The sequence below is a fragment of the Tachysurus vachellii genome, chromosome 1 (assembly GCF_030014155.1).
Source record: "Tachysurus vachellii isolate PV-2020 chromosome 1, HZAU_Pvac_v1, whole genome shotgun sequence".
Taxonomy (NCBI): Eukaryota; Metazoa; Chordata; class Actinopteri; order Siluriformes; family Bagridae; genus Tachysurus; species Tachysurus vachellii.
Window position 1 is genome coordinate 36,961,942 of NC_083460.1, and position 144,179 is coordinate 37,106,120.

General features: G+C 38.6%; 6 protein-coding genes across 17 annotated transcripts in view; 1 reads left to right on the forward strand and 5 right to left on the reverse strand.

The window, feature by feature from the left end:
- parvab (parvin, alpha b) overlaps window positions 1-3,816 on the reverse strand; it is a 17,443-nt gene extending 13,627 nt beyond the window's left edge. Inside the window, exon 1 of the mRNA XM_060885959.1 lies at window positions 3,536-3,816. Coding sequence (XP_060741942.1) covers window positions 3,536-3,671 — 136 coding nt within the window. The 5' untranslated portion in view covers window positions 3,672-3,816. The remainder of the gene's footprint in view (window positions 1-3,535) is intronic.
- An 11,028-nt stretch (window positions 3,817-14,844) lies between these two features.
- On the reverse strand, window positions 14,845-68,332 carry mical2a (microtubule associated monooxygenase, calponin and LIM domain containing 2a). Of its 8 annotated transcripts, XM_060885970.1 has the most exons (25): window positions 68,149-68,332; window positions 52,450-52,855; window positions 44,590-44,797; window positions 44,232-44,348; window positions 39,909-40,010; window positions 37,277-37,432; window positions 36,746-36,846; window positions 35,932-36,189; window positions 35,732-35,847; window positions 35,415-35,541; window positions 34,503-34,593; window positions 33,381-33,528; window positions 32,334-32,533; window positions 31,385-31,491; window positions 31,134-31,208; window positions 29,870-30,001; window positions 29,022-29,135; window positions 28,296-28,550; window positions 28,036-28,143; window positions 24,019-24,078; window positions 22,936-23,019; window positions 21,046-21,150; window positions 17,743-17,923; window positions 17,561-17,637; window positions 14,845-17,452 (listed from the first exon to the last, which is right to left on the reverse strand). In XM_060885970.1, exons 2-25 carry the CDS (start codon window positions 52,708-52,710, stop codon window positions 17,075-17,077), a joined length of 3,561 nt encoding a protein of 1,186 aa, XP_060741953.1. In that variant the 5' UTR covers window positions 52,711-52,855; window positions 68,149-68,332; the 3' UTR covers window positions 14,845-17,074. The 8 variants fall into 8 exon arrangements, with proteins under 8 accessions (XP_060741953.1, XP_060741962.1, XP_060741970.1 ...); XM_060885979.1 differs by lacking the exon at window positions 24,019-24,078 and having other exon boundaries at window positions 68,149-68,331; XM_060885987.1 differs by lacking the exon at window positions 22,936-23,019 and having other exon boundaries at window positions 68,149-68,330.
- A 1,107-nt stretch (window positions 68,333-69,439) lies between these two features.
- Window positions 69,440-78,711, forward strand: dkk3a (dickkopf WNT signaling pathway inhibitor 3a). The gene is made up of 7 exons (XM_060865263.1): window positions 69,440-69,748; window positions 70,733-70,858; window positions 71,061-71,141; window positions 74,776-74,868; window positions 75,736-75,877; window positions 76,627-76,783; window positions 78,010-78,711. Exons 1-7 carry the CDS (start codon window positions 69,536-69,538, stop codon window positions 78,095-78,097), a joined length of 900 nt encoding a protein of 299 aa, XP_060721246.1. The 5' UTR covers window positions 69,440-69,535; the 3' UTR covers window positions 78,098-78,711.
- A 1,381-nt stretch (window positions 78,712-80,092) lies between these two features.
- usp47 (ubiquitin specific peptidase 47) lies at window positions 80,093-103,705 on the reverse strand. Of its 3 annotated transcripts, XM_060886043.1 has the most exons (28): window positions 103,435-103,705; window positions 97,844-98,038; window positions 96,236-96,349; window positions 94,072-94,225; window positions 93,790-93,886; window positions 93,558-93,703; window positions 92,413-92,492; window positions 91,853-92,002; window positions 91,558-91,653; window positions 91,302-91,454; window positions 91,003-91,161; window positions 90,771-90,902; window positions 90,512-90,588; window positions 90,121-90,176; window positions 89,830-89,942; window positions 89,639-89,743; window positions 88,656-88,863; window positions 88,384-88,499; window positions 88,051-88,170; window positions 87,222-87,927; window positions 86,420-86,595; window positions 86,227-86,307; window positions 85,998-86,113; window positions 84,458-84,576; window positions 83,481-83,611; window positions 83,311-83,358; window positions 82,055-82,185; window positions 80,093-81,619 (listed from the first exon to the last, which is right to left on the reverse strand). In XM_060886043.1, exons 1-28 carry the CDS (start codon window positions 103,477-103,479, stop codon window positions 81,445-81,447), a joined length of 3,999 nt encoding a protein of 1,332 aa, XP_060742026.1. In that variant the 5' UTR covers window positions 103,480-103,705; the 3' UTR covers window positions 80,093-81,444. The 3 variants fall into 3 exon arrangements, with proteins under 3 accessions (XP_060742026.1, XP_060742035.1, XP_060742043.1); XM_060886052.1 differs by lacking the exon at window positions 97,844-98,038; XM_060886060.1 differs by lacking the exons at window positions 96,236-96,349; window positions 97,844-98,038.
- A 457-nt stretch (window positions 103,706-104,162) lies between these two features.
- On the reverse strand, window positions 104,163-108,368 carry clec3a (C-type lectin domain family 3, member A). 3 transcript variants are annotated; one of them, XM_060865290.1, is made up of 3 exons: window positions 108,208-108,368; window positions 107,994-108,071; window positions 104,163-105,648 (listed from the first exon to the last, which is right to left on the reverse strand). In XM_060865290.1, the coding sequence occupies exons 1-3, from the start codon at window positions 108,302-108,304 to the stop codon at window positions 105,251-105,253; spliced, it is 573 nt and encodes a 190-aa protein (XP_060721273.1). In that variant the 5' UTR covers window positions 108,305-108,368; the 3' UTR covers window positions 104,163-105,250. The 3 variants fall into 3 exon arrangements, with proteins under 3 accessions (XP_060721273.1, XP_060721267.1, XP_060721257.1); XM_060865284.1 differs by having other exon boundaries at window positions 108,202-108,368; XM_060865274.1 differs by having other exon boundaries at window positions 107,994-108,074; window positions 108,202-108,368.
- Window positions 108,369-113,370: 5,002 nt separating this feature from the next.
- vat1l (vesicle amine transport 1-like) lies at window positions 113,371-143,273 on the reverse strand. Its single transcript, XM_060886062.1, has 9 exons — window positions 142,991-143,273; window positions 142,325-142,454; window positions 140,898-141,113; window positions 139,892-140,034; window positions 137,916-138,019; window positions 136,629-136,684; window positions 136,296-136,490; window positions 116,586-116,669; window positions 113,371-115,789 (listed from the first exon to the last, which is right to left on the reverse strand). The coding sequence occupies exons 1-9, from the start codon at window positions 143,203-143,205 to the stop codon at window positions 115,691-115,693; spliced, it is 1,242 nt and encodes a 413-aa protein (XP_060742045.1). The 5' UTR covers window positions 143,206-143,273; the 3' UTR covers window positions 113,371-115,690.
- Between the last annotated feature and the right edge of the window lie 906 nt (window positions 143,274-144,179).

Below are 144,179 nucleotides of genomic sequence, written 5' to 3' on the forward strand. Positions count from 1 at the left end.
TACAATTTTGGTGATGGGGTTACGTAGGTATGAATTTAAACAAATTAGCATATCGTGACGTCACTGACTGGGTCTTCAACTCGTGCCTTCAGGCTCATCATTGCAAACCTCATTTTGACGCAGGCTATATAGACCACAAACAAATTTGTTTGAACAGTGACCTCGAACATTTTGTTTACTGCAGCCGCAGCCATCATTACCAAGCACGAACACATTGACTCTGACAGTGAATGAGAGGATGAGACGAAGCGAACGCACAGGCCATAGTGTGACATCCGTTAAACAATAGTGTAAACATAGATGACGTCACGGGATTTTAATTTAAAAGAAAGAACATAGCCTTCGTTTGTATGTAGGCCTACTTACTAAAATATAATTAATATTATTTTATTGCTTTTGTATTAGTTGTTTGAAGAGTAAAGAAAAAAATTGGTCGGTCTTAACGCAAATTTACAACCGGCAAGTCGGCCGGACTTAAAGCAAAAAAAGAAAAAATTTGAGTCGGTCCTAAATTGACATGGTCGGTCGGGTTACGGCAAACAAGAATATTTTTAAGGATGGCCTCATCTGCTTCTAACAAGGTTAAAAATGATCTACATCACATGTAGAAATCACACAAACGATCACCCTGACCAGCTGATAATGTGGCGATCACTGACTGTACGCTGACCTGTAAACCTGCACATGAACAATGTATCAGTGATCTGTGGCAGCTGATGTCACACCACTATAACAAAGTCATCCTTGGATTGTTTGTTCAATCATGTTTCATGCTGCCATGTTTCTGTACAATACAGGCCTATGAGAAACTCCGGCAGGAATCAAGATCCCTTGACACATCAACATCCTGTTTTTATTTGCTTCCATGATGTCAGCTGCCTGAACCGGGCTCAGCTGCATGCTGGCAAAAACGCAAAACATGGCAAAACAAACAAATATATAAATAAAAATAAACCATAGCCTGTCTGTCACCGTGTCTAAGATACTATATGGAGGCAAAATAGGTTTGTTTTTCTGATTATTTGTGACTTGCCATTTACCATTTTTTCACAATTCTCATAAAATATTCTCATAAAACTGCATTTCGTTGCCTTGTACTTGTACATGTGTAATCACAATAAAGTTGAATCTAATCTAATCTAATCTAATATTAAATAAGCATCCAGAACTGACTTTGAGCATTTCCACCATTTTGAGAAGGTTTGAGAAGAGTAGAGCACAACGTGAAATGCAGTGAAGTCAGGAACTGCTTGTTGGCAGCGGCAACATTACAAAAATCTCATGAAAAAAAGAATTTGTAGGTGATTCTGCAGCACTGCTTAGTTATCCGCAGGGCCGACATATGGCCGATCTTCTGCTGTTCAAATTGTTTGAACACACCCGAGTGTGTAAAGTGTTACAACTGACACTTCATCATAGGCGTAGTTGGGTTTTAAGGTTTAAATCCTTTTTTCATTTTTCTCGTGAAAGCCGAATGTACAAAGTTTCCCACTTTTTTGCCAAAAGATTACAGTGTCCTCCCTAATAAATATAGTTAACTGCTATTAAATCTAAACTTTAAAGTTTGCTGAGTAAATCATGTCAACCATCCAGAGAGAGCATATGAGATAACAGATAGGGGGCAGGACTTCCAGGAGGAGTCAGTTAATATTGTAGAGTTCAAAACTCCAGCTCTAATCAATCCAGATTCAGATGTCTATTCGACTCAGCGCCGGTTTTATTAAGGAGAAAAAGGACAATCTATCTTTTTTAACAACATACATAAAAGACACTTGATATTATGCCTGCGGAAAAAAAATAAACTGCGAAAAACAAACTGAATCATTTCCTCCATCTCTTGTTTTACTTATTCTGTGCTACATTCTGCATGTCTCAGCAGTCATAATTAAATATAGTAATACTTCTGCAACACAGAACCAAAGAGGCTCTCAATGGAATCAAACAAATGCTAGTAATTTGTGTTCACCTCTATGACCCAGGTTTGAGTGGCTAGGGCTCAGGTGTGGGCAGAGCGCTGAAGAGCTGGAATGGATTACTTAGAAAAAGCACTTAATATTTATTTAGTAGAAAAAACGATACCGACAGCTAATTACAAACAGACCCTTTCGCCCTACTTATTTCCTTATGTATCGTGTGGTCGGTGTGGTCGCATTCAGGCTTTCAAGTTAAAACACAGCCTACAGAAACATTTCATTCAGCAGTAATGCAGGACGTAAGTGTGACGGTCGACAGCCAGCACGTTCCCATATAAGGTTTAGGCTTTCTGAAAACACTCAGGAGGGTGCGTCTTACACAGAGCATCTCAGAGTAAAGTTCTGAGAAACCAGAGTGAGGCTATGATTTGCTACGACTGTGACTATGACTATAACCAGTCATGAGCTGCTGTTACATTATTAGACTATGATTAATATGAATTACCAGACCTTTAATCTCGGTTTACGTATTTAAAACAAAAAATCGGAATAGCTTGTACAAAATGTACAAATCATAAAACATAATTAAGTACTCATGATATATTTAATAATAACATTATCATGCATCGTCTAGCGCTGTTGGATTCTGGTTGATCAGAAGGTGTTTTACTTTTCCACTGTAAAAGTAAAACTGTAAATAAAATACTGTAATGGTTCCTGCTGTAACTCAAATCCTAGTTTTCTATTAATACACTCATCCATTTATTACTATAGTTATGACATATACAAACCTCATCATTTACTACTTATTGCTTTTTAACAGAAAAAAATTAGAATCGTTCAAGATTTCTATTCAACATTTCTGGAAGTAGTCCGAGATTCTTTACAGCAATCAACAGGTCTATGGGACAAAATGTACATTTTGTGGTTTCTCGGAAACATGATCATACGTATTGTTTTCATGGAGAAAGAGAAAAAGTGGGAGTCTGGGAACAAAATGCCTGTTTATATTGTTAGCTGTTGTGATGTAAGAGATAACGCCTAAGTAACCAATGTGTTTCATGAATGATCCATAATATTAAAGGTAAATACAAATGGTTAAAAAGTCTTCTTTTATATTTATTAATAATGAAAAGTTGTATTTGGTGAAATTGCTGCGGTATAAGAGGAATAAGAGGAATAAAGATTTCTGGGTCATCTTTGAAGCTGTAACTCTGCCAATTAACAATTCACCCTATTATGGATTATCTCTCTCTCTCTCTCACACACACACACACACACACACACACACACACACACACACAGTATATGTCCTGTAGAGTTTTATTCCTTAGTTTGGTTTCTATAATTTTAATTTCATTCTATTTAATTCTATTTATTATCACAATAAAAGATGCATGTCCTCAGGTACAGTAACTGATCAGTAATGTATTGTCGACACTGATTGAGATGAATAAACATTTTAGTTGGGTTCAGTAAATAACGGATATCACTGTGTTCCCAAACTGGCCAGATTAGTTTAATGGAATAGTAAAAGTTAAAACTAAACCTGGATCTAATTGAGGATTAGACGCGTATGGAGTGTTAGAAAGGCCTGTGAATGTGAAATCTGATGCTCACACCTTCTTTTGCCTTTTTTCTTCTGGCCAAAGTTCCTCCGAGTTTCCCGAGGAAGGAGTCGTCCTTTTTCCTGGAGGGCGGTGATCTGGGACTCGGAGATTTCGGAGAGGACGGAGACTTCTGAGGAGACGAAGCCATTTTTGTTTAAACCATAAACTAGGTCCTTAAGCGGATTTTTGTTTTTTTGTCTACAAAGGAAACGCGGCTGCTTGTGGAATAATGCTGGTGTTTAAGATGTTCAGCTATAACGGTGTCGACTCCCGATGCTCTTTCCGCTTCAAGTCCCGCCCTTAGTGTGTGTGTGTGTAAGTGTGTGTGTGTGTGTGTGTAATGTGTGTAAGTGTGTGTAAGTGTGTGTGTGTGTGTTAGTGTGTGTTAGTATGTGTGGGTGTGTAAGTGTGTGTTTGTGTGTGTGTGTATGTAAATGTGTGTGTGTGTAAATGTGTGTGTAAATGTGTGAGTGTGTAATGTGTGTAAGTGTGTGTTAGAGTGTGTAAGTGTGTGTTTGTGTGTATTTGTGTGTGTGTGTGTTAGTGTGTGTGTGTGTGTGTTAGTGTGTGTTTGTAAGTGTGCATGTGTGTGTGTTAGTGTGTGTGTGTGTGAGACATAAAACGCAAACATTGTAGGAATTCTAACGACTGAATGCCAATAAGTTGAACTCTACACAAGAAAAAAGCTTTAAGAAAAAAAAACCATCCACAAACTTTCCCTGTTTTTACGCATCACAGTTTTGTTATTTCTCCAAACATTTGCTGAAAAACTAACGGACCAAGACGGACACCAGCTTATTTCCTACTGTCTGATGTACAAATATACACTGATGAGTCATAACATTAAACAGTTGACATGACAGTTGACATGAATAACACAGATTATCTCATTACAGTGGAATCTGTCATGGATTTATTAGGCTGCAAGTGAGCGTGGGGTCAGAGTCTTCAAAACGGCAGGTCTTGTCAGGTGTTCCTGGGATGCAGTGGTTAGCATCTAGTAAAAATGGTCCAAAGAAGGACAACCGGTGAACCGGTGACAGGATCACATGTGCCCAAAGCTCAAAGAAGTGAAGCGAAAACTAGCCAATCTGGTCCGATCCCTGGTCGACTGCAGACCGGTTAGTTGAGCCTAGCCTATACTGAGCTCTGTACAACTGGACACATGAGCATCAGATCTGGACTATATAGCAGTCCAAGAAGGTGGCCTGGTCTGATGAATCATGTGGACAGACGGGTGTGTATCTTACCTGGGGAAGACATGGTACCAGGATGCACTATGGGAAGTAGGCAAGCCAGCAGATGTTGTTTGATGCTCTGGACAGTGTTTTGTGATGTTATTTGGACTGGTACCACCTACATAAACATTGTTGCAGGCCAGTTAAATATGGACACTAATTAAGAACATTAACATTAATGAATGACTTCTTTTGAACTATCCACTAAACTGAATCAGTTCTTGCAAGCTGTGATTGATTTGATTCAACACTAATATTGTGTAAAGGTAAAATGTACTGTATTTATAAACAGAAGTAAACTATATATGTTTTTAATACCACACAATTGAGTGAACAACTAAAAATGAGTACATATATGGAGGGATTTGTTATTAATAATTATTAATAAGTAATATGATTAATTTGTGAATCTGCCATTCCTAATCCTTACACAGAATAAATTAACAGTTTGAGCAATGTTGTGTCATTCATTCATTCATTCATTCATTCGTTCATTCATTCATTCATTCATTCATTCATTTATTCATTCATTCGTTCTCAGTAACTATCTATTGGAATATTTTGGGATGTAGGAAGAAACCAGTGAACCCAGAGAGAACTTATGCAAAAAATAAAGGGAAGAACATATACAGAAACTAAAAAAAAGACAGTGACCCAAACCGTGGCCCTGGAGCTGTGAATCCCACTGTGCTGCCATTAATTTATCACTTCTATGATGTCATAGAAACTCAAATAGCTCAATTAACATATTATAATATGACAAGAAAGAATGGATTTTAAGTTGTTTTAGACTGATAAGGAAGACCTGAATTCTTACACACATTATTGTTATTCCTGCCTATTTTGTATGACTATTTGATGCAATGCCGGATGGCTTCATATCACTTTGGATATTATTAACCATCATCATAGCTTTTAAAAGCCATCAGTTCCTCATTTTCTGTTCTTTTTTTTCTATATAAAATCAATAACTTGCACCACAAAATCTCAGAACCCACAGAGCTCTCCTTCTCTCCCAGTCTCTGATTCAGTTATCTGCACACAGTCATGCAAACAAACAGCAGGATGTTCCAATCTCAGCCCCGGGCACTCATTAAAACAGCAGTTATGTTCCAAAAATCTTCTGCTGTACTTCTTGCAGACTAAGAGGTGCCTGAACACAGCACACTGACCCTGAGTGTTTAGTGAGGACTTCCATTGTGACTGACCTGAGCTCCAGAGAGCAGTGAGCAGTCAAGATGACTCAAATGATTCGAGACAAAAATCATAAAACATAACAAATGGGTTCAGCGTGTAAGTGCATTGTGCTGTTATGCTTTTAAAAAGGAAAGGAAAGATGTTTACTCATTCAGACAACAGGGTTGTTTCGACCTTGTGCATTTATATTCCTTGGGTAAAAAAAAAATACAATGTGACAAAAATAATACAGTGTGATGCTCATACCTTCTTTTCCCATTTTCATCTCTCACACTCATTACCTCTATTATATAGTACAATGCAATTTCCACCTCATTTCGTGTTTGAATGCTAATAGCCGCTGTACATATTGCAGGATTTTTTTTTACCTCCCTTCATCTGATTTTCCCACCCGAGATAAGTCAGCTCAATTGAAAATATGAAATACTGCCAGGCTCAATTTGCACCGTAATTCCCTGTGCAGCACAGAAAAGAGCATAACAGGTAGAAATGACATCCAGTGCAGAGTCTAGTTCATGTCACAACATTAGTGCTGCTTGCTGCATAGTTTTAATTCCTGCAACGGCGACACTGAATTGATATTTTCTTCCGTAAAGAGTGCACAACCTTCCTATTTATTACTTACTAGTTTTTTTTCACTCATCCACTTACATGACACACAACAAAAAAACAACTCATTCACACCACATTTTGGAGACAGACTAAGGATTTAATACAATACTGAGTTTAAAGCTATTTCTGACTGACATCTTTAATAATGCAGCCTTGTTTCTAGTTCTTATCACAGGAGATACATTTCTATTTGGAATTTATGATGTACTGTATTAACCTCATTTACTAAACTGTGGTTAAAATGAGTCCTGCTTTATTTGATGCAGTGTAGATCAGAGAGCAGAGAAACGCTTAAGAGAAAAAGATTATCACAGGTTTTTCATGCATTACAGTTCTATCGATTTAACAAGAAAAAATACAATTTTATTTAAATTGCAAAAATGTAGTAAAAACATGTTTTTAGCAAAATTAATCGTGGCAAAGTAAAAAAAGAAGCAATAATTAAAAATTGCAACCTGACAAATTAATTGGTGTGTGTAACATTATCTTACTAGTGCGGAGCTTGTACGGTGGCTTGCTAAAGTATTCATCTCACTGAACCTTTCCACACTGAAAAGGGTTATAACCTGGAATTGAAAGGGATTTAACTGAAATAAAAAATCTCTCTCTCTCTCTCTCTCTCTCTCTCTCTCTCTCTCTCTCTCTCTCTCTCTCTCTCTCTCTCTCTCTCTCTCTCTTAACATATACATTTATTTATTTTCTCACTATATTTACAATGTTACAATGCTCATATCCTTAGAGAAAGCAGAATGATTATATGTTTGTCGCAGGATGATAGCACGTTTGTTATTAACTTTAGATTATGTGGCATATTTCCTGTACAATTATCTGTTACTATAGAAACGATTACATAGCATTTTAATTTACAATTGGCACTAAGGTTCGAGTTTAAATGAGAAGTGTGTCCCTCACCATCTAACCTTCGTATCATCCGATCCTAACACTTTTATACAAGCAGTTAGAGTTTAAAGAATGTGGAAAATGAGAGCTCTTCAGACTGTGTGTATTGGAGTGTAATTGGTGTGTGTGTGTGTGTGTGTGTGTGTGATGGTGTTTGTGTTGCTCCTTTATGCTTCCTTTTAGCTGCGTTTGATCTGCTGTTTTGTCTCTGTGGCTTGTTCGGAGCCTGGTGTGCCTCACAGCTGGAGCAGCACAGCAGAGATGTGAGTGCTCTTCCTTTTTCACTCCCACCTCCTCCTCATTGCTCTTCTCCACTCTTCCCTCTAGAGCTTAGGGGCTTCCGGACTCCACCGTGCCTCTGCTGTGCCACTCTGAACCTCCCTGCCGAGGTCACCATGGCCTGGGTCAAACAGGAAAAATAACTTCACCACACACACACACACACACACACACACACACACACACACACACACACACACACACACACACACACGCACAGCTTACTGTCAGATGGTCCAATTTCTTTCTCTCTTTCTGCTTCTGTGGATCTGTGCCATTTCTTCCTGCTGTGCGAAAGTGCTGCGCCTGACAACATAGGCCAAGCCCCAAGGTCAACCCTCCAGCTCCCAGGTGAAGATTCAGAACAGTGAGCTCCTCCAGGGCCAGTGTGTTCCTGGCAAAACAAAGTATGCACACAAAAGCGTAGTATTCTGCATGCGAATGGAGCAAACATGTTGCCAATATCATGCAATAAGCACGATCTTACTAGTGCAGAGCTTGTACAGTGGCTTGTGTAAGAATCCCGTCCCCCCCACGAACCTTTCCACATTGTATAGAGTTACAACCTGAAATTGAAATGGATTTAACTGGGATTGTACGTCATAAATATACACAAAATAACCCATAACATTGAAGGGAGGCTATAAATTTAGCCTAAACATTGAACATTCTGTAGAGCAAATCCATTATTTAAAATGCAAAGGATATGGCATAGCACACCTCCAAAATGAGGCAGACCACCAAAGGTCAGTGACCAGGTAAAGGAGGGATTAGTCCTAGAGTGAGATTAGTCCCATTACAGAACATACCAAGAGGTCAAAGGTAACTCTGAAGGACATGGAAAGAGCTGATGGAAGTCATACAGGAGATCCTTTTCATAGAATAACAATAGACCAAAAGAGTTTAGAAATTTACAGGAAATCCCATTTGGAGTTGAATGGCATAGTGGAAACTCGTGCTTTCTCTGGTCAGATGAAATCAAAACCTTTACAGAATTCTACATTTGGTGGAAATCCAGAGAAATACATTCTTAGAGTGGAGAATTATGAAGGTGGTTAACCATCAGAGTTAACCTCGACCTTCTGGCTGCTTCTCTATCTAATGCCTTCAAAGTTCATTAAAATGGAATTTTGAAACCAAACGCTAATCAATATTTTCCATAATATTTTCCTGATTTGTTTGATAGCTCAATTGTGTTAAAAAACAGAGTTTGTTTAGATATTTTCTAGGTTGTAGGTTAGATATGGACTTCCATAGCCAACTATAGTTACACTGAACTCCATTTTGTTACTCCTGATGACAGCATGTTACATGAGAACTAATTTATGAGTTTTCACTGCAACGGTATTCAAGCAAAGCTTTCACATTAATTTATTTCAAAATAATTATGCAAACTTAATTAATGCATGATCCGATGATAATTTTAATGATCCTTCAGTAGCTAATGTAGTCAGGGGGGTGAATACTTATGCAACTGTATAATACAAAGGACAGCCATACAGAAGATACAGCAACCCTGGCCTTGCTCAGATAGCGAATACAGACACACACAAAAGCACAGATGTAAGTAGGCTCTCCCAGCAACAAGTGACCCTCTGACCTTGCTTTTTTCTATCTGTGTCCTCGTCTGTCTCCAGGCATGAAGTGCTGCGCGCCTGACGCACCAGTAATCCAATGCAAAAGAGATCATCTGGCCAGTATGATTGAGCTAAATGCTTTGCAACCAGCTATCTGTTTCCATGAATGGCGTAAGCACAGAGTGTGTGCCTTTTTAAACGATTTTCCTACGTTCCCCTCCAGCCATATAATTGAATTGTACATATAGCACCTGTTAGTTAATACACAAAATAACCTGCAAGCAACGTATATAATAAAGGTTTAGTCTATGTGAATAGCAGAGTGGGTTAAACAGATAAATGATTTAAAAATGAGAATGAAATCACGACTACAAGGCTCGTATCGAGCATATAATCACAGCTGTTCAACTCTCCATCTTACTGAAGGTCAGTGTTTATTTCAGCCAAGCAGAGATTGAGTCGTTCAGAAAAAACAACAATAATGCAACGTTCGTAAGCATCTGCAACCTTTTTACTCTGGATGGAATGAGGAGATAACCTTCTGCTTCGGGATCCACATCTCCCACATGTCTTATCTTTTCCAAAGGAAAATGGAGATACCATGAAGGAAATGGCAGAGCTCTCCATCTCTCTCACGATTCTGACAGACGTCTGGGAATGAACGTTATTAATGAGCCAACATTTAATACTGGAACATATTGGAGTTTATTCCCTTCTGAAGAGAAGATATGTCTAAAATATGTATATGGATTTTTAAATGATTGAGTATAGTCATATTCGGTACTAACCATCTTATCAGTATCATGTATACACTTTATGTACATAACTGATCGTTCATATTCTATATTCATATTTTATATATTTTATTCATTCTATATTCATATTTTATACTCATTCTGTCTATATTGTATCTCATCGTCTGCATTGTTTTCTTGTACAGTATAGTGTTATTTATGTCTGTACCTTTGAGAGTCACAAACTGCTGGAACAAAATTCCTTGTGTCTGTCAACACACTTGGCCAATAAATTTGATTCTGATTCTGATGAACTTATCAAGAACGTCATACATTCATACATTCATTCATTCAGTCATTCATTTACTCTTACCTGTTCCACATGTAAATTCACCATTACAGAGCACCACAAACATTTACACATGCATTCATGCTAGAATCAACACTCCAGCTTGTTTTTTTGGACAGTCGGTAAGAAACCGAAAAACCAGAACAAACCCACAGAAACAAACACAGAAAACCAGAGCCATGTCTCGCTCTAAAGAGTTTTAAAACATTTCCATTTTTTCCTTTAGATAAATAGAGGGATAGATACAACTTTATTGTTTATTTTATTTAGTGCAAAGAGTAGCAATTGTGCAAATAGACAAGTGCAGATAAATATGTAAAGCATGTAATATATATATAGCAGATAAATGAATACAGGATGGGACAAAACAACTAGTGTTAACTGAGTGCTAGAGGAGCAAAGAGTGAAGTTGTAAGAGCTTGTGTAAGTACAAATAAGATTTTCTTGCTGTTCATAGAGTTGACACAATTTTGGGGTTAGTTAAAAACATCTGTGCAAAAAAATATAACAACAAAACACTTTACTAGCAGTTTGTAAAAACTAGCTAGCTAATACCTAGAATAACAAGTGATAGTTTGCTAGCTTGTTACTACCAGCTATAACAACAGTAGCCTCATGAATTTCATGGTCATCACCGAGGTCAGGAATCAGGGATGCTGAAGCTGTGGGGCACTTCTGTAGTTGTTAAGTAGGTTTTATTGCCATTCGTCTAGGCCCATTCACTGTTATTTCTCTTGTTTTGTGTGTTAGAAAATTACAGGATTTGAAGTCATATGATGCTCCTTCATGTACAATAAGTTATCATTTGAACAGGAACCATAAAAATATTAATGAAGGAACGATTTAAAGGGATTTATGGTCACGGAAACTGGAGTCAGTTCGAGTTTGTTTATATCATCAGCGCCCTCTAGTGGTAATAAACATTAACTCTCAATCCTCTTTTCTAACAGCCATATTTTACTGTACACTGCTGGGGGACTTGATCCAGTGGAAAAATTCAATTATTTGAAAGATTTTCAAATGTAATTTTTAAAAGATATTTTATTGTAGACTTTGCTTTAATAATACTGTAATTTGTAAACAAGTGTGACTTGTCAGACGCTTCTGAAATTATTGCAATTTAAGAAAATATTTTTTTACTTCTAAAATGTTTTACGTCTCACTTCATGCTACATGTTAAGGAAACTGTCTATAAAATCTTTTTTTGAAAGCAAATTAAACATAAATGTGTCAAAAGGTGTCAGAACGCACAGTACATCACAGCTTGCATGTGCAGCCTGCAAAGTGGGAAAAAGAACATGGATGCCTCTGTGAAAGTGTGTGTTTTATGTACATGTAAAGCTCATAAAAAGCATTTTGAGATTAAACTGTAGTACATGTGTATCCTTTTTGATGCAGGAACCCAAAAGCTATATCCAAAACAGTTGAACCCCATAAACACAGGCTTTCTCTAAAATTTCCCTAGATTGTAGCCTCTAGTAAAAAGTCAAGTGTGAAATCATTTTGACTTAAAGGTAGGGTCTCCGATTTTTGAGAAATGCTTCAGAAAACTGAGTCGGGCCGACAACTTAACAAAAATCAAAACAAACGTGTAGCCAATGAGCAGAAAGGGGCGTATCTTGTCAATATGCAATATACCTCTTGAAACTCGAATCTGTGAATATGCGGCCAACTTTACTTAAGACGCTGAGGCGCTTTTTTCCTTCTCGATAGGTGAGTAACGTTGGTTTTGCTTTGTTTCACAGAACTAATATATGCCGTCCTTTGCATGATTATGCTTGTGTGTCATTTTGTTTGTTTATCTGCAATCGTATTGTTCTTCCCTTCAGCTATGATAAAGACACATTTCTTTCCATTAGTTGCCTGGGTTGCGTATGTATGTGTTGGCGGAGCTATCAATACAAGGGTGGGACCCATTTGGGTTAGGGGCGTGTTTGTTTTGGTGATTTCAAATGTCAACATTGGGGTTCAAAAATCGGAAACCCTACCTTTAATTTGATTTGAGACTCAAACTTCTGCCCCACCAGAATCGACTGTTATGATATGCTGCAGATGATAATGACAAAAAGTAATCAGGAATAAATCGACAACTTTTTAAAAGCATTTTAATTCCAAGTAAAATAAGAGCAATAACAACTAACAGACTCCATCATAAGTCCTACACATCTATACGTGTACTAACAAATATTTAAAACATTTCTTAAGAAAGTTAAAGCCAGACAGATATTTATATATATTCTTTTTACAATAAAAGATAGTTCAGAAATATTCAGAAAATATAGAATTAACACTTAATAACTTAAAACATTGCATACATGCTACATTTTCACTCAGTAAGTGAAACGAAATATTTATTCTCAAGAGAACTAATATTTTCTCTCTAAATCATCTCAGCTCTTAGTCTCCAGATATATTTTTGGTTGTTACAATTCTGTTTTACCTGCAGTATAAAATACAAGGTTACACACATTTAAAATGTTTAATCACATTGTTTCAAATGCATGAAATGCATCCGGGTTGTAATGAAAGGATTTAATCAGTTGAATGATGATGATGCTTATAATGATGATGAGGGACATAAGACAGTAAACCAGCTAGATTATTCTGTCATCAGAGGCACATACCTTGCCATTTTTGAAATTAATGAATATATTAATAATTAAGTATTAATACAGTGCATTGCAGAGTGGGGCTCTGCTCTGTAGATATCATGACATCACTGTTTCTGCATTATTCACAAGTTCACTGCACTGTACAGTGTTTATGGTTGTGTTTCTGGATAAATTAAAGTGGTGTGCTTCTGTGTTGTAACCAGTAGGGGGCAGCACAAGAGCATTTGAGTCATATTTCTAAAGCCTTTTTAAAGTTCTGGTCATGGAGAAACAGGTCGTCTGCTCGAGATTGGAGCTTAAATGGAAATACAGGTTATACAGAAAATAAAGCATTTCTGAATATAAAACCTAAAGGAGACAATACAGGCAGTTGGTTAAAACACTACAGCTGTGTAATATATATATATATATGTATATATGTATATATGTATATATGTATATATGTATATAAAACTAGCTCCTGTATACAGACTGAACTGTTTTAACTCTGGTGTAACTCAGGGAGAAATTTACATCTAAACAGAATAAAAAGTATTAAAAATGTGTGATTAAAAGGTGGAGACTTCAGTATCAACACACTAAGTGTAACTTTAAGCTTCCTTACAGAGGAAGTATGGAGGTTTCTCAATAAGCTGCATTAATGTTTTTTGTAATAATTTCTATAGAGGAACAAAAGGCTGGTGAGTGAAAGACTATAAGTAATATGACAACATAAACTACTTCCAGTTTTGTTCATAAGATTAAACTTGTGTTTGATGTGTCATTAATGTGATATAATAGGATTTAAATCAGTGCTGATTCACAGTAGGGTAAATAGCTAACACTTTACATCAGGTAAGTTAAAGTTCTAATCAAGTTCATACACATATACTGTATAATCAGTGATTTGAACATAGGTTGACTGAGGCTGGCTGTTTTAAAACTCAAAATTCATAAATATATACAATTTAATTTTAAAAAATTCTTAGATTTCTGCAAACCTACTTTAAGACAATTTCATACACATAAATCGAATACTAAATTTATTGACTCACAAGATTGAAAATAATAATTTCAAATAATTCAAATATAAATTATTTTATTTATTTTCACGATTATTATATTCAAATTCTTTAGTTTGTTTTATTAAATGCTTTTGTTGAACCACAATTCAAAAGTGATTCATTTATTTAAAAGATTCTTGTTTAAAAGATTCAAATCCAAGAAGGTGATAAGTTGACTATTGCTATCTGAACCCTATTGCTTTGATTTCTTTTCTAAATTTGCTGTCCTTATTATTCCCGCTCTCTTAGAAGTCTAATCCCGATACTCATCCTGGGACTGAATAAAGACACACATGAATGTTAAGCTCAATTCATGTGCACTCTAACGTTCACTATACTCAAGGTCTGGTTTAAAAAAAAACAAGAAAGAAAAAAGAGAACACCATGAGGGCCTCATGGGTGTGTTTGGTTCTTCATGTTACCAGCTACAGAAGACAAACCTCATGGTGGCACACCCAGCGTTCTCGGTCGTATCGGTACTGTGAACGAGGTAAAAGCACTCCAGACTGGTGCCACTCTCTCATTCCATTCTCTTCAGCTGAAAAACAACATAGCTGCATCTTGCAATGGAAAGACTGATAAGAGTTTACCAACCCTATAGATCAGATCTGCATGCAAACAAGAACTTTCATTTCCATTTATAGGGTTCATTTTTATAGAGCCATATTTCTTCTTCACAGGATTATGTTCACAATACGCAATAAAACACATTCACGTGGATGTTTTTTTTCTTTTCTTTAAAAGTTCCATGTGGAGTTCTATTATAAATGAAGAGAAAGATACAGTTGCTTATGTCATTTATTAAACACATACGGCTTGGTATAAATAAAGCAAAAAGAAAAAGAATCTTAATACAGTTTTGCAACATGTCAGGTAAAAGGTGTTAATTCTACATTTCATGAGGCACAAAAGACCTGTCGATAGGTTTAATTAATGAGAGCAGGCTCTGAAACAGCAGAATGATTAAAAATGTGTAATGAAGATGCTCCACAGGAAGAACTTTCCTGTTAGTCAGGACTACTGGTAAGATCTAAATGCCTTTCCCAGACATGACACATCGGATGCAGATCCAAACACAACACCGTAACTCTGCTGTGCAAACACTGATACAGAGAATAAACAGCCCTTGCAGACAGGAAATTAGCTGTTAAGAGCTGATGTAGCTCAGGTACATTTGCCATGCGCATTTTATCTATTATGTAGCGCATGTGTGCAGGCTGTCGTGCTTTATGGACACACTACACACCATTGCATCATGGGAGCGTGTGCGTGATCACCTTGAGTCTGTCAGTGACTCAGGAACGGACACAGCAGACAGGTCGAGAAAGACTAACAGGAAAGAGAAAAAAGATGAAATACGAAGAAGATGAAATTAAATGACACACGGTGTGAGGTTAAATAACATGCAGATTTTTTTTCTTTTTCTTTTTTCTTTTTTTTTTTTTGTTGGTGAACTGTGTGCGTTTTATAAGAAAGAAAAAAAAAAACACACAAACCAAAATAAAATAAAATAAAAGAACGTTTCACAACGGAACAGTACAAAATATACCATCCAGTGTATAAAAATACAAAGCTCCTTAGAAAACAGATCTGCTGAGTTGTCAGATGTTCAGTGCCTTCAGTCCGCACACAAAACAGTCTATTAACACTGTTTTAATGCAGGGGTGTCAAACATATGTACAAAAGGAAGTCATGTTTTTCATCCAAATTGTATTGTAAAAGAACTAGGCTCTGTTTTCTGAGCAGTAAACTGTTACAACGATATGTAATGTATCATTAGCAAGATTCCTCTTGAGCATCTCTCCTCTGTTGATGTATAATAATCCCAGTTCAGTACACACAAGAGCATCAGTTAAAGATCTCAGTGATTTTGACTGTTGAATGATGGTCCGGTTTGAGCATTTTACATGTAAATGATGAAACAATAAGATCTTGTAAGTGTCAGTACTTTAGATCTTGTGCTGAGAAGAAAAGCATCTCAGATCATGTTGAGTTTTTAGGTGGATGAGCTACAACAGGAGAAGATTGCACTGGTTTCCACTTCAGCTGAAAACTGGAATCTAAGGCTACAGACTCACCAGAACTGGACTGTTTAAGGAAAAATAAATAGTTGTCCTGTTTGAGCTTAAAGAGGAAGCTTGACACCCCTGTCAATGTCCTGAAATGATCTGTGCTTCTTTAAATATAACTGTGTGTGATTTTTCAGCATGCCGTGTGCCACACTCAGAAAACTTTGTGCCTACGATGCTCTTTGAATTCCCTCTAGCCTCTAAAGCTCAAAGTTACTAATAAAACATGACACCAGTATGTGAGCACAAAACAGTCTTGTGTTTGGTTTTTTCATTATATTCAGCAGTGGGATGTGGAAAAGAAGTTGAATTATCATGAACCACAAACTAAGAAGAAGATGCATTGCGAGAATAAAGCATATCTGCTAGATGTTTGAATCTCATGATGAGGTGTGTAAACATTCGCTATCAGTAAGTGGAATGTGAGGATGGTACAAATGATAACACCCTGGTGTTTGGTTTGGCAGGTTCATCAAAAGCAGATTCAGGTCAGTTTTGTGTCAGTAAACTTGTAACACACACACACACGTGCACACAGTAATTACTTTAGATTAAAAGATATTGTACAATTCATGCAGAAATATTGCTCCTAATCCTACACACGTACAATCCCAGGCAGCTCGCTCATTAAAGTGCTTTAAATTCAGTTTTCAATTTTTTCCCTTTTGCCCTTCCTTTTTTCTACCATTCTGAGAACTTCTGTAACGTGAGAACAGCAAAGAAATTGGTCCAAGACCAACTGTTCAATTCCCAGTTTTCAGGCAAAGGAAATTTATGAGCAGCAGCCATCTCAAGGTTTATACAGCATGTCAAGTGAACAAAAATGTTCACGTTCTAGTCAAAAATATTGTTCTTCTCAGCTAACCATCAGTTTTGAGAGTGCTGGAAGCTTTATTTTTTCAATAATAGATGTTAAATAATAAAAGATTTAACCCAGTGGTCTACGTGAGGAACCCACGGCCCAGATGCTGTTCGAGCCACTGCTGCAGGAGCTGCAGGTTGAGAGGTCCGGTTTCAGCATGCATCTGCAGCAGGATTTCGTAGAGCACCACAAGCAGGGGCAACCCCACGCTTAGCAGCTCATACAAAATTGTGTAGTCATGTGCGTTTTCCCTGAGGTGCCGGCCCAGAGTCTGAACTTTCTCACCCAGCCAGTTACGAACACGGCGGGGCGTAGCACACACAGCCCGGCTCACATGCAGCGGCCAGAGCAGACTTCTCCTCAGCACAGAGGACAAAGTACCTGCAGACGGCGTGGAGCTGATGTCACTCTCGGCTGAACTCGGAGATGCACTTCTCCGGGTGGTGCTTTCAGATGGCTGAGGAAGGGGGAAATGTAATATAAAATGCTGTCAGTATCATAAGATCATGTATAAGAGCAAAGCTCTGTCATATTATTTATGACAAATAATACGGTGAAAGGTTACCATCTGTGGCTCTAATATCCTGCTGGGCTTTATAGCACATTTACGCTGAGAGAAATGGAGCTTGCAGTACAGCTTTCCTGTGCCGGAAAAAGAATCACTTTATAGAGAGCATACTGAAAGAGCAGTGTAGATCAGGGAAAAAAAAAAAGCCAAAAGCAACATGCTAACATGTGTCAGCGTACCCTGTTCCGAGTCGAAAGCTTGTGCACCCTGACATAAAGGAGCACTACAGGTGTCACAGCGGAAACACTCTCTGTGGAAGAACAGTCCCTCGGCACTCAGGCGCTCTACCACATACACCCGCTTCTTGCACGCATAGCACACATCACCCGAGCTCTGGGGGAATTCCCTCCGTAAGGAACCCTGGGAAAGAGAAGAAAAAAAAAACAGGCAAGTCAGATCTGAATCAGTCTAGCAAGGTATTTGGATGGGTGTCCAGAATGTAGGCTGCTGCTGTGGGAACGATCATGTTGAACAAATTATGTGAACTCAGACTATCTTGACAAAAAGACAAAAAGGATTACTGAAACAACGATGTATATACTGATGTGTTTAAATAATCAGGTCAGGGCTGGAATTCTGCAGCGCGTCATGTGCTAATATCACACTATCTAATCTCTTGTAATCTCAGGGCAGGCCTGAGTAAATACTGAACCTTCAGTATTTATTTGGCCAATGTTTGCAATCCTGGTGAACCAATTCGATACTGAGTAAATCATATAGTATATGTGTATAAACTTGTGTATATGTGTTGCCTGAACCTGAAGGTTTTTAGTAAATTATGAACCCTATCACAATGCAGTGTCAGAATGATGTCTGAATTCTCCTCACATCACCGTTCAAGTTCATAATTGGTCGAAAATAGAGAGTTTTATTTAATCCTGCTGATGCAGTTGATATGTTTGAACCCCGTTCAAAGATCATATGTTCTAGTTTTCAAATTATGAACACACAAGCAGTCTACTTTAAGTTATTAAAGATGTTAGATGTAGACTTAAAATTATTCCATCTGGACCATTCTGACAAGTTTTTTTAGGAAAAAAGAGAATAGTCCACCTAATATTTGTATCTGTATTATTGTAATCATTTAAAAATCCTTCGACCGATATAACCATCTCCCTCCTCTGCACATGTCAAAACCAACTCAATCTAGCCTTTCTGACCTTGTCCCCAAAACAGCCAACCTGAGCCGTCCCTCTGATGTGCTCGTCCCTAATCCTGTCCATCCTCGTCACTCCTAAAGAGAACCTCAACATCCTTATCTCTGCTACCTCCATCTCTGCCTCATGTACATGTGTTCCTGTGCCAAAATAGTCCCGGAGACACAAATAAGGGCTTGTGAGTGTCTGTGTGAATGATTTTATTATTTTCTGTATTGTGACGATAGTGTTGGATGTTACGCAGGTGTAGACAGTGCTACTGGAAGATGCACAAGCAAATACTTTATTTGGAAAGTCCATGCAGTGTGATCCAATCGTATTTAAGGAATAAATAGGATAAACCAAAAGCCTTGTCAGATATTAGTGACACATGACAGATGGTTCATGGAATATCAAACTGTCAATATAGTGGCCAAATAGTTGATAACGTTTGTGTCTAAGCACAAAAACTCTACTGATGGGTGACTACCAACAAAACAATGTTGTATTAATAAGGTGTTAAGCCACCAGAACAGCTTCAATGTGCCTCGACATGCAGTCTACTTTATAAGTCTGAAGAACTGTGCTGGAGCGATGAACCTAATTTTACCAAAAGATATTGCCTCGGTTGGTGTTGTAATGATGGTGTTGGAAAGTGTTGTCTAACACGTCGCTCCAAAATCTCCTACAGGTGTTCAACTGGGCTTAGATCTTTTAAGTGTGATGGCTAAAAAAAATCCTCTATACTCGTGAAACCCTTCGATGAGCCCTCTTTTTATATGTGTATATACTCGATGATAATAAAAACTTTAAGTTAAGCTGCATATAAGAAATAAAGGATGCAGGAAAAAATGTGTATTTTGAAATAGAGTAAATGATGCTAATTAGAGTGGTGTGAAAAAGTGTTAACACATAACACAAGTAAACAACATGCAGTTTTTAAATGAAGGTGTTTGCCCCCTAAACCTATTAACTGGTTGGGCCACCCTTAGCAGCAAGAACTGCAATCAAGCGTTTGTGGTAACTTACAATGAGTCTGTTACAGCGCTGTGGAGGAATTTTGGTCGACTCATCTTTACAGAATTGTTGTAATTCAGCCACATCGGAGGGTTTTCGAGCACGAAATGCCTTTTTAAGGTCATGCCACAGCATCTCAATAGGATTCAGGTCAGGACTTTGACTAGGCCACTTCAAAGTCTTCACTTTGTTTTTCTTCAGCCATTCAGAGGTGGACTTGCTGGTGTGTTTTGGATCATTGTCCTGCTGAAGGAAGCCATGTTCGCTTCAGCTTGAGGTCATGAACAGGATTTTTTGGTAGAAAGCAGAATTCATGCTTCCATTTATCACAGCAAGTCTTCCAGATCCTGAAGCAGTAAAACAGCCCCAGACCATCACACTACCACCACCATATTTTACTGTTGGTATGATGATCTTTTTCTGAAATGCAGTATTACTTTTACCCCAGATGTAATGGGACACACGCCTTCCAAAAAGTGACACATGCCTTCCAACTTTTGTCTTGTCAGTCCACAAAGTTTTTTCCCAAAAGTCTTCGGGATTATCAAAATGTTTCCTGGCTTGGAACTCTGCCATACAGGCCATTTTCGGTCGGCCGGCCACTCCTGGGAAGGTTCACCACTGTTCCATGTTTTCACCATTTGTGGATAATGGCTCTCACTGTGGTTCGCTGGAGTCCCAAAGCTTGAAATGGCTTGATAACCTTTTCCAGACTGTTAGATGTCAATTACTTTCTTTCTCATTTGTTTTTGAATTTCTTTGGATCTCAGCATGATGTGTAGATTTTGAGGATCTTTTGGTCTACTTCACTTTGTCACTCAGGTTTTATTTAGATGATTTCTTGATTGTGAACAGGTGTTGCAGTAATCAGGGCTGGGTGTAGCTAGAGAAATTTAACTCAGGTGTGATAAACCACAGTTAAGTTATGTTTTAACAGGGGGGCAAACACTTTTTCACACAGGGCCATGTGGGTTTGGAGTTTGTTTTCCCTTAATAATAAAAACCTTCATTTAAAAACTGCATGTTGTGTTTTCTTGTGTTATCTCGGATTAATACTTAAATTTGTTTGATGATCTGAAACAATAAAGTGTGAAAAAATGTGCAAAAAAATAAAAAAAGCAGGAAGGGGGCAAACACTTTTTCACACCACTGTATATATTAGAGAGAGTTTTCCATCTTTCTAGCAATATACAATTATCCAATTAAATGACAACTGAACAATGAAATGACAGTATACTATAAATTAATATATATTTTACCTTCCTTTTTTTACACTAACCATAAAGCTAGGAGCTCGGAGATGTTAGCTCTACACACCATGTGTCTTACCGGTGAGGTTAAACAGGTGTCTGTGGGCCTGTGATCATTCTCATATAGAGTAAGCAGCCTCTCGGCCCGAGCTTCTACCACCAGAGACACTTTCCCAACAGTGCGCTAACAGGCAGATGGCAGGAAAAGACAGGAGGAGGAAAATAGAAAGCAGGAAGAAAGAAAGATATTTCAAGAAGGTGGAAGAAATATGAGAAGAAAAAAAAAAGGCAGGCAAGATGCCTCACTTGTTCTGTGTTTGCACCCTGCACTGTTTGACAGTCGCTTATTTATGTTGTACAGGCCTCAGAAAAGACAGACTGCATGTTCCTCAATAAACAAACCATGTTACTGAGCATTCTTGTGGTATTTTGAATATTTGGAGCATTTTACTGAAGAGTGAATCGTTTTTGTATGGCAGATGAATCTCCCAGAAGAAGGCTGAAAGATAAAACAGGTTTCTTTCGGAAATGAAAAGTGTTTCAGGTCAGACATCTGGTAGGGGAGGAGAGGAGTGTGAGAAATGTGTTCTCTGTTCTCAGTGCGGTCAGCCAAATGTTTCAGAGTTTGCTGTGTGCTCCTCTGGTTTGGTCTCATTACCCAGACTACAAGGGCGGAGCAGACTGCACCGCAATAGAGCACCACCAGAGCCAGGATCAACTCAATAACACAAAACCATGCTGTCACTCCAAACCAAGGTCAAATCAAGCACAGCCACTGACTAACATGCACTCGAGTGTATGGATAAACTGGCATCAGGTACATATAGGCAAAGGTTTGTGGACACCTGATCACCAAATTTATTTGAGCTTATTGAACATATCTTTCCAGATGAATCTTTCTCTTGCACTTAGAATAAGCTCCACTATTCTGGGAAGGCTTTACGCTAGATTTTGGAGCTTATCCATGAGGAACCACCATGGAACAGGTTTGAACCTCTTATCTGCAGTGATGGGAAAACAGCATTCAAAAGACATTCAATACGGTTGTTTGCTTCCAACTTAGTGGCAACAGTCTGTACATGAACCACATGTTAGTGTGACGGTCAAGTGTCCACAAAACTTTGGCCTGAAACTTTGTACCTGCTTAGACTGAGTACCTGCACTTGTTTTATTTTCTCCTGTCCTTCAAAATAAGTCCTGACTCTGGTGATGCTACACTAAAAGCGGTAGATGCAGTAAATCCTACAATGCGTACAGTTTCTTCTGCATGTCTTCTTCCAAAATCATTTAGTTCAATGTATTTGCACTTTTACCTTTTATTTATAGTCTTAAGAAACATCACATATTTCTGTAAGATATAACCTGTAAAAACTCACCACATGCGAGTTATTGTGTTTTTCTCCTTGAGTATCTCTTTTAGAAAGCAGTAAGTGCTGAGGTTTTCTGGGTTCAGGAGAAGACAAATAAAAACGAAGGCCAAGGGGGAAATAATAACAGTTCATGAAAACAGGTTAATAAAAGATTCGACTCAGATGTTACAGCAGATATAAAGGACACACAGGATGAAACACTGAAGGCAGCGAGAGAGAAACTACCTGGATGAGAATGAACAGGGGGGGAAGTAGCAGAACAATGTGGTGGAGGTGAAAGTGAGCTGGAAAGAGGAAGGTTGACTGCAGTCTGTTAAAAGTAGATAAAAGCAGAGGTGTAAGCAGAGGAAGCGGAGACGGGACATGTGATGGGTAAAAGATTATCTACCGATCGAGTGGGTGACATTTTTTTTTTTTTTGCTAGTGCATTAGTTGCTAGTGCATTATTGTGTGTTTATAGTAAAGGCCAAACACTGTTCAGTATTATTAAAAAAGCCTGATTATTGGAGGAAAATACAAACCTTCTTCAAGTCATGACGGGACACAGTCAGTAAAATAAACACATATACAGACTTGCTTACAGAACACACATAAAATACCTTCTTAAAAGTCTTAATGTTTTTATTTCCTTTCCACTGAGGCACCTCTGTTTCTTTTTCACAGGCGCTCCTATTACTACTTAACTGAAAGCACACATTAAAAGAAATTTTAACAATTACAACAATTAAATAATGACATCATTAAATCAGCCAAAAGTTGCATGCATTTTTGTGCAGATAAAACTTGCATGCACAATGCAGCTCCATTTAAAACAAAAAGGTTCCCTGACCGTAGCACATGCACAAAAATAATATGTATGTGTTACAGAGATTTGCAGTCCATATCCAGTTAAACCATCTCTTCTCCAGTACTTTAAGAACAAAAAATAAGGGCTACATATATTAGGTGAGATTACATCACAGCGCTGTTGAATTCTCAGTAGTATTTGGTCAGATGGTATTGATTCATTTCTGTAACTACAGTAAGCTAGAATTCAAGTCCAAGGGTTGCAGTACTACGCATATCGATATCGCTAATGCATTATCGTTTCATTATCGTTGTCCTTTAACAAATAAAAATATATCAAATGGTGATATTTATTTAGATACTGTTTGTAAAAGGAATCTCAGGTGCTTTGTATCAAACTGTTTTCCAACAAATTCTTCATTCGTTCATTTCTCAGTCGAGACGCTATTTACTATCTAACTATTTAAAGCTGCTATTTCCAGAAATGTACCTAAAAACTCTTTTCTTTGTTATCTTTCATATCTTTCATCTTTAATTAAAAAGCTTTTACAGTAGTATAGTCACAAGTGAACGGTTTATTCCCGTGTTACGAATATCGGAGCCAGAAATTCTGTCCTTTTAAGTACGTCTTAAAAATTGGACTGGAATTTTAATGTGTGCTAGACAGATAAATCATGGATTTTAAATGTTCCATTCACTATGTTTTTATTTCTAAACACTGATTTGTTTCCTATAAAAATAATGACATTAATAACCAGCAAAATATATTTGCACTGGCATGAAAATGTAGCCCTATTTGTAAAAAGTCTATATAACCCCTGGACCTGATAAATATCAGATCAAATACTTATTTAAAGGAGTCCAAAGAAGTTGTGGTGTAGTTAGAGTACACGTACCATATGTGACCCTTTCAATGAATCTCTCGGAAGGTCTTTTTTACCTCTGTGTACCTCAGACTGTTGGGATGCGTGTGTTTAGAAAGAAAACAGAGAGAAATGAAAAGAAACACTAAGACGGAAAGTGACAACAAACGGTCAACAGCAATAGTATCAGTTATCAGTAATAGGCTTCAAATTTACATTGGAAAAAATTATATATATGTATATATACATATATATATATGTATATATACACACACACATATATATATATATATATATATATATATATATATATATATATATATATATATATATATATATATATATATATACATACACATAATGAAGCAGCCAGAGAAAAAAGGTACATAGTCTGTAGAGACAAATAAATTAAGAATTAAGATGAATAGCAGAAAAAGAAGGATAGAGCTGACCAAGCTGGTAATACAGGACAAAGGGAAGGAAGGTACGGTGTAAGAGATTGACAACTTGAAGGTAATTATAGAGTAACTGGAATCTAAAACTGCATTAATAACACAACTAACAAAAAACAGGAATGAAATGATCCTTAAATATCTGATAACACTTCAGTAGCTGAATATAGCAGCTTTAGTGTTCTCAAATGTTCCTCTCACCAGCCTTTTTTCTTTCTCTTGAAGTTAGTACAACAAAAACAACTGCGGCTTGTCATGTTACCAATAAAGTGCTCTATCTTAAAGGGACAGTTCTACCTCTCTTATGAAGCACAGACACTGGAGACTCCTTATCGATGATTATTTGTTTTTATTTACTTAATAACAAGACATTTTCAAATTTATTTTCATTAGACTGAAATGATGTGGAGAAATTACGTACCAGAAATCTCCCTGTGAATGAGACACATGAGTGCATCAATATAAACCTGTGATTTGACTTGCAGCTAGAACTCCATTCAAGTCAAGTCAAGTCAAGACAGGAAGCTTTTCGTCTTCTTGACTCTGAGCTACTATCAGAGCTGCTGTTTTACGAATATTAATCCAAACTTTCTGATAAACGGCTGTTGTTAAATGTCTAATAATAATGTGACACCTAATACTGAAGTGTGAGCAGATATTAACATCTGACCGTGGCTGTAATCTGAGAGTACAGGGGTGTCTAGTTTAATCATACCAATCACCCAGGAGCCATACCTGACTCCACATGTCTAATCAGTTCATTTTGAACTTTAATAGACTCAGGTGTGGCTTCTGTTTGGTTGGAATGGATAAGATTGGACATTCATTCATTTTCTACCGCTTGTCCGAACTACCTCGGGTCACGGGGAGCCTGTGCCTATCTCAGGCGTCATTGGGCATCAAGGCAGGATACACCCTAGACGGAGTGCCAACCCATCGCAGGGCACACACACACTCTCATTCACTCACACAATCACACACTACGGACAATTTTCCAGAGATGCCAATCAACCTACCATGCATATCTTTGGAGGAGGAAACCAGAGTAACCCGGAGGAAACTCCACACACACAAGGCGGAGGCGGGAATCGAACCCCCAACCCTGGAGGTGTGAGGCGAACGTGCTAACCACTAAGCCACCGTGCCCACCGTAAGATTGGACAGCCCTGTGTTAATATATAATGCTTTTAAACCTGTTGCCTTGTTATTGGAAGCTTGTTCGTAACAGAAGATTTGAACATTTTTTGACTGAATAACATTTTTCATGCCTTACTTTTCAAAATCAAACTTTTTAAACAGGAAATCTGGAAGTGATGTCAGCTTGGGACAAAGGGAAGCATGGTTTGAGGGTTCAGGTTTGGTTTGAGGGTTTGAGGGTTTGCTGAGCAGTTCAGGTTATTGACCAGGAGGATGAGAGTTCAAATCTTTAAAAAGCTTTAAAGGTCCTTGAGGTAAAGAATTGCAGTGTACTGTACTGTACAGAAATATATTTATGTGTATAGTGAGAATAAAAGCTGTCTCTGGCTGCATTTGTGTTATTGCTAATCTAAATCCTATGATTTAGCAGTGTAAGAGGTAATCGTTTGTCATCCCCGCTACATAATTCTTTCACCAGACAAGATAATCAAACACAATAAATCAAAAAATATTAAACTCGTGAATCTTCCCTAAACATTAAGACATGCATACCATATGTTCTTTGTTTCTTTCTTTTTTTTTTTGTTGTTGTTTTTTTTTTATTTCATTGTACATATTCTTTAAAAATTATAAATTTCCAAACCCTACTATAGGTCTTACTGTAGCTCAAGGAAAATTAACATTATATAATTCAGGCTGAACTGCCTGGTGTTTAAGTCACATGTATACGTACTGATAGAGTTCGAATAGTATTAAAGTTGCAAATTGATGGTTTCGGTTCTTTAATACAGCCTGATCGATGAACAAAATTAGACGTTTCCATGAACACACCAACTTGCAGAACCACTTCCTCTATAATACTTGCAAGAAAGCCATAAATAAACTTAATAACAGAAAATATAAATGTGACCATGAAACAGCCTTTAAACACTGGAAATGATGCAAGACTGCAAGAGGAACTAATTTCAATCCTAGCGGCTGAAAAACATGATTTTTAAATGTTAGAGTTTATATACTGTACCGTAATCAGAAAGCATAATAAAGTGATTAATTACAGTATGAATGCAATGAATACGGATTATCTGTAACTGATACGGATAATGTGTTTTACGGTGGTGCTTGAAAGTGTGGCTTCTCTTTGTCTTCTTTTAGTACTAAACTTTTACGCATCACTGTAGTATGTAATTTCTGGTGTTACATCAGTTCATAATTAATCTAAAAAAAACTACAGACCTGCAGATTCCTGCTTGAATAGCTATTATTTATATTTTAATTGCCGGTGATATTGTATAACAAATAAAGTTGCTTCTATTTCTTATAAGATGACAGCGGCATTGTGAAATAGTGTTTTCCAGTGTTTCTGAGGGTGGAGGTTTCATTAAAAAAAGTGTGAATTGAATCAAATTTAAGGCTGAGATTCATTTTGAATGTAAATTTAACTGCAAATAGAGCAAAAAGATGCATATAGTGTCATTGTGAAGATATTTCTGGAAAACTGGAACTTATTTTAGTTGTTAAGTCATTTGAAACATCATACTTGAAATCAAAATGAAAATGTTTAGTACTGCATCAATTATACATTGCACTGAAAGCCTTTGTCTGATTCAGTCATGGATATTAATGTCTTTCCCTCGTGTGTGAAATAAAACAGTGAAGCGAGTGCTTCCATCCTCAGCGAGCCAGAAGAGTCTCTGAGTCTCTGAGAGACTTTACAACACCCAGCTTGCTGAGGGAATTTTATCTGCTTTTCCATGTTTCTCTCACTGGGCCCAATAAACCACATAATGGAACAAGTGGAGAACATTTATTTTAATGATTTCTTATAAAAACAGGGAATGCTGATGCTGTTGAATGAAACATGCACTTTGTGACGTACATAGGCATTTATTTACTTACCCGATTGAAATAAAACAGGAGATTAAATATTAGAGACCATCGTGTGTCCTTAGTCGACCCGCGTAAATGCATCCGTGATAAAAACACAGGCTCGTTTGCACCAACAATGATTTAACTTAAACCTTTATTAAATATACAGCAAGTTCTTTTAAACTTGTCATTTAATCAATGTGAAGGAATTCAATCCTAGTTATTAACTTTATTGTCAGATTAGACTTAATCTAGACTGTTTCGTTATTTATGAACGCATCATTGACCTCTGAGGTTAGAAACAAGCTACGGTGATTAAGGCTAATATTTTCTGTCAGAGGTTAAAGGTTATAATCCCTGATTTGTTTATTTGTGCACGAAAACTAGAACTAAAATACAGCTTCGACCAACAATCTATTAATTTATATTACACTATCTTAGAACTTCATCACTGTTAGTGCAAACCATCCACCGTTATCCATTCCTGAACAATGTGCATGCTAGATGTTTTGGTGAATTTGGTGACTTTAAAGAACTGAACTCATGCGGTTGAGTAATTAAGAAGTCAGGACACACCACACAATATCATAGTCACCTGAGGTGGGTCGACGTTGCCACCAGAGAACAGAGAGCTCAAATGGTTGGCTTTCTCCTTTATGCTTTTTCTACGGAACTCTCTAGTGTTTTCTGTCTGCGCTTTCCTCTGCAGTGGGTCGGGGAAGGGAAGACAGAGTAGGAGGAGAGCAAAAGTAAAACACTGAAGGAAGAATTCTGCAAGTTAAATATTGAGTGACGGAGTAACAAAGTAATCAAGGAGGTCAAAGGAGAGAAAGCGAGGAAAGAGGTGGCGATCACCTGATTGATCTTCTCCTCCACTCTCTGCAGACGCTGCAGCATTGCTCTCATGGTCAGTATGGCAGAGTGACATGACGCAGCGTGCTCTGCTTCTGGGTTCTCTGACTGTGATGTTGGTTTCATGTGTGTGTCAGAAGGCTTTGAGTGTGAGTGTGACTGTGGAGCATGAACAGTGTGGGTGAGATTTTGGCAATCATGCCGAGAGATGTTAAAGGGAAAGGGGAGGAGAGGATCTGAGCAGGCTGATGGTTGGAGCTGTAAACACAAAGGAGAACTCAGCTGTCTGTGGGAGTCATTTACCCTATGAACATATTGTGGGATCCAAAAGTCTGAGACCAAGTTGAAAATTGGGGATATTTTCTCTTGAATATGTAATATTTTGCGCTAATTGTAAGTAAATGTGTGATACCGATCATGTTAACTGCTTTGTACACAAGGTAAAGATTTTTACTGAAGCACGTGTTCAAATGACACTCAGATGGATTTAATCTAAAATGGATCAAAGTTTTTTCACTAGCGGCAGTGTCGTTAAAGCAAATAAGGGGAAATAATAAACACTACGAAACTCTGAAATTCATAGAAAATTTAAAAAAAATTCTACTTTTCACTCAAGGTATTGTGAATGAAAATTGTAGAAGAATTAAATGCAAAACAGTGGCATTTCCGCTAGAGCTCTCGGACCTTTGGACCCTTTTGTATGACTGACTGTAGATTTTGAAGATCTACCTGTGTTTTAGGAGGTGGAGGAGGTGGGGTTTTCTTCCTGGGATTTATGGAGAGTGGGAGTTCAGTCAGATCGTGTGATGGAGGTCCCGGAGGCCTCAGAACGCTTGCGGTAAGCTGAGATTGTTAAATCGTAGGCGGTGTCAAAAAGTGAAAGCCGATGTGGTTAACAGGCAAGCAGGAAAAAGAAAGGATTACTGGAGAGAATTTACTAGTGAAGAGAGCATAGCTTCACAGTTAGAGATAAAATAAAGGTAAAGTGCTTTTCCAGGGGAAGCACACAATGTTTATTTCAAGTGTCTTCAACTGAACAACCTTTCAGTTAAGTATTTGAAATACTGTATTAGAGACGATAAAACTGACTGTGGTTCTTCGACTCTAGATAAGACCACGGTACAAAAACTCAATATTGTCTTATTTAGAGCCATTGATCAGGGGTTTTCTTATCAGGCCCGATTTCACCTGTTTAATCAGTTGTTGTTTATTTTTAATAAACTCTGGTGTGGCTTCTGCTTGATAGGACTCTAAACCAGCACCCACACAAGCCCAATGTTGATCAAACTGCAATAGATTAACCACTAACAGTTAAATATTCACCATTCAGTCATGTTAGTTATTGACCCCTGTAACTGACAGGTTTACATTTACAGCATTTATCTCTTTTACACAACTGAGGGTTAAGGGCCTTGCTCAGGGGCCCAGCAGCGGCAGGTTAGTGGTCTTGGGATACGAACTCACAACTATTCGATCAGTAGTTCAACACCTTAACCACTAAGCTACCATATCCCTCAGCTTAGAAAAATAATCACCTTGAAAAATGAAGAGATGCAAAAGTGCTAGTTGGACTTTACCTGCCTACGCAGAGTGCAGCTTGGAGTGCTCTCCTCAAACCTTGCAAGTAGCTGAGAGGCCATGAATTTGACTTTATTCTCTTTAATCTCCTGTTTCTCAGGTGCTGTGTTTTGACTGGAGAGGTTATTTACCTGACCAAAAAAATGGACAAAACAACAATAAGTACTGTATACATGCAATTATAGTGACTTAAACCTTAACTCAAAACGTCATGACTAACCCTTTAACATTACCAATGCTGGAAGAAACTGGAAGAGATTCATGTTCAAAAAGACTTGGTCATTTGCAGTTACGTTTGGTGAGACAACTTGGGTGGAGTTTAACTTTATGCAAATGAGAAGCAAGGCAATGTCGGAAGTACACACTGGAGTGATCCTATGTTAACATTAGAAAACTGACGAGCAAGAGGAATTTTACATGTTTGTGCAAGACATGGCAACAAAGAACCATTTGCTAAAACATTTGCATGGTTACATTTATCATTGTAATATATAAAGACATTATGAAGTTCGGAAAGAAGTAGCAGTGTTTGCTCGTGCCCCTGGTGAGCTAGTAGCTGTAAAGAAATGTAACTGGTCTAAATGTAGCTAGTAGAGTTAGATAGCAGTGTTGATCTACTAACAAAGCCAGAAGAAAGCTTAGCTTGTTACATATAAATCAAACAACTTCCATAAGACAAAAACTAAAAGTGTCCCAAGCAACTTGTCATTTTTTGGCTTTAGATATTTTTTTCTAGTTGCATCCTAAGACCTGAACTAGCAGGTGAATAATGCCAGAATATGGACTTGAAGAAAGAAACAACGATGTATTTTCTTCATAATCAGATTGCAAACACTATTTTCTCATCATTCTGAAACTACAACATGGATGCAATTTATACACAAGCATTTTCAATTCAATTCAGGTTTATTTGTATAGCGCTTTTTACAATTGACATTGTCTCAAAGCAGCTTTACAGAACATTTTCCCTTCAGAATTTTTTTTACATGTAGGAATGTACCTAATTTGAGGTCAAATGCGTCTCATTTTAACAGAAAGTGAGCAGAGTACAAAGAGGTGACTTTCATTCGTTCTGTAGCTCAGCTAAGTTGCCTATGCACTAGCTATACACTAACGAAGATATTTCTAGATATAAACAGCCACTGTTGACCAAAAGTACACTATACTGCAGGCTGAAAGACACAAGGTATGTGCTTTGTATGTGGATCCATTAGTAATGTGTTAAATAATTATAATGTGTAATAATGTGTTAACTATATTTACCTGTTCCAAAAAACTGCAGACTGTCCTCCGTCTTCTTTTGTTAAAATAATCATTATCTTCTACCTTTTTATCATCCTGAAAGATAAAAAGGAAGGTAAAGCATTGAGGCACTGATAGAAACAGCTTTAATACCTTCAAAAGACTCAGTGAACTGGATGGAGTCTGAAGGAGCTGTAAGGTCCAGCTTAGAGTAAACTGGATCAAAATGCGTTTGAGAGGAGATAAAGCCGATAAAAGCTGATGAGTCCTACCTTTGGGATTCGTTTTCGAGGCTGTGTAAAGCTCATTGATCTACAAACAGGTTGGGAAGCTCTTTCAGGAAATTCTTTATTATTTCCCCCTGTTTCTCTTCTTGAATCTGAAATAAAAATGACAAAAATATTTCAAGCTCAGTAAGAAACAGACAATTAAGAGCAAATGGACCGAAACTTGTCTTAATCGAATTTACTGGAACTTTAGCCGACTGAATGGAAAGTAAAGAAATGCAGAGGTTAGCCCATCTGCTTTCCTCTTTAAATGCCCACTGATAAATAGGCTTTTACTCTTTTTCCTGGCAAGCTTTAATGGAACCAATGATACCATGTCAACTAAACGTATGTATTACGATATTACAGTGTTACTGGAGAATGTGACCTGGTAGATTTCACAGAATGGCGAGTGCGAGTAAATTTCTGACTTGCACTGAAGCACAGATAATCTCCAAAGCTACTTAATCTCCTCTATCTCTAGTGCAGTGACCTACTCGACCTGAGTGAAGGTGCATTCCTTACACAGTAGACTGCGTGACATAATAAATATCACACAGTAGACTGTGTGACATTTACAGATCCAAAAACCTTATTAGTTTTAATCCAGTGATCAGTTTTGTTTAGAAAGAGGGCTGACAGTAGTTCTTGACTACTAACCGATTGGATTTGTTGCTTTTCTGCATCATAAATAACTTTGTTTAGAATTGAGAAATTCAATATTATTTGTCATTCTGTTGACATGTCTGTTAGCTTGTTGCTTACTAGTGTGGACATTAGGTATGCAAGCCAAGAATTGAATAAGGTATGACCTGGTATCACCTGGTGAAAGGACCTGGTTGTGAGAAACTCATATCTCATATTCCACCCAATGGAGGAGAAAAGTCTCCATTTGGACTTTTGTTTTTGACATTTGTATGTGAATTATCTGTTAATGAGAAAGAACAGTGTGTACCTGAGGATGGCAGAGGCGTTCCCCTGAAGAGCTCGTAGAATTTGGACAGGTAGGTCACCATACTGTTCTTGTCTGGCTCTTGGCCCGATGCTAGCTCCTTGCCTGTAGTGAACGGCTTGATGCCAAACTCCTTTTCAGCTGTGTCGAATGCTAGCTGGACATTTTTAACAGAGTCTTCTTCATTCAGGGAATCATAGTCACTAGAGCAGAAAGAGTACAGTAAGGAATATACATACATATACATGTAGAATATACATCTGTTGCAAATGCCTAGGTTAAATATCAATTAAAATGACTCCATCATTCATATCTTTGTGTTTTCAGCAGAGATTGTAGAATACTGGTTTCTGATTATATCGAACTAATTAATTTTTCTTGTGTACCTCAAAGATTAATAATTTTAAGCAATATGTAAGACATTGGCTTTTGTAATGTGTGGTCACCATCACAGAATTTTAAGGGTTGAACTCACTAAGAGACCATGCTATATTATCTCTGTCAGCTCTTGCCAGATCAGGTTTTGAGGCACACACAAAACTGTCCTTTGATAAAAGGGTGTCAAGTGTAGAAAACTGGCCTCGATCTGATCCCGTCACAGACGGAAAGAGACACTTTACCGTAGAGGCCAAACTATTTTTCATGCCTCCTGTTAGGATTTGCAGGACTGCAAACTGTGTCATGTCAAGAGCTCATAAAGTGATATGAGCAATATCAGGAACTGCTGCCATCACAGAGGGAAATTTATGAGCATCTCAGTTGTAAATTTTTTCGACATGTTTACAGCCATGTACTGTTGAAAATGTAATGTGTGTCTGATAACCAGTGAAGTTTCTCTTTGACACAAAGACACTTATCTCATTCAGGTGGTCTTTGACCGTTTTTTTTCCACACTCGAATCTCTGAGCTGCATTATTTATATCGCCGGTGTCTTTACATAAATAATTACCTTCTGTTAATATTGACCTCAAGATGCCAAGATTGTGCAACCATAATGCAATAAAAGGAGCCATATCGGTCCCTGTGACGTTAAAAGTGGTGCAGTCTTACATGAGGTGTGCTCTGAAACGGTGGATAAGAGCGCAGAAGGCCAACCCGCTGGTCCATGATGAGTTCAGGTCAGTCACAGTGACGCCTCGATAGCCCTCTGTCTGCTTTTGACACCATGTCAGCAACCTGCTGGGCCTGATCTCAGATTCTGTGCCCACACATATACATACACATACAGAACTATGAGGCTACAGATTTGCCCTGCATCATTACATGAAAACAATCAGATTAAAGCAGACTATACGTCAGAGCCTGGAGGTGTCATACTGATCCTTCAGATCAGATTGAACATGAACATTGAATATAATTAGCTCACCAGATATGAATGGGTCCTAGACTATTAACTAAGAGCTTTTATTTGAGACTAGATCCTATCAGTGCATAAATCCTGCATCACGCAACAAAATTCACATGCGTAGGATGTTTTTACTTTCACTTCATGTGAAGGTGCGGTACAACCAAAAAGTGCAGTGGTTCTCATAAAGTACTTAGTCAAATTCACATATTTTAAGAAACAGCACTGATTAAATTCATCAGTCATTATTGTGAGCAGGTACAAACAAATATAGATAAACAAGTTGGATTAAAAATGTTTATGTATATCTCTAGTTAAGACCAATTACAAACTGGATTTATGCAGACCTTCCTGGATATGATGAATATTTATTATATAATATGTATTTTTAGAATAATAAATGAAAACCCTAAAATGCTGACAGAATGAACGCTCTTAGGATATAAAGTACCTAGAACTGATAATTAAATCTAAAATTGCGAGCTGGGTTGAAAGTGATTGATGACGAATCGGGTTTGTTATCACAAAAGAAATATTTTTATAGCACTGTATCTTCTCAGCACTACAGTAGGCTTTCGCCTGTCTACACGCAGACCACCGACTACAGTATGAAACCCTTCTCTCTATGTGACTCCACTAATGAAAACAATGCTAAGTCTTACACAATAGAGAAGCGCAGCCTCACACCCATGCTGCTGCTCTCAGCAGGAATGTGCTGCTGAAAGGAATTTAACTCTAAAGGATTTCACCTTTAGCCTTTAGAGATGTCAAACATGACGCTGTTTAGGTTTGACACAAATGTAAGAATGCACAGTGATGAATCTGACCTCGTCGTGCCAGATTAACTGGGCGGCGTATGGTAGCAGCTCGCTCCAAGGAGCAGGACTTCAGTTCACCGCACATGTAGTAGTTACGGACCTGTGCACGAAAAGAACCAGAAGTGTCAGTTCACTCCTCATCCTAAGTGTTCTTTGTTCACAAAAAAAAAAAAAAAACCTTAATGACAACTGGCAAAGGAAGCCTGTGTGTGATTGTAGTAAAGCAGCAAAGTGAGTATCATTTAATTAAGTGGTGAAGTGTAGGGAAATAGGAAATAAAGTGAGTTTTATTAAGGTAAAGTAGTAAAATATAGTAGTATATATAGCTTAATCATAAAAAATGTAGTAAATTAGTAAAGTAAATGTAGAAAAAAAGGAGAGTAAAAGAGTATTAACCCTCACTGCTCCAGGGGTGCTGTATCATGGCTGACCCTGTGCTCTGAACATAACCTCAAAATTTGGGAAAAAATTCACTGTGCTGTAATAAAAACTTCTTCTAAAGTAGTTGAATGTAGTAAACCATTTGGCAGATGCTCTTATCCAGAGCTACTTACATTTTGTCTGATTCTATACAACTGAGCATTATATGGTTGGGGGCCTTGCTCATGGGCCCAGCAGTGGCCGCTTGGTGGACCTTGGATTCAAGCTTGCAACCTTCCAATTGGTAGCCCAACACCTGAACCACTAGGCTACCACATCCCCAGTAACACAAGTACAAACCAGTAATGTGAATGTAATTGTAATAAAAAAGTGAAATGTCAAGCATTGACAATTTAAAACTGATATTGAGAGATTGTCTTTATGACAGTGAATGTCTGCACAGGCCTTTATGTTTTGATATTATAAAAGCCAGTTGTCATGGAGGGTTTATGTAGGCATCATGTAACCCTATAAAAGTAATAAAGCAAAAGTCCACTGCACCTGGTGTGGTCTCACACAGTTGGAGTTGAGGTTGGGATAACGTGTTCCAGGATCTATGGTGTACTGATCAAAGTTCTTGGCGATATTTTCAGGTGTTGTTTGAGGTAGCAGTCGGTAAAGACTCTCCCTGAGGGGCAGAAATCCAAGACAACCAAAGCAACAGAGTAAATTCTTTGAACATTAGATAAACATCTTTCTGGGCTTGGCTTGCAATATACATCCATGTTTAATAGTGTGTGTGTGTGTGTGTGTGTGTGTGTGTGTGTGTGTGTGTGTGTGTCTGTGTGTGTGTGTAAAATCCTCTAAACCATGCAAACCTCTCAGCTAGCACTTCCAGTGGCCCTCTTCCCTGTGCCCAGCTCTTGACCATCCAGGCTGTATCAAAGGCCGCCAAGAAGCCACGGGCACATCCTGTACCCATGGGCCAAAAAGGCTATAACCACAAACAGATCCAAAATGAAAAAAGAAAAGAACAAATCCCAATAAGCAAAGCAGTGCACACATATTATGAGCTCACCTCTAGCAGACTATCTCCCACCAGTGCCACCAGCAGCTGATGTCCAAACCTCTCTCTGACCAGAGCTGCATTTTCTGAGGCATACATACAGGTAAAGTCAAACATGGCCACATCCGGCTGGTCAAGGTGGTTCATGGCATACTCCAGGGTGGGCAGCTGGTAATGCGTGGCATAGTCGGCAGCCTCCCGAGCGTAGCATAGCAGAGCCTCCTGGTTCACATTGTCGCTGCTGAGCAGAGCTTCTGTGTCGATATAATCCTACAGCACACAAATTACATCATCACATTAGTATCCTTCTGTTTTCACTGAAGAAGGAAGCCACTTGGTTAGTAATTTTCCAAGCAGAAATCGAGAGTGAAACCTCAGAAGTCGTCATATATCTAAAAAGTGGAAGACCCATGAGATTTCATTTTCTTCAGGAAACCACCAGTAGAAGTTTTAGCATTTTTTTGGTTTTGTTCAATAATGCACTTGGCGAGAAACTTGGACACCCTAGGCTGACAATGCTTGGTGATGTGATCTTAATGCTATTACCCATTTTTAAGTTCTGAATCAGACCAGTATATTAGTCAGGATGTGTTCTTGACATGTGAATAATATGAAACTGCTTAAGTGTGTATGTGAATAAAAAGAGAGACAGAGCAAGAGATCATAAGGTTGTGAAATATGCTCTCACAAATGTTTATAACCTCATTTAATATGTTTATAACAGCACGTTCTCAGTCTCTTAAACTGGCAGGACACCATAACAAAAAAAATGTCTGTGTACCCTACAGCACCTTAAACCAGTTCCTCTTCTACCGCCGCTACTTACATGAATGATGACCCCTTTATCCAGAAGACTCTGCTTTTTAGCCGTCATGACGAAGTAGTGCGTGTTGTCTTTGTAGTACACAATGTTCTCCAAGTCAATGCCTGAGAGGGTTACACAACGATCAGATGCTTCATTCAAAGCAGAGCGGATGTCTCGTAATAATATTGTCAATTATGTAATCTTTTATATTAATTCTAAACATGATGCAGGTGATAATAAAGAGTTCAAGAGAGGATTTACTGAGGAATTCAGCACTAATGAAGGCTAGTCATAACAAGTATACTCTGTAGCCATGTAAAGAGCTTACTGAGGAGAGAGATAAATTCTTTATATCTAAATATCAGTAATAGCAAGAGAAGTGAGCTACGAATTATAAAGTTTATAACAACAGATAACATGGACAGTCCCTTTACAGGACGCGTCAACAGTCGTCACAGTATATAATTGGATTAGTTACAAAACTTTTCACGGCATGATGAAATGTCCAGTGTGTTGTAAATGATTAGTTGCAGCATGTGTTGTTTCTCTCACCGGTCTCTTGTTTGAGGTCCTGGAAGAACTTCTGGTTGAAGATGAAGGCCACGCCACTGATTTCCTCCACTTTGGCCTCTGCTGTAGTGTTCCTGTTGATAAAGTTGGCTGTAATAGCGATGGCCAGTTTCCCGCGAAATTCTTTCCGTCTAAATCCTGACCAGAAGAGAGAGGAGAGATGGACATTAAAGGTTCTACCAAGGAAAAAAGGAGCATGATTGGTTGCGTGTCTTTAACACAGTAAATACAATGGACTGACTAAACAAGTCCCTAACTTTACCTACGAGACCAGTTATAAACAATTTGGTTCACTAGTTTTGGATGAACTAAAAGAAAAAGCCAAAGATGAAAAATAAAAAAAATAAATAAATAAAATAAAAAAATAAAAATAAAAATAATATTTTGGGTATTTCCTTTGCTATCATTTAGTCTTAAACGATTAGGGTGTACAAAAATGTTTCAGGAAAATGCTCAAATTTTATATTCACTACATTTTACACTTAGGAGCATGTCAGGTTAAAGTTGATAGAAAGATCTGAGTGTTAGGGTGTGACATATACATTGTGTAATGTGGTACAGAACAGTAAGAAATGTCAATATATTCTGAATAATATATTTAATCTATTAAGTTATGTAATGTCTTTGTTGTTGGATGTGACCTAAAATGACTCTTAGTAACTTCTAGTAAGACCAAACTATTTTCAGATCAAAATTTTATTTAATTGATTAGCAATTATTTGCTATTAGCTAACTAATTCTGAATGATTTTTAATGTGGTTTGGCTGCTTTGTGATGTTGTATGATTGTTCAGGTGCCTCCCACAGATCTCTGCCTGTGACAATTAAACCTTTGAACAATTTTTTGTCACACTTACATACAGCTAACAGCTTTAAATACTTCATGTATGATATTTATTGAAAGATAGCCACATAATGTCTTTAGGGTAAATGCTGCCGAGGCTCACCACAGGCCTTGTAACTGAAGACGGATTGTACGGCTTCACTATAACTAAACAATCCAGCTACCCAGAAAAGTTTCCTATTGGCTGATGCATGACAGACAACAGGGCATAATTTCTTATACATTATCTTATTTTCTGTAGAGGCAGGTGCATAAACTGGGGCTTTTCTTTGACAGCTACTACAATGTCCTCGTGGAACGAGACTAAATGGAAAGTAAGAATTTGGAAGTCAAATGCAGGTGATGGAAAAAAGTACAAGTAAGGTGCCAGCATTCCTTTAGAGAAGAAAGGAGTGAGAGACAGAACGGTAGTGAGTGTTGTGGTATTTTTCCTTTCCATCCAGGCAGAGGCATAATCCTACTGATATCTAAAGCTAGCTAAATCACAGGCTGGTTATTTTAGGCTCTGGAAAGTTTGGCTTCACCACAAAGCTCAAAACGCTTTGAAGGCAAAGGACAAGGAGCTACATAATGGCCATGACAATCTCACTTGATCTAAGAGAACCACAGGAGGATAAAAGCAGAGTTTTGCATTATTGCTTGACTGAAATAATTGATACCGCACAGGTTGTTCACTTCCACATCATTTCTTCATCCAGTGTGTGATTTGATGCCCTAAAGATGAGACTTGGCGCACTCACTAACCTGCAACCTCAAACAGGCTCCAGTCTCTGCAAAGTGGTTTTTGAGCCAGGTTTGCATTTAATTACTGGCCAGTGCTGGTATGTTAATTCAAAGAGACGTCGTCCTTCCAAGTACACGCCCATGCCTGTGTCTCCAAAAGCAGCTGTGTTCTCCTTGCATGACCGTGAGGCCTCAGACAAGGATATATTTAACTTCCACCAGATTGGCCAAGCAGCCCAATTACAGCAGAGGCTCAAACCACAAAAGCATGTATTTCCCCCCTAAAAATTTCTCATAAGCATGCAGTAAAGTAAATGGATCATCATTTGGAGAAGGCTGAGAATGACCTTATTAGGAATAAGCATCTGTTTGGGGATAGGTAAAAAGATGACGGGTTTGAGGGAAAGAATCCAACAGTCAAGCGTGCGTCATCCACTGAATGACGGCCAGCCAGCCTCAGCCCACGGCGCTATTCAGGAACACACTCTTATCCGTTGATTTCATATTATAACCAAATGTTTAGCAAAATCCTCTGACATGATGGGCTATCATGTTACAGAACAGTACTTAATTTTATAGCTTTGTAGCTCTCCTGGATGAAACAATCCAGCTGAAAAGGCAAGGGAATACAGCCAAGAGCAACAGCCAGATTTCTCTCAGAAAGCTCCACGGCTGATAAGGAGCATGAGGCAGTGATGTCTCCTGGGTTTTGACTAAAGACTTTATTTTGTCACAGTGTACGGTTAAAATTTCCTGAAGTTCTGCAGAGCACTGTGGCTTGTTTACACAACTTGTCAACAAAAACAAGGCATGGTGATGTTCTATTTGTGTTTCCATTCTCCCGTATCGTATTCGAAGTTGTTTTGGTTACCCCTGGAACATTCCCTCTGTATTTATAGAACAGCGATAATTATAGCTACTTGGTTACTATGTAAACATCCAAGATCCCACGTGTCCATTTACTGGTGTAGAGGTTAATTTAAGAGGCTTCTGATGGCTTGTATGAAGTTCGCTGTGCAAACCAGAAATCATTTAGATGCTAACGTACCTTCGAGTGTGTTTCGTCTCCCGTCAGCGCCGACCACAACGTCAAAATCAAAGTCAGCTACAGGGTGATCTGAAGGCCGGATCTCCGCCTTCCAACCGGGTCCTGTAACGAAGAGGCATGCTCGTGTTCCACATGTTGCACATACATCGTCGTCATCACTTTTTTCTTATAAAAAAACGCATGTAAATTCATTTAAACATTTATCATTCATCCTTAATGCAAATGACATCATCTGTACTGTACTCGTGTCATTACTGCCGCTTGTTCACATGCTGCTCTCCATATCTACTTACAATTTGCACAATAACAGACTTTCAAACCAGGTTTAGGGTTAGTCTTTTAAACTAATTTGCTATATAAAATATCTCAACAACTGACGATTAAAGACAACTTTAATCCTCTTTCATAACAAACCCACAGGAAAGACGTTGTGCTTAATTTTCAGGTTATTGAAATAAACTATATTTATGAGCAGTGCGGAAACGTCATTATGTATCAAGCTGATAAGTTTTTTTTTGGCACTGTTCAAGAAACTCTTGGATCTCTCAAACCCCAAAAGAGGGAATGAGAAAAATAGATATTGACCAAAGGTTACGTGATCAGACAGAACTGCGTGTCTTCTCACGGCCACGGTACAAGGTCACAGCAGCTGAAGGACTTAATTTAGCAAGGCCTCTTGTTTTCATTAGCTGACTCATGTCTCTGATGAAGAGACAGAAGAGAAGTTTAATCAACAGTCTCTGAACAACACCATAAAATACCCATAAAAGATCAGCTTAAAAACACACAAAAACATTACTTCATCTAAAAGCATGTTGTTCCTAATTACACCGATGAGCTCAAGAGCCTCCATTAATAATGGAATAACATAATAACATACTGAGCTGTCGTTCTCTTAAAGAGAATAAAACAGTGCACTGATCCTGTAGATGCTCTGCAGCTATAAATTAATAACAACATAGGAGGAGTCTACTGGCTAAAAAAAGAGAAATTGAGAAAGCCGTTGGTCGGTTGTCATAGTGACGGTTATGCCAGTGTTTAAGAGAAGCAGGAAGCCTTTTTTTTTCTGCCTTCTTTTTGTTTTGCCTTAGCATTGTTTGGACTCATGAGGACTAATGGAAAACTGACCATTGTGTGATCCAGTAAACATAGTGCATGCCTCTGAGGCTTCCTGTTTTGGCTCACCTGCTCTGGCTGCACCCAGGACACGCCCTCCGATGTGTATTGTGTTCATTTCATCTGTGTCTGGTTTTGTTATCATCCCATATGAGAGCATATTTATATTTTATCTTGGTAAAGGTGACTTGCACTTTTTTTGCTGACAGTGTGACACTATGTAATCGTTTCAGCATTTTTTTTTTACCTGACCACATGAGCAGGTACAGGACACAGGGTGGAAAAATAAAATGCTGACATCATCAACATCACTGTTTATCCAACAGTTTACTGATTTAGATTCATTTTTTATCCTTTTACACAGCATTTGTTTCTTCTTGTCTTGTTTATTTTCTATTCGTCTTCAATACCAGTTGGCAATGCTTTCCTGTTTACTTTATTTGTGTCCTACCGAGCATATAAATAATGTCCTATCCAATGCCCTACATGCACAGTGTTCACTGTATGGACAAATGTTTGTAGAACAAGTATGTGGACCCTGTATGGCTGTTCTGGGTCTTTCTGAGAAGGCCTTCCACTCGATTTTGGAGCATGACTGTCACAAGGGCATTAGTGAGGTCACTGATAATAGTGTAACAACAAGGCTTGGCACACAGTCAGTGTTCCAGTTCATCTCAAAGGTGTTTGGTGGGGTTGAGGTCACGACTCTGTGCAGACTCTTCCACAACAAGTTCTTCCACACCAATACTGTCTTTATGAATTGCTTTGTTCATGAGGCAGTGCAACAACTGCAAAACAACAGAATACAAAAACATTGTATGCTTCCAACAGTCTGGTAAAGGCCTGCATATGGGTGTGATGGGTCGGATGTCCACAAACATTTATCCTGTCAAAGTTTGCACTGTGCATTCAGAACATTTTAAAGGCTTTTGATTTCTCTGAATATCCACTAATGATCAAAGCACTAGTATGTCCAGCTGGCTAGATATTTCTGTTTGGTGAGTCATATTCTATTACTTGTGCCTACTACTTTAACTCTATACCAGGGGACTAGTATTTTGTGCCCATATTCAGCATTGAATTTCTTTGACATGTGCCACTCCACAGTGGTGGTTAAGGCTCGACACTCAGGGCCAGAGGTGGGAATAAGTCACACATGTGCAAGTCACATGTAAGTCTCAAGTCATAAATGTCAAGTCAAAGTCAAGTCGAGTCTTTTTTAATATTTGTCAAGCAAGTCTCAAGTCTCAAATTTGCAACTTATTTCTGACTCGAGCCAAGTCGAGTCCCCCATCTCTGAGTCATTTAATTCAAGTCTGAGTCAAGTCTCAAGTCATGAATGTCAAATCAAAGTCAAGTCGAGTCTTTTTTAATATTTGTCAAGCAAGTCTCAAGTCTCATATTTGCGACTTAAGTCTGACTCATATGACTCGAGTCCCCCATCTCTGCTCAGGGCTTTATGAAGTTCTAGTTTTTCTCAAGAATCTTACCTACCCTACTAGGGGCAATATATTAACAGTATATTAATATATGTCCAAAAAAAAAAAAACAGTTCACACAAATGTTTCTACTTTCAAAGAAAATGGTCATTTCAAACCCTTTTCCACTCTCTTCCACTCTCTTTTCCACTCTTTCTTCAGCCACTTAAATTCTATGTAAGGTTATCCTAACAGAGGTAAAAAAGTGTCCTGAGTAATTGTATATCATAATTGAGGCAATAAAAAAGTTTTTTTGTCATACTGGTTAAAAATGTCCGGTAAGTCTATTTCATTATGCTATATGACCAAATGGTTGTGGATACATGAGCATCTCACTCAATGTGCTTCTTGAACGTCCCATTCCGGATTTAGTCCCCCTTTTGCTCCACTCTCTGGGAAGGCTTTCCAAAGGATTTTGGATTATGGTTATGGGGATTTGCTTTTTCAGCAACAATAGCATTAGTAAAGTAGGGTGAGGAAGCCTGACATGCAGACAGCGATTTCAGTTCAGTCTACACCAATGTGTTTAGTGGTACTGAGGTCAGAGCTTTGTGCAGTTCACTCAAGTTCCTCCAGTTCAACTTGGAAAACTGTGTCTTCATGGAGCTTGCTTTGTGCACAGGGAAATTGTAATGTTGAAACAGGTTTGTCTTTTAGTTTAGAGGAGAATTGTAACACTTCAGAATACACAGACATTGTATACAAAGGTGTTTCCACCTTTGTGGCCACACTCTAGGGAAGGGTCACATTTAGTTGTGAAGGTCAGGTGTATTGGGTAATTGTAGGGAATTTTAACAATGAATTTAAGCCTCTAATAAACCTCATACACATACACATGGTTCAAGGAAGTATGACCATATTAATGCCAATTTTATTTTTTATATTTTTTATCCTTTATTTTACCAGGAATAATCCCATTGAGATAAAAATTCTCTTCTACCAGGGAGTAGGCTATGGAATTTTGGCCTCACTTCACTGGCTGCTGGTGTATTATAGGGTTCAGTTTAAAGTGCTTTTATTTGTTTTTAAATCTTTAAATGGTCAGACCCCGACTAACCTTACGGAACTGCTACAGTCCTTAGGTCACCTGATCAATTGCTTCTTGACACCAAAAGGTCAAAGAGGAAGCTTAGAGGAGACTGTGCCTTTTCTGTTACTGCTCCTAGGCTATGGAACGACTTGCCTCTGTACATCAGACAGGCACCCGCTGTTTCCTTATTTAAAAACCGGTTGAAAATGTATTTCTATTCCCTGGTTTTTATTTAATTCTGAATTATTGCTATTACTTTATTTTGTTACTATTTTATTATTTTATTATCTGCATTTTATGATGTACAGCACTTTGTGTTCAGCTTTGGTTGTTTTAAAAGTGCTTTATAAATAAATTATTATTATTATTATTATTATTATTATTAATATTATTATTATTATTATAAACTACCCATTGCTGCTCTGCTACATGAGAAAAGGGAAGCGAACTAAATCAAATAACCCTCATTGTGTTACTTCTTGTAACCTTGCCTAATACCTAGTAAATATGCAAAAATAGAAAAGGCAGAACCTGATTTTATAGGGCAACAGAAAGAACAAGCTTTTCTAGATCGTCTTTTGAAAGTCTTTTCTATACAATCAGAGGTTCTTTGAAGTGCTGATGATGTTTAACCAGTTGGACAGGACAGTGTTGCGTCAGGTTTTGTTGTGGTCAGGCTGTGGTCAAGGATGAACTCACCCTCGTTTTCCTGGTCTTCTGGAGGCTCCAGAAGCTTTACAAACTCCACGTTGACGTGAAACTCAACCCCTAACAGCAGAGCAATCTTCAGGAGCATGAGCTGGAGCTGCCGAATACCTGAAGAAGACAGTCAACACAAGAACACTTAACTCATGTAACCATGCCTGGAAGCCTTGATTTTTTGAAAACTTTATTTTTAACCTTTAAAAAGAGTCGTCTCTATTAACAGATCAGAAAGCAAGCACAAAAGAGGATGGGCTTGCAAAAAGGAGAACTGGAAAGTTACTTCCCTATAAAACATGAAGTTATGGCTGAAAAGCTAAAGGATCTGCATAAACAGAGATTACTCAATACTTACTGATGTGGTCTATGGCTCCTGCACAGAACTTGCCATAAAACTTCTTAGCCCCCAGGCCTCGGAGGTCATGGATGGTGAAGGGCCATAGGTGCAGAACATTGTTCCTGGAAAATGTGTCTCTCTTCTCGATCACCACTACTTTGGCACCAAGGAAAGCTAGCTCTATAGCAGTACGCAGGCCACAGGGTCCTCCTCCGATTATTAAGCACTGCAATTATTAACAGCAGATAAACACTCAATCAAGAAATGGATGGACAACAATGACGTGATATAATAATGCAGCATGTACAAGCCACAGTATAGAGATTAATGCTGATGTATTTATTAATGGTTCTTTCATCCATCAATAAAACCCCATCTATGTAAATTAACATAAATTTGAGTCCAGCGTGTTACGAAATATTTAGAATGAACAAAAATCTGTCTGGGCCTCTATAATACTACAAGCATTTAAACACCACAAACAAATTATTGATGCAGACAAATGAGAATGAATTAGAAGGCATACATTCAAAAAGTTAATGTGGATAGATTTTTAATTGTGTTTACTATTTATAATTCATTTAATTATGAATAAAACTTTAAATGTTAATAGAAGTTTATTAGAATTACTTACGTAAGGAATAAAACAAACTGGTGTACAGATATTCTGTCTTTCCTCTTTTATTCAACAGCAAGTTTGATAATGAAGGACAGCTCTAGCTACATTTATAGAATTTGGCAGATGCCCTTATCCAACAAGGATTAAGGGCCTTGATCAAGGGCCCAGCAGTTGCAGCCTTGTGGCTCTGGGATTTGAAAGCTTTGTGATAAGTATTCCAAAGCCTTAATCTCTTAACACTGGAATGTCTGTTCAACAAGTTAGTTCCTGTTATCACTTACATCATGGCAGCTATAAACAGGCAACAGCCTGTCTTTCTTTCTCTCTTTTGTTGTCACAACATGATACTGTATGTTACCAAGAACCCAGAGATTCGCAAAGTACCATGGTGGAAACGTAAAGGAACATCTTTATCTCTGACTGTTACAAAGCGCTGAAACCGGAGGCTCCTTCAAAAAAAAAAAAAGGTAAATAAATAGCTTTCAAAAAACGCTATTAGTACCAGGGCATTGATATAAACCCTTAACACCTTCTGACCAATCAGAACTGAGCATTTAACAGCATTAAATATGAATATTGGTGTAAATTTTTAATTTCACTGTTTAGTCAAGACTATAAAACAAACAAACATTAAGGCATTAGCTAATATTGGTGTTTGTGGATGAATAATAACTACTTCGAGTATGAATTTTTTTTTTATGGCTGATATTGTCACCACATTGTGATATCTAACTATCCTTTTCTAACCATTTTTTGTACTTGTTTGGTGTAGCCTGGTTATTGTACTGAAAACCTTTGGAAGCCGGTATAAAGCACATGGAACAATTTAAATATAAAGATATCAAATATCTGAAAATATTATGAATGATAATGTTTAGCATAGCATTACAAAGCCAAGAGACTAATGTGTCATCATTTCCACATTAAATTTTAATTACAGCTTGTCATCTCAAAGGCATGCACGCTTGCTGTAACAGGGTCACAAGAATGCAGGAAGTGAGGTTTTCAGCTTACAGAGTGTGGCTAGAAAGCCGGTTGTGAGATGACTTCGTTCCCTCGGGTGCAGGGATAAAAGCCTGGAGGAGGTTAATGCAGATCTTCTCATCTTCTTACTAATCTAGGTCTGAATCTCACAGAAGACCAATTTTTTTTCCCCTGTCTAAACCCAGATACACCGTTTGAGCCTGCTTCTGATTTAACTGTTCCAGTGACCCATTGTGATTTTTTTTTTTTCTTACAGGATTGTTCATTTCCTCCCCTCCCATCACAATTTTGGCCAGCGTTACTATGGTTGACCGACACCGAGCCAAAGTGCTGCGGCTACAGTGAGGACTATCAGAGTGTTTGAACAGAGGGATGTATTTCCTCTCTGACGTGTGCGTACCCTGATGTCAGGAGAGATTTCAGGACAGAAACAATCGCTGGGATCTGCATTGGGTTATTCAGGCTTTGTGTTAATGTGGACTTTATGTTTGAGTAGATGTTCATTCAGATCTGTTCACTTTCCCCAAATCTGTTCCTGTTGGCTGGATCAGACCAAAAAGCCTGACCAATAACAGTGAGAATGAGCTAAAGGTAGACCAGCGCACTGAGCCTCCATGGAGTGATGAAAGCTGGGATGTGTTATCACCAGCAGAGAACAGGCCAAGCGTGCATTCTTTGACATGGCTGCTGTGTATACCAATCTTTGGTCTAATTCTTCACTGGCTAGAACACTGTACCTCATTTTCATCAAGACAGCTATTTTTTTCTCCGCCTGTTATGATGAGATGAGTTGTGTCTGCTGTACATACGAATTAAAATACAGTTGTATGAACAAATCAGCATACGAGAACACAAAGATTACCAGATGTCCAGGCTTTTTTTTTCTAGACAGTTGCCCCTTGAGACAAGTTGACTCATAACCAGTCATTTTTTTATGTCTCTTGTCCAAAAACCTACTCTTTCTTGACATTTTCAATTAAAAAACCTTTTATGTTGAGACACACATTGCTACTAAAACTATGCTCTTAATACAAGTGCTGAAGTGATGAAACTAAAGAAACTGGGTTTTCATCTAACGTAAAACACACAACATTGTTAAACATGACTGGGTAAAATAAGGAAACAATAAACACCACAATAGTGAAAATGCCGATGTCTTGCTGGCTTTTTAACAATAATTGGTGCTGCCTCAGAGACTTTCTTACAAAAGGATAATGTGTACGATATCCTACCACTGAGAGCATATTGCTTTTCCTGTTTTTATGTACGTCAAACCTACACCTCAAGATCCATATTGTGACTCACAAAAATGTCATTTCAACTGATATGTCCCCTTTGAATTTAAGGGTTTTATGTGTTTCAGTGAAAGAAATTCAACATTGTTTAAAAGCAAATGAACAAAACCCCTGAGTAGATGTACGTAGGCTGAAAAGATTGGTGAGATGGTTAATACATAAGCATGACAGAGATGACTCGAAATGCTTTAGGTGTGAGCTAACCTTTAGAGAAAAGCCACAGAGCAGAAACAATGCTTCACTTTTCAGTGCTATTTGTATGAAACAGTTGTGCTGTGGCTTTACTGACGCATGACTGATGAGAACTCATTCAGAAAATATGCTATCATAGCTACAGGCTCCTATGTTTTGGCTCATCCTGCGCTGGGTAAGACAGCAGAGGTGTGGTATTTCCTTCTAAAACAGTGCAGATCTGTTTCCTGTCTGATATGTACAGATCTCATCCTAGTTTAAGGCTTTCTCATGCACTGATTAAGGTTTGTGGATATCGGAGTTGAGTGAAAAACCATCCTCTTGTTTCCCGTAAAGTACAGGAGGACACTGGGATAATCATCATGTGATTTATAAAGCTAGCCACTGGAGATCTACAAAGTCAAGCATAGTGTCAATGAAGCACTGGGGCTCCACAGTTCAGCCAAATATGCCTTATCAAGTGGAAAAGTATTCAGAACAGGAAGTGGCATGCATGACCTGCCAGATGTGACTTCCTGATGAAAGCTGTGGTGCCCAGATGGACACAGAGCCACTATATACATAAAGTAAAGTTCAGGACACCTCCCTTCAACACACACACATAAACACACACACATGCAGACAGTATGTCTGAATAAACATGGTCATGCCTTTATGACCGCCATTTACTCATCTAATAATAATAGCTACTTCCAGCAAGTTATATCAAACTAGTTCCATGACATGACAATGTATTCAATGGCCTCCTCAGTCACCTAAGCCAAGAAGAGCATTTTTGGAATGTTGTAGAACGAGAGATTCGCATCGCAGCATGAATGTGTAGCTGACAAATCAGCAGTAATTACGTCATGCAGTCATATTAACATGGACCAGGATCTCTGTGTGGAATCCATGAGGAACTGAAGTTGTTCTGAAAGCAAAGGAGGTTCTAGGTACCTAAAATCCTTGTGTTAATATGGTGTTCATAATATAATATCTTACACCCTCCGTAGTCTGAGGTGTGCCTCAAAGCATAAGCTCATAGATGTGTGAATAAGAGCTGACGGTGTTTCATCAAGCGGAGAAAACCTTAGTTAACAAAGTAAGTACGTAGATATCGCTCGACTAACTTTAGCACTATATTAGCAATACTTGCTGCTAAGATAAACTTCCTAGTTGTCCCATAATGTAACTAGCTGAAGTTGTTAGAAGTCTGTTGTTCAGTTCTTGGATATACAGTGTGATGCCTCGTGAAACGCAAAGCATACAAACTTAGCTTGGCTGCTTAAAGACAATTAAGGTTTCACACCATCGGGTCAAAGTACTCAATGAAGTGTGGCAGACCACCAGCAGGGCAACAAGAGCACAAGCTGGTATTCCAGACAATCAGTTAGACCGACGGACGGACAGACAGACAGACAGGCATTTGGCCCTGCACTGGAATTACCAAAGTGCAGAAACCACAAAATGGAGGAAATCTGTGCGAGCCTGCAGAAGATGTGAGCGGAAAGAAGCAAGCCAGCGTTTCTGAGATGAGAGGAAACTGTAGTCGAAGCCTTTGCTTACGTGGTCCTTATATACACAGACCATAATAAAAAAATGAAGTAATGTCTCACAAAGTTGTGGCTGTCAGCACATCCAAAATACAGACATTTTACACTTACAGAAATAGAAATAACCTTTGGAAAGTTGGGCTTTTTTTAAGTCTGGGTCAAATGTTATTTCAAACTGGTAACCAGTCCACATATTTTCCACCAGTTTTGGTGTCATCATTAGCTATGTATCTTTTCTTTTTTTTTTTTAAAGTTCTTGCTTTTAACTGTTTATGAGTATAAATGGCAATTATGTCATTTATAATGCCTATAATCCCTTGCCACATCCCAAAAACCAATGTTTTACCAAGCATGGTATTTGTAAAGGCTGAGCAAACTGCAGAATAAAGCATCTAAATGGGAGTCATGGCAACGGTCACGAAGGCAACAAACAACAAAAAATAACCCGGAGAAAAAGCATTCAGTCATGCTGGGAAGGTTGATAAAATGAGCATGACCTCATATCCTGGGCAGATTGGGATTTGGCAGACATGTGGAGTCTGAGTGAAGAGTGACATCATGACAGTTTGTAAAAGAGCACCTTTACGGTTCACAGACATCAGTCACGTCATGCACGTCTTAAAACAACACGGCATGCTGATGTGAGGGAGACAGATGTGCTGCTAATCATCAGGACCTCCAGGCTTCATCATGTGCCAATGGCAACGCTCAGACTTACATTTCTTTCTTTCTTTCTTTCTTTCTTTCTTTCTTTCTTTCTTTCTTTCTTTCTTTCTTTCTTTCTTTCTTTCTTTCTTTCTTTCTTTCTTTCTTTCTTTCTTTCTTTCTTTCTTTCTTTCTTTCTTTTTCTTTCTTTCTTTCTTTCTTTCTTTCTTTCTTTCTTTCTTTCTTTCTTCCAAAAATGTTTGTTTGGGTTTTGTTTTGAATTTTTTAGTTACTGAAACTTACATCCAGAACTCGGTCTTAAGTCATTTCTGCCGTATTCTGGAGCTAATGCAATGAGGGTGAACTCTTAATGAAAAGTACACTTACACAACACAACACCACATCACAACACAACACATCACAACACAAAACAACACAACACATCACAACAAAACACATCACAACACAGCACATCACAACACATCACAACACATCACAACACAACACATCACATCACATCACAACACATCACATCACAACACAACACAGCACAGCACAACACAACACATCACAACACATCACATCACAACACAACACATCACATCACAACACAACACAACACATCACATCACAACACAACACAACACATCACAACACATCACAGCACAACACAACACATCACATCACAACACACAACACATCACATCAGAACACAACACATCACAACACATCACAGCACAACACAACACAACACAACACAGCACAGCACAACACAACACAACACAACACATCACAACACATCACATCACAACACAACACATCACATCACATCACAACACAACCCAGAACATCACAACACATCACAACACAAAACACATCACATCACAACACAACACAACCCAGAACATCACAACACAACACAACCCAGAACATCACAACACATCCTTTACTTGTTGAACTATTTGCAGTTCTGAGTTTAGAGCTTTGAAGCCATGTAAACATCAGAACACTTCAGAAGGAATGGTGAGGTTGAATAATGCCGGCGGTGAATTCCTCAGCAGCAGTATTCAGTTTCAGTGACTTTTACATACAAGGACTAAAGACATGTTAGAACTGTGTATCTGTATCAACAGTAGACTGAAACCTAGCTCCTGCAGGTTGCTATGTAAATACTGATAATGATACACAGTAGAGTAACAGCACATCTGGTGTGTTTGTGCCAAAGTGTCATTAAAGTATGCTGCGCTGCCCCTCATCAAAGTGAGAAAGGCTTGAAAAAGAAGTATTGCGTATAATTAGCAGCTTTATAGCAACGTGAAGTAAAATTATAACCTCTAACGCAGGGTATAATTGCTCTCATTCACATCAGCAGTCACTGGGGCATTTATGGCTGCTATCAAATGAGACTTGTTAAATTCTAGGCATGAAACGCTTCACACACACATTAATAAGAGTCTGGGCAGCGGGCCATTCATGACTTTATTGTTCTGAAGCAGTATGCAGTCACACCACCTCAAATCATCATACCTGCTGAGTGAAGTCTGAGTGTGTGTGTGTGTGTGTGTGTGTGTGTGTGTGTGTGTGTGTGTGTGTGTGTGTGCTTTGTGTGTGTGTGTTGTGTGTGTATGTGTGTGTGCGTGTGTGTGTATGTGTGTGTGTGTGTGTGTTGTGTGTGTGTGTGTGTATGTGTGTGTGCTGTGTGTGTTGTGCGAGCATGTGTGTGTTTTGTGTGAAAGTGTGTGTTTTGTTTGCATGTGTGTGTGCTGTGTGTGTGTTGTGTGTGTGTGTATATGTGTGTGTGCTGTGTGTGCATGTGTGTGTGCTGTGTGTGTGTTGTGTGTGCGTGTGTATGTGCGTGTGTGTGTGTTGCGTGTGCGTGTGTGTCTGTCTATGTCAGGACAAAGTGGATTCTTTCTTTCTTTCTTTCTTTCTTTCTTTCTTTCTTTCTTTCTTCACTATAATTATCCCTCACATTTCATCCTACTTTTTTCAAGTTTTGAATTGATTGAGGGAGAAAATGACTGACATGTTTTTCTAATGCACAATGAATGCATTCTTGTCTTGTCTGGAAATATAAATCCACCTTTTCTTTCGTGTCGAGTCCCTTCATTCCCCGTCTTTTATTCTTTTACATTATTTTACATAATGAGCTTCTTCCACGTGACTCCTCCAGGCTTTACATGGTGGCAGACATCCTAGTACTCGGGTCAGAGGTCATGTGAAGGTTTACTGAGAAAACCTGTCTGCTAATCTTCACTGACACGCACTAAAGTTCCCCAAGTACTGAAGTTTAATATCGGTGTGATGTACAGCTGTGAGTAACTGTTAGTAATGTATAGCTCCTCTCTCGGCACACTTGGGGGAAGTCATGGCCTAATGGTAAGTGAGTCTGACTCCTAACCCTAACTCCTAACCCCCAAGGCACCGACCCCCCCCCAACTACTCCCCAGGTGCAGCAGCATAAATGGCTGCCCACTGCTCCGGGTGTGTGTTCACAGCTGTGTGTGTGTGTTCACTGCTGTGTGTGTGCACTTTGGATGGGTTAAATGCAGAGAACGAATTCTGAGTATGGGTCACCATACTTAGCTGTATGTCACGTCACGTCACTTACCTTTGTGCCTATGCAGGCTGGGCCTTTCTTGTACTCCTTGTGTGCAGCTCTCTTGTCTAGTTTGCTCCACAGTGCTTTGGCTTTCCAGCAGGTCAGTCTGCTCTTCAGGCTGCTGTAGAAGGAGTCATACTCCAGAGGATCTAGCTCCAGGTAAGTACACAGGATGTTAAAGGCCTGCAGTGTGGACTTACACGTGGTCGCCTGGACGAATGTCTCAAACATCCTTCCTGCCTGGCTCTTATCTTCCTCTATCTCTCCCATCCTTCCCTTGGTGGATGTAAAGACACTGGCTTGCTGATCTCTCTCTCTCTCTCTCTCTCTCTCTCTCTCTCAGTTGCTGTTCTTCTTCTCCAGCACTCTTGTGGGATAGCAAAGCCTAAACCCTGGATCTGTAGCACTGGGTTATCTGTGAAGAGCAGAAATCATGATTAATATGTTTTCGTTCTGGATGTTAGGGTTTTGTTATACAACATTTACAATTTAAGACCATGGAAGAAAAAGTTAGAGGAAATGAAATTACGGGTCCAAAAATAGATTGTAATTTTCGCTTGGTTAATATCCGTGAAAAAAACTTAGGAACAAGTATGACGTTATTACGCTGAAATTCAATAAAATAATGGTTAGCCCTGGAAGAAAATCCTTTTGTAAATAGATAAATTCGTGCAGATATCCAATCACCAAATAAGAGCAGTGCTTATCATGCAGTTACAGGTCAAGAGCTCAAGAGCTTCAGGTACTGCTCACATTGAACGTCAGAATTAGGGAATAATCTGTTTCAGAAACTGCCGATTTTCTAGAAATGTCATACACACACACACACGCACTCACACACACACACACACACACACACACATACCAGTCTATAGAGTTCTTCACATAAACCATCCAATGAAGGCTTTGGCTGGCTCTAGATTCAAGTTTGCCAGATGGATTCATATTTTGCATCCTGCAGATGCTGGGGTCAGAATTTAGTGCCTACTGTATTAATCCATGTATGATGGCAGTATGAGCAGCTCAGGCTGGTGGCATTAGTGGTGGTGTCATGGTTTGGGGAACGTTTTTGGCACACATTGCTCTCCTAGCACTAAACCATCCTTTGTTCCAACAGAGTCACAGTCTACATCGACTGCATAACGACTACATCCAGTATGATAACAAGCCGTGTCAAAAAATCAGCTTGGACTGGAAAATGAAAATGAGCACAGTGGCATCATCAGACACCGGTCCAGTGAAGCAACTCTGGGATTTGGAAGTAGGGGATATTTACAAACTGATCTCTAGAGAATTTGTGACATTTGTGTGTCCAGTAATAGCGAGGGACTTTCAGTCATTAATGAACAATACAATCAGGGCAGACGTGTATTGTCCATCAATTCAGTCTCCATTACACTCCTGGCAGACAGACAGACAGACAGACAGACAGACAGACAGACAGACAGAGACTCCTCATTGTGCCGAACTTGTAGAAACATACTGTTTGTCTTGTGGTTTGTATAAGAACAGGACAGGGTGCATATTTTTTGGACACACAGGGGCACCTCAGTTGTGTTCTAACACGCCCATCCAGTGTGTATTTTTAGTTCCGTCTCTTCTTTGATTTCAAAGCCTCTCCACATCCCTAAGACAATACACACACACACACACACACACACTAAGGAGAGATGACAAGCTATGAAATACTGAATCTTGATGAATGTATTGTTTAACAGAGCAGACATTAAAGAGTAATAAGAGAGCGAGTGGCACCGTCTGTGTAATCGTGTAAAGCAGAGCTGTGATTCTGGATCATGACCGAAATTCACCTCTAAATAAATGCTACTCACAGACCACGAACCTCTCACATGACACCGCTCTGAATATCAGTAAGGGAATTAGAATACAACACACACATTATGTGAGATCTGGAGAATTCCTAGAGTGTGTGTGTGTGTGTGTGTGTGTGTGTGTGTGTGTGTGTGTGTGTGTGTGTGCTGTGAGTAAATATAGTGTGTAAAAGACTTGTGTGTAGACAAAATGGGCTTGTGCATCAAAGTAACACTCACACAGACACACACAGACACACACAAACACACACAGACACACAGACAGATACACAGAGAGATACACAGACAAAGACACACACACAGACAGACACACACACACGGACAGACACAAACTCACCCACACACAGACATCCACAGACAGGCACACACACAGACACCCATAGACAGACACACACCCACACACAGACACCCATAGACAGACACACACACACACACACAGACACAAACTCACCCACACACCGACATCCACAGACAGGCACACACACAGACACCCATAGACAGACACACACCCACACACAGACACCCATAGACAGACACACACACACACAGACACAAACTCACCCACACACAGACATCCACAGACAGGCACACACACAGACACTTTCAAACTTTCCTTCCTCTCTCCCTCCTTCGCTCAACTTTCTTTATTTCTTTCTTATTCGTTATTATGGTTTTTCTGCCAAAAACATAGAAACTATTAAAATCAATCAAAACTATTCGAAATAATACAGAAATAGTAAATGAATAATAATTTAAAAATCCAGTATTTGGTCTTTGGTTCTGTATTTAGATTCATGCTGGAGATCATGCAGAGACTCAGAAGTGCAGCTTCCCTTCACCTGTCACACTGTTATACACTCCTATTTATAGAGCCAGTGGATTGTCTTGACCTTGACATCATTATATCTCATCTTCTGTCCTACAAACATCTTAACACCTCTGAAGTAAACATGAAGAGTCATATCCCCGAAGGTCATTTCCTCTCTTTGTGGCTGCAGCAGTACTAAGGCTCATTAACCCGAGTTTTTTTTTGCAGTTGATGGCGCCCGAGGAGGCGTCGTGTCAGCTCGTGTGACGTGGGTGTTAAACCAACTACCCTGGGGTAACTGCAAGCTAATAGCTACAGCCCTTACAGACCGCATTCCAGCACGCAGGAGTCTGGCCCTGGCCCTGGCCTCGCTCTGATTGGCTGTGATTTAGAGTCCCCTCCCCTCGGGGTCTCATTCCATCCTTGGGCACAGCAGCAGCGTGCTGTTCTGATCCAGTGTGGTGGAGTTTGCACTGCGGCTGATAACGCAGGAAGGCCACAGACAGTGAAATACACCAGTTTTGCACACCAATCACTACTCTGGTCATATTTACACTCTTTTGACAGCCTACTTCACTTCATCACATTTTATAAACCTCTCTCTCTCTGTGGAAAGTACCACAGGCCATAAGAGGAGGTTTGAACCTTTCTAAAAAATATGACATGACTATTCACAATGCCTGCATTAATCAGTTTTGTTTCTGTTTGTCACGTTTATTTACTGTTGTTTTTCTCCAGTAGGTCCATTTGATTGGTATGTAAATGGTCTGTGAAACGGCGCTGTATAAATAAAAAGTATTATTATTATTATTATTATTATTATTAATTAGAAGAAGAAGAAGCCTTTATTATTACCATGCAAAATGAACCAATCAGGATCTATTTCCTGATTTTTAAGACTTTTGAGAAAAGCTCAATAGTGATAACAGCCAATGAGTTTCTGAAGTTTCACTGCAGAAGCAAAGAATGACGAAGAAATGCAGATCTGGTTTTATAAAGAATTGTTGAAATACATTTATGACAGCTTTATTAATATGACCATATAGTCGACCAAATTTGTGCTATCATCACTTGCCACACTCGTCAACATAACGGTACGGGTTCGACGGTATTTGGTGTTTTTTTTTAATCATCCCCTCCAACAGAAACAGTTTTAATAGCTTGTTCTATTAAATACAAAAAGCAATTTTTACCACCACTTTATCTACATTCTACCTGCTGGTCTAAAATCAAAATGTGTTAATAATAACTATCTCCACAGGGTCTGCATTCTTGGCTTCATGGATGGTTAAAAATAGCTATTAGATCTGCAGGAAGGAGTGGGTTAATGAAAAGGTAGAGAGAACACACTGTCCTTACAGATTACCCTTTGAGCTGAAGCAGCATTCTGTTAGTTTAAGCACCGTGATTTCACCATCTGACCGAATGGAAAGGGCTGTCGCGGGCAGACACAAGCGGCCCACGGGACACTGGGAAATCACACACACACACACACACACACACACACACACACACACACACACACACACACACACACACACACACACACACACATGCACAAACACATACTCATACACAGAGGAGGGGAGATCAAAGAACGGGCTGGCTGCACAGAAAAGGATGGCTTTGATAACCCTTTCTCATTTATAAATGGAAGGAATTGTTCTGTAGCAGCGTTAAAAACTTTATCAGCTTATCCCATCAACAGCTCTTTTTTTGATCTCGGAGCAAATCGTCACAGATTTTGAAAATGAAAATGATTACAGGATAGGAAAACTGTTGTTTTACTCTAAAGAATGTATTAGTTATTAGAGATACAGCACGTTTGGCAGTCAGGGAAAAACTTATCAGATATCACTGTAAATTCTGGCAAACAGCCACATAGGAGCCCGATTCTTTTTTTTCTGCCTATAACATACTTTGATACCTCGACTCTAAACACCTCTCAAATACAGTTTGATGAACACAGTAATATTCATTCATTCATTCAATAATCTTCTACCGCTTATCCGAACTACCTCGGGTCACGTGGGAGCCTGTGCCTATCTCAGGCGTCATCGGGCATCAGGGCAGGATACACCCTGGATGGAGCGCCAACCCATCGGAGGGCACACACACACTCTCATTCACTCACGCAATCACACACTAGGGACAATTTTTCCAGAGATGCCAATCAACCTACCATGCATGTCTTTGGACCAGGGGAGGAAACTGGAGTACCCGGGGGAAACCCCCGAGGCACGGGGAGAACATGCAAACTCCACACACGCAAGGCGGAGGCGGGAATCGAACCCCGACCCTGGAGGTGTGAGACGAACGTGCTAACCACTAAGCCACCGTGCCCCCCCACACAGTAATATAACCTGCCTAAAGATGTCTGAAAGCTTGCAAGAGTTCTTTCATGCTTCCATGAGATGGTGGAGCGTGGCTGTGGGGATTTGTGTTCAGAAGCATTAGTGAGATCAGACGGTGTTCAGTGGAGTTGAGGACTGAGCTCTCTGTAGGACACTTGAGTTCTTTCACAGCAGCCCTGACAAACCAACATTTTGGGGGAAATATGTGTTAAAACCTACATAAAGATGTGAAAATCAGGTGTTTTTTTTTTTTTAAACTTTTTAGAAGTATGATTGAGTTCTTATGAAGGTGGTTTGGCATATGGTCTGAATATTTTACACTCATTACCCGTTCTAATCTCGTTTGACAAGGAAACTCATAAACGTTGGCATGATTATGGAAAATCCTTCAGGACCGTCTCACAGTGCACTGGCCCAGGAATCGGTTCTCAGAGCTGCTCTTGGGGTCGAAAACAGCATTCGCATTGCTGCGAGTCCAAAAAAAGAAAAGTATGAAAACGATATAAAAAGATGTCAGGGTGGATCCAGTGTACTCTGTTAGGGGAAAGTTCAGAAATTAAAAAATCTGTATAGACAAATTATTATTGCACACATGTATATTATGTTCATGAAATTAATCTATACTGATGGGGTCTGTGAAAATGACTTTACTGCTAAAGGATCCACTGGTTACAAAACAAGTTTAGACAATTAGCTTATTGGTGTCTTTCATATGAACTGGGAGCCTTTACAGTACGTATGATTTGCTCCCGTTTCACTTTTAGAGGTAACCAGACTCTAAAATGTGATACATTTCGTTCTGGTTAAGAAGCGAAGGCTGTTGTTTGTATTTTACAACTTAATAAAGTAGGAAATGTCAGGAAATGAGTTCTTCTTGGTCAAGATACATATGAAATCCTTAAATATTCACCTGCATCGGTGTCCTGACCTTCCTGCACAGTATGTGACCTCTATTAAAGCACACAAAATAGCCATTTTCTCCAGAGTACAGGAATTCCAGTTATGTGAGATATGTTTGGCTTCGAGCGGCCGAGTTGAGACTACATCAAAAGGCACCAAAAGTAAGACGTATTCCAAAGCACGCTCGCTCGCTCTGTATGCTTTTTAAGATGGACGATGCTATAGGGAAGACAGCCAACATACCAGCTACAAAAACTGTCCTGAGTGTGAAAACACATTCAAATTAATTACGAGACAAACCTTTGAGGTAAAAAAAAAAAAAAAGCTCAGCTTTTACGTTCTAGGCCATTCAGTCTGACTTTGTATTAGCTCTGAAAACTCTGGGATGTTTTTACAGTTAGAATACAGTTCAGTGTCATGAAATCTTCCCTGGAGAAGGCCAGTAGCTGGAAGAATATCCAGACGTGTTGCTGGACGGAGCTTCTGACTATCAGCCCAAACAAAAGGGTCAGTGATGTCAGCGTGCATGCGGTGCTGAAAGTTACTCATAACGTCCTTAATTGCTGGGAACTCGGAAGAAAACCAGGAAGGAACCCGTCAGTCTCCCACCCCTCCTACGATAAACAGGTTCACGCCTCAGTAAAGCACGGCAGAGCAACAAAACATCTGGGTCATCTCACAACTCTCACACTGGGTCGTATACTGTAAAGCTGGACACAAACACGTCCGTAAATACTCAGAGAATGCATTTACATATACACACACACACACAAAAAAAAAGCTGTTCATAACAAATAATCCATATAAAAACATTTAGATCTTACAATAACTTGCGGGTTTTGGCACCATATAAGGGAACACTAACGTATAAGTAGTGATTACACCGACAAGTTAAAAGACTCGAAAGAAAGCAACAGATCCATAAAATAAATAATGGCACCAACTACAATAGGAGGAAGTGTTGTTGTGGATCTATAGTAGCTGATACAGTGGCTGAACTGCATTAGATTTAGCACACATGGCACTTAGGATTTACTCTTTCACAGTATCATTTACTGAAATTCCCACCAGTTTCTCCCTGATTCACTGATTCGGTCCTGCCAATTCTCACTAACCATGTGCTTCCACAGAGACACATGAAGCCAAGCTCCACATATTTTTGCTCCTGCTACGTCACGGGGCAGCATAATTTAAGGTGTGACTGCATCTACTATCCTGTATCTACACCACGTCTCTATCTACCCTGTATTTCTGAGCTCACAGATGCCAGCGATTGACAAGTGTGCACAACAACTTTTTAGCTGCTTTTACATTCCATAATTATTTATATCTCTGTGAACATTCAACACACCATACGTCAAATAAAATGATAAAAAAAAATAAGACACGGTGTATACTCTCATAAACTCTATGAAAACTGGACAATTCTTCCCGAGCTGGTGCCAAAACAAAGGAACGGCGTCTTGAACGAGAGAACAAACAGTGTGTTATCTGGCAGGAACCGTCGAATACATCATCTGTCTTCTAGTGAGGAGAAAAACCGTTAAATCCACACAGAAGCGAGGGCTGGGAAGCAGCTGCATGCTGTCTGAGAGCCTGTCTGACATTCCCAGAGCCCGGAGCCCAGATTTATATAGAGACACTTCAGAAGGAAAAACACTGCCCTGTGTATTAGAGCTGGACATAACACTCTGGGGAGGTCTGAACAGGTCATTAACTGAAATCAACGTGCAAATCAATAAATAGCATAAGCAGTGTTCTGGAAAACGTTATAATCTGACAAGTAAACATCTCATTATGTGATGTAAAATCTAAAATGTTTCAGACTTACAAAGAAACAATGCAAAAAACTTTGCAGTTAATGTAAGTAGCAAGCGAAATGAAATCCGGTGGCGTTCGAACTCTTCCTGCTACGAGGTCAATAGAAACTTGTGTTTCTGCTGCAGGGCAACAGACTAGACCGAGGAGATGAAATGCTTGGAATAGACAAGTCTCATGTTCCAGAAGGGAAAACCACATGAGCCTGAAGATGTCCTCAGCGCTCAGATTAATACAGGTTGTTCGTAACATAGCATTTAATCCATTTCATACACCTAAGCAACATTATAGCTTAGTATAATTAAAATTATTCGGGAACTTCTTAGGTTTTCTCCTAAAAAGTTCTTCCCTTTTTACTACATTAATTCGTGTTCTTCATACTTTCTCATTTTCCTCTCTAACATGATCACCTACCAGATTCCAGCCACTCACCCCCTCATATAACAGCTACCACCTGACCTGGGTTGACACGGGCTTCCTTCTCTTGTGACACCAGCCATGAGCATGTTTTCAAACCACTTCTCATGTGATGTCACAGGGTACATAACCCACTTGAAAGAAAGGGCAGTTTGCCCTTATTCTTCTCAGACACCCATATGATTGACAGGGCAGAAACATTATGCCCCAGCTTCCACCTATATGGCAAGTTCAATGTTCCAATGTAACCATATGTCAAAAAATCAATTAAAACCAATGCACAATATCATACTAAACCTACTTAACCACTGAGACACACCATTGGTCTCAGACACACACTTCAAGCGAACAAAAACTAGAGCTATTTTGGATTCGGATAATTATGATATTGATAAATATGATATGATACTCCAAAGCAACCCATGTCTGTCAGTGATACTGTATAATATTACAATCTCTCTACTGCCTTTACACATATTGTTTTTTTAACCTTTTATAAGAATTGGTAATGAGAACGCCAATTTTGCTAACGTTTCTGCATTTCATTAAAACGCCTAACTAGCAAGCTGAGAATGCTACACTTCACATTCATACACAGCTGAAAGGTTTTCTGACTTTTAACCCTTTTTACCTTTACACTGACGGTCCATTGAATGAAAATCGAATCGTGAGATAGTTTTTCCATCAGAATAAACAAATGAATTATTTTACGGCTGCAAGTCTGATACGAAATTTGGCAGGACTCTTGGCTTTCAGTGTGAGACCTCTGTTTTGACTTCTGCTTGGATCAACACATAGAATTTAAGTGTCTGAAGATGATGCCACATTGCAGATACTTATGAAGAAGCACTTGGGAAAGAAGGGCGTTTGACATCACCTTTTACTTTGAAGATATAAACATATAAAGATATATGAAAAACCTAAGCTTGTTTTTTTCTAGGACTTTTTCTTTCAGGGTTCCCACTCTTTTTCAGAGATCATTTTCCAGGACTTTTCCAGGACATTTCAAATTTAGCAAAAAAAGACAAGGCTCACAGATTCACGGCCTAAAGTAATATGTTCTTCTCTCCAGAAGTCTTAAAAACAACGTACACTTTATGGCTATTACTTAACTATACTTTTAAAGACAATTTGTCATGTGAATGAAATTTCAACATTTATAAAATGAAAAGACCGCACATATTAATACCCTCTCCTTTCTCAGGCCAATGCCGCCATGCATGCTTTAGTTTGCTGTGCATTCCCCTTGCACATGATATTCAGATTAACAAGGTTAATATAACCTGCTTACCCGTCACCATTTGCTGAAAACATTCAAGCACTTAAACCATTCCTACAGTAGCACCTGAAACCGCCAACACAAGACTGCGTCATCCGTCACAGCGAGATTAAACAGCATAACAAAAAACCCGTCAAAACTCAGCGTCCCTGAACAGAGCGCTTTCTGTTACTAACGTTAATTGTTTCGAACCAGTTGTAAACTGTTCTTTAAATGATCAAGAACATTTAAAAATAATAATTTTCCAGGACAACAAGATTTTTTCCAGGACAATTTATGTTTTCTCTCATTTTCCATGTGTTTTCCAGGACTGGAACATTGGTCATTAATTTTCCAGGATTTCCAGGTTTTCCAGGACGCGTGGGAACCCTGTTCTTTAACAATCCTATGAGAATTTTTGCCCCAGTAGGGTAGGCAAAAACAGAAATACTTCTACGAAAAATATACAAATTCTTAAAGTCTTGAGTGTCTACTTTCATATGAGCCATTAAACAACACTGTGGTGTGTGAAATGAGAAAGAACTTCATTGCTGAACCAGTCAGACTCGAGTCAGACTTATGTCGCAAATTTGAGACTTGAGACTTGCTTGAAAAATATTAAAAAAGACTCGACTTGACTTTGACTTGACGTTCATGACTTGAGACTTACTTGTGACTTGCACATGTGTGACTTACTCCCACCTCTGTGCTGAACACAGGCACCCCAAAACAGGCCTCTGGTAGAAAGAGTTCAAATCGTAGATTGTTACTGCTGATATGATGCGTATATTAAATCCACCAATAGGAGAACGACTACAACAATTCGGTCGTGCCGACGAAGAAACGTAAACAGAGCATATCCTTATTACATCAAGCTTACAATGAAGAGAGTTTTCTGCTCATGTTTGTATTCTGCATGAGACCGGATCACACTGATTGAACTTACAGTCCGTGCTTCATGTCACAGCTTGGCTAGAGACATACTGTTTGCAGTTAAACATCAAAACTAATAGCTCGAGTGTAGTGCTAGATGTTTTTGTATCAGGGGAAAGACTACAAGTTAAATCTGAATACAAGCATCTCGGTGTTCTGACTGATTCCAGACTCTCATTTAAGGCACAGGATAAAAAGGTCTGTAACCGGGTCAGATTTTAGACCGTTTCGTGATTATACAGTATGTCATTAGAGGCTGATGTATGTGCATTCCAGGATTGATCGTTGATGTATGATCCATCGTTGATGTATGTGCATTCCATGATTATTTCTCATAACACTTATTTAAACTGGTTGCAAGCTTGTGTAACTTTCCTAAAACCACTGGAGTCTTTCTATAAACAATTCCTAAAAAACTCTTGATAATAAATCGGTTCAGTCTTATCATTGCTCAATTCTAAATTTGCTAAGCTGGGACAACCTGTTCAAATATCTGTAGATATTTCTCTTATGTTTAAGACTATATATAGCCTGACTTAAATTCACCATTAAAATATTAGTGTGTGAATATTAGAACAACTGCTCATCGGTCCACCCGGGGGGTGGGAAAAGAGGGAACTGTATTATTCCTCTCAGAAAATGTATCCTAAGTCTGTAACCTAGTGAACAAGTGTTAATGTATTCATCGACAGAGACTAAAAAAGCACTTTTGTACGTCGCTCTGGATAAGGGTCTCTGCTAAATACCGTAAATGTAAATGTAAAATGTAAATTTAATCAGTCTGTATTCTCAGTCAAAGCTGCAAGGGACTTGAACTGACGGAAAGTTTCAACTCTTTCCTTTCTACCCAAGCAGGTGATTCACTCTGCCATGCAGAAGCCCTGATCAGCAAACTTCCTCTTCCTCTGAGTCACTTCCAGAGCCTGGGTCTCAGCAGTAAGTCTCCCAGGTGAGAAAAAAAGGAAAGCTCTTTAAGATTCATGCTACGACTTTAAACCAGTTGCGTAATGGCGAATGCTTTGGTGCTTTGTTTCTTCAAAGCTTTCTGGAGAATAATATGGATCTGTTTTCTCCCTAAGCCATATGTTTAAATCAAAGTGTGGTTAAACCACACAATTACAGGCTGAGGTGCTGGAACTTCATTCATTCATCTTCTACCGCTTATCCGAACTACCTCGGGTCACGGGGAGCCTGTGCCTATCTCAGGCGTCATCGGGCATCAAGGCAGGATACACCCTGGACGGAGTGCCAACCCATCACAGGGCACACACACACTCTCATTCACTCACGCAATCACACACTACGGACAATTTTCCAGAGATGCCAATCAACCTACCATGCATGTCTTTGGACCGGGGGAGGAAACCGGAGTACCCGGAGGAAACCCCCGAGGCACGGGGAGAACATGCAAACTCCACACACACAAGGCGGAGGCGGGAATCGAACCCCGACCCTGGCGGTGTGAGGCGAACGTGCTAACCACTAAGCCACCGTGCCCCCGCGTGCTGGAACTTGTACCTGCTTTATTTTCTACTTAATTATTGACCCAGTCTAAAAATGCTATCACTCACCCTAAAAAAAGTCCACTATATTTATGATTTTTAATGACTGGAGAATATAATGCATGCCATTGGGGCTCAAATTATATGCAGAGAAAGTCCAAATATGCGCAAAGTCAGCATCTGACTAGTGTCACATTTCTCTCAATCTATCTAACAAATATACACCAAAATCACAAAAATATGCATTTCGACTGGAATTTTGAAGCCCAAATAAGGACAAAAGACGAATCATTCCCAATTAACGGCTTTGAAACTGCCGTTGACTCAATTTAAGCTGTTGGGCTGTGAAAGTAAACCTTTAAATAAACAAAGCAGTACTGAGTTTAAACTCTTGCCAAAAATTAATTCCCAATGATAATACAATTGCATGTGTATCAACATGGCAGCACTTCTAAACAAAACATTCCTCCGTCAATAGAAACACATGGTTTAAACCTTAAGGACGTCAGAGCGCAGACTGTAAAGGACCTGAAGCGACACGCCACACCCCTATTAGACTCTAGTCTTCTGACTGATGCAAATCTGCAGCACAGAAAGCCAACATTCCTGTAGATAGTCCAACAAAAAATGATCGTAGGTGATTTTTCAGGAGAACGGAGCTGGAATTAGAGTGTGCGTGCAGACCTGTGTAAACTGTGTTTGAAGCAGGGATCTGATTATAGCCCTTTAGTTAATACATACTTGCAGCCCAGTCTCAGAAAAAAAAAAAGCAATGATATTTGGAGCATCTGAGAAAGGAGTTGGAGAGAGGAAAAGAAAAATGCAAGAAACCTTTCGGCATGATTTTGTGTTCTTTCCAAACTGCAGATTGCTACTTAAAGTCGCTATCTAATGTCTCCAGATATCTATATCCTCTTCAGCCTTCATAGCTTTTGATTATATTTGGCTGATGCAAATTTTACACAAATTTCTACAACAAGGGTAAAAAAACAAGACTTTCAGACTTTCGCCATAATATCTGGAACAGTATGATCCAGTTTTTCAAGAGAAACCAGAACACTGCCATGAAAGGTGCTTCTCTTTGCTATGACTAAAAGGGCTGATTTTTAGGTGGCATTTCAGTACCGCTGATTTAAATACGTTCATTTGTTTTTGTTTTTATTTGCCCTTTGCAAGCAGCTTAAAGGTCCGGCTTAACAAAACAACACTGGCTCCGGGCTGAAACTTCCACTAGTGCAGATATTTTTATTCGTATCCTCTCCTCGATATTGTACAGCATTTCTGTGGTGAATCCTGAGCATTCAGGAGCATATCCTGAACAGTGTGTTAGACATTTAGTTAAGCGTAGAAACGAAAGCTCACCTTAACACCATGAGAAAGCATTTAAAATATTTTTTTTACAATAGTGAAGAGGAAACACCTCTGTGGTTAAGGTTCAATAGTCTTCTTAAAATTTCTTCTGTTTAACCCCAATCTTCATGACACGATTTGGACCTTGGAACTCAAATATAGTGTTCAGAAATAAAACTCTTGACAACTTGTGAGTGTGTATAGAACTTTTTAAACGGAAACGAAGTTGATGTTCCTCGCAGTGTTAAGGTGAAGGTTTGTTTCTATGTTTAACTAATCTGAAATGTCTAAAAGTGTTCACACTATGCACAAAATATTATCAATAAGCTGCACAAAATATTATCGATCTGTCTTCTTCCCAACCTCTAGCTCCAGAGTCCAGGACACAACGTTATTGAAGAATTGATTGATGCATGAATGAAAAATGTTTTCAAATTAGTAGCCTTCCTAATTTATCCTAAACTCAAAAAAATTTCAAAAGTGATATAAAAAATTGATATAAAAAGCTATCAAAGTTAAACTTCAATTCAACTGAATTCAATTGATTTGTATAGAGCTTTTATGAATTCACATTGTCTCAATAAGACAATGTTACATAAGCATGGAAACAAAATTAAAATTTTAAAGTTTAAAATTAAGCTCCTATTTATTTCTAACATCTATCTAATGAGCAAGCCTGAGGCGACAGAGGCAAGAAAAACACTCCCTGAGATGACATGAGGAAGAAAACTTGAGAGGAACCAGACTCAGAAGGGAACCCATCCTCATTTGGACAGTACTGTCACACTGGACAGTATTTAATGTAAATGAAAATATTGTCCTTTTTACAGCAGTTTGTAGTGGACATTATCACAGAATTAAAAAAATAAAGCCCAGGTCTGATTTCTTTCCAGCCCAGCCTGTAGATTCAGTCTGATATCAACTATATTTTGTGCATAATAGCTGGATACACACGGTGAGACATCATGCTATAAGTTTCAAACTTTACATTCATTCATTCATCTCCAGTAACCTCTGAATCCTGCTCTGGTGGATGGTTTATGGTGGATCCGAAGCTTATCACAGGAAAACTGTAAGCAGTAATACACCCTGAATGGGACTCCAGTCTACCACAGGGCAATATGAGGATACAAATTCACACCTATGGTCAAGTGTCACTAATCACCCTACTGGCATGTTTTTGGGAGGTGTGAGAAAACACACATGGACATACTGAGAACATGTGAAAGTCTACACAGAAATCTGAGTTCAGGACAACACCAGGAAGCATTGCAGCTGTGACATGGCAATGCCACAGAAAAAGAAATTGTCTTAACAGTGCATTAGGTAAAATTAGCTGTTTAATACTTAAGTAGGAGGGTCAGATACTTGATTAATTTTTTTAAATCCGTAAATCAACCACCAATCTACGAGTAGTCACGAATAGCCAGAACTTCAGCCCGAGGGCAGAAGGTCACGACTCCAGAGCAGATTTTACAGGTCTTTTAAGGACTGCGTAATGTGGCGTCTATCTGACATGTACAGCAACGTACATGCCAAATCGTACATCACAATTCGTTTTGTTCAGCATCAGGTTTAGGACTATGAAAACGTGATATAGATGTATCTACAAAAACAAACCATAGATTGTTTAAGTAAGAAAATCATGCAAATTAATGAGTCAGTGAACTGAACAGCAGTTTCGCTGATCCTCATAATCGCTCATTGTCACAGTTGTAAACACCACGGCTTCCTTCATCAGCGTGCAGATTAAAGCATGACGATTGCTTTAGACCGTTACAAAAGACGTGACACACACAGCTCCTGTAGAATCCAACCAATCAGATGTCAACTTCAAAGCTCCTTAATTGTTTACAATTTTGCATGCCATATGATTCAGACGTTCAGCCGTGGGTTCGTGGGCGTGACATCTGAGGCTGAGACTAAGCATAGAGTAGAGTGTCTGTAAAATGACTAACTCGTTCAAACATAAACAAGTCTTCAGGCCCGGATGTCAACCACATAATAATTTTGTCCTGAGCTCATGGTTTAAACTAATATTTTTATTATTCAAAAAAAAAATACAAAAATAATAATAATAATAATAATAATAATAATAATAATAATAATAATAAATTGTAGATTATTTGTACAAGTAAGAAAAAAAAGATTAAATAAAAATCCACTATTACACCTTTAAACCATCGCTATAAACATATATTGTTATAAAGTAAAAAAAAAAAAAACACAAATCGATACCTATATCGATACCGTGAAAACTTCGAAAAGTATCGCGATATATTTATTAGCTACGAAATCGTTAGGTTTTTTTTTTTTTTTAGATTATTATTCATTTGCTATACCACAGTTTGTTATAAGTCAGATATTTAATACAGTTTTAAACATTTCTAGCTGTAGTAACTTACAGTGTTGACTTTTACTTATAACACGCTATAAGAAATGAATAAAAACGGACAAATTCTGTAAAAATAAATAATAAAAAAAAATTACAAAAAAACAAAAACAAAAAAAAAACAGTGAGTGAAATACTACTTACTTCAGCGTTCAGTTCAACTTTCATGAGAGAAGCTCAATAACCGGGCTGAATATCCGTCCGTGTCGGTGTGTAAAAAAGCGAAACTGTGTGTTTTGAGCGCTCGCGCACGCTCCGGTCACCGCCTTGAGCGTTTCTTTTCGAGTGCTGAAACGAATGCGCGCGCGTGCAACGCAAATCCACCAGTGTAGTGTGACAGGGCATCTAAAAAAAAAAAGAAAAAAAAAAGAAAACCAGGATATTACGCCCGAGGAGGAGCAATGCGGCGTCAGGGGTAGAAAAGCTAACACGGCTCTGTATTGAGAGTCCACACAGTTCAAAATGCACGCGTCAGATGCCTGAGTTTGTGATGCTAAGAGAAGAAATAAAACAAAAAAATAAATAAATAAAATAAAAAGCCGAAAGTAGAGATCAACCAGCGCGCGTGTGTGGGCACGTGCACACCGTGCCACACGCACATTCCCTGAGACACGTGGAATGAATAACGTTAAGGACGCGTCACATCACTGTGGGATTCAGAAGGAAAAGAAATAGGCACGAACTCGTTTTAAGTCACTTCTTGGAAAGTTCTGAGTGGAAATAAACGGAATGTTTGACATGCAAATGGCGCCATCTGGTGTATTTTATGTCTATACGTGTGTTAGCTTGTGAAATAAACTAATTAACTGGTAAATAATGTTCACATATCAATGTACAGTTTTACAGACCCTCCGTTCATTACAGGAAAGAATGGACAAAGACCAGAAAATCCCACATTCAGATCAATATTACTGTGTTTGATCTATGAGCTGCTGCTGTAATCATAAAGATGTTGAAACTCGTTATTTTAACAATCTTAGTATTGTGAAACTTTATAGTATACAGTTGTATACAATACAGCGTCACTCAAAAAAAAACTAATGATTTCTGGAAAGCTGCTTTGTAACAACGTGTATATGCATAAACGCATTAAAGCATTAAGTCCGGTTCAAAGATGCTGCTGAGTTGCTATGGTTACCGTGTACTCTCACGTTTCTATGGAAATCTATGAGCAGCACAGCATCATTTAAGGACAGAAGCTAAAAATCCCCAAGCAGCATAGTAATATGTAAACAAATATGTGAAATAAATATTATAGACCAAACACTCTTTGTTTTTTTTAATTATTTATTTCTTCTTCTTCTTCTTCTTCTTCTTCTTCTTATTATTATTATTATTATTATTATTATTATTATTATTATTATTATTATTATTATTATTCCCCGTCTGCGCATGCGCACTGCATCCTCTGTGTCTCACGCCCATAATTCAGGGCTTCACTGGTACAGCGTATGAGGTGGTGCATCTTGCGTTGTTCTCCGCGCGTCTGCATCTTCTCATCTTCCATCCAGCCCCGAGCGACGCGGTGAAGATGCTGATGGTCGCCCTGAATCTCGCACTCTGCCTGGTGGCCGTTAACGGGCTCCTTCCAGAAACTTGGACAGCTAACGGTGTGGACTTACAGTCTCACGCGCCCACAGAGACGAGTGTTGGACAAAATCCGACTGCGATAAACGACCTGTTCAGAGAGATGAAGAAACTGGTGGAAGACACACAGCTCAAACTGGAGGATGATGAGCATCAGGTATCGCCCAAGACGTGCATAAAGTCTAGACTGGTCGCTTTGACGCATCTGCACAAACTCTGCAGACGTTAGACTTTATTTATTTATTTATTGTTTGTTTTTTTGTTTGTTTTTTTAAACTCATACTTTATATTTTATTTTGATTGTATTCTATTATTATGCTGCAATACGGCAATACGGTAATATTCCCTGTTGCTGGGGTGGTACCTTCTCCTCAAGCTACTGAAGCTTTCCTCTAAAACCTAATTATTGACTACTGTTTTTTTAATGTGCACTTTTTTAGACATTTCCAGATGAAAGATTCATAAATACAGGGATAAAAGATAATCATTCAACTCCAGGGACAAGAAAATGAGCAAGCAGCATCTATCAAATCCTCGAATATTTGGTTGGGTTGTGATCATGAAGGAATCCCAGAGATTATTTTCCCAATCTGACTATTTTTTTTTTTTTTTCATTTTTAATTTCATACCATTATCACTTTTAGTATTGTGACCTAATACTAACCTACTGAAAACAAAAGGATACTACGTACTGTGGATCTTTTACTCAGAATGGTGCATGAAGTGTACTCTATCTCAGTAAAGAGTAATTACCAAAGATGCTAACGTTTAGGTAAATTAAAGGATATGTAAATCCACAGTCATCTTAGTACCCTTTTTTAGTAACCAGGCCAACTCTCTGGGCGCTACTTTTGCTTCATGGTGGAAAGGAAATGTGCATATAATGACATTGCAATACTGGCTTTCGAGTTTGTAGGTACAGTTTAAATCTGTTTAATGGCATCATTGAACAGCCAAGTCTCTGGTTTTGCATGTACAATGGTGCTCCCAGAATTCGAGCTAGACTACAAGCACCATATCTTCTGCATTTGTGATTCACTGTGCTACCGTTAGATAATGTATGTTGCCCACTTTACTGTTGTTGGGTACAGCAGTGGGTGATAACTATTGCCCATTTCAAGTTTTTTATTTTTTTTTCCAGATGGACAACGAGAGTGCGATATCCATCCAGCCAATCCATAACATCACCTCGAATTACAGCAACGAAAGTAGCTTGGAGATCGTTACTGGAAATCAATCTGTCACTGCTGCAGAGGAGATCGATAAGGTAAGACTGGCATGGAGGTCATTTCAAGATTTTGGACAGGGAACTAAGTGCCCTGAAGAACAAGATAACAGAAGAGTTTTTTTTTAATGTCAACACTAAATGTATTAGTCTTTGAATGTCTGTTTTGTACAATTTTTTGTCAAACAAAATATTTTTAAACGTTTGAGTCATGTGTCCCTGAGCAGTGTGCTTGTGGTTTTAGATATCAGGCAACACAGTGGAAGAGATCCACGTGACCAGTACCGTTAACCAGTCCAGCAGCAAGGAAAATGACATTCATCATGTGCGTAACTCTAATCTTCTCTATTACAAGACGAAATACGAGCCTATTTATATATCACATACCATACATGTTTGCTGGTATATCAGTATCTCAAAGCATTCCTTAAAGTAAAATTCCACCCTGAAACACATTAAATGCATTCATATGAAATCTAATGAATATCAGAAATCCATCCGATTCTGTTGCTTGTCTTCAGAAGGCCATTAAGCAATTAAACCCTGGATATGTTTCAGTCCCTAAAGTGGTATCCAATATTTTGTAGAACAGTTTGCACAAAACAGTTCCCAAATGCACAGATCCTCTCAAACTCCTCAAAGCCTTACATCTTCTCTCTGGCTTCTAGACTCTGTCAATAATCCCCTGGTAGACATGAGCAGGATTTTCAGTCTGCTGTAGCTGAGAGGTGACTGATAAAGCAGGATTATGCCAGATAACAATCTATAGCCTTCAGATCATCAGGGAAGTGTGTTTTAAGTGTATCCTATCTGTCTGGAAAAGAAAGAATACACAAAAAAAAGCCAGTTTAGAGCCTCACTAAGTGTCTGAATCTATTGATTATCTGACATTTTATATCGTATTAACAATTGACAACGGCGACAGCATCAGGTAAAGAGTATGACATGATAATCCATAATCTAATCCATGCTCTTTCTCTTAAGAGAACATTTTTTTAATTGAGAATGAATTTGAAATAAGATTTTATATTGTATATTGATGGAGTTAAGATCAGTATAAATAATAATCAATATTATAAAACCTTAAAAGTTACAATAATGTTTTAATTCAGAGACATCCATAATACATGACATCAAAATGTATATAAACGTAAATGGACAAATAGACGGAATTTATTCTCCAAATAAAAGCATGTCCAGCATTTGACATTAAAACGTAAAGAAAACTAGCTTTTATCCTTCTTCAGTTTCTTTTATCCTTCTTCAGAGGTTCAAATTATATTTCAACCACTTTTTTCAATGGGAGAAACCAAGCTCCGTTCTTGCCCTGAAATATTTAAGCAGCAGAAAAACCTTCTGTTTATTTGAGCCTTAATGGAATCAAGTCTTTCAGACTTAATCCTAAACATCTGGATTACTTTCCGTACAGGTAAATATTCGAGCGTTCATGCGTCAACCCCACATCCTTTCAAATTCTCAGAGCTTGTCTGCCCAAAACCACAACTGATTATAACTCACATACATTACTGACAGTAGCACCAGCAGCAGTAATAGGTGAAATATAAGTAGAAGCAGTAACAGAAGTAATAATAGCAGTAACAATAATCATAATAGTGGAGGTAGCAGTATTAATAATATTTAGTTCAATTTTTAATTTATTTCTATAGTGCTTTTAACAATGGACATTGTCTCAAAGTAGCTTTAAAGAACATATGAAATATTACAAACAGTGCATAAAGCTTGACATTATACAATGATTAATATTAAACTTGTATTTAAATGTGTTTGTATTTATCCCCAATGAACAAGCCTGAGGTGTCTGAGATGACTGTGGTGAGGAAAAACTTCCTTAGATGGAAGAGGAAGAAACTTTGAGAGGAACCAGACTCAAAAGGGAACCTCATCCTCATTTGGGTGACACTGGAGGGTGTGATTATAAACTGTTATAAACACCGGACAGTGCTATTATGAATAATGTCCTTTCTGCAGTCATATACAGTCTGACAATTATTGATTAGTTGTAATACTGCTACAATACTAATCAATGATAATAATAATAATAGTAACGACAGACAGACAGACAGACAGACAGACAGATAGACAGATAGATAGATAGATAGATAGATAGATAGATAGATAGAAAACAATAAATAAAGGTAGTATGTGCATAAGAATAGTATGTGCATAGGAATACAGTTAATAGTAATCTTAATGCTTAGCAGTAGTAAAATTAGTAGGAGGAATATTAATAGAAAAAGTAGCATGTAGCATGCATAATATAAATAGTTATTGCAATCGTAACATTAATACGCATAGTAGTAGTAGTTCTCTGATCAGCTAGCACTTCTCCACTGGTCCCACCATCTCTCAGAGTAACAGGCAGGTATACCATATACAGCAAGTCTGTCTTCTGTTCTGGCACCGAGGTGGTAAAATAAACATCCCCTAGATGTCCGAACTGGCCGTTTTCAAACAGCAGAACTACCTCTTCCTGAAAACCTTACATATACACATAAAACAAACTGGGAAAATAAGTGCTAGTTTATGTGTAGAAAAAAACCTGACCAGTTTTAGGCTAAATCTGTAACCTAGTGAACCAGTGTTAATGTATTCATTGATAGAGACTTCAAAGCACTTTTGCACGTCGCTCTACATAAGGGTGTCTGCCGAATGCCATGATTGTAATCATAGTAGTAATAATAGTTATAGGAATCATAACAGTAATAGTAGGAATCATATCACTAGAATAGTAGTATTAGTGTTCATAATATTAATATTCATAGTAGTATTAGCAGTAGTAGCATTAGACAGTAACAGTAGTATTAGACAGTAACAGTAGTATTAGCAGTAGTAGTATTAGACAGTAACAGTAGTATTAGCAGTAGTAGCATTAGACAGTAACAGTAGTATTAGCAGTAGCATCATTAGACAGTAACAGTAGTATTAGCAGTAGTATCATTAGACAATAACAGTAGTTTTAGCAGTAGTAGTATTAGACAGTAACAGTAGTATTAGCAGTTGTAGCATTAGACAGTAACAGTAGTATTAGACAGTAACAGTAGTATTAGCAGTAGTAGCATTAGACAGTAACAGTAGTATTAGACAGTAACAGTAGTAGTAGCAGTAGCAGCATTAGACAGTAACAGTAGTTTTAGCAGTAGTAGTATTAGACAGTAACAGTAGTATTAGCAGTAGTAGTATTAGACAGTAACAGTAGTAGTAGCAGCATTAGACAGTAACAGTAGTATTAGCAGTAGTAGTATTAGACAGTAACAGTAGTAGTAGCAGCATTAGACAGTAACAGTAGTTTTAGCAGTAGTAGTATTAGACGGTAACAGTAGTATTAGCAGTAGAAGCATTAGACAGTACCAGTAGTTTTAGCAGTAGTAGTATTAGATGGTAACAGTAGTATTAGCAGTAGTAGCATTAGAAGCAGCACTTGAAAGTGTTTTAACTGTAACTGATGAATCCTAATGCTAGCAGTTGTACACGAAGTAGTAACTAGAACCGGTACACAATAATAGAAATAATTATATCAGTTACAATCATAGTGCTAGCAGTAAATCATAGCAGCAGTACTAATCGTAACAGAGGTATTCCTGATATTATTACTATTATTAAGTTAAAATAATAATAGCATACTGGTATTTATATACACAGTACTAATTGTAACAAAGATAGCAGTAATGGTAACTAATAATAGCAGCAGTACTAGTTAAAGAAGCAGTTCTCGTAATAGTAGTAACTGTCTTAGTCATAATGCTAATAGATAATATTAACATAATAGCAGTCGTAACATAATACATAACATCATAGTAGTGCTAAAACTATTAAAAATTAGGAGATGTATTCATTTGATAAACTGCTCTGGACTCAACGCAAATGTCAAATAAATTGGAGGTGTAAGTACTGATGTTTTTCATGTCAAAGGTGAGTTTTCTCTTTCCTTTGTCTCTCAGGAATGTGTTACTGACAATGACTGTGAGAAGGGTAGATACTGCCTCAACGGGGAACACCACTCCGACTGTATGCTTTGCAAGCAGTCAAAGGCGGTAGGAACTCGTTTTCCTTTACGAAACTATGAATCTAACATCTCGCTGTGAGCCTCACCCAGAACTGTCATGAAAGTGCTGTTAGACCTGCACATTTGAGAGTCATTACCATTCTACATGATGTAACTAAGACTGCATTGTATCTGCATTGCAGCACAGGCATGAGTGCATTTTTAATTTGATATGAGCTGTTTTTGTTTTTTGGGGTTTTTTTCCCCTTGGGGGTTCACATTAAAGTGGATTGTTGGCTAAATCTGAGTGCTTTCTCCATCCCTGTGACTTTACCTGGGACACAGAAAAGACAGCAGAAGCCAATGGTGGACAGGAGACAGTGTGAGAATACTGATGGGCTGCTGGCATCCAGGTCTAATCCAATTCAGAGGCTTGTTTTGAACTGCCATGAATAAGTAGAGCTGCACAGGCTGGGTAGAGGCTGCTCCTGAGACCAGATGCAGCAGTTTCTTTCATTTATACGAGGTCTTAAAAGTAGACGCCAATTCACACGTACAATACTGCGATATTTGTCATGAACTCACAGTATGCAGCCATGACATAAGATAGGTTGTAAAATATCTACATTCTTAGAAAAAGAGTTTAAATCGACAAGCATTCGGGGTGTTTAAAATCCTTAAAATCGATATGTAAAACTACACCGGAGCTGCAAACTCTCAACTAGCTGCACTGTATTAGTAGCATTAATCATCATAGTACATGCAGTACTTTCTCCTCCCCATGACCCCCCATCCATCCATAGCCAGTGTCTGGCTAGCTAACAATCAGCATTGCTCTTTACTCATAACAAGGACATGACCCACAAAAGAAGATAAGAGATTACATTCATGGCTGTTTTGTGGATTTCTAACACAGACCTGCAAGAAAGATGAGGAGTGCTGCGAGGGCCAGCTATGTGTGTTGGGTCAGTGCATGAACTCCACTAAAGGAAAAGCAGGAACCATCTGCCAGGAACAAAGTGACTGTGACACTGATCTGTGCTGCGTCTTCTATGAAGGTAGCAACTTCCATTGAGCAACAATTTATTTGTCTAAGACGTGAGGTTTGTCCTCCAGCTGCTTTCAGCTATGAAAGGATTTTACCAGTGATGTAGTTTTACTCAGCAGTATGACCTCATGTATCAGACCTGAAACAAGGCTAAAGAGCTATTGGGAAGTTTCATGTTCTGTCAAATATTCACAATCAGGGAACTTATGCTCAAAGTTTCCAGTCTATGAGGAGCTGGTTTTAGCAGTTTTAGTACCAAAAACAAAAAGCTCAATGCAACAGCATATGTATAAGGATGAATATACTATACACAGCCAAAGCTTGGGAAATACAAGCAGTCACTAACTCACCTAACAATAACCATAACTTAATACAAATAAATGATTAGATTTACATTCGATTTCAGTGACTTATACAAAACAATATAACAACATGAATTCCTCAGCAAAGGAATAGTTGCTAGCAAGGGACTTCATCTGAATTTCAATTTTATATTAATTTTATATTATTAAAAAGCAAACCGATATATGAGTCAGCCGAACAATTGCGCTGCTAATAATCCATTATAACTCTTAATTTAAAAAAAACAAAACAAAAAAAAAACACCTTGAATCTAACAAAGATTCAAAGGAAATTAAAAAAATATATTCTTGCAACTTCCCAGTGAGCACTATAACATTTCATCTAGCATTTTTTTTTTTTAAATTTCATACATTCCTGTCTAGGATTTTGAGCCATGTTTCTGACGTTTCCCTTCAGGCCTGCTTTTCCCAGTGTGCAGCCCCAAACCCAAAGAACATGAGCCCTGTATCGCCTTCAACAATAAACTGATGAACCTGCTGTCATGGGATTTAGGACAAAGGGCTCCAAAAGAGCATTGCCCCTGTGTTGGGGGCCTAACGTGCCAACATGTGGGGTAAGACACAGACCGGGCTTGCTTTTATTTCTCAGCGTGATTAAAATGTCATTAAAATAAAAACAACGATGATTGAAACCAAATAAAGGCATGACATCACTAGTTGGATTAATCACTAAAATCACTAGATGATTTTCTAACAGCAGCTCTGATAGTCGCAGCACTGGCTGTCATTTAAATAACAGGATTCCATCAATGTACCGGTTCGACTACATTTGCTCATTCTCAGAGACTTGTATGGTGACTAATACTAATAATAAATATATTAAACATGCTATTTTTACAAAAATTTAAAGAATGTTGTTTATTTAACATTTATGGAAGGAGTCTCCAGTGTCAGCACTTTGGCAGAGTAAATTGTCCATCATGGGAAATCTTCAGAAGTTATTAGCACATATAAATTACAGCACAGTGGAATACTTTTCTTCATATATAGCTGAGGAGGTTGGGGTCAGAGCCCAGAGGTAGCTACGATGCAGTGCTCCTGGAGCCTTCAAAGGCCTTGCTCAATTGCCCAACAGTGGCAGCTTGGCAATGCTGGGGCTTGAACCCTGACCTTCCAATCAACAACCCAAAGCCTTATCCACTTGAGCCACCACTACCTCAAACTTTTATTTTCAAACACGAGACAGAGAGAGAGAGAGAAAAGGCTTGAGGCTAGGAAAAGTATAAAACATCTTTGTACTTTGAGGTTTAAACAGCAATTCTTTTTAACTATGTATTATTTTCCTATATCAGCACTTTTTATCGTACTTAACAAGATGAGGACCATTGGGTCTTATGCAGTGATGACATATAATGAAATTTAAAAATATATATTTAGTTTCATTGTAAATTAACCCACTGAATTAAAGAAGAATCATATAAAAGACGTGTATACATATATATACATATATATATATATATATATATATATATATATATATATATAATGTTTATATATATAATGTTTATATATTCTATATTAATATTTTCTATTTAATTTGTTTTTACTTTCAAATTCAAATTTTTTTTTTTTTTTTTTATAAATTGTAATTCTATTCTTAGTCTAAATTCTATTTTTACACCACAGTCAAGAAAGCATTTTTCAAAATGTCATACCGTGTATGGTTGAATATGTAAGAATTAAAAAAAAAAAATGGAAACTGATTTTCCAGATTGGAAAGCATTACTTATGTAAAATACACATGGTGTTAGAAATAACCCCGATCTTATTTCTCCTTTAGTCGCAGGTTGGCGTGTTTGAAAAGTCCGACCACCAGCGAAGAAAATCTGACTGACGCTCTGTACTCAGAGATCGACTACATCATCTAATCCTGGACACAGAACCTGTTCAGACTTGAAGTTAGTACCATAGTGAGCTCTGCAAACTTCACTGAGCCTGAAAGCCTTTAGCAGTCTGCTGTAGAAAACTATTACTCAAGACAAAACTGTATTTACAACCTGGTCCCCATTATCACGCTTCATGTGCCAGTGTTCAGCTTCTCTACAAGAGCTGTAGCTTTTAGCAGGAAGCGGATCGCGTAAAGGTTTCCTCGATCGAAAGGACGCAGCTTTAGACAAAAAGATGTAGAGCATATATCTTGGTGCATATGACTGACTGGTGTGAAAAATACTATTGATGCTCATAGTTCTAGACCAGTTACCAGGTGGATCCCAGCGCGTCAGAAATCAGCTTTTCACTCAGTATCAGTCAATCATGTGCTGAATTTGGTGGTGGAGGATAAAGAATAGAAATTGCTGCTCCAGGAACGAGTACAGCACCATCGATTTAAGAACTAATTCAAAATATTAAATGCAATCTTGCGTGGTGTCTCGAAGCTTCAGAAATGTAAACATGCAATAAATAAAAAGCTAAAAAATGCTCACTGTCATGCTTCATCATTAATCTTAGGACTGTTTCATCATTATGGCTGGGTAATAAACAATACACAAAGTTTTTTTTTTTGTGTTTTTTTTTTTTTTAGAAATATCAGCTAAATATACAGATTTGATGCCACGGATATGATTTTAATTTTGTTCTTAGAAATCTTTAACATACATAACTAAATACAATTTAAAAAATAAAAAGGTTAATTTTGTTGTTTTCTTTTTTTTTAAATAAAAAAATAAACATTTTGAATCAATGCGTACATCAATAATAATGTAACTTCTTAATTGTACGTTTGTTTAAATGCATCACACATGTATTGCAGTACAGACCTGTGTATACAGATACTCTCTGAATTACGATTTACGATCGTATGATGGATGAAACGACAAAATTGTAAAAATATAAAAAACTTCACGTGGAAGGCAATCGTGGCAGCGCATGTGGTACGATAGGTCAAGCTCCCCCTGTGACCTGCCTCAGTCTCGCTAGCGATCAACAAGGGTGCATTTTTTTGGTTTTTTGCTCCTTTATCTTCACCATCCTCATCGTCATCGACCAACTTTATGTGGCCATCAACAACCTAACCTTGTTCAAGCATGCAAAGGTCGGACAGAATGTTACGATGCAATACGATACTTCAAATAATGTAGCGATTTCATTTTAGGGTTACCAACATTGTTAAAGTTTTTATAGCAGATAGGATTATTTACTGAACAAACTTTCTATTAGATTGTTCTAGCCAAATACTACCTCATGGTTGGACGTATGGTTGGATATTTTCTCCTTCGTAACTCCGGGACGAGCTGTAGCTTGTTTTTAAATCTCACCAACACAAAACCTTCAGTATGCATACTGAATCATCTACTTTAAGCTTTTAGGGGTCACCACAGCGAATCATGTTTCCAACGAAAACATTCTCCTCGGTATCTTCTTACTCTTGCACAATTAACTTCATTTCCTCTTACAAAACATCCATATATCTCCTCTTTGGCCTTCCGCTTGACCTCTTACCTGGCAGCTCAGCTCCAACAATCTTCTACAAATATAACCATCTCCCTCCTCTCTACATGTCCAAGTCTCTCTGATCTTGTCCCCAAAACAGCCAAGCTGAGCTGTCCCTCTGACGTGCTAATATTTATACTAAATATACATGGATATACATGTCATGGAGTCATTTTTAATGATTCCTCTAAAAAAAACAGCATATTTTTGAGAGGAAATTTATATGACTTTTTCTCAGATTTTGCTGTTAAGCAAAAATGAAGGTAGAACAAGTGCAATTTTCTGAGCTATTGTGTGGTAGGTTTTGTGTTAAGGCCACTTTATTGGAAACAGATGTAAAGTACTTCAAGTATGGAAGAGATTCATTTTCTGTCCATGTATTGAATGCTTTTTAAGGATATGTAAGCAACTGATCTCCTGAAATGATGAGCACATACAGAAAGTGATTTTTTTATTTATTTCCATATTGGCAAGTCTACAGTGATCAGCTTGTGGCAGAATTAGGAGCCCAGGGGACCCACGGTGGTCCGGCTTAGTCGAGTGATTCTGCGAGCCAGAGCGCTGCTCCTCCAGTGTGGCTCTAAAGCAGGGTCACCAAACTCCACCTAACCACAACACAGTCTGGTGGTTTTCCTGTTCTAAACACACCTACTAAACCTGGTAAGAAACTAGCGAGTTTCATCTGGCAGCCCTGCTTTAGAGTTTTTTGCTCTCTGGCTATGCAAAAACAGCAGCAAGAAGCATCACGCAGAGAATGCACACACTTAGCACAGGCTCCGTTCATGTTGTGCAGAAATAAAAACAGGACAAAAACGAAAATTGGGTTACAGAGCAAGAAAATTAAAATGTGTGCCAGTTACTCACAAGACCTAGCATCATCGTCATAATCATTATCAAGTCTGGGGTGAAAATAATTTACAAGGAGTATGTAGGAAGAAAGGTTAAATCAGGAAATATAAAGCTTCACTTGATTTGTATTACCCTAGTCATAAAGATAGACTAAATAAAAATGTACCAGTGCGAGTACCCCAGAGGAAGAAGTGGGAGGAGTTGTACGAGATCAAGAGGCGGGGTTCCCTCTGCAAAGGGTCAGCAGTCAGCACGGATGCAAAGAGCATCAGCCACAGTCACACCCAGACGTGCTCTTGGGAAAAGGCCAGGACGGAGCCTCGTCATCAGGGAGAGAAGCTTTTAATTCATTAATTAATCAAACAAGACCCAGAATTCTGAGAACCATTAGAATACACCTGAAGTTAGTGAAGGATCTCAAAACTACACAGAGGTTGATTACGGTCATGTTGATGATGAGGGGCTTGTCATGTATCTCAACCGAGCAAAACCAGGATCGTGGAAACGTGAATGTAAGGTGGTGGACGAGAGCATTACTTAAAGAAATGAGTGAATAATGAACAATTATTGAGGGGGTGATAGATTTGATACAGCCAGAGAAAGAGATACAAACAGTCTTCTCTATTCCACAAGTGCATCCATTTCGGTCATGACTGATTTATCTGAGTGATATTGGAAGTCCCTTCAGCTGAAACAGGCTTTGCACTTCCCTTTAAATTTTATGAGAAACTATAGTGCACAGTAGAAGTTCTGAGCCTGGTACACAAGACCCCCGCAGGGCTCGGAGAAGACAGCGCTGGCTGTCCGGCACCGGTGACGTTGTATTGGACGTGGGCTCCAACGCCATCAAGGGCCCCTGGTGAGGCAACGCTACACTGCAGCGGGCAGGCCAGCTATTTTTAAACAAAAAAGTGATCAGAGTGTAAGGGGGCCACTCTCAGTCTAGGCCCGGGTCTTTCGAAGGCCCTCCGTCTAGGTAGATCTTGAGAGCTTTTTCCTTGCGGGGAGAATAACTGACCCGGTGGCCCGTCTTCAGCATCCGACTGCTCTCTTTCTTCATCAGTTCGTTGCGCTCTTCTTCTGAGAGTTCCATGGGCTCCTCAGTCCTGTCCCTACAGGATACAGACACAGTCATTAGGCGATAATTCAGAATTCAACTAAATAAGCACACACACATGCAAACATACAACACTACAATACACTGCAGTAACAAGTAAGGCAAAAAATAATAATTTCTAAAAATATTAGGAAAAAAATTCTCAACCCGAAAAATTACATGATCATTTGCGATCTTAAACACACACACACACACACTCCATGGTGTGTCTCTCGCGTGTGTTTTTCAATATCCAGAGTTCAATTAAGTGGTTGCTTTTGAGATCACGACATATGAAGCTTACATAATTTTAACGTTTATATTATTAAATGTCCTTTAGAAGTAAAAATACAACCAGATCACTTCATGCCCCACAGTCGTTTTACAGCAAAGATTTAAAGAGCCGAAAAGATTTTGTGTTGTCTTTCTATCCTGTCCTGTGTGGTGTTACCTGTAAAACACCACTGCACCATCGTCGCAGATGTAGAGCGGCCAGACGTTAAGTGTGGAAACTTTTGGGTTCCAGTCCAGATCCTGATGGATCTCCAACACAGATATGTCACAAGGAAATGTTCCTCGTCCCTACAGGTGGAAGACGGACACATGGTGAACCGACCACTACAAAACACGTGAAAGTTGAGTCTGGTCCTAGCCTTGTTCAACCTATACAGTATAAATTGATTTCAGTTATCGTCTCTGATCTGATGTTTAAAGATGACCGGATGGAAACCTTTACCGATTTTAATTAGTGCCGTCTGTCTGTCTCTAATAAAGCCACTAGTAAACAAATCCACTAGTAAACAAACACTGAATTGGTGTATTATTTACAGCCCTGAACTAAATTGTTTATCTATGTAAAATTCACAATAATTTTAATGTTTAACACACATTTTGGATTATTATTATTCCTGATTGTGTAGTAAACACTGGATAAAAACTTAACAGTTTTTAAAGTTTTTAACATTTATTCAGGTGTAATCCAACCCCACCTACCCAACCCTAAAGTTGGTGAGGTTTCACATCAATTTGAAAGCTATTTATTTGAATGTAAAAAACAATCTATGGTTTAAAAAAACAAAAACAGAAGCCATGATGATGCACATCTCCATATGAGCACAGAATTAATACTAGCTATGAGCTCATGTATATGCCAAAATGGTGAACACCTAAATAAATAAATAAATAACACACACCCCCTGCGTTTGAGATCTCTGACTTAAATAAGCAGGGCAAGGGTTATTCCCATCCTGAAGAAACCTGCTCTGGGTCCATCAGACATCAGTAACTACAGACCAGTATCACTTCTATCACTTCTTTCAAAAATTCTTGAATGCATTGTCTATAATTAACTGTCTGTAGCTCTCACAGAGCAACCGCCAAGATCCCAACCAGTCCCACCATTTCTCAGGATAAGAGGTAAGTATACAAGACTCTTTTCTGTTGGAAACCGAGGTGGTGGAATGAACTTCCCCTAGGGGTCCGGGGAGCTGGGTCAACTTGCTATTTTCAAACGACAGTTGAAGACCTACTTCTTCATGAAATACTTGAAGTGTTTGAACAGTGTTTTAGGCTCATGGTATCAAGTCGGTTACATAGTGAACCAGAGTTAATGTATTCAGTGAAAGAGACTTAGAAGCACTTTTGTACGTTGCACTGGATAAGGGCATCTCCCAAATGCTGTAAATGTAAATAACCAAGCAGTCATACCTTTGCGAACTCCAAGTTCTCGAGAGGAATCTGACTTATTTCACTGAGCTGCAGGGAAACAAACATGATGAGAATGAAACACCTTCGTTCACTAATCAGCAGCAGTGCTAACTTTACATCTGGGAGCTAAAAAAAAAAAAAAACAGAGGGAGGTGTCATCTGGATATTACCTTTTCCTTGAGTTCATCTACACTGCTGCTCTCCAGCACCACCTCCCGGAAGGGCTCCAGCTTCATCTGAGCCGGACACCAGCGCCGTGACAGCACGGCCAACTGAGACATGGACTTCATCCGCTCCGGTTCTGTGACACGTTACAAAGGAAGGCATTTTGATGATAGACCTGTACAACCTTTAATGTTTCATTTACATACATAGAGTTGAATGATTTTATAGCTAGTGTCAAGCCATAGCACATTTTTTTGTGTAAAAGTGACAGCAAAAGAATTCAGGTTTTCTTGCATAAAGTACACAAGGACACTGAGACGTAACTGCTTTACATTTGGTTGTAAACTCATGTTCCATTATTTTGGCACTAGGCTCCACGTGAGCAATCACGCAATGGCTCCCTAGTCAAAGTGTAATTAGAAAGATTTCCATGCGCAGGAGTCGGTGCCAAAAGCAGCCTGGTGCCAAAGCTTCAACAGCTATTATTAGTGCATTTCTGCTCTGCATAAATTAGGCAACAGGCGTCATATTCAACCATCACATTTGTTTTTTTTTGTTTTGTTTTTTTTAAACAAAAAGGAGCAGCTGAAGGAGTCTCACCTACACAACAAACAAAATAAAGGAAGCTGTCTCAGAAATAACTGGTGTGGAGGAGTGACGTTATACTAAGACGAGAACATGAGATGAGCCATTTTCACACAACCACAGGACTGGTTTGTATCTCTTACTAGCTGGTCACTATCTAGGTGTGCTGAGTTCTGGGTTGTTGCAGAAATAACTAGATTTGTTGAAGACTTCTACGAAATCATGATACCATTCACACAAGCTTTCATTCGTTATTTATAAACATAATATCCATTAGAACTATATACCATTAAAACGTAGGCATATGCGTCAAGAAACAGTAAGAAGACTTCAGCCATTTTCTCACTAAAATAATCTGCAATTGTCATTCGATAATAGAGATAAAAAAAATCTTTACCGTCAAGTACTTCAAGGAAGACTTCCAAATTACTAGAGATATTTATGTCCTCCTCGTACACGTGATACTCGAGAAACACCGTGCCTGGGTTTTTCCATGTCTTCTTCCTGAGTCGAAACCTACACGAGTACCAAACAAGACAATTTAGATTCTGTGAGGGTTTCAGCTCCATTGCCACATGATACCTGTGAGTCAGACCTCTGAAGGTCAGCTGCTGGTACAAGCAGCAGAACTGGGCACAGAGTTTGAAATTAATAACCTTTTGAGTTTCATGAGGTCCACGGCAAATTCTCTCATTATATTATCTCTGTACAAAAGATTACGGTGTGACTATTATATGACCTCGGAGTTGCTACGGTGTCACTGTGGATGATCAGGCAGTTCTCACACTGCAGTCTGATACAAATGGGTTTTATTTTTTAATATTTTCACCCTATCAAGTTATTTACTCCAGTGGTCCACATCTCATTCAATTCTGGCTACGACTCCCAAAAAATAGTCATGTCCACAATGAACATTGACAGTTATTGTTATTGTTGATGTCTACTATATTACAGTATATTGAAATAAAATTCTGTATTATACTGTATGAGCTCTAGGTGAATATATTAGCTTTAATTTAAGGACATTTAAATTCCTACAGTAATTACGTCTTGCCTTCAGCTAGTACATTGCATGCTCAGTTGGATTCAGGTCCGGGGACTGACCTGGCAATTACAGAAGACTTAAAATCTTTGCTATAAAAAAAATACCCATTTATTCCATCCTTGGGTCGCTTTTGAAAGTACTCTTTGGGTCATTGGCTGCACTTCAAAACACCTTCCCATGATTTAAAAGCATTTGGCAGAATCTCAGCAGATACCACAGCCCTGTACACTGCAGAATTCATCTTATACCGGCAGTAACACCAACACAATGCAGTTAAAATGGCAGACATATACAGTATTGCCCAAACCATCAAATGAGGTGGTCAGCTTCAGATTATAAATTGTTCATTATTCATTTTTTTCCCTTTCCAGCATTCAAGTATAATCTGGCCTTCATGTGTTTGAGGCTTTAGCAATGGTTTATATTTTGTGGTAGGCCCTCTGAATTTCTGATCTCTGGTCTTCTTGTGATTACTGATTTGGACACAGATACCCCTACCTGCCTGAAGGATGTTTAGTGGTTAGCACGTTCGCCTCACACCTCCAGGGTTAGGGGTTCGATTCCCGCCTCCGCCTTGTGTGTTTGGAGTTTGCATGTTCTCCCCGTGCCTCGGGGGTTTCCTCCGGGTACTCTGGTTTCCTCCCCCGTCCAAAGACATGCATGGTAGGTTGATTGGCATCTCTGGAAAATTGCCCGTAGTGTGTGATTGCGTGAGTGAATGAGAGTGTGTGTGTGTGCCCTGCGATGGGTTGGCACTCCGTCCAGGGTGTATCCTGCGCCTTGATGCCCGATGACGCCTGAGATAGGCACAGGCTCCCCGTGACCCGAGGTAGTTCGGATAAGCGGTAGAAGATGAGTGAGTGAGTGAGATCTGATGCATTCAGGTGCTCACCTGTCTATGCTAAGCTCCAGTTTGCACTGTTCTTGGAGCTGGGGCAGTAACACCTCTTTGGACTGCCTCACGGTCATGCCCTTAGCGAACACGGTATCCAACAAGAATCTACAAGGCTAGAGAGAAAGATTACACTCTCATTAACCATGTTATCTATCTTCTAACTCTTATCTAAACAGCATCATCTTAGGAACAAATACATTGTTTGAAGATGCTGATAGTGCCGTACCTCTGATTCATTGACTAACAGCTGATACACCTTTACCCTGTATTCCCCTTTCTTTAGGGCTCGTCCTAACCGAATGGTGATCTACAGATTTCAAAAAAAAAAAGAAGAAAAAATTGTACATTTTTAGGTTTATAAAATATATGCCATTAAAATGCAAGCCATTATAATGGGTTAATAGACAAAAACGGCAAACCTTGTTGTCATCCGAGAAAGAAGAAAGGGTCTCGTTGAGTCGTACGCTCTCAAACTCTTGGTTGTTGGCGTAGACTCGGAAGACCTTGAACTGGGTAGAGGCTACTCCAACAAATGGCTCAAGGTTCTGCTTGAATGCTGCCAGTGTGATCCTTTTATCAACATGAACAAGTAAACCTAAAAAAAAAAAAATGGAGAAAATAGCAAAACACAAAAGGTGACCTCATTATTTATTTTAAACAGATTGTCAGAAAGTAAATATTAGTGCTGCATGGCATATGGTTTTTACATTAGAGATGCCCAAATTAAAAGGCTGACAACTGAGCTTTCTTCCAGAAAACACAGATAATGGAAAATTATTATCCATTATTAAAATTATTATCCATAAATCATTATACAGGTGTTACAAGCATATTCATTTAGAAAATTAATCAAGACCTTGACCGACAGGATTTAACAATTCTATACATCTAAGGTAACAAGGAAATGTTTTTATTTCTGTAAAGTTAACTTAGTATAGTTTTGATCAGACTTTTTTAACCATGTCAGTTCATTTATTTAGTATTAAACACCTACAAGATAAAATCCTTGCCGTCATTTTGCCCCCAAATGCAATGGCGTTTTTGACAATGAACTATGTTTTTTTTTTTTGTCATTCACTTACTGGAGACAGTATAGTTAGAATCAACGAATGGCGAACCGTTTTACCCAAGAATTTGTTGAGTTATCAAATTCACAAGGGGGAAAAATGTTGTGCAACTTTCCCCATACACCAATACACAGCCATGAGCAGTATTCCTTACTGTTCGCTCCATGTCCGGCAGCATCCTCCTGAGAATACGATTCCGCTCTGAAGTACAGGTGATGTGTCTGAGTTTTACTCTTGCCATTCTCGTCGTATTCGCTATCAGTGCCCGAGTCTTCCTCGGCTGTGTCCCACGTCTCCTTCTTGCCCTCGTGGGCTTTGGATCGGCGGCTGCTGGTGATGCTGTGCGAGTCGAGGCCGTTAGCCAGAGGCAGAGGTGCGCCATCGGCATTGCACAGAGTGTCACTGCTGTGACTTGAACTCAGGATGTCGGAGTCCACGGAGCTGGTGCTGCGATCGTTGTTGGCATCCGAGTCGGAGCGTTCCTCAGAAGCCAGCTGGTTTTCAGGCTGTGGGAAATCTAGGTGCTCAAAATCACTGTGGTCCGAGCTCTTCTGGCTCTCGCTGGTGCTGGAGGATTGCTTCTGCTGCTGCTGTTGAAAGGAAAGGTTCTTTAACTTCTCTGTGCTCTCCTCCAGTATGGCCTCTACGCACTGGCCGCTGCTTTTAGCCCCCCCAAACGAGTCCTCCGAGTCAACACTCATTTTGGGGCAACTAGTTCTGTGGGCCACGGAGCCTGGTGACTGCTCAGGGAGTGAAACAAACAGTCTGATTGTGTTGCCATGACGGTCCAGAAGTTTCCACAGGAGTGATTCGGTGAAGGCGGCCTGGTGGTCCTCTGAGTCTGAGCTCTCCACAAAAACCTAAAGGAAGAGAAATCTATTAGAGACTAAAACCATGGTTTGATGCAACAATTTGCCAAACGCGAACAAAGAACTTCTGATAAATAGTTTGTAATGTTCCCTTTGGTGTTTAGAAAATGAAACCTTGTTACTCCTGAAGAAACCCTCAGCTTTCAGTGTCTTGTTGGGAACATACAGTAGCCGGAGGTCATTATAGCAGCGCTCCAGGACAACGCGCATGGTTTCTGCGTACAGACCAGTGGCCTGAACAGAGGAATGAACAACATGAATAAATGTGGCTGTTTGGTGAGATTTTTTTTTTAATCTCTAAAACTCAAATTTATCAGCACTGGCTGCTAGAAGATAATCCAGGACAAGATTTTGACTTTCATGCATCGTTGGCATGATCAAATTAACTGATCGTAGTGCTTGTGGTATGAGTGTCTGCAGACTGAGAGAGAGAGAGAGAAAACATACTTGTGCAATGAGTTGCTTAAACTCTGTAATGGTTTGGTTCAGGTATGCCCTGACGCTGACAGGAGCAGTGATGGTCTCACTCTTCAGATCCACCACATGGACCTTCACCATCACCTCTGAAGAGTAAAAACCATAGACGATATATACACATATACAAAATCATAATATGTGCATTTTACGTAAATTGTAAATCATATAACTGTTTTATTTAAAGATAAATTCTGATCATCTCAGAAATGATCCTCAGATGACTAGTTAGTGATTGACGGTACCTCCAGGTTTATAAGGCTGGAACACATGGTCGGGTCGCCGGGTCTCGAGTAGCAAATCGAACATGTAGGAGGATTTAACCCCACCCAGTAGCAGCCCCATGGGCATGTCCTCCTCACCCTCGTATGAGCGCTCCAGATATTCATGAAATTCGTCATACTTCACCAAGCGACAGCAGTCAAATGGAACTACGCCCTCGAGCTCCATCAGCTAGCAGGGGATAAAAATAAAAAAAAAAAAACAAAATGATTGTGTGTACACAGTGTATTATAATATACAGTGAAGCATGGTAGTGGAAGTGCCATGTTCAGAATGAATGCTACAGCTGGGTCATATGTAGGACGCAGTCACTGGCAATTATGCATAACAGCGTCACTGATTAGTAGGGTTGGGTATCAAAAGAAATTTTCCGGTTCTGATTCCGGTTCCAGTTCTTCCTTACGATTCCCGGTTCTGATTCCGATTCCACAATACTTAAACAATTCCATTTGTGTTTATTAATCTCTTTAAATATTTTCAACAGATCATTTCAATTCATATCAATTTATAGTTAAATAAATCCAACATCAAATTTAACATCCAGAATTACAACTTAGCAAAACAGTTAGCAAATTTCCTGAAGAAAAATTAACATGTCTGCTTTCTCTGGGAGAAGACGAGACCTTTCCTGGCTTATTGTATCTCCAGCTGTAGAGAAAACCCTATCAGAGGGGGTAGATTTGCTTCATTGTTGTAGCTTTGGAAATGAATCCACACTTTAGACATGTTTAACACAAAGCGTACCTCAGCACAGCAGCACGAGTGACTGATTTCTGTGGTAAGCTGCGTTAATTTGGTTGCGTGACTGTAAACAGTGTAAACAGGAACCGCACTTGGAACCAAAACTTGAAAATTCCGCGCGGTTCCGGTTAAAAAACAGAACCGGTTCTGAATAAGAACCGATTCTCGGTTCCCAACCCTACTGATTAGTGCAGCCTAGGCTTACCTTATATGCTATTTCTGTGGCCTCTCGGAGTGTTTTGTCCTTGTGAACCTCCAGCTTGTTCTCCATCATGACCATCTTGACAGGATGCATGCAGAAGAGCTTGATCTAAACAAACAAACGAAACTACAAGCATGAGCATTCAGATAGAGAAACAAATGTGCATTAAAATATAAAAAAGGTACACGCGGTACCTTGCAAGTATTGCGTTCGATTTCCCTTTGTCTCTTCTCCTGTTCCTCGGACTCTCGTTCCCTCTGAACGAGACGTTTTATGTGCTCTGGGAAGTCTTCGACGTCGAGGTACTCTGCACGCAGTGATTAGCTTTTTATTTCCAAACCAGCAAAATAATTCAGCAACACAAAATTCACTGCATGAACTACTGATTTTTAAATGCAAAAAGAAACAAGAGAGAGAATGCTTCACAACCATTAGATTCGATAATGACAAGAGCTTTATATATATATATATTTAACTTCTCTTACTTGCATTCCTTGAGGGATCTTTCAGTCTATATATGAGCATGTAGGCGTTTGTGGAGCTGTTAGAATACAAAATACAAGTAAGGGATTATTGCCAGTCAGAAACACGATGTAAGAATGTCATTAACTTGGAAAAGTCTACGGCATCTTAAAAACCACAAGTGCATGATAACGGGGCTGCATTAAATGGGGCTTTGTTCAGGCTTACATAGAGTGTCTGTAATATTCATCTCGAAAAGACGTCATTTAGTTGTTTAATGGCGGTTGTCTGTTTTGTGGCCAGGACAGAGTGTGCATGGGCTTTTGAAGCCCCACCGTCAAAAAAGCAGCCAGAGGCAGATGTGTGTGTGTGTGTGTGGAGACAACGACAACAAAAATTTGTGGTTAAAATTACCTGGCAAAGGCACTGGAGTAATAGCCTCTGCTCCCTGAGGAACCACCATATGTCTTCCTGATGTCATCCTGCGTGATCTACAGCAAATAAATAAATAAAGCAGAATTAGAATACATTTAACAATATATATATATATATATATATATATATATATATATATATATATATATATATATATATATATATATATAAAAAAATAACACACGGACACGAAAGCCAAAAAAAAAGAAGGAGGAGGAAAATATGAAAGCTGAAGAACCTTGCTGACGTGCTGGTCATTGAAGCTGTACCACTGACCATCGCTGAAAGACTTGATGCAGGCATAGTAGTGTCCACCAGCAGCACTCCCAGAATGCACCATTACAGAGAAAAGTTCGTAGGTCAATGAACTCTGCAAAAGGATGAAAGTCTGCATTTATTGCATTTAATGTTCGGAACAACATGAATACGTTATCTATTATGCAGCATATCAGGGTTAAGAATGGAGGTACCTTTGGCTTAAGTGCCCGCTCAGTGGTGCTTGTACTGTCCAGGCAGATGCCCTCGTCCACACCGTCATCCGTGGAGAAGTCGTTGCTCATCTGGTCACTGTGGCAACTGCCTTCGTTCTCTGCCCCGCTGTCAGTGCAGCTCTCTGTCTGAGGAGATTTCTGTAATTTGCACGTGTGGTAAAGCAAAGAGGGAACAAGATCACTATCAATTACAACCAGCTCTACCTAATCAGACACACAGAGAGTAATTCAACATGAACCCTTTAAACCAGTGTTTAACCATGGAGATTGGTTTTTACCTCGTCCTCGAGGTCAATAAAGGGGCTCATGTCAAGTTCCTCAGGGAAGGTCATGCGGTCGTTGAGCTTGATTCTGTGCATAGTGGTGTAGTCGAAGTCAAAACGTTTCAGCTGCAACGTCAGCAGGTAGGGAAAGTGCAGGAACCGCAAACCCTGAAGAACAAGACACAGTGAGAGGCAACAATACAATAAGAATGCACTAGAGACACACAGAAGAGGACAACACACTGCAATAATCTGCTCTGCTCCGGCTCACCTTGCGTGCATCGCATTTCTTCTTGCAGCGCTCGCAGAAGTACTGGTTGGGACCATCCAAAGTCTCAGGCTGGATGAAGGCCTGCAGTGCTTCTTCCTGTTACATACATCAGATCGCAGGGAGATAATTAATAACAGTTAATAAATGTGCTGGCTTTCTATGGCTGTCTAAAAAGGATTTAATATATATGAGAGAGAGACATAGAACGAGAAAGAGAGAGAGAGAGAACGAGAAAACGAGAGAGAGAGAACCGTATGGTAGAACTGATAGGTTGAACATGAAGACAGAGACATACCACACTGCCAAAAGCCTGACTGGCTCCGAAAGGCCTGATGACCAAAGGGATGTCCAAGTAGGTGTCGATTCTCCAGCTTTCATTGCCACACTCCAGACAGCGCACATAGTCCTTCAGTTTGCCCTGGTACAGCTGATTTATGAGATCAGCCTGAGGAGTCAGAACAGTTATTCAGTACATCACCAATCCAAATCATCATTATAATTAAACAAAGCTTAAGTGGCACATAATGCCTTGGGATTATTTTTAGTACTGGTTAGCCAATTTTACTACATTAATTCAAGTAAAACATATTCAATCGAATATAACCCGAGTGATAAATCATTCACCCTCCATCCACATCAGTAAACAAAAATAAATAAATAAATAAATAAAAGCCCTGTGACTGAGTTTGACGTGTCTTCTAAACACTGCACGGATCACGAGACCGTGTTTAAACAAACAGCTTCCAAATCACAAAGTACTAACCCCTGAGACTTTTCTGTTACACTGGCTCCTTTGTTCAGTCCCTGGTGGATTAGAGGAGTATCAGATAAACGTCCAAGAGCTGTAGCACGTACCTGCTCCGTTTGTTTCCACTTCTGTTCTAAGGCGTCGAACATGACCCGGCAAAGTTCCTGGACGTCGTGCTGTTGCCAGGCTACACAACATACAAATGAGCACACACACACACACACAAATGTACAACACTTTCACAGCAATAGCTTTCTTTAGATATAATACATTTGCTACAATGGCAGGCAAAATATTAAACCCCCCGAAGTTTGTTTTATCGCATGCTATTATTTCCACAGACATGGCAATAAAAAATAAATAAATAAACAAATAAATAATACATAACAGCAGTTAAATTAGGAAACAAATTTATTTTTACACTCATTAACCGCTCATGTTTCAATTATTTTAATGCATGTTTTATATTAGATTAAAGCCTATATTGGATTATTTAGCCTATAGATTAAAGATTCATAGGCAGTGCTGGTATTAATGCTAACCCTTCCCTCACACTAGTCTGACAGGCACACATTAATTTTCTGTGTGTGTGTGTGTGTGCCTGTGTGTGATGCCATGTGCCATAAATACAAATAAAATGATTCAAATTGCTGCAGATGGCCTAACATTTCATCAGTTCCTCATACACAATTTTGCGTCCATCCTGCAATTACCTGTCATTTACTGTTTTTTTGTGGGAAGTAAAAGAACAGGTTTGTGGGTTTTAGATCATGTCGCATTAGACAGGAAAAATAAATCCTCCAAATTTATTACGTAATAAAACAAATTATACACTAACACAAATAGTAAGGTTAAGAATCTAATAAAAACACTCCGTTGAACTTACTAGCTACAATAGGAAGGTTTTGTTAAAATTACACACACACACACACACACATACATATATATATATGTATATATATATATATATATATATATATATATATATATATATATATATATATATATATATATATATATATATATATATATATATATATATATATATATATATATATATATATATATATATATATACATATATATATATAAAAAACTTTAGAAACAGTGTATGTAAGATGAAGATTAAATAAATAAATAAATAAATAAATAAATAAATAAATAATTTTATTGTAGTGTAGACCTACAGGGTTGTTAGAAAAAGCAAGCCTTGGGTGAAAGTACTGTAGAGAGCAGTCTGAGAGGAGCTCACCTTCACTGCTGTCCCAGCCGAAGCTCCGAGTCACGTCCGTGGTCTCTATGGCTCGTTTCTTGCTGGTCTGCAGCAGCACAAACAGCCTTTGCAGCTGGAAGGGGATACTGATGACCGGATCTTCCTCAGACTCCTCAAACTCCCAACTGAAAAGGAAATAATACATTGAATTTATCCCCATTAGCTGTGTTCCTATGATCTTGTAGGAGATGAGGACATGGTTTGCACTTACTTGTAGAGAGCATTTCTAAACTCTGGCGTCATGAACAGGGTCTGGAGTAAACTGTTCAGATAGCAAGTCATGGCCTGATTGACCAAACCCACATATCCTACATGGAAAGAACACACAGTTTCTATCAGAGTTAGAATCAGAGTTCAATCAGTTAAACGGCATGCCTACAGTTTTACTTTTTTTTTTCCCCCTAGCCTGTATACCACTTCCACGGGTACCAGTTTCAGAGTCAATAAAACATTCAAACTAAAAATAAATAACTAAAAATCTACAAGACGGTACCTGTTTCAGACTTGTTGAGTATGGAGGAGTAGGAGTAACTTGGGCTGCTGTAGTCACTGCTACATCCTACTGTACCATCACGGGACAGGGGTCCAATGAAGCGGTCCTGAGAACTGTCCTCCAGCCCGCTGCTGTCTGCTGTGCCGGACTCATCCTGTACGCACAAATCACACAATGTGAGGGAGAGAAGTTTGTTTTCAAATATACTTTATAGCCTTAATGCTACTCTAAAAGATTCTTACAGCTAATTATTCTGCAGCATTCTGCTGACTGTATTTAAAGTAAGGCTTTGGCTCAGCCAATGTTAAAGCACTCTGGTCCCCAGAGACATTGTGATAGATCGTCGCAGACAGCGTGTTTTGGCAGGTATCGGGCACGTATTCTTTGGATATGATGTGGTCTTGATACAGAACAGTTTCCATATATATATAAAAAAAAAAAAAAAAAACAATTCCTGTATACGTGCCTTAGGTTTCCATTTTCATTTAATTGATGTATTAACTTATTATAAGTTAACCACGCCTGTATAAACCGTTCAGATTCCCCAGCAAATAATAAAACAAAAGGTGAGCTAATACCAGCTAGCATGCTAGGCCACAGGCTTGAGAAAAACAACATGGTGAGAAGCTTTTTATTTTTTCTTTTAACCATCACAGGAGCTTATCATTTTAGAAAGCTTTTTTGGCTAGAAAATGCTACTTCATTTCCATGCGCATTTAAACCTAAAGAACTCCATACATTTTATGTAGTCTGTTAATCAGTACACAGTCATATTAAATAAAGAGCCTTGTATCAGCTCTTATAGCCCTGGGAAAAGAAAAGTGCACCCTTCTTCAGTTCTATGACTTTATTCATCAAGGCCTACATAAATAGTGATAAATAGTGAAGTTCTGTGGAGAAACAAATATCCTCAGACGAATAGATTAAAAAAATAAATATATAAATAAACAGGTCATTACCGTTGTTAGCCAGGTTTTACTAATGAAATGCACATGATTAATAAATTAATCATTAATGTGTGAGACTGCCTCTATAAAAGCAGTCCCTTTGGTAGCTCGCTATTCTGGAGCAGTACATCATACCACAAAGTAAGGGGCGTCTGTCATGGGCTCAGTGAAGCAACTGTTTGTTTCTGCTCATCGTGAAATTCACCATTCTACAATGAGAAGAACTGTTTACAAATGGAGAATCTTTAAGACAGTTGACAGTGGTCCCAGTCCAAGTTCAGAGAGTTTAACGCTCAAAAACAAAGGAAATTCGATCACGTCTCTATATGCACATTACGACGGTATAGTCAGAAAAGGGGAAGCATGGCTAGGGGGAAAGTCCATACTCTTCAAAAATAACATGGCAAAACTAGAGTATTACTAGGAACACTTTACACCAACTGTCAAGCATTAGGGTGTGGTGGCGATTATTGGGGCTTGTTTTGAACCCCTGAGACCTGGAAAACCAACATAATCGACATCTTAATGAGATCTTAAGAGAGCACTGGAAACAGTGTCAAAACAAAACTAAATTCAGAACAATGCAGTGCATGGTGTATCAAGTATGAAAAAAATATGCTATTCAAGCCTTGGTGGGTCTGTGTGTGATTTAAGCACAGCTCATAGCCTAAACATTAGCCAAAGACAGACTCCATGAAGTCAACGTCATAATTAAGACAGATTACAGCTGCACAGAATCGCTCCAGAATGCACTAATAGGCTAGTCCAGCTTACAACTGGAATGACACAATTTGGGGATTAAATTACAACAGTGACAACTTTTGAGTCGAGTACATTCGATTTCTCAGCATTGTTCACCATTGTATTAGTGTTATCTGTGACAAGGATAGTAAAGGAAGCTGGGGGTCAAAAGCTACGATGTGCTATTGTACAGCAGCTGTGAAACATAGGTCTGGGATGAGAACACCCACCATGACATAAGCAACTTTCCATTTTGTATTTAAATCATCCCTGATGCTTGCTGCTCAGAGAAATGGCTGCTTTGTCTTTCCCTATTGTCAGACAGAGGGCTGAAACGCTGAAGGGCTGTTAGCATTTGCCAATAAGGAAACAGCTGTTGGAGGAGATAACCCACTTGTTGACCCAGGCACCAATGAAGCATGCTAATTACACACTGATAACTGCACATTTCGAGCTCTGCACAGCTGACCACTCACAGAAGCTATCTGAGGCTGCTCGCCATCCTTGTCTGTGAGCTGCAGGAAGTTCCTCTTTCCTAGCTCAAACCCAGACTCCACCAGAGACATCTCACTGGCCTGGTCCAGCGGAGCCTGTGGAGATGGAGACAGATACAAAAATAAATAAATAAATAAATAGAGAGGGAGGCAGGCAGGCATGAAAGAAGGATGTAGTTTTATCTAAAATGTATGGATGTACCAAGAGGATGGATATGAAGCAAGACGGTGTTTTAATGCAGCAAAGAAACGTCAATGTGTTTACATGCACGTTGATCTGATGTCACAATTAACTGCACTTCAGGTATTCAGGTAAAGCGTTTAACAAATATTTGTCTTAAAATAGACCAGATGAGACCATTTTAAACTTTTAAACCCAAAGACAATAACAGGTTTAACACACCAGATAAACACATGGCATCCTTGGCAATATTCTGTGCGAGAGCAACATAAAATTTCCTTTGTGTGCGCTTACATTTTTTTTTTTTTTATTAAATAATACATGATTTCCAGCTGAAGTTCCAGCTGAAATTCTACAATACTATTTATACAACAGAGCAAAAAGCTATTTATTTATTTAAATTCAATATTTGGTTTTAAGTCCAGAATCCTGCAGAATTTATGTTACTATATAGTATATCCATTAAACCAGTATAACCTTACTTTAATATTGTGATACACTTTTCTATCTAGATCTAGAAGAAAACACTTGAAGCAAGCATTAAGTCTGATTTAGGATCACGTCAAATGCCGTTTACATGCATACTTGAATAATATGGTAACTGCCATCAGATAATGACTATTGTTCAGCACACTTGATGTGACTCATAACAATGCATATATTCATGACTCCATTCAAGACAGACAGGTCGTGTCCATTCTCTTCAAGGGTGCTAATATTTCTGGTGTTGCCTGGTTATCGCTACATCAAGGATTTTAACGTTACTGGATCATTCTGCATCTTTTTTTTTTTTTTCAACAGCTTCACTGTTTCAGCAGATTAATGACTATTTTACCTGCAAATATTTAATATTCATTGCCCCAGTGTGCGTTCACAGACCTCTTTGTGCAGGGATTAGCTTATATGGGCTCTGCCAGAACCTGCACTAAGAGTCTAGTTGCATTAGAGAGAAAGAAACAAAATAAATGTGTATTTATTTTTATTTTTCATGAAGCCAAATGGAGGACAGCTGTACCATGATGTCGCATGTTTGCGTAAACTTTGGACGCTGCATTACACAGCTATTTAAAGGTGCTGTTGGCACAAATATAGAGTTTAATCCAGTGACCTACTCAGAGATCCGACGCCAAGCCTGGCACCTGTGCTCTGCCTCTGCCGCAGGATTAGCATCCCTAACCATCTGTAGAACACTAAGGCTATCAAGTCACTGGCCAAAATACTATTACACAAAACAACATGACTATAATCTTAAGGAATTTTGAAGGATATGTGCTGCCTACTTGGGTCACCCAGTGTTGAATATTACATTATATACCCAGTTATCGACACATGACTACTCATTAATTCATGATGAGCAAGAGATTCGTTTACAGATGGAAAAAAGAAAGAAGAGGGGAGGAGACGCTCACCAAAGCCACCACGTTGGCCCATGCCAGCTCAAAGGTGCCATTCACGTAGCCGGCTTTGTGAGCGACGTCTTCGAAGAGCTTGGAGAGGGTGGTGGAAGCTGGGAGGTTGAGAGTCAGTCTCTCGTTGACTGTATTGGGGTTGGTGGTGTCCCGAACAATACACAACACTCGGGGTTCCTCGGCAGCGTTCTCGTTCTGTGACAGGCGGAACACACGTGCGTATTTATTTCAACTCTGCTTTCATGCACAGCTGCTTCAAAGCGTGTGGAGCTGTGCTTGGAAACACAGATACTACTGGAACAGCTTCTGACTGTGCAGCAGACATCATTCCAAGTAGCATAAGTTATGGGTAAAGGGCTTTTTTTTTAAAAAAATCTGAAAAAGACTCAAGCTATGGAGTATCTGCACGAGTGTGGCTGACATGGAAATCAACAAGGCTCATCCAACAATAACAAGCACAGGGTGCTGTAAACTGTGCACATGCAATTGCGGCACTGAGACGCGATCACGTAGTAGTAATTTTATTCGTATTCGAGGAATGCGTGTTTAAATTCAAAATGCACCATCTTTTAGATCAATTTGCTATTATTATTGCCATGTGTGTAAAAACAAACAAAAATGTGGCCTTCTTCTACACGGTTACCTGAACAGAATTATTCTGTTCTCAGTAACGAGCATGCTGCTAGCACACATGGCGATACTAGTCATTATGGAACGGTGCCACTGAGCAATTTGCCTGGATTTAGCCATAGGTGGAGTGCTCAATGCCCAGCAGGTGAAAGTGGAACAACCCTGATTACACAACTCGGTATAGATATGACCTGTTTACATAATTAGAGTAAGCACAGCTTATAGACAGCTTATAGACAGAGAGCAAGTTAGTTTACTGAATATGTGCTAAACGGTGTAATAACTGGCCAATGACAACAAGGCTAAGGATCAAATCTGTTTACAAGGCCAGTGCTTCCTTTGTCTCACACAATGCCTCCCCAGACTGCTCTCCTCTGCCAGTTTGCTCATGTTACTACAAGCGAAATGCCGGGCTTTCCAAGAATGACGCACGTAGACCGGACTGTATGGGAGGGAGGATGGGGGAAAGGATGATGTTTACAAAAGGTTGTGGAAAACAAGTCGCAGCAGAAATAACTTTTAAGCACTCACTGTCTACGCTGATGAGAACTGCAGTATGCATCAGCATCTTTTAAAATAAGGTTTCTGTTTCTATATGACTAAACAGCAGCTCTGTAGAAAGTTGGGGGATACGAGAGATGCTGCATATGTAATCTAATTTATTAAAACATTTAGGAAGGAATCTCCAGTGTCAGTATTTAGTCACTGACGGTAAGCTTCCGTCTGAGGAGAAAAATTCTTCACGCTATCTGTCAGTCTGTCTGTGGGAGAGCCTTCATTCTGTCTCTGTCTGTCCGTTAAGTCTTCTCCGTCCGTCTGTCTGAGAAAAAAGTCCTAATTCTCTCTGATTATTTGAGTTACACTACAGCTCCAGCTGACTCAGCAGTGGCCTAACAAACCAGCCCATTTATATTTTTTATCTATAAAGTAAACCATGTGCATTAAAAGCTGAATTCAAAAACTGTGGGTTATAGGGTTAGACCTCATCATAACTTTTATTCTCTCTCACAGACACACAAAAACCATGCTGTTAAGACACCCAGAAGTGCTCATGCTAGAGCTACCTGCGAGAACCTCTTCATCATCTCCTCCAAAATACTCTGCCTGCAACTCCAAAACATACCCTGCTAGCAAAGAACAAGGGAAAACAAAAAACTGTGAAAAAACACAAATGAAACAAGAGACAGAAGTGCACTCTTGTGTATGAAATACATAAAAATAAGAGCGACACCTAGACAGTAACTTTTGAGTCACATGCAGAGCTATAATAAGAGGTCTTCGAGAACACTGATGATATCTCAGAGATATGACGTATCTTAGACCTGCCAGACTGGATGTTCCCTGGGACCTGCTACAAGTACCTGCTATTTCCTTCCAACCAACAAGAGAAAATTGAGAATGTTTTGGAGATAATACTATATCGATAAGGTCGGATTTAGGTCGTCAAAGCCTTAATAAACAGTGTGGGCCACTGAAGAAACAGTCAAAAGCGCCACCGAAGAAACATGCAGCCGAAAGCACACAGACCCGCAGGGTTAGCATCCTGGTTGGCATTTTCCCTAATCCCTTAGAAAATAATCGGGAAAAACAGTAATAGTAATTATTGTAATAGTACAATAAGATTTCTTAATACATTTACTCTTTGATCAGGTTAAAGATAAAATTCACTGTGAAAAATGGTGTTTTAAAATTCATTAAAATAAATAAATGTCATATCACCCACAATGGGCTTCTTGTCAATCTGGTTACACATGGATTTCTAAGTAAAAAAAGTGATCACAGGGAAGTATACACAACCTATGAAAATTATTCCTAACCTACTTGTGTTCCGGAGTGTGTGTAAATGCATGACTAAAAAGACCAACTAATGTAAAGCTTGAATGATCAGCTTCAAAATCATAAATAAGCAGCTTCTCTCCGAATACCTGCCTCACCTTCTACCATTGAGTAAAGATGGGGATTGTATTAATCAGTTAAATAATGCACATACACGATGCTGACTCACTGCTCAGCACTATCCCCCCTGAAAAACAATCCCCCCTGAAAAACTACAATGCCACTAACAGTTGGTGTTTATTTCAGACGCCCACAAAATGAGCACACAGGCTTCTTGCAACCTGCTCATAACCCGAGGTGTACATTTTAGTCGTTCTCATTAAATAAATACGAATTTAAAGAGATAGGCTAGGGTTGGGTGCATGTTTCCTTTGCACTCCTTAAACAGGAAGGGTGTGAAAGTGCAAGGCCAAGTAAAGTTAAGAAGCTTCTGCTAAATGTGCTTTAGGTGTTTCCAGTTCAAGAGGGTCAATTGGTAGAAATCCTCTTGCATTCAAGATATATACAAGATGTATAATGTTTATCCTGGCATACAGATTTGATTAACTGACCATTTTTGGGACTTTTGTGGGACCAAACACGGGTTGATTTCTTTCTCCAAGACGTTTAAATGAACTGTTTGCAGTCACAAGTACAAGGTCATAATCTAGAGAAACAATCGATTTTCTCCTCTTACAAGGGTACACAGCAGCCCTGGAGCTGGATGCAAGTCTCTATTGACTACGGCCTTTGAGTATAGCCCGACTTTGAAACAGTCACTCAGAAAGCTACAGACAAATCGACTGAAATCTTACACTTAATGAACTAAAAAAAAAAAAAAAAAAAAAAAAAAAAAAAATATTATTTAACCTGGTGAATTATCAAACATGGTTTACAGAAACCTTACACCTGCAGATTTAAGCTGCCGGCTGCCAAGAGGTTTTACTCTAATCTAATGCATGAGGAAGTATATAAATCATGCCATTCCAGGAAATGTAAGGTTAACTTAAGCCGGTTTTAGACAGTGCGGTTTCAGTGGTCTAAGAGTGTTGCTTGTCCCACCAGAGGAAATGATCCTGATCAAATCCAGGCAGATTTTTTTAACAGACTGCACAATAACATTCATCATGTTAAGTGAAGAAAACGAGTGCTTTTCATGTCACCAATTAGCATGAGTAGCTTTCGGTACAACAGTGGCGAGCGTTTGACTAGAAATAGTGCCTTAATAGCAGCTTTACATACTAAAAGATACAGGAAGCTGTCATTTGACTGCTATATATTTTTGTATTTGTATCTGTGTTTGCAGTTGTCCTGTGAGTTTCATCCTGTTTCCGCTTAGATGACTGAGGAGGCAGCACAAATAACCACTCTTTACAACCATGCTGAGCAGAAAAGCATCTCACATAGAACCTTGAAGTGGATCAGGCAGATTTTGTCTTTTAGGACCACCAATATCTACTCAGGAACAAAGAATTTGTTTACGATGTGTGACTTTGTCTACGTCAGGAAATCATGCTTTACTTGTCTGTCAATATTTTAGAGGGATACCAGTTACTCTCTTATTAGAAAGAGTAACAAGTCAGCTTATTAGAACGAGTGGGGTAACAATCCTATCCAACAGTCCTGTCTGATCCCACAACGTTGGTTGTTTCTGCCTTGAAATAATATTATTCTATTTGAAAAATAACACTAATTGATAAGTTGGGAAAATTTTACTACATCAAATGGGACAAAAATTTGATGTTTATTATTCTGCATCAAAACAATCCATGAAGCGAATTTTATTTCTACAAAAATTGTTCATCTCCTGGAATTTTAGCCAATAAGTAGTAGATCTGTTAATGGAAAGCCCTGTTGATTGGACGGGTCAGACGAGACCAGTTTAAGCTCACATGAAGGTTTTAGTGATTAAAATATCCACTCTTTACAACCATGGTGAGAAAAATATCTCAAACTGTCCAACATGGAGAACCCTGAGGTATATTTGCTACAACAGCAGAACACCGTTCGTGTTGGGTTCCGTTCGTGTTTGTGTAAACCAAGAACAAGAATCTGAACCTACAAGTTGGTACAAACTCAGAAACTTGTCAGATGAAGACTGTAAAATGGATCAGGTGAAGATTTGTAATGGACCATCATGGACTCTGAGACGTCATGGGAAATTTGAGTACGATTTTATTTACAAAGTCGCGTGAACAATATGGGAAAACTCAATGAAAAAAGAACGATTTCTTCAGGGTGATTGATCAGATTAGGACCAGGAGAAATAAAACCCACAACAAGACAGTCCTTTTAAGAAATCCATATTCGCTCAAGTCTCGCCTTTCAATTATCTACCTTCCAGTAAAGATCTTGCTTGACTTGGCTAACATCAGCGTGTCAAGTTCGACCACACAAACTAGTCATATATTTGATTATGCGACTCAGTTATAGAAAACAAAAAAAAAATTGTTAATCATTGCAGCTGACATCTTTACCTGCTAGTAAACACGAACATGTACACAAGACGAAGGGTAGCCAGCTAGCTAACTAGCTTTCCCGCTAGCTTATTAGTTAGCGTTTTAGCTTTAACGCGGTGCGACTTCGCAAACTAGTTACTCAACACGTTAATTAACTCGTTGCTTATATCAAGGTGGTTACAAACCATAATAACCAACGTATTGTTAACGTACGTTTGTATCTGTATCCGTTTTATAAAGCTTTTAAAATACGAGAGCAAACGGTCGTTAGCTATCAAGCTAAGAGCAGCTAACTAGCAAGCTAACTAGCTAGCTAGCTGACAACATAAACACTCTAATTCGGCACAGTCTAATTCGTCATTTGATCCGTTCCTAAAATAACAACGAAACGTTATACATTCGACGTAAGTGATTATTTGTCGCTAATAAGAACTAAGACGCAGAAGCTAACGCTAGCTAACGTTACCGCACACTTGCTATGCTAACAGCGATGCGTATATAGGCTGAGTTAGCGCAGATGCGTAACAACGCGTCATTTGTGTTTAGCAAGCAAATCTGCAGTAGTGTCACTGAAAAACAAACCGATTTCAAGTTCAATTCCTGGCACGTCAGTGTGAACAAGCCGTGCGCCCTGTCTCTCAGTCTTTATATCGTTCTTTTCTGTTTCTCTGGCTGATTTTCTCTCACCTCTTTTGGTACGAGCTGGTTTTCCTCGCTGGGCACCATTTCCATTCGGGCGTCTGTTAAACGCACATCAACCCCAGGGCTCTGATGTCAACAGCGACTCTCCGTTTGGATGTACATCATTCGCACTCGTGGCCAGAATCCGACACCAAACTGTCCGCTTGTTACAAACTTGTTATCGAGGACATGTTTCCTTTCTGTTTTACAGCAAATCAATGAGCACTTAAAAAAAAAAATAATAATAAATATGGCCGTCGTTCGGTGTGCGCGAGATTTAAGCTCAATCTCTGCGTCACTTCCTAAACACGAACTATTTTGATGTGATGACGTCGACTATGATCGTCGACGTCACGACATTAATGAGGTGTGAGTGAGGGGGGAAGAGGAGGAGGAGGGGGGAAGAGGAGGGGGGTTCCAATTAATCCGGTTTGATAGCGTCATTTGTTTGTATTGATTTATGTTTTCGGATTAGTCTGAAGATGCTGATACATTTATATGTGAATCACAAACAGAAGATTTTCACACATTAATGCACTCTTCTAAAACATTATTGTGTCCATAGTAACAAATAACTCACATTGACTACTAATCTAAGAAAAAATAATAAATATATTTGGTTACTTCATAGATAAAAATGTAGACTCTGTACTATGGAGAAACTTTCTGTACATAGATGTTTATTTACATTTATGAAAGGAGTCTCCAGTTTCAGGACTTTGCACTGTATGGTTTCTTGTTAATATGACAAGCTGAGCTTTTTATTTTTGGTGTTGTTTGTTGTTTTTTTCTTACTAATAAAATAAATTTAAAAAAAAGCCTGGCAAGAGAGAGGCTTGTGATGGTGCTATAATGTAAGCGATTACTTGAGTTACTCATCATCTTTAAAAGTACCTAGAAAAAGTTCAAATGCAAGATATGTCACTGATTACTAAAAATGTAGGCGCCGGAAAATTGCTATGGTATAATATACATCAGGATGTGCTGTTCTAGGAAAACAATTCATCTTTAAGCTGCATATAATAGACTGCTATCTTGTTTTGTATTCCTAATACATCATATATTTGCCCACATTATTTTACAGGCCATCTCATCACAATAAATTATCACGTGTCCGTCATGTACATAATAAATATTTACTCTTGTAAGCACAAAAGTACACAGTGTACACTTTGTTTAAAGGTATAAATATTTTTATATATTCAGATAAGAATAGATATATGTTTGCTTATATTAAAACATATTGTATTATATCAATTCATTTGAATTAAGGGTTGAATTTAGGACTTTGTAGCTGTGTGGTATGATACCAAAATGTTATTTAGTCGACCAATCACTGTAATTTGTAATTTTAAGGTAAAATAGGCCTTAAAACAGATACGAAATAAAACTAAGATAAGAAAGTGAAAACACACACAAATTTTCTTGTACTTACTACATTTTTGGGAGACTAAACTCAGAATGCTTTATGGGGACTCAATGTTCTTGTGATCCAGATATGGGAAAAAAGTGAAGGTTTGAGAAACCAAATATGACCTTAATTTCTGCATTCAAAAGGGTATGTTTCTTTGTTGTTGTTTTTTTGTTCAATATGGGGGAACTCATAATGGGGGAATAACAACAACTGCTGCTTAATAATACTGATATTAATTAATTAGTTAATGAAGGTGTGATATTGCACAGACTGCAGTCACTCTTTGACCAGACATTTAATGCTATAACGAATCTGTGGAACATGACATTGCATCCTTACACAGCATTACTAACTAGCATCAGTGATGAAACTGTCACCATGCATAGAGCATTGCATATTAAACATATATTAAGGAATGAGGTATTCACATATGTATCTCTTCTCAGTACGACACACCTCATCATGCCACTTGCCCTGTGCAGAGAGCGAGAGCACAGCACAGCTCTCTCGTTTTCCCCCTGTCGGCTCTTTCTTTGCACGATCCCAGTTGAAGTAAGTGATGGGCATGCTGTTGACATCGACATACTGGCCTTCTTTAACAATATCGGTCACTCCTATCCAGAAGTCTTTGGTGCCTGGTGAGCTGAGTTTGGCATAGTCTCGTAGGTCATTGTTTTCCTTCAGGTTTCGGGGCGTGGCCAAGGTTCCACCCTGAGCAATGCAGTCCTCATTGGCCTCATGATAATGCTTGGGCTCTTCAATGACCAGGTAACACTTCTTATGAGCTTTAATGCCACGAAGACAAACTGGAATCATACAGAAATAAATCCATTCTATTATTTTTTTGCCTTAATATGAGAGGACATGTCTTTAGTAGGACCATTTGAGGTAATATTCTGAGGTGTCGCCCATTACTTTAGGCAATTCCTTACCGCCAGTACAATATTTATTCCCTATGGCGTCATAAATGTTGAAATCATTTGATTAGATTATATAAAAATTAAAACAAATACATTTTTAACATTTCAATATCCAACTTCTGTACCCACCTTTAACATTGCACCCCTACTACTACACAGTAAGACTGCAAGATTGTATGTTGCTGGCCATTTTTTTTTTACCTTTCCATATGCCTTTCTGCAATTTATGATCAAAAAATACATGAAACAGAATTACCTCTATGAATATAGGTATTCTTTATTGTTGCTTACTATGATTATATGATGCACATATAGTTCTATCCTTCAGCAGAGGGCAGCAAACCCTCCCAGTTCCACGAAGCAGCTCATCTATACGCATACTGAAGCAGTGCACCAGGATAACCAGGTTGGTTTTATTTGGTTTTCTTGGGGACAGGGTAGCCTAGTGGTTAAGGTGTTGGACTACTGTTGGGAAGGTTGCAAGTTTGAATCCTAGGTCCATTAAGCTACCAATGTGGGGCCCGTGAGCAAGGCTCTCAACCTTCAGTTGTATAAGATGCAATAAAATGTAAGAAGCTCTGGATAAGGGCATCTGCCAAATGCTGTAAATGTAAAATATGCCCTGTCTGTAAACTGGTGAAGTGGAATTACTGATGTCTGTAATAATATTTAGACACAAAATAAAACTTTTTGCATCTGGGCAATAATTTGGTTAATGTTAGACATGTTAGACTTGTCTTTCCATGGGGCTGGTTTTAATATGAATCCTGATATTTGCATTAACAAATGTTTATATGTTTTTATAAATCTAGCTATTTAAAGTTTTACTATAAAAATTCCGGATCATGTATGATTATGTTTATTTATTTGATGGGACCTAATGTTAGATGAATAAGGTGCTTACAGAAATACACCTGCTCTTGCACTTCATCTACAACACCAAAAGTGACATGATGGTAATTTTTTTAAGATCCTTGTCCTGGTCAGAGTCACATTGGAAGTTTAATCTGTCCTAAAATGTCTGGATGTGAGGTAGAAATACACCCTGGATGGGACCCCAGCATTATACATGTCAGTAGACAATCAATACAGTTCACAAGAGGAACGTGTGAAATTCCACACAGACAGTAAGCTGTTCACAGGATCGAGCAGGACGCTGGTGATATGAGGCAGTAATTTTACTTACTAAACCACAGTGTCGGTTTTACATCAGATTGTGTTATATAATAAAAACGGCTTTATACCCATACTATATCTTCATTAGAATTGCTACTTAAATCAGCCTTCAAGATCTTCTAACTTCTCCAGTTAGAAAGTGTTTAACATGGATTCAAAACCTATAAATCTAAATTTGGTAAGTAGCAATGAAGCAGTGGTCAAAACCAAAACACAACACAAAAATATATGAGCCTGTATATTTACAGAGATGTCAATCGTGACATGACGAAAATGATCAGACCACCACAGAATTGGTAATTTAGTAGGTTATTTAATTTAGATAAACAATAATATGGTTAATCTGGATGGAAATAAAATCACAGAGTAGGACCTGGAAATCTGGAATGACCCCAGTTTTCCAAATCAACTTAATTCGTCTGAATAGGGCTTTAGAGCAAAACAAACCACAGAATCATATATGGGCCTCTGTGCAAACGTTTACACTGCAAACAAACTTTTTTTTTGCACTATGATTAGAAAATTGTTAGAAATAGAGTGTTTATATGGAATGTGACAAAACTAACGGGCAACAGGATCGAATTTCTGAGGTTTATGTTATTCCTCTATAATTTATGCAAACTTAATGAAGTAAATCTACCTCATATCAATTTAAGCATTTATTGTGAGGAGTTTTGATTTGTTTTGAATTCTTGAATATGAATTATATCATAGCTATAAAACCAATTAATCAATACATGATGTAGCCATTTTTATAAAATGTATAGCCTATTTATCTTTGTGTATTCCTGCCTCCTGAGGAACAAAGCTGTAGAAATGACTGCTATTCTTGCCATTATTAATTTTTAATTAATGTCATTCATATTTTACCCTCAGTAAGATTCTTCTTGTTAGCATAATGCTTATTACATGGCTGTAATTGTATGGAACATAGATCAGGCAGTCTATCTTCCTTGTTTAAAACAAGCTATGTAGAACTAAGTTGAAAATTAGCCACAGTGTCAGGGTGTGTAAAGGAGACCTGGATAAAAAATCCAGTCTGAAATCCAGTCTACCTGTTTGCAGCGCTTGCATCTCCTTCAAGGAGTTCACCTCTTGCCATAGTTTATCAATTTGTGCCTTCATATCGTCATCTTCTTAGTCACATTCAGAAAATAAAAACAGAACCAACAGAAGAAATTACGTACACAGTAAATATTAATAATAACATGCTTCTATTTATTTTCCATAATTAATTTTTTTTCCCTGTACCAAAACCATTACCTTTACCTGGAGCAGCTTTCCTGGAGCGAAAGGGACGAGCACATCCATGATGAAGCAGAGTGCAAGACAGCAAGAAGACAAGAAACAAGTAAGGAAAAGCCATGGCTACTGTGAGAAAGCAGCTAGCTCACACAGAGGCTACATTTATACCAGTACAAGAAGCCCTGAGAGAGCAGACAACTCACCAAATACACACCAGCGCTCCACATGCAGACTCCCATCTTATTGGCTGAAAATCTCGAGTTGGAGTGTGAGCTCCAAAAACAAGAGCATTGCATACCAGAGGTGCTGTAAACAACCAGTTCACTGTATCCACCCATTCATAAATATTTACCTGGGCCAGCATGTAGCTCGTTTCCTCTAGTCGTCAGTCAACAAGCCACCTCAGTGTCACAGGACATTCTGTACAGATTAAAACTCATAACTGTCTCTTCCCATTTTGTCTACATTATATATAACATTTACATTTATTCAGGAGGATTGTAAAGGATTCATAACAACCAACAAATGTGCAAGTTTTAAGTGAAATGCAATGAGGGTAAGTGCTAAAGTACAATAAGAGTAACACCTTTCTTGACATCCCTATTTGACATTTTTTTAAATCTATGTAGATTTTGCGTTTGGTTAAATTCCAATCCCCATAAAATCAGTGGAGAGCATTTTATTCCAACAATTAAAAATTTAAAATGAATATATTGGACAAACATTACTACAGGTAACCGTCTAGCAAAAGTCAGCAAGTAAGGAGTGCATTAGTCAGATAGACGATTATGAGACCGAGGGTAAATCCGAGAGAGTGTGAGGGATCAACAGCTCAGAAAAGAGAAGTTCTTTACAGGACAGCCATAGCTCATACTGTACACATCAAGAGTGGTAAGAAGAGAAAAAAAAGCCATAGGAGTTTGCAAAAGGCATCACAGGGACTACAAACTTGTAGAATTGTCTTCTGATTGTTGTGTTCTGATTAGACCAAAATTGAACACATTGACATACTCAACAATGCTCATTAACTTGAAAACACCATCCTCACAGTATGGTGAAGAATGGCGGCGGTTTCATCTGTTACTCGTACCATTTTGTGTTTCAGCAACAGGGACTGGGAAACACAGGGTCAGGGTTGAAGGCATGATGAATGAAACCAATCAGGGCAACCATAAAAGTAAATCTGTTCCAGTCTGCAAGAGATTAAGAATGGAGCAGAGGTTAATCTTCCAACTGGACAATGATCCTGAACATACTGCTGAAAGTAGACTATAGTGGTTCAAATCTAAGAACCTGAGTGTGTTAGAGTGACCTATTCAAAGCCCGGACCTTAATCCGATTGAGAATCTGTGGCAAGGCTTGAAAATTGCTGTTCACCAATATCCTCTATCCTATCATGAATCTTGGGCTGAACAATTTTGCCAAGAAGATTATCAGGATCCAGATGTGCAAAGCTGATTTCTCCAAATAGTGTAGATCTATCTCAAAAGATAAAATGTGTCAATCAAATTGTAAAAAGTTCCAAGTCATCATACCAAGTCATTTTCAATTCCAGGTCAAAACACTATAAAATGTTGGAAGGTTTTGGGGGGTGAATACTTATGCAAGGCACGGTTGTGTGCCAACTCACAACAGAAGCCAAGGCAGGTCTGAAATGAACAGAGCATTTGTATTTGCTTGAATTATACAGTCAGAGAGGCGGGTAAGGAAGTCCAGTTTATTGCTGTGTGTTCTGACAGGAATATTTTTAGCCCCTGATGCAATGAAACACATGGAGGGAGTAGAAGGAAGAGTGTAAAAAAAAAAAAAAAGCTGATGTTTGAGCTCCAAAGGACCGTCTCTCAAAAACATACACACTGTTTTTCTCTGAAATCCTGATAAGACTATTTATGTAAAATGAAATTAATCCTATCAAATATATTAAGTGTTTTGACCTCAAGTAGTCACCCTCATATCAAATTGAATGATAGGGATGTATTAGGCATAATGCATTCATTTATACAATCATGACCCACTAGGAACACCGGAGCCTTGCATATTCATGATCTTATCCAACCAGCCAATCATGTGGCAGCAAAATAATACATAAAATCTAAAAGATATGGGTCAAGAGATGGAGGTTGGTGCCAGACAGACTGGTTTAAGCTTTCCAGAAACTGTTGATCTCCAGAATTTTCACAAAATGGTACAAAAAGCACCCAATAAGCGGCAATTCTTCAGATGGAAGCTTTGGTGGAACGACTAAACTGATGGGAAAACTACACAAAATTGTATAACCACTCTTTACAACTGCAGTGAGCTGATTGTACAACACAACAAAAGAAAACAAAAGACCATGTAGGCTAAATTCCACTCCTATCAGTCAAGTACAGGAATCTGAGGCAACCTTCTGCATTCTCTTCTGTCCTCGCTCATCATCAAGGCTTTCCACCTGACATTTAGGAGATGTTTTTTTTTCCTACCATAATGTGTACACTCTCGAAAATATTGTCCGTAAGATCCCAGGAGATAAGCAATCTCAAAGATTCAACTCAGCCCGTCTGGGATCCGTTGAAATTCCAGATTCTGATGTTTGACTTATGGGATATTTTCAGTGTAAACAAATGAATTATTTTCTGGTAGTCTGATATAAAATGAGTTAGGTCTAAGACGTTTGTTTTTCCCTCTGTTGATAACCTTAAACAGAGTTTTAGTGGTTGTATATAAGACCTTCAAATTTTAGATGCTTATGAACAAGCACTTGGGGCATCTCAGAGAGCAGAAATGGGTTTGATATCACCAGTTACTTTGAAGATAGAAACAACTGTGTGAGGAAAAAAAAAGCTTTTGAATATATTGAACATAGTAGGTAATACTGAGACACTTCTAAATGATGCCTTATATGAATCATTCACCACTATTGATGCCTTACAGTATATGAGTCATTCACCACTATTGATGCCTTATATGAGTCATTCACCACATGAGTCATTCACCACTATTGTGGAGTGTGACATGACAACAAAATGTCTTTACATGTTTAATCCAAAAACAGGCAGAAATTTGATTTGAGAATCTAGGAAAAGTGGGTTAATGTGCAAAAATATAAGCATTCTTTATAATGTACCCCTGATGATATATTCAGAATAAAAGTTAAGGCTTCAAAATGGTGATGCTAAAAGATATGCTGAAATTATTGGGTGTTTCTGAATAAAGGTCGGTGTAATATCTTAGTCATATTTAATACATTTATAGCAAAGATTGTGAAAAGGTCAGCTGATACTTCTCTATGTCAAAAGGGCTTTGAAAGGGCTTCCTTTTTATCACAGACGGCAGTGTCATTTCCTACGCATAGCAAAACGTAAAACATCTCTCGTGACCTTACAATGTATCATGACCTCCATGTGCTGCTTAGCAAAAAAGTTAAATATCTCTCGTGACCTTACAATGTATCATGGCCTCCATCAATCAGTGCTGTTTTAGAGAACAGACTGCATGGTAAAAGTATAAGAAATGGCAGTGACTGCAGGAAACTGGGTTTTAATTTCACATGATCCGAATCCGAACACTATTTTTTTCCATTGTGTGCTTCTGATGCTGGAAAAAAAAGTTTACTATGTTTTAAGTTACTGAATAATTTTGAAGAAATCCTTGTTTCTTATACAGGATTGGACAAATATTTAATCCATTAGCTAGCTTTAGCAAAGCTCAAAAAAACATAACTAGCATTAACGCAATGATGCTACATTCGACTTAAGGACAGAATTTGATGTCATATCAACATGGCTACTCACAGCACCATCATTCATTTCACGTTTACACATACAGCGACTGGTTCAACTGAGCGTTGGTGACTAGGTGTAGGCATGTGCAGAGACGGGGAAAAGATTTTTAGAGACGAGAAAGATTTTTACTTTAGGAAAAAATTGAGGGTCTTGTTGCAGCAGCTACCAACAGGAGTGAAAACAAAAGAGCACAATTGATCAGTGACAACGAGCACACAATGCTTGTTCATCTCGTATCATATGATGCAGATTTTATTTTTCAATTTTATAGATCTTCCTCCAAAATATTTCATTTCAGAGCAGAAAAAACTGGTTTGTTTTCAAATGGAATGCTAGTTATTTAACCCACTGATAAAAGCTATTACTACGACAACCAGTAGTAGGAAAATCTATATCAATGAACGTATGTGTGAACGTAGCTTAACAGAATTACCACATTTTTTATTTTAAATATCATACCATATATAGTAGAAATATAGAAATAGGCTTCCCCTATTGATTTCCACCACTGGTCCAAAGACGTGATTGGCACCTTTAAAATGATCCGTATTGTGTGTGTGATTGTGCTCTGTGATGAATTGGCCCTGTCAAGGATGTCCCCTGTCTTTTACCCTGAGCCCCCTGATATAGGCTTCAGGTTCCCTGCAGTACAGAAAATGAATGGTGAGTTGGACGGATATACTTATGGTTGCTTAGGATCAGTCTACATACAGAACATACTTGCTTTTTAAAAATCTATTTTTGACTAGATTTGACTACACAGTGGGCTCTTGTAAGAAGGTAAATATAAACATAAATATACGTTGCAAAAAGACGTCAGAAATCCTGTTGCTAACAAAGGATGCGGAAAACGGAGGCGTGCATGTTTTTTTTTCTCTCACTTTGTAGCTGAACATTATGCTGTGTTTGAGAAGATGTTGCAATATGTATTTCTCCAAACACAACCAGGAATAGCAGTTAGCAGGTTTCCTTCGCAGCACAATGAAAGGTTGGGGGCTCAGTTCCCACAACTGCCCTCTGTTTGTGGTGGTTGCAACCTTGCAAGTTCATGCGGATCAAAAGACGTGTTGTAGGTTAATTGTCATCTCTAAATTGTCTATAGTGAGTGAATGGGTGTGTGAGTGTGTTTGTACCTTGTGCCCCGAGTCCCTATGAGGTAGGCTTTAGGTTCCCTTGCGACCCTGCGTATGATAACAGGTACAGCAAATGGATGGATGGTTGGACAACTGGGAAAATGTATATGTTTTGTCTGGTGAGGTCAGTAGCAGGGTGTTTGCTCTCTAGTTGTGAAAACGTTTGTGGTACCTTTGAATAAAAACAATACCAAATCTTGTCCTCTTGTGGCTTCAGATTTGCAACTGATTTGTCTTTTGGGTGTAAATCCAACAGAAGAAGAAAGACAGCACACGAATTCTCTGCAGGTCTTTTTTATTTTTGTATATTTGAATTTCTATGCACAACACAGCAAAAGCAAATCAGCTTCACTACATCCAAACATTACTCTGTATTCTGCCTGGAATGAGTCTAGACACAATTACCGAGCATGAAGAATTCTACAAGAAAAAGCCATTTAAAAGTCTGGGACTGAAATTTGACACAACATACTGAAGGTCTGGAAAGACTGGAGTGTGTAATACTGTACTGGAGAGTAGCACATCACAGCTCTTCACTATACGTTCCTCAGTGTCAGGGCCATTTTGTGTTGATGAAAGTGTGATGAAGGTTAAAGACTAGTTTCTTCTCCTTTATTATCAGAGCTGTACGATTACGAGATGAGTTTTAGAAGAGCTGTGATAACTAAAACAATGTCGGATTTTCATTCTTCTTCCCATCATTCTTTCTTTAACACTTAGCTCTAAAATGAATAACACTTTCGTTTATCTCTTCTTCTACATTTCAGTAATTGATTTGTTTTTTAAAGAAATGAGTAAAGATTTTCTCTTCAGCCTCGTTTTGCTTCGTCTTCCCCATAATTACAGTTATTACCTTGTACATTTTCAAAAGTTAAGGCGCTCTATTTTTTCTCTCTTTCTGTAAAGAAAAATAATCATACAATTTCTTTCTTTCTTTCTAAATTTTAATTTGAAACATTAGCACTTCTATATTTTTACGCTTCTGAAAACTTTACTTATTCATCTTTCTTTCTTTCTTTCTTTCTTTCTTTCTTTCTTTCTTTCTTTCTTTCTTTCTTTCTTTCTTCAAGCCATAAAAATAACTATAATTTTTTTTATATTTTCTTTTTTTCTTTCTGAGAGGTTTTGCACAAACTGGGACTAAAGAAAATAGTCATCCTTTATCTTCCTTTTTTCCTTTTTTTCACTTTTTTCTAATTTTAACCATTTTCATTTGTTTTACTCTCTGTGTAATGTTCTGAAAGATAGCTAGATAGTTTGAATAACGTTATATTATTAGATCAGATATTCATATTTATAATTATTCAGGATGTCTGATTAGAGGTATGTGTGATGCATGTGGGTTCCTTATTTCAGTGTACAGTATAAGTGATACAGGCACAGATTCAGTTAAAGGTACAGGTACATATAAAGTTACAGGTAAAGGAACAGGTACAGAAGATGTTTAGGTAGAATTGTAGGTACTTTTACAGAGGTACAGGTACAGGTAGAGGTTTAGGTAGAAGTACAGGTACAGGTAAAGGTACTGGTACATGTATAGGGATAGGTACAGGTAAAGTACAGGTAGAGGTACAGGTAGAAGAACAGGTCCAGGAACAGGCAGAAGTACAGGTATAGGTACAGGTGACTAAAAGCTTTTTGACTTCTTGACTTGACTTGAAGTGCAGTTACAGTTCTTTCTACACACATTACACTCTTGCAAAAATATACTTTTATGAAACATTAACTCAGCACAAGCACCACAGTGTAAACACAACACAGAATCACACACACATACAGAATCACAAAAGCCAACAGACTCAGAAATTCACAGCCTCTGCGTTTCCTTCATCCTACTGCTGATTCTGTTCAGCTTTCACCTCCACTCTAAAGCTCAGATCACTTACTGGTGAATTATTATATCAGCAACAGAGAGCTACTTGCTTTGGTCTTGCCGTGTGACCAGCATCGTGCCCAAAACACTTTCTCTTTTTTTTTAATTAGAATCAGTTGCATTTCTGACTGGTAAACATCAATATAACGTACAAAGCACACAGTAAATCGTTTTATTCATTTCATATATATATATATATATATGTATATGTATATATATATACATATATATATACATATATATATATGAAATGAATAAATATTATCTCCCATATTTTTTCTTTATTTCTTTATTTCTTTCTTTCTTCAGGTTTTGTTGTACAAAAATGACAGAATGTTGTTTCTTTGCCTTAGAGGCAAGCCTTGTGGTCTACAAGCTGTGTGAAACCTGAAGAGGTTGAGCAGACACTGAGGCAGACACTGAGGCAGACACTGAGGCAGACACTGAGGCAGACACTGAGCCTTGCTTTCCTTACTCACTAAGAGAACAGAACTGCACAGCACAAGTTCAACACATACACAGACGTGGGAAGGAGAAGCGCGCACACACACACACACGGTCACATGGTCAACACTGGAACTCTTCAGCACTGTGCTGGGAATGGCACTTGAGATGGCAAGAAGGAAATTTTCAGACACACTACAGTCACACACTTGTACTCTTCACTACAGCGTGGGGGAACACAAGACACTCATCCTCTCACAGTCTCTCCTTAACCTGGGGCAGGTCACTGGGGTCTACTGGATGAAGGGCATTCGTTCCTTATTATCACTGTCTCCTTCATGCTCCTCCTCTTCCTCACCCGCCTCGCTTGTCTCGGTGCTGTCGCTCGCCATCTGCAGGAGCAGCACAAATCACCTTTATCTGCCACTCAACAAGTTTCTTTCTTTCTTTCTCAGACTCAAATGATAAACATTTATACAGGTAAGTGGTTAAGCATAATCTTTCTTTCTGTCTTTTTTCTTTTCTTTCTATAATTTCAGTTCCAAACCGTACAAATCAGCTTTTAAAAAAGCTTAAAAGGCTTCTTTCTTTCCTTCTTCTTTCTTTCTTTCTTTCTTTCTTTTCTTTCTTTCTTTCTTTCTTTCTTTCTTACTTACTTTCTTTCTTTTCTTTTCTTTCTTTCTCTCTTTCTCTCTCTCTCTCTCTCTCTCTCTCTCTCCAGATATTTTCACATATAAATTAAAATGAAGCCTTAAAAATCAGCTGTAAGGAAACAACAATAACATTTCCCTTCTTTTCATTTCTTTTCACCTCCTTGCATGATGATTCCCATCAGCAAGTGCACATGTGCAATGGAATTTGATTAAAAGCAGTAGCTGATTTACGAGACGGAGGCGGACACCTAATAACCTGATTGTAGGAAAATTCACAGGAGTGTCAAGTGAAACCAGGACACAGTTCCAACACGAGCTAAAATGTCCACGTTGTGCTTTCATAATCCATTAATTGTGCCGACACCCTCTGCACAGTACTGACAGATCTCCATGGAAACTACATCCTAAAATTTCTCAATCACTGTCATCAAGATGTTTTCTTTTTTTTTTCTGCCTTTCCTTTTTCGCTCTTGTCAGCAGACACAGGTGCACTAAACACTCCAGACACACCGTGCACATTTTTTGGGTTACTCACTAAAGGAGTGGGAGATTTTTCCACATCCAGGATCAGCTTTCCGATGTTTCCTCTGTCGTGGATTCTCTGCATGGCCTCTTTTACCTGGGGTAAAAAGAAGATACGCACGTTTTCACATGATTCATTCCTCTACCTAAAAACGGCTCTGACTTTTAACTTTTCAAGTGTAGATCATTTAAATACATATGTGGATTCTTTAGATTGTTAATGGATTACTTAGAACTGCATGTAATATGGAGTTTTACTTCTTTTCCCTAACTAGCACTTATTAAATAATCCTTGTTTATAAACCAAAACGGTTACAATTCATGTCTAAAATGTTAAACATTAGTAACCAAAACGAGAAAAAAATATCACTTTTGATCAGAATCTAGTATCATTCTTGGCTGTCCCACTGCGACAAAATTATTGACACCCCTGATTAATATAACGTGCATTTCCAGAAACTCTATTGCTCTAAATATAAAATGGCACATATGTGGAAACCTCTGTATTTCTGAGGGCAGAAACAAAGATCAACAGATGGTCAAGTCAAGCAACTGATATAATAAACATAACATAATAATAACAATAACAATACTACAACTACTGCTCCTAATAATAATAATAATAATAATAATAATAATAATAATAATAATAATAATAATAATAATAATCATCATCATTTTTAGCCAAATAAGCAGCATAATGACATAAAAAGAGATACAAATATACAAAGCATATATATTTTTGTTCCCCTTTAATAATGTGCACATGCACGTGGAGTTTGATGCCACCTCTCTTTATATTTTCATTTACTTAAGTTTTATTGTCGGGTAACAGGTTTTCTTTTATTTTGAAACTATTCAAGTTGGTGAGCTATCCATTTTCTCACAAAAGCGTGTTACAAGTGATTAGACACAGTCAAACTGCCCTTCTTTACATTGTAAAAAGATCCTAAAGAAAGAAATGTCCAGAGGCAGATCTTAAAAACATCTCCTGGAAGCATTTCACAACAATCAACCAGTCACTTATTTCATGCGATATATTCATTTTTGCTCATTTGCATGGGTGCCAATAATTTTGCAATGCACCGTTTCAATGCATTTCAGCTTCATTCCACATTCAAAAATGTGAAATTCAAAGTAAGACTAAAGCTAATACTCTTATCATCTGCAGTGCAGTGCATTTTTGATGGAAATTTGCAGTTTCCTTGTTTCATTAATATGACTGCTGACCCACTAACTGCTACCTTCTCCATAAGAATCAACAAACAAATACAGAGCAAATTAGCACCAGGGTCTTTAGGGACATCAAAAATTTCATTCTAAAATTATTTAATGTATCAGGTGGGAGTTTTCCATTAATCATGAAATGTTTAAGCCCCAGCCTTTGCGTCATACTGCAAATAATAACCGTTAAATAAAGTGTGCTATTTTCTCCTATTGTTTGGCATCCGTTTCTATTGTGCACAGGCTATAATCAGGGCCGACCTCATAATCCTTATTCCGTGTTTCTTGCAGCAGATGCAGGCGGTAAACAGAGCACTCAGTGTGTTTCAGCTCTAATAGCAACTCAGTGTATGCTGCCAAACCATTCTTGGTTTTTCACTTCTCATCCTCCACTGAATATCATTCGCCCCATAAACCAGGAACCGCATTGTCTCCAGCTCCCTTGACTCAAATCTGGTTTCATCTCAGTAGCATTGCAGAAGAGCTTTGATTGCCTTGGAATGAAGTTACTGCACTGGAAATAATCAAATGAATCCAGGTCTTTAGGCAAATAATTCACAAAAACCCAAGAAGAAGCCTTTATTTATCACACAGACATTACCACACAGTGAAATACCATTGAGCAAAAACTGCAAAAGAGAGATTTAACCCTTCACATTGTTGTACTGATCAGTAAAACCTGTGACTTCTACCGGTTCATTTTTTTTATGATTTGGTTTCAAATCTCGTGTCAGGATCATTCAAGGCTTGCACATTTTTCAGCAATCTACTTATTTAGATCCAGATTTATTGGCCGGATGCAGGCCAATATCCCTGTCAAACCTTCTGTAACAGAGTAATAACTTGCCAGCTAAAACAAATTAATCACTAAAGTAATTATCCAATGGACCTTATTTATTTGCTTAATTAAATACAAGCAGTGACTTTTTTAAGCCATGCAGTATTGTATAGAATGATATCCAATTAATTATTAATTGTTAATAATTTATAATTGTATATAATTTCTCACTCACTCACTCATTTTCTACCGTTTATCCGAACTACCTCGGGTCACGGGGAGCCTGTGCCTATCTCAGGTGTCATCGGGCATCAAGGCAGGATACACCCTGGACGGAGTGCCAACCCATCGCAGGGCACACACACACTCTCATTCACTCACGCAATCACACACTACAGACAATTTTCCAGAGATGCCAATCAACCTACCATGCATGTCTTTGGACCGGGGGAGGAAACCCCCGAGGCACGGGAAAAACATGCAAACTCCACACACACAAGGCGGAGGCGGGAACTGAACCCCCAACCCTGAAGGTGTGAGGCAAACGTGCTAACCACTAAGCCACCGTATACATATAATACATATATATATATATATATATATATATTTTTATAGATATATATATATTGATATATATATATATATATACATAGAGAGAGAGAGAGAGAGAGAGAGAGAGAGAGAGAGAGAGAAAGAGAGAGAGAAACATAACATAACACAACATTAATTGTTCATAAAAGCCAAACATATTGATTTTATAATAAAACACTGAGTCACATCTGTTTTATGACAGAAGAAATACTGCCTTGTTGTTCTGCTAAAATCATGACTCATTATTCTCTGTTGAATCACTCTGATGAGTCTCTCCAGTTTCATATACAGAAAGCATATTTTGTGTGCTGCACCCACACTGCATGATAATGTGCCTGATTTTCAGCGTTAACCTGTATTGAGCTACGCAATTTGCAGGGACACAATTTGCTTTTTACCACTAGATTTTGCATCCCAGCTGACTCATTGTTAAAGTGCACGGTTTACTCGGCGTCACCCGGGAATGCGACTGGCGGGCTGCAGCGGGCTCAGTTTTAAAAGCTTCCTCGCTCTTATGTGACCTTGATGGTAGCTCAGCCTCATTTTTGGCATGCGAGAGGATGCACTTAGTTTGGAGAATAGCATTAATAATGCAGTTTCCTTGGTAGATTACCTTACATGGTTACCTCAGTTTTAAGGAAGGAATAAAAGAAAGTTGATTTACTTCCTGTAAGTCTACAGTGGTTTATTCCTTGTAAACTAAATCATTTTGCTAGAAAAAATATTTCAGCAAAAAAAACTTTGGAAGAAGAATTTTCATGAGACAAGCTAGTTTCTGTTTCGTTTACACTAGAGCAGCTGCACACGTCGACAAAATTGTTGGTCCCCTTCCATTAAAGAAAGAAAAGCCCACACTGGTCACTGAAATATCTGAAAAATTTAATAATAAATAAAAAAATGACTGAAAATTTGAAAATGAAATGAATAAAAGCAGACTTTGCTTTTGAATTGTGGTTACATTTGCCAGCTTACATTTACCAAAACCTTATCAACATTAGGCACAAAATAAGATAAGAAAGAGAAAAACAATCCAGGATCCTAATGGATGGTTAACTTGTTGTTGTGATTATTTATTTTCTATTTTAGAGAAGTGTTGATAGATAGATAGATAGATAGATAGATAGATAGATAGATAGATAGATAGATAGATAGATAGATAGATAGATAGATAGATAGTGATTAATGACAGTAGTTTTTGAGCTAGTATTTTTCAGCTAGCATGCTAACTCTATCCAGCTTGCTCCAAACTGTAGAACGAAATACACAGATCAGATAAACAAATAAATGATGTTGATAATAATAACAACTTGACATCTGAGGAAAATGTTGATGTTCCCAAAAGTTTTATCTTCTTTTTTATTTCACTTGTCACTGTGCTAGCTAGCTCAATCACTAGCCTGACTCATTAGCCTGATTATTCGATGTGTCTGTATTTTCCAGTTGCCTAGTAACAGCATTCTCCCTATTTAATCACCGACCGGTTTGTGTCTTTTCAATGCACTAAACATTATAATACGAACATTGTGAAGCAAGCTGTGATTATTTAATATTTTTTTTCTGTAGAGGTTTCTGGGAACGTTATTTTCGTAGCCATCTAACCGTCTGCAGAGTGATTATGTCCTCTGTTAACTAGGGATAGAGTAGAGGGGATAATTACGAATAATTACTTTTTCAAGAACATAAAATAGAATTATTACTATAGATTATCTCTAAATGTGTTTAACACACACTGACAAGTTTACTCTCTCTCACTCACTCATTTTCTACCGCTTATCCGAACTACCTCGGGTCACGGGGAGCCTGTGCCTATCTCAGGCGTCACTTGTCTCCCCCCTGACAAGTTTAATGGGATATTTTTCACTTTTGCTCATACTCCTGGAGTTTCTTAGGATTTGTTAGTGTTTAGCTGTTGGAATCTCAAACATGAAGATATGGAGTAATTTTCTATAACAGCATCTCAGACAGTCATTTCAGCTGTAACGTAAATGTAAATGATTTATATAGACACATGTACTGTGTCTAATAAGTTATTGTTTCTGTAGTAGCAGCTCATTCAGGGGGAAGTGGTAGCTCAGTGGTTAAGGTGTTCAGGACTACTGATCAAAAGGCTTTAAAGAGATTTATAGAAGAGTTTAAATCCCAGGGGCCACCAAGCTGCCACCCCTAGGACCATGTGTATGGCCCTTAACCCTAAATTGGTCAGTTATAAATGATAAAGCTCAAATGCTTTGGATCAGGGTGTATGCCAAATGTCATTCACAAAGGACGTGTCACATAATAGATGGATTAAGGAAATAATAGATGGATTAAGAAAACCACTTACATAACATGAACAACATTGATTATCTCATTACAGTGCCATCTGTGAAGGGGTGGGGTATACAGTATTAAGCAGCAGCAGTCAGTTCTCAGTGTTAATGTGTAGGAAACAGGGAAAGTGGGCAAGCGTAAGGATCTGAGTGACTTTGACAAGGGCCATAGTGTGGGGTCAGAGTATTTCCAAAACACTAGGTCTTGTGAGGTGTTTCTGGGATGCAGTGGTTCTTACCTATCAAAAGTGGTGCAAGGATACAAACACTGAACCGGTGACAGGGTCATGGATGCCTCATTTGTGCATGTAAAGTGAAAGTGACGCAACGTACGGCTAAATATGGTTACCCATACTCAGAATTCGTTCTCTGCATTTAACCCATCCAAAGTGCGCACACACACACCGTGAACACACACCGTGAACACACACCGTGAACACACACCGTGAACACACACCGTGAACACACACCTGGAGTATCCATTTATGATGCGGCGCCCGGGGAGCATTTGGGGGTTCGTTGCCTTGCTCAAGGGCACCTCAGTCGTGGCCAGCCCGAGACTCGAACCCACAACCTTAGGATTACGAGTCAGACTCTCTAACCATTAGGCCACGGCTTGCCTTTGAAGAGGGAAGGTTAGCCAGAAGAGCTACTTCTAATTAACATAACAAGAACTAATTCGTCTCACAGGTGTTCCATAACATTAAATATAGCTACAAAATATTACAAAGTATAATATAAGAAACAAATTAAAATAGTCTGCATTGTATAATAGGAATAACACACTTAAACATAAAATAAAACAGTCCACTTTGGGAGGGTTAAGAGTGAGTGGGCTTCATGTCAGACTGCAATACTCCAGCAATGCGTGTCTTATTTTCCTATTAGATCATCTTAAGATGAATAAAGCCTGCTGGTATATAACAGAGAAACATAATCTTTCATATGGAGAACTTTCCAGTGTCAGCACTAACCTCCTGGGAAGTTGGGAAAGTGTTGTTACAACATCAGGTGTCAAGTCACTTTGTTTAGAGCAAGATGGAAACTTACCTAATTTAATTTACTACAGAAATACAGCAAGGTATTTTAACTCTACTTTTTTTTTATTTTTAATCAATTTATGAAACAACTAAAAACTTCATCATTACACATTATATAGTGTTTTTGCGGGCAATTGTTTTATTGTAAATTTTTAAAAAAGCCTGTACTTAGCTTTTGAGATGAGTAAAAATTCAGATTCAACAAATTTCCCATCAGATGTTGCATCTATTAAGCCGCCATTTTGTTATTTCAAAGAGCTTAAAGGGCAACTCGTAATACTGAATTTATACTTTTGTAATTCCTACTTTCTTCACGTAATTCCTACTACCTACCTTTTTTTTACGATGTTTGTTAAAAAAAATCTTTCTGACATGACTTGACATGACCATTACTTCCATACTTCCACCAAACAATCCAATACAGAAAAGCAACTAAATCATTAACCTAAATCCTTATTAAACGAATTGACTCGTGATTTTTAGCCCCTCTTCTATTGTACCACTCAGGACTTCTTATCTCAGTATAAACAGGCAGCTTGTACCAAAGAAGTTCAGCATGGATTAGTGAAGTCAGTGTTATTTCATCCTTCTCTAAAACTTTCCCCATTTTACACACCCAAGCCAGCAGAAACCTTGGCTCCTCTACAGAGACTGTAAAAATCTCCAGCATTTACATGTTCAGATAAATATCTGTTTTTTAAAAAATCATCATGATTTTCAGCAAAGGTGCATTTACAAAAAAAAGGCAAGATCATTACAGTTAAATTGCTCGACCTTTGGATTTGATTCGGCACATTCAGAAACCAAGAAACCGCTTCCAACAAATCTATTTTCAATCCTAAGGAATGGAGGGACTGTGCATTAACACGCTCCCTGCTGAGAGATACCAGCCTGTACCAAGCTTTCCAACAGCTTGTAGGTTCATTAACTTTTTGCAAAACGCACCACCATGAACTATCTTCCTACTTCTTGGCTGATTTTCAATGAGCTGTGTGCTCACTGGGAAAACCTTAAGAGCCGGTGGCTGCGTTCTTCTTGAATGGAGAACACGGATTTATATCTGGAACCTTTCTTATTAAAAAACATAATGATAATAGATAATAAAAGAGAGAATGAAATCACAATGAGCTCTTGTTAAAATGCAATCATAGATATTCTTGCCTCCAGTGTCTACTTAACATCATTTTTATTTTCTAAAGACATAGTAAAATTGTATTTGAAAGGCAAATCCAGTACCTCAGACATGTTTCTGATAAAAGTCATTTTCACTGACTAATTGACTGACTGAGCCCTGTTTTTGAAACCTGCATGCACAAGGAGTCTAGCTAGCTGAATATCAACCTAGCTAACTTGAGCTAGCAAGCAATCAGTGATAATAGAGATATTCATTGATGCAAACTACGTACCATCCATCTGCTGTGTTTCATTGCAAATATTATTGAACCTAAAATAGTAATTTATGTAAAATGAAGGAGTGCATGATAAAATATCACTACAAACTGGCTCTATTTATGTCAATATTTAGAAGAACATGCTATACATGTTAAATAGCCTTCCTGACAGTGTTCGGGGCTCAGACACACTCTCCCAGGTTAAAAGTAGATTAAAGACATATCTCTTTAGCCAGGCATACACATAATACATGCCATAACCGTGTGCTCGTATGCATCTGACCAAATGCACATTATCATCTAGTGCTGGTTTATATTATGAGCAGCAGCTATGCTATTTCCTCTCAACTTGCTTCTATTTTTCTACCCATCTAGAGATTGTTCCAGATCCAGTTGTGGTTCCGCTTCATGAAAATTTCAGACCTTCACTGAGAAGAGCCCAACCCTTTTTGGATCCTGAGGCCTCCAGAGACGTACAGGACCAGCTCCAGTTGTATTCCGCTTAAAGACATTCAAAGAAAAGATGCCAACTACATGTGGTCTTTGAGGACAACAACCTCCTAATCAATACACAATTGTCAGACAGTATCTGACTGTAGAAAGGACATTATTCATAATAACACCCTCTGGTGTTTATAACAATTTATAATCACACCCTCCAGTGTCACCCAAATGAGGATGGGTTCCCTTTTCATTCTGGTTCCTGTGAAGGTTTCTTCCTCTTCCATCCAAGGGAGATTTTCCTTGCGACAGTTGCCTCAGTCACCTCAGGCTTGCTCATTGGGGCTGAATACAAACACATTTAAATATAAGTATAATACTAATCTTGAATTTTTGTCTTCAAGATTCTTGACTCAATCTTATGTTCTCTAAAGCTCCTTTGAGACAATGTCCATTGTTAAAGTCCCTGGTGGTATAAAGCCTGTGCCAAAATAAAAATATATGGATTGGATGATCTGTTGTGGTGACCCCTAACAGGAAATGGCTGAAGGACAGCTACAATATGAATATGTTGTTCTGTGATTCTAGTTCCTTATCCATCTAACAGTGCCACAGAATCTTTTTTAAAAAGAAGGTACTTTTGCTGAACACTCAAAAATACCAGGACTTCTAATAAACACAATATAACTCTTGGACCATACATGCTGTACATGACCACCTTTGACACTTGATTGACAAATGATATTCAGCATATTGTGGACTGGCAAATCTAGGTTTGCCTAGGCTTGTTTTTTCCCCCACCACATGCACCATCATGCATTTTTGTCACTTTTAAAGCAAACATAAATTTATAGACATTTTATGTATTGTCCTTAATATACAGTGGCTTGCATAAGTATTCACCCCCTTTAAACTTTTCCACATTTCATGATGGAACTGAAATGGATTTAATTGAGATTATCTATCCATCCAACCATCCCTGTTCCTACACAGAATCATGGAAAAACTGCAGTCTGTCCCAGGGGGCACAAGGCAGCGGACACCCTGGGCGGGGTGCCAATCCATCACAATTCCGCACACACCCATTCATAGACTATGGACAATTCAGAGATGCCAGTCTGCATACAACATATTTCTCTGGACTGGAGAAGTACCCAGAGAAAACCCCAAGAACAGGGAGAACATGCAAACTCCACACACACACACAATGGAGGCAGGGGTATCAAACACTGGAGTTGCATAGCAAATATGTTAAAAACTAAGCATGATATATGGAAAAACGATCAAACAGCCATTTAGCATTCAAGAGTCGTCTTATAGGTGAGCTGAACCAAGTGATCCGAATCACTCACTACTTGACCGGGTCAAGCTTTGGTGTAGTAATTTGACTGGCTGATAAAATGTGGGTGTTGCAGAAAAAGATTCAAGATTCAAGAGGTTTATTGTCATGTGCACAGTGAAAACACAATGGTTTAGACCATACAATGAAATACTTACTTTGCACATCTCCCTTACAAAAAGAATGAAAACAAATAATAAAAATTAAATGTATGGAAAACTACAGTATATACAGCGTAAGGTGCTCAGTGTGTTGTGTGGCAGCAGTCAATGGGGTTAAGTGTTGCTCAGGAGTGTAATGGCTTGTGAATATAAGCTGTTTGTAGTCTTTTTGTCTTTGATCTCACACTCCTGTAGTGTCTCCCAGACAGCATACTGTAAGTGTGAAGAGGTTGTGTTGTGGGTGTGTATTGTCCCTGATGATGTTATGGGCCCTCCTGATGACCCTGGTGTTGTAAATGTCCTGGAGTGATGGCCACTCCACAGATGAACTGTGCAATTTTTATGACCCGCTTTACAGCTTTCCTGCAGATTCCGTGCCACACTGTGATTGAGCTGGTTATCACACTTTCAAAGGTACATCTGCAGAAGTTGCTGAGGATCTCAGGTTTCATTCCAAATTTCCTCAGCCTTCATAAGAAGTTCAGTCGCTGCTGGGATCTTCTCAAGAGCTGCTGAGTATTTTTTAGACCAGGTGAAGTCCTCGGCCTAAACAAGGGACAGGTTATAGATGTCCGTGAACACGTCAGCCAGTTCCGACGAGCAAACCCTGATTGCCCACCCCAGGATGTTATCTGGGCTGGGTGCCTTCCGTAGGTTCGTATTCCTCAGAGCCATGCTGCTGCTGACACAGTGAGTGGCGTGTCCAGTATGGACTCTGAGGCCAGAGTCCCATGCTGTTGGCCAGTGTTTGAGGCTTCAAAGCAAGCATCAACCTCATTCAGCTCATCTGGGAGTGTGATCTTGGGAGTTGTGTCTCCCTGACTCCTCTGACGGTACTCTGTGATATCCTGAAGACATTGCCGCATGTGCCGTGAGTCTGCAGTGGTGTAGTGTCCTTCCAGCTTCAGGCCGTAGTGTCTTTTGGCCTTCCTGATTGATTTGCATAGGTTGTATCTGGCCTTTTTGTATTCCCCAATGTCTCCTGAGATAAATGCTGTGGAGCGGGCACGTAGCATGGCCCACACCTCACAGTTGATCCAAGGTTTAGAATGAGTCATAACTCATTCTGGTGCATGAAGATAAACATTGTATCCCATGAAATGGAGACGTAATTATTCGTGCCTGTTCATGCTGCCGGGAACGGAGGTGGTGATGACTCACACGTTGAGGTCAAAGGTTCTCCCGCAAGCATCTGGTTGTTTTTTATCTCAGCCTCAATTTTCACAGTGACACAGTCAAAAACAAAGACCCTTATGCATGATCTAATTAAAGAGTGTGAGTTATCAGTATAAAAGAAGGTTAATTTTGAGCTTTAATTTGAGCTTGTCTTATGGTTGTTACATTTGGCTGAACAACAATAATGTTCCAACAGTTCATTCGGTTCAAATTCATCACCAAATTTATTTTGCGTCATTTCCCTTCATTCTCACAGACAAGCTGCCAAGTTTTTTTCCTTTAACCATATTTTATGTGAAACCGGCACATTCTTAGTTTAATAATAATAATAATAATAATAATAATAATCCTGAGTAAAATGACTCTTTTGGTGGCATTAAATAGTCAGAAAACATACACTTGATGGATGAATGACTGAAAAGGTAAAACATATCAACCGAGGAATGTTCCCTGTTCCTGAAAAAACAGCTGGTCAACTTTTCTCCCATTTCCTACTAGCTTTGGGACAAGGTTATAAAAATAGCCTTAGAATTATTCTAGATTTCTAAATGGTACAATGGCTTGTGTTGTTCCAGTTAGACCTGAGCAGATTTGTTGCCTGATTTCTTAGTGAAATATTCATTATTTGTTATTATGTGTTATTTTCTATGACCAAATCCAAGACTTCCTTTTTCTACGAGGAGTAAGTTCTAATCTGTTGTCTCTATACTGATCAAATTAATTCTTGGTATTCAGAAATACTTATTTGTCACAATTTGGTGACATATTCTGGCAACTTATTCAGTATGTTTTAGCTACTTTTTCCTAAAAGAGATGGTAATATTGCTCCCAAGATACATCTTCACCAAGTTTAAAATAGAAACAAACATTCTGTGACTGAGTTGTTTATCCTCCAATGAAAGAGTGCTTACTGGAGATGCCACTGATCCTGACCTGTTTTTTACTCTCTGGACCAGGGACTGGACCCTACTCCAGATTCCAGTTCTCATCAGTTGGAGGCCTTTTACTGCAGCTGAGGATGTCTGCATGTTGTCAGCCTGGAGATATATAGATTGTTGTGTATAGTACCACTGAGAAACCATGGAGATGTCTTTGGCTTTGGACTGCCATTGTGCTCAAGTCTCCACCAATGAACATTTCATAACTTCAACAAAAAAGACTTCATGTTAAAGCTAAAATTATGCTGGTGTCACCCAGATGGTGACGAGTTCCCTTTTTATTCTATTCCTTCTGAAGGTTTCTTCCTTATCTCGTCTCAGGGAGTCTTTCCTCACTACCGTCTCTTCTGGCTTGCTTATTTGGGATAAATCTTAGTTTAGTTTTTTTTTAGCATTTCTATTCAGAATTTTTAGATTCCATGTAAAGCTTCTTTGCGACAATGTACATTGTTATAAGCGTTATACAAATAAAACTTTATTTGTATATTTGTTATTTAATTCAACTGAATTATTAGTACTATTTCCTTTCAGGGAGTCTGATATTAAGTGTTTTAGAAAGTGTCCTGCGACCTCTTCTTCTCTGCCAATAAAAACTACTCGAGAGACCTCACCATGACCAGAACATGACATTTCTTCAAATCAAGCCCTGTCCTTGTTTTGCTAGTCGCTTCTCTCACAAGCAAATTAATCAGAATAGAATCTGAAGATGAAGAGGTTTCATTGCCCCATGTCTCGTTGCCCCATGTCTCACCCTTGCGATTTCACCTAGATACGGCAGATCTGCTGCTGCAATCATAGTTTCAAATGATTTTGCATCGTCTGTCTAACAGTTTCTATAGTTAATTCAAACTTATTTCAGTTTAGTGGTCTGGTTGTGTCCCATGTCTAAAAATCAATTTCATTCATTCATTCATTCATTCATTCATTCATTCATTCATTTTCTACCGCTTATCCGAACTACCTCGGGTCACGGGGAGCCTCTGCCTATCTCAGGCGTCATCAGGCATCAAGGCAGGATACACCCTGGACGGAGTGCCAACCCATCACAGGGCACACACACACACTCTCATTCACTCACACACTATGGACAATTTTCCAGAGATACCAATCAACCTACCATGCATGTCTTTGGACCGGGGGAGGAAACCGGAGTACCCAGAGGCACGGGGAAAACATGCAAACTCCAGACACACAAGGCGGAGGCGGGAATCGAACCCCCAACATTGGAGGTGTGAGTCGAACGTACTAACCACTAAGCCACCGTGCTCCCCTAAAAATCAATTTAATAATTAAAAAAAAAAACTACAAGGGCTCAGGAAATGAGTTTCCACAGATAATACAAATCTCTGCAGCTACATATAAGGTCAGATTCCTCTTGTTCAGTTGCTGCTTTCACAAATAATCTACCATTTTACTGTATAACCAGAGAAAACAACAGTTCACCATCCACACAATAGTTACATACTATTAGAAATAGTATTAGATATAGTCATTTCACCCATGACAGGTTTTATTCCATGGTGAATAACGTATGAAGGGACTGAGTAATTCAATTAGAAGGAAAAGCAATAGAGACCTAATTGAATTTTATGGATCATAGTTGGAACTGATTCTGTTTCACAAGTAATAAGCGGCAGAGTGAGAAAATGTCAGTATGGGAAAATCGAAAAGGAACGCATCGACCCAACGGGAGGACGACAACAATTTAGTCGGCATGTCAATAATGCATTTTTCATGGATTTGGAGCTGTACAAGCCACACATCGCTGGTTAATTTGTCATGGCACAGGGTTGTGTCGATGATGGTGGCAATTACATGTACATACAAAAATTCGTTCAGCGGTCATAAAGATCCCGATATAAATTACTGGTGTGATGAGGCTGTGGAAACATCTGAACAAAAAATATGCATTGATATGCTTAAGGCTATAATTACAGCTTTAAAAAGAACCTGCATTATGATTTACTCTACTACAAGAAGAAAATAATAATTTATCAGCAAAGGAAGAGTTTTAATTCATCACAACATCACAACATAAAACACACTGTCTGATGCTCAATTCTGATTGGAGTTTTCCTGTAACAATACAATTATACTTATATCAATGACCCCATTTGAATACGTTAGCGTTTCTTTAGTAACGTTTCATAGGCAGGGATTTGTATAGTAGCCCGACGTAATGTTTCATAATGATATGGTTATGCCTTTTTCCGAGGTGATGTTTAATTCATTTACGGCAGGAGTTTTCAGTGTCAGTGCTTTGTTAAAGGCAGAAGTAAAGCTGTAACTTTAAGCTTTCAGTCACGAGTCAGAAAGGACAGAGGACCTTGGCCTTGACACACGAAAAGAAAGAGTATCATCAAAACATTGATGATATCATTGAGATCACACTTTTCTCTTCATATTTCATTTACCGGATCTCTTAAGTATCTGCAAGAATTTATGGATTGAGTTGGTGTCACATGATCAGATGACAAGAAATCTGCATGAATATGCAGCGGTAATAACATTATGACAGAAGGAGTGTATATAACTTTACATCAACAATTCTCATAAAAATTCAGATTCCATTGTAAAATCACTGAATTCACTGAATCTCAGTAATCATAGCTAATAATATTGAAGATTTTCTCAAGTATTTTCTAAGAACTCAGGCAAAAATGGCTTGTGCAGAGTGATTAATTAACTAATGATCTAAGACGCCACGTGTTAGGATTTTAGACACGTTTGCAGCTCAGAACAGCTCTGGGATCATATAACAAATACTGACTGAGCAGTGTTCATTATACCAGGTCAGCAGACTCAGCCATCAGAGCAGCTCCCAGGTTAGCATGGCAACTGATGTGGTTGCTAAAAGCACGGCCACGTAGCTGTCGCTGACGTGGAGCTTCACAGCAGGATGGTGACAAAGCTGAATCACAAGCTTTGGAGAAACAGGACCTTGAGCAAAACTAATCAGTACAAAAATTAAATTTACTGTACAAATCGTGTAAAGGACACTTGGTGCAGCAAATATTACAAACAGTTCCTTGATTGCATATGCAATAAAGAAATGCAAACTATTGCAAATGTGTACAGTAAGCACGGCAGCTTAAACCCTTTTTAAAGCCCTCTAAGAGGCATTTGAGGAGCTGGCAAGTGTATCAGCATTAAAGAAATAGTGCACCGAAGCTTAGAAAAAGGTTCACTGTGATCCTAAAGTTCCATTTAGCATCCAGATAGACATTTTCCTTCACTCCACAGGGAGGAAAAAAAAAGAGCGGCAGCATCTGGACTGCACATAGGTAATGAGATCCCAGGCTCTCCTGCTGAGTACATTACTATCTCGACTTGAACTACCACCTTAGGCCACATTCTTATTTCCCCCTTCTTTTCTCCTTCTTTTTTCTCTCTCGTTCTGTCTCAAATAAAATGTCTTTCCTTCTTTCTTTCCATTTCAATTTCGGAGAACAGAAAAAGCAGCGAGATCACACTCTGTGAAGAAGGCGGCATCGCAGTCAGGCGATTAAACCCGAGCATGTCGTGTCTGTTGTGCGTAACAAGGAGATAGTTCTAATCACACTAGGCACACATTACTCTAATCTCATCCTATTTGTAAATGAATGATATGGTCCAAAGTTATCATTATTAGCTACAGTCTGTGGTGAAGATAAACGGTTTACTCTCCATAGTCTGCCACAGAGGTTTCCCTTTCAGCAAGCATAACCATCCATTTACATTAATGGCATTTGGCAGACACCCTTATCCAGCTTACATTTAAACTCATTTTTATTTTATACAACCAAGGGTTTAAGGCCTTTATTTGGGGTCCAGCAGTGGCAGCTTGATGGATCTAGGATTTAAACTCATCTAGATCTTATGATCTGTAGTCCAACACCTTAACTACTAAACTACCACATCCCAAAATAACCAAAGAGGAACCCTTGTTTCAAAGAGTGTCACTGCCTACAACAGGTAATAATAAAAAAAAAATATACAATTGTTTTACTTGTAAAAGCATTTGTCTATACACTTCAATTAAATTCAGTTGTATTTGTATATCATTGTTGTATCGCTTTTAACAATGGATGCTGTTGCAAAGCAGCTTTTTTTATTCCCAGGAATATAACAATTCAAGTTTAAAATTTTAATATATGTTTATTCTTAATGAGTGAGACAATGACAACTGTGGAAAGGTAAAACTCCCTGAGACTACATGAAGAAAACTTGACTCAGAACCTGTTCTCACCTTGGTGACATTGATAATGGGGCAGTGGTGTCTCAAGAAGTTAAGGCTTTGGGTTGTTGATCAGAGTTAAAGCCCCAGCACTGCCAAACTGCCATTGTTGGTCCCTTGAGCAAAGCCCTTAACCCTCATTGCTCCAGGTGATCCTGCTGTATCAAGGCTGACCCTGCGCTCTGACCCCAACCTCCTAAGTTGGGATATATACGAAGAAAGAATTCCACTCTGCTGAAATGTAGATGTGGCAATAATAAAGGCTTCTAAGCCCCAATTGCAAAATGTGTTTCTAAATCATTTCTTTTCTTTAACTGTACACTATATATTCAAGTGCAATTGTGCAGCCAGGAGCTTCTGAGCAAATTATAATCTAAGCCATTTCTAGTTTTAGCATAAAGAACTTTAGGAAGAACTTTTTCTGTTTCCCCAAGAATCGACAAGGCTTTCTTTAAAATTCGATTCTAAAAATCAAACAAACAAACAAACAAACAAACAAACAAACAAACAAAAAAATAAAGATCATGTTATGAGCCTTCAAAAGTAAAGTCAATACACTTTACATTGACACTCCTAGATACAAAATATTTAATCTAGTAGTCTAGAGCAGTTCTCAAACTTATGAGAAAGACAAATATTTGTAAACTATTACTGCAAATAAATTTCAAAAACTATTTTAGCCAAACCTCAGCGGTGCTAGTTAATGAGCCGAGCTTAGTCGTAAGGGGAATTTTAAATGACTTCCTATTGGCAATATAATATATTACACAGAGTGTAGAGGCCATTATGTAGTGCATGAAAAGCCATTTGGGATTCAGCCAAATGTCTATGATGATATCGCTGTTAATATAGAAACTGTAAATAAGGTGTCTTTTTACAGAGAAGTGTGTGTGTGTCTGTGTGTGTGTGCAGTGATTGCGGTAACCTGGAAAATACTGCACCAAAGTTTGCACAACATTTCTGATGATTTTGTCAACTTTAATGTTTTCTAAATCACGCATTTCCTTGTCAAATTGTCCTGCATATTATGGGTCTTAATACACTGTAAGCTGAGCAGCGTCCCAAAAATAGCAAAGTTATTAGCTGTGTGAAAATTTGGCAGTGCATTATTACATCTTGTCCTTATATTTCCTCAGGAAAAAAAAGACTTGTGCTCACGCAACCTGTCGTGCAGTTACTGCTCACCCAACAGCCGTAAGAGGCTCTTCTATAACACTCGCACAAACACGGACATAAAAGAAATGATAATCTCAAGCCTGTGTTGGTAGGAACGGGGTGTAAAATGGCACATAAACAAAGAATCCTAATGCATGTTTGTTTTTCCAGCACGCACATCCTCCACACATACACACATTCAGAGTTGATGCAATAAAGCAGTGCGATATCAACGCTGCATCCAGCTGGATGTGAGGAAACAGTGAAGAGAACAAGGACTGTGTGTGTATGTGTTTGTGTGTGTGTGTGTTTGAAAGAAAAGGCATGTAAGTCTTAGAATGATGTAAAGAAACCTAAAGCAACATCACAGAAAAATGATAAGAAAGAAGAAAGAACCTAGACCTAATCCAAAAAAAAAAAGAATGGGCTGGAGATAATGACATCTGATGATTTCTTACCAACATAAAATGATACATCACTCATACAAACATCAGAATGGAGGAAACCACAAATGACAGCCAGTTCTCGAAATCATTGCTGTTTACACAGAATGTGCAGGTCTGTTAATCTTAATAAAAAAGTGATGTAGGACCGGCTGGCTGCGTAGGCAGGGGAAAAAAACACATCCAGATCTATCAAAAAATGGTCGGTAAAGTACACCTGTCATTCCATCATGAGCTCTTACTGACAGCTCCTGATTGCATTGCTGAACAGATAAAGCTTGGCATGTCACTTCCTGTTAAAATACTGCCACGGCCCACATTTCACCTGACTACCTTTTGGCTTCAGGGAAACTCTGACTGACAGCAGGTTTGGTCGAAGAAGTATTCTGACTGACAGCCGGATGAAGACGGAAGAACAGAGAATCATTCTCTATGATAAAGCAATGCACCTTGGACTAGAGGCAAACAAGACAAATGGGACTGAGTTTGTTTTATGCTACTCGAATTTGCAAAGAGTAGAAGATGTTACATGAAGAGGTGCGCGTCAAGAGCAGGACTGAGAAATGCCGCAGGAATCTCAAGCTCGCAAGACGAACAAAAGACCACTTTGAAAAGAATGTATAGTAAATGGTCAAGATAAAATTAGGGGAAAATATGTGAACGTTTCTAAAGATGAATAGACAGAGACATATGTATTGAGTCTCCTTACATCAAATTCAAAACAAACTCGTCTAATCTCTTCAGACTATGTGACACTAGTCAAAAATGGTACCATGAAGCACTACTGAGATCAAATAAATATATATGTAGCTCCTTCTAATTGTCATTTTTTTATAGCTATAAACTAAATTTCACAAGATTAAACATTAAAAGTTAACTAGAATGTACATTTCCTGAAGAAAATGTGAATGGTGCTTGCACGTGGCAAGTTCCCCTCGTCGTGCTGAGTGTTTTGATATGTCACATGTCCATGTTGTGCAAATTTTTTATTTTGCATATTTTGGGGGCGGGGCTTCGGCACAACCAAAAGGCCAGTCGCTACACCAATTTAAACCTTTGTTCAGAGTATCACCCTAAAGGAGCTGGCCATGTTTGGTGTAGATAGTTCGAAAGCTTGCCGAGCTTTAAACCACCAAAGTTTATAATGGGAGTCTATGGGAAAAAAGGCCAATTTGAGACCCGGTACCGGAAGTACCGGTACTCGGATCGCTTAGAAAAGTCATAGCACACCTCTCCTCAATGAGCCGGTCGATTTGACACGTCATTCATGGGTCTAGGACAAAAGCTGCGGGACAAGATACACGCCGAAGTTTTGTCCGGAAGAGTATGCAGGATAGTAAGTATGTTGTTTTGCAAGCACCATTAATAATAAATTTAACAGCCTGACATTTTCCTGCAATTTAAAGACAGGCTGATTTTCTTTTATTTATAATTGAGTTATATTCTGGTAAAGAATTCCAGCATAATTCATTAGAACATCAATGCATCTATTGTAACCCTTGTCCTATACAAGGTTGGGGGAAACCTGGAGTCTTTCCCAGGAGACTGGGGGAAAAAGGTAAGAGACACCCTGGACAGGGTGCCAACCGATTGCAGACCACAATCCCATGCACACATTCACACACTGTGGACAATTTAGAGATGCCAATCAGCTTACAACGCATGTCTTTGGACAGGAGAGGAAACCGGAGTACCCAGAGTAAACCCCTGAAGCATGGGGAGGACAAGCAAACTCTACAAACACAGGGTGGAGGCAGCGATCTAACTTCCACACTGACTGTACAGGATAAACATTCTAACCACTAGGCCACCATGCCTCCCCCCACCAGAAAACAATCTAGCATAAAATATGTCACGGGAAAAAATTCAGATTTAAAATAGATTTCAATATACAGACCTCAAACTTACAGAAGTTACAGAAATAATTTGTATGTGGTTCACGTCTCCAACGTTACCAGATTCTCCTTCAACAGGAGTGTCAGAGGTGGGGTTTTCTGTTAGCAACCAGACCAAGGCGTTTTTTTTTTTTTGCTGGCAAGTTTAATATAACAACAAGAGATAATTCATGAGATATTAATCACCGCAAATTTGGTTTAATTCAACGACATGGCTTTCAGTCATGGTTCATTGAAATCGTAACGTGCACGGGATATAACCTAGAAGATATGTAATCCTATACGTACCTTGTGTTAAGTGTTGAATTCCCTATTTTAAGTAAATCTTTTCTTATTCAATACATGCTTCTGTATAGAAAACGAACTGGTGGTTTAAGGGATAATCTGATAAAGATCTAATCTTCTACACTTACAGCTCACTTTACAATCAGACCTCAAGGACTAGAGTCATAATTATATATCAGCTACTGGCCTTTAAACAGCTTTTCATAGTTACATACAGTATGTAATCACGCTGCAGATTTCGATCAAATAGTCTGTTCTCTTGAGTCGCCAATTCTATACAGCACTGGAAATGACTTTGTAGATTTCGTAGCTCATTAACATCTTTCCGTTCATCTGCTTACCTCCTCAAGTGCCCATAGGGAATCCACTAAAGGTCTGATTTTCTTCTCACTGTAGAGTGAAAGCAGGTTGTTGACAGCGGCCTTCACTCGGCTACAGCCGCCCTGCTTAAAAAGGAGGCTGAGCAGCGAAAATCCAGCCATGACTTTGTTTTCTTCATACAGTTTGATGGGGTTAACCTTCTCCACCTGCCACCACTGGAGATGAAGAGACAAATTGGTTGTGCACAAAAGCCAAAGGGTCTTCCTTTAAAAATAAGGCCATGAAGAAAAACAATGGCATTTCATTCAAATGCAAAGAACGAAGAACAAACGACAAGTCTGCGGCGCACTTACAGATTTGGCGAAGGTGAAGAAACTTTTCGTCTCGCCCGTCACCATGTTTGAAGAACCTACAATCAGAAATCACAAAGTCATGGCTTTTAACAGAACTCCTGCTCTGAAGAAATAACAAATGTCTTGAATTAATGAACTCGTCTCAGCTGTCACATTGATGAATTCATTTGGAATCCAGCAGGTTTTGTTCATCGGCTCTGACAGCTTAATAACCAATTAAAAATGCTTCACGCTGCAATGTAAAATCCATTCTTAATTATTAATTACTAATATTATGTGAATTAAATGCATGTAGCTCAATTCAAAGGAGAGCCAGAGTTGGAAATTCACACCTAGGGTTAGGGTTAGGGATCCAAGTCTATCACATAGCATTTTATCATCAGTTCATAATCAGTGTAAAATTGTAAAATCATGAACAATATCATTTTTAAAGGGATCTAACTGGCAGACTGCAGACTTTTCCACACTCTCAAAACAAAATAAAAAAAGAACAAATGTTATTTCTAGCAGCAAAACATTTAGTGTGTTAGATTTCACTATTACAAGTAAAAAATTTGAAGTGGTGTATATTAAGATCTATCCATCCATATTCTGTAGTGCTTATTCTGGAGTCTACCTGAGGAACAAGACAAAGGGACACCACAGACGAGTCACCAACCCATTGTGGGGCGCAATCACATTAACACTCATTCATCCGTTCACACACTACAGACAATGTAATGAAAGATGCCAATCAACCAGCATGTCTTTTTGACTAGCGGAGGCAACATCTGAAGCAAAGGCTGAACATACAAACTCTGCACACACACACACACACATCCAGAGCAGAGAATCTAACCCCGCAACCCTGGAGATGCATACAGTACATACTAATCACCAAGCCCCTTTTTTATTAAGATATTCATTACAAAAAAATAAATAAATGATACGGGTACATCAATGTACATTTCACATTCTGAACATGAAATACATATTCTCCAATCATTTTCATGAACCTCTTTCATAATACCAGAACAGATTTTGGATCCTCAGCCAATCCTTGGCAAAAATTAAGCCACTTTTGCTGGCGTAGCTGCTATAACTCTGCCCTGATATCGCTTCTAGTGAGCCAGAATCTTACAGCAAATTTAACTTTTTTGCTTTTATTTCCAGTTAATTATGCTTGATGTAATGGATTGTTGTCTTTTTTTTTTTTTTTAACTTTTCCCCATATTTCCTTCCTTTCTTCCACACTAAAACCATAGAGACTGCAAACTCTTGCACTCAAATGAACTCAAAACTACCAACCGTAAAGGATGTATGTGCCGAGTGGCTTCAGGAGACTCAAACCTTTCCCTGAATTCTCACCACACAGACAATCGAGAACAATGTCCACTCCTTCAGGTGAGATCCTAAGAGAGAGAAAAGCTTATCGTTACTGTTTAGTCAATCACTGTAACAACTGTGTTCAAACTGTTGCAACAACACATAATACTACATTCTGCTATCTAAAAGAAAGCTCAAATACTTTGCTATGTGAGTGAATGAATGACACAAATATCCAGAGGAGGAACTACAGAAGTATGAGTCAGCAATGTCATTAAAAATAGCCACAAGGTGCAGTGAATTAAAGAAAACGTCCAGAGAAACCTATGCATGTGATAGAGAGCACTTCACAACTGCGAGCACTGAGCACTGAGAAACATGGACTCCTTTTTACATTTACAGCATTTAGCAGACACTCTTATCCAGAGTGACTTACATTTTTATTTCTGTTTATATACCTCAGCAATTGAGGGTTAAGGGCCTTGCTCAGGGGCGCTGCAGTGGCAACTTGGTGGACCTGGGAATCATACCAATGACCTTCCGATTAGTAGTTGAACACCTTAACCACTGAGCTACCACATCCCACATCCCCCCTTTTTCAACGAGGTACGATTCATGACACGCTGCATGCTGGTTTTAATAACCATGCTCCCTGATACTGTTCTGTGTCTTCAGGTCAGTCTCTCACTCTCTCTCTCTCTCTCTCTCTCTCTCTCTCTGGATGAAGATACTATTTAAACAACATAAAGCTCAGCACGAGGAGTTCAGCACACAGCAGCAACAAAAAAACAAAAACATTAACAGAGCTAAAGAGAAAATCCCATGATGAATACTATGTAGGTTATTCTTTCTGTATCAGTGAGAATAAATTTTTAAGAAATCTAAAATAATATTGTGCCTAATTTTTTCTTAATTATACCTCTAACGGCTTGTACACGAATGACTGCTCTGAGAAAACAAGAGCCAGAAACTGTACAAGATAAAGACTGAACAGTTTTCAATGGTGAGTCTTACAAACAAGACAAGCTGAAAAGCATGAAGAACTACGTCATTAAGATGGAGTGGCCTCAGGGCCTTTTCTTTTCTGTTCAAACCGCCTGCATTGTGGTCTTGTGATGCCAAAAGTCTCACCAATCGTAAGGTCTGAACTGAAAGAACAATTTAATTTAGCTTTTCTCCTGATCCTGAGAAGAATGTGGGGCTAGCGAGATGAAAGGAGTATTAAGCTCTCCTCTCCTACTCGTTTTACTTCTATTTATTAGTACTCGAATGTGCACAAGGCCTTTATAGGAGCTATATCAATCAGCACCTAAAGCTAAGCACGTATCTCAGGGTGTTCATATTGATTGTATAGAGCACTAATGTTACACAAAGATTGCATCAATAAATTCTTGCTGTGTGTCTGGCAGTTCGGAAACAACCTGTTGAACCAGAATCAAATTATTTTTTTGCTGCCTATATGTGAAGTAAGACAATTTAGAAGGAAATCTGGTCAAACATTGTGTTATTCTTCTACAATTGAAATTGCATTAAGTAATTGCAAAAAGTCCACTGCGGGGAAAGAGCTCAAGGCCTGCGTCTGTGTGTGTTTGTGTGTGTGTGCGCGTGTGTGTGTGTGTGTGTAAGCCTGAAAGAGTGTTCTGGTGCCCCTCCTTCCATTAAAGCACTACAGCCGAGAGGAGTGTTGCCATGGGGACCGCAGCCACACAGATCCAGAGAAGGTAAACGTCTCCTCAGACCAGCGCTGTCCCCCGAGCGTGACTCACATTATCATATCCTGATCATCCACACACTCTGTTCCTTTCTAAGCTCGTGCATCTTTTGCCTAAGATCACATAACATCTCTATACCACCAAGTGAATGGAAAAATCCCAAATACACTTCAAACGGGTAAGAAAACATTCTGTGGATTAAAATCAATGCGTACGGTGCACAAACACACATGTCTGTCTGCTTACTTTCGAACTTCTGCTACATAATCAAGGTTTCTGTCAAACAGGTGAGTGACGGAGTGCCTGATGGCTTCGTGTTTGAAGGGAGAGGCCGTGCCGAACACCGTGACGTTGGGGACTGTGGCACACAGCTGAGCAACAGCTTGACCCTGAGAACAAAACATACATACATAAACAGGAGAGGGCTTCAGCAATAAAAGATATACTGTAACACAACAGTTTGGTAGTTTTCTTGAAAGAAAAAACATCAGATTTATTAACATGCACACATTATTAACATTTTGTAGAGTGTAGCTTTTTTATTTTATTAAATATACACCTTTATTTGACTGCACTGTTGATTTCTCAATTCATACTCGATAGAACATGAAACGTAATGACAAAAATAAATGAAACATTATTATTTAATAATAAAAATATATATATAATTAATGACATTTTTTTGGAAGGAGTCTCTAGTGTTAGTAAGTTTATAACTTTAAGTCTTCTGCCATGAACTTTCTCTGTGACACCGCATGTTTAGTTTTATTAATGTATAATTAATTAATAAATCCAAGAGAATATGAGGGAATTGCTGCTAGAACTTAAGTCATAACAGGAACTGACTTGTTTCTTGGATGCTCTATAACCTTAAATGTACTATAAGTGGATTATAAAGTATGATGTGATTCTGTGAGTCACAGAAAATATTAACTGTTGCAAAATTATTATTATATTATTATTATTATTATTATTATTATTATTATTATTATTATTATTATTATTTTTATTATAACAGAACTTTAACACTTTATGTTTTATTGCTTAAATAGTAACAGCAGAAAAGAAAAAAAAGGCTTTCTTATTTAAAAAATTTTCTTGAATGTTCTACAGAATGTTCCCATAACCACTGCAAGCATTATGCGATAAGCCTAAAATATTAAAATAATAAGATCCTAATATTAAAGTTTTTCCCCCCACTGGTGCTATTTCTATGTCCTCATAATCATAACCCCCAGGCTGAGAGGCTTACCACTCCTCCCCCTGCTGAGTGAACTAACACAGACATCCCCTCCCGGAGATTGGCCACTTCAAACAGCATCATGTACGCAGCTACGAAGTTCATAGAGAAAGCAGCAGCCTCGGGGAAAGTCATGTCTTCAGGTATCTTATAAACCCAATCCTGCAGCGTGCACACCACCTCGGCCCAAGCGTTGTAGTTTGTAAAGGCCATCACTCGGTCACCGATCTGAAAGCACATCGGAAAAATGAACACGTATCCAATGATGTAGAAGGAATTCAGAGAAAACTTGAACGGAGTGAGTTAGTGCAATCTCATTTACATAAGTGTCTAAAATCTAATCTAGTATAAAAAGGGCTCCTGACGGGTTCTTTAGATAAATCCTTTGCCTCCCAAAAAACCTGCTATGGAATCATTCTGTTGTAGGTTTCTGTACATAAAATATTCAGGGGTTCTCAAAGAGGTACAAGCAAAGCTCCCTTAAGTAAGTGCTCTTTATTAGAATTGCTGTAGTTGATTAGATACTGCTGTATTAGGTGATTTCAATCGAAACGAATCAGACAGAGCGGATTAAGCGTTTCATTTTTTGCCCACGTATGTCGTGCACGACTAAGAGAACTGATCGAATAATAACAGTAAACAGCGTGCAGAGATTCGGCTTATTATTATTGTTATTATCATTCATTCATTCATTCATCTTCTACCGCTTATCCGAACTACCTCGGGTCACGGGGAGCCTGTGCCTATCTCAGGCGTCATCGGGCATCAAGGCAGGATACACCCTGGACGGAGTGCCAACCCATCGCAGGGCACACACACACTCTCATTCACTCACACAATCACACACTACGGACAATTTTCCAGAGATGCCAATCAACCTACCATGCATGTCTTTGGACCGGGGGAGGAAACCGGAGTACCCGGAGGAAACCCCCGAGGCACGGGGAGAACATGCAAACTCCACACACACAAGGCGGATGCGGGAATCGAACCCCGACCCTGGAGGTGTGAGGCGAACGTGCTAACCACTAAGCCACCGTGCCCCCTATTGTTATTATTATTATTATTATTATTATTATTATTATAAATAAACACAGACAGTGAATGATCATAGTGATTGACCGATTGTTTATTGGAAGTGGCAGCTGTTCCAACATATTCAAATCCTCTGTACAGAGCCATCTGATAGGTTACTGTCTCTGAGAGAGAAACACTGTTGTGAGCCTTAAAATAGTTCTGGTAGAAAGACAAACCAAAGAACTCTTGCAGATTTTACTATATGTCACATCCTAGCAGCTTCAGAAAAGATTTTTTACCTAAACATCAAATTTCTTTAAAAAATGTCTCTATACTGTTAGAAGTATATCTAGCTCCATACTGAAGATTTGTAATTAGACACACATGACGTACGTATGAATGTCTGCAATAATGTAACGTACCTCAAAGCCTTTGGTATTTTCTCCCACAGCTTCCACTATTCCAGAACATTCAAATCCAGGTACTAGAGGGGTTTTCGGAGGATTATCAATATTTCCTTGACGTACCATAAGATCGAGGAAATTCAAGCCGCTGTAAAATCATATATTAGGATCATAATCTTAAAATAAAACAGAGAATGTCTTTTTCAAGCAAAATGGTGTCGGTGACAGGGTTTTCTTCCGTTTCTTTTCTTTTATTAACAGCCACAATGCCATAACTTTAACCTGAGATACCTGACACCCAATTCCCCTGACACCCAAGTCTCTATCTCCTCATTAATATCTGTAGCTCATTCTCTATACTGGTACTTGTTTACTGGTACCAGTAAAGCCATTTATAACTGAAATGGCTCATATGAATCAGCATGTTCCAAAACCTCTGCACCTCCTTAGTGCTGTCTAAAAAGATTCAGAAATTCAACTATTCAGAAATGTGTTATTGCATGCAGTTTGTTCTCATCATGTTCATCCTTATGCACCTGTTCCTTATGGCAGGATTTACTGCAACATGTTGCTATAAAGCGCAGTCAATTTACACATCCAAAGACATTTAAAAAAAAATAAACAACTGAAAAAAAAAGAAAATAAAAAAAGAAAGAAGGAAAAAGATCATTATACATGCTATACCATGCTTTAACGCGAATTTTCACTTCTCCTTCTTGGGGTTCAGGCATGGTTTTCTTGGTTACTTTGAGTTTGTTTAGACCCCCAAACCCTGAAAGCAGCACAGCGCGCATTTCCTTTGAATCTGGCGCAGTAACTGCGCTCTCCGGCTCTTTAGCTCCATTCTTTTCGATCATCTGCTCGGTTTCCTCCGCCGTCTCCGTTCCCTCCTTCGCCATCTCTGCCGGTCTATAACGGTCCTCACGATGTGCCTTCAGCAGGTCTGGTGCGACTTCAGCTCTGCCCAGAGATCCAACTCGTGCTATTAGCAGATTTACGGTAGAGTCAGAAGATAGTACCGTAAAAAATGGTACATCACACCAATACAGTCTGGCTGGACTCCCCAAAACTTATTCCCTTTTTTTTTTTCAGCCTGTTTGAAGTAGATCTCAAAACCAATAAATATCATAATTAAAAGTTATAAATAGCCTGTACTGTATCTATCACCTCAATAAAACATTGCCTTGTAATCATCATCATCTTCATCATCATCACCATCATCTTCATCTTCATCATTACCATCATCATCATCTTCATCATCATAAGCTTCTTCTTCCTCCTCCTCCTCCTCATCATCATCATATTCATCATCATCATCATAGTCTTCTTCTTCTTCTTCTTCTTCTTCATCATCATCATTTCATTTAAAAGCATTACACTACAGTTGATTGCTATACAAAATAGCCATAATTTTATATTTTGCAGAACACAATGTAAAATAATGCTTGAAGCAGGTGTATAATAGCCTTTGCCTAAATGTTAAGAAATGAAAGGAGATGAAATACCTGAAGCAAAAAAAAGGGCTGATACCAAAGAAGCTGATACCTAATTTTAGCTTTATAAATAAGATCAATAGTGTTTGGATTAATGGCTGCCTCTAAGGAAAAAAAATCAATTGATGCGACACCATCATTTAGCCTGCAGGGTAAAGCAATCATTTTGGATAAACAATCTTTTAGGCTGTAATAAGTAAGCAGGTGATAGAACAACACTGATTTATTATTTTTTTAATTAAACAATTTTTTAAATTAATTAAACAATCACATACGATTACGTGCAATGTTATGGATCATATGAACAAGACAATTTCTTTCTACTAGAACTTACATTATAGCTACAAACAGTCTTTCCCTCAACAGACTCTTTATTTCTA

Bases quoted from the DNA above. Each gene is read 5' to 3' on its own strand.
- mical2a (XM_060885970.1), bottom strand. From the start codon at position 52,710: ATGGGAGAGATAGAGGAAGATAAGAGCCAGGCAGGAAGGATGTTTGAG. The intron at 36,190-36,745 runs GTAAGTAGCGGC...TGTGTGCTGTAG, and splicing joins ATAAAGGGGTCATCATTCAT to GATTATATCGACACAGAAGC. The intron at 35,848-35,931 runs GTGAGCTCATAA...TTGTGGTTATAG, and splicing joins TGGGAGATAGTCTGCTAGAG to CCTTTTTGGCCCATGGGTAC.
- dkk3a (XM_060865263.1), top strand. From the start codon at position 69,536: ATGCTGATGGTCGCCCTGAATCTCGCACTCTGCCTGGTGGCCGTTAAC. The intron at 70,859-71,060 runs GTAAGACTGGCA...TTGTGGTTTTAG, and splicing joins CTGCAGAGGAGATCGATAAG to ATATCAGGCAACACAGTGGA. The intron at 76,784-78,009 runs GTAAGACACAGA...TTTCTCCTTTAG, and splicing joins CTAACGTGCCAACATGTGGG to TCGCAGGTTGGCGTGTTTGA.
- usp47 (XM_060886043.1), bottom strand. From the start codon at position 103,479: ATGGAAATGGTGCCCAGCGAGGAAAACCAGCTCGTACCAAAAGAG. The intron at 93,704-93,789 runs GTAAGTGCAAAC...TTTCCTTTTCAG, and splicing joins TTTAGAAATGCTCTCTACAA to TTGGGAGTTTGAGGAGTCTG. The intron at 88,864-89,638 runs GTAAGCCTAGGC...ATCCCCTGCTAG, and splicing joins CCACAGAAATAGCATATAAG to CTGATGGAGCTCGAGGGCGT.
- clec3a (XM_060865274.1), bottom strand. From the start codon at position 108,304: ATGGCTTTTCCTTACTTGTTTCTTGTCTTCTTGCTGTCTTGCACTCTG. The intron at 108,075-108,201 runs GTAATGGTTTTG...AATGTGACTAAG, and splicing joins GAAAGCTGCTCCAGGTAAAG to AAGATGACGATATGAAGGCA. The intron at 105,649-107,993 runs GTAGACTGGATT...GTATGATTCCAG, and splicing joins GATGCAAGCGCTGCAAACAG to TTTGTCTTCGTGGCATTAAA.
- vat1l (XM_060886062.1), bottom strand. From the start codon at position 143,205: ATGGCGAAGGAGGGAACGGAGACGGCGGAGGAAACCGAGCAGATGATC. The intron at 142,455-142,990 runs GTATAGCATGTA...ATGATTTTACAG, and splicing joins AAAATTCGCGTTAAAGCATG to CGGCTTGAATTTCCTCGATC. The intron at 140,035-140,897 runs GTAAGCCTCTCA...TTTTGTTCTCAG, and splicing joins ACTCAGCAGGGGGAGGAGTG to GGTCAAGCTGTTGCTCAGCT.